This window comes from Bombyx mori, chromosome 10 (genome assembly GCF_030269925.1).
Source record: "Bombyx mori chromosome 10, ASM3026992v2".
Taxonomy (NCBI): domain Eukaryota; kingdom Metazoa; phylum Arthropoda; class Insecta; order Lepidoptera; family Bombycidae; genus Bombyx; species Bombyx mori.
This window is the reverse complement of record NC_085116.1, coordinates 11,943,106-12,059,952: the sequence shown is the minus strand read 5'-3', so window position 1 is coordinate 12,059,952 and position 116,847 is coordinate 11,943,106. Positions and strand designations below refer to the sequence as shown.

At 37.5% G+C, this 116,847-nt stretch overlaps 1 protein-coding gene across 8 annotated transcripts; it reads right to left on the bottom strand.

Annotated features, from left to right (window-relative positions):
• Positions 1-1,456: 1,456 nt before the first annotated feature.
• On the bottom strand, positions 1,457-79,630 carry LOC101736393 (ras-related protein Rab-37). 8 transcript variants are annotated; one of them, XM_012697512.4, is made up of 6 exons: positions 79,285-79,630; positions 64,146-64,310; positions 55,679-55,789; positions 5,965-6,073; positions 3,988-4,098; positions 1,457-3,231 (listed from the first exon to the last, which is right to left on the bottom strand). In XM_012697512.4, exons 1-6 carry the CDS (start codon positions 79,288-79,290, stop codon positions 2,990-2,992), a joined length of 744 nt encoding a protein of 247 aa, XP_012552966.1. In that variant the 5' UTR covers positions 79,291-79,630; the 3' UTR covers positions 1,457-2,989. The 8 variants fall into 8 exon arrangements, with proteins under 8 accessions (XP_012552966.1, XP_021209166.1, XP_037869345.1 ...); XM_021353491.3 differs by lacking the exons at positions 55,679-55,789; positions 64,146-64,310; positions 79,285-79,630 and adding exons at positions 8,022-8,132; positions 8,751-9,212; positions 44,886-45,011; XM_038013417.2 differs by lacking the exons at positions 55,679-55,789; positions 64,146-64,310; positions 79,285-79,630 and adding exons at positions 8,022-8,132; positions 8,751-9,107; positions 44,886-45,007.
• Between the last annotated feature and the right edge of the window lie 37,217 nt (positions 79,631-116,847).

Here is a 116,847-nt window from a genome sequence, read left to right as displayed (position 1 = left end):
TAGCAGAAGGAAGACTGAGCATCAGAGACTGTAGATATATTTAAATGTAACACAATACAAAAATACACTCATACAGTTTAGAAGAATTAAAATGTTTGCGTCCTCTGATTGAAGCAACCGAAAGCGTGCTATCTCTTTCTAGTGAACAATGAACACAGCGCCAGTTTTAAACTTCGGTTAACTTCGGTTTGTTCATTTACAAGCGGGAAGATTTAAAACTTTGACAGATGGATTCTGAACTAAAGATGGAATATTTCAATTCAAAGATAATGCTATCCTTTTAAATCCGATTTCGTTTTCAAATGATTAAGTGAACAAATCTCATAAAATTTCCGATAGACACTTTTTAAGAATACTTTTTTTATGTTATCTCAACCTATAATCCGGTTCCATAGAAACAATGAAAATATATTTTTTATAAATCACTATAGTATTGCCATTATTATTGTAATCCGTTTGTGCTGATTACTTTGCCTATTAAGTTTTTTTTCTACCACAATCTACGTAAAGGTCAGCGTAGCGCATGAATATTTATATATAACCGCATTTAACAATGTGGATGTCACCACCGTTCTCGAGATATGAGGTCCAAGTCTCAACATTATGTAATTGTTTTCCCAACCTTGAAACCGAATGCCGACCATCGTAAATAAATAATACTGTACTAAAAAATTGGCTTAAACGCGTAGGATATGTATTTAACACCATCGTGCTTATTTGTGTTGCCAAGTAATCACGCGTTTTAGTTCGGGAGGGCTGTTTATAACTATAGTGACTTCGATCTTATATCTCAAGGTCAACCACGTAACACCAGGCGGACTGGTGGAAGCTCTTTTAAACATATATGCTAAAAAAGCATCTCGAGCTTTATCATGATAGAAAACTTTCATGCTGGCAACTATCTGTGTTAATTCGTTCGTGAACACATCTTAAGTAGGTAGGTAGTGGATGTAATGAAAAGTCATTGTTATAAAATGAACATAGGCCCAGTTCGTCGTGGCCTAAAGGATAAGACGTCCGGTGCATTCGTACCTAGCGATGCAATGGTGTTCGAATCCCGCAGGCGGCGGATACCAATTTTTCTTATGAAATACGTACTCAACAAATGTTCATGATCGACTTCTACGGTGAAGGAATAACATCGTGCAATAAAAATCAAACTCACAAAATTATAATTTGCGTAATTACTGGTGGTAGGACCTCTTGTGAGTCCATACGGGTAGGTACCACCGCCCCGCCTATTTCTGCCGTGAAGCAGTAATGCGTTTCGGTTTGAAGGGCATAGTAGCCGTTGTAACTATACTGAGACCTTAGAACTGATATCTCAAGGTGGGTGGCGCATTTACGCTGTAGATGTCTATGGGCTCCAGTAACCACTTAACACCAGGTGAGATGTGAGTTCGTCCAACCATCTAAGCAATAAAAAAAAAGTTCCTTATAAATCAAAGACAAATAATCACCTTTTTTAATTTGTTTTATCTGCTTTTCTTTATTGATATTATGGTTTATTTTTACACAAGCAACAATCAGCGTCATTAAAAATACGTACAGTTTATTTTATGGTTTACTTATAAAAACATTCTTACACTTTTTTTTAATTTTTCAAGTAACATTAATATTTTATTTATTAACCAGATTACATAGTTTTAACTTACGGGATAGGATTTTAAAAACATCAAGAATATTCTAGATTGTTGTTTTTTGAGCTCTTTATATTTTATATGAAGCAAATGCTTAAGTAGAATATTTGTTGTCTTTTGAGAATTTAAAACAGTTTCCTGTCGTTAATCGTCTAAAATAAAACCTTTTATTTTATGATTATGGTTGGTCTGTTCCTTTTGCCTATCCAGACGAGGCAAAGGATAGCATGGATCATAAAACTAATTGATAATCAACATACTTGGAATATAAATATTTTGTTATCAAATAACTGTAGTATTATTATCATTAAGGTACTTTATATATGATATCGACATTAATCGAAAAGGGATTCTCAAGTTTGGTATCACAAAGCTTAGATTACACATTTTAAAATTTATTTCACAATGATCCCACACACTATATACATAAAGTAGATGTATTTCAAATAGGTAAGTATGTATACATCATATTATTATAGATTATTCTGATACATTTTAACTCATTGAATTGTATTCATTGCGCCTAAAGTAGAATAATTACAAAGAAAAGAAGTTTACAAATTATTAAGCGAATATACTCAATTATTACGAAAATTCTCAATATATTTCTATTAAACTTATTAAACATTGATTTGTGCGTTACAAAAGAGGCCGATTTTTACAGCGAATATTAATTTCGAAAATGAAATAAAAAATTGAAAAGAATAAAAACGACTTTTTATTTTATTTAAAAGTAAATCAAAAATTCATGGTTCTATAGCCAAATAACGTGATATAAACAATTATAACGACATTTAAATAATACATACGCCATGCATTTACAATATGAGACGACGTTTACCGTCAACGGCATTGAAATACATTAGGTACATCGGTCCTTCCGACCTTAAGCTCGCAACTGGGTGTTAGAATACGGGCTATGCATATTTTGGAACGAAGTTCCTTATCGCGCGTTGCGAAAGGGGTCAAGACGGAAAAAATTAAGACCAAAAGTTGTAACGACACTTTTTGCTATAGTTGTAAGCTGTGCGGCGTGCGCGTGTTTCTCTGCCTATCTCTCTCTCTCTCTCTCTCATAGAAAGCAAGCCAGTTATTTTCGTTTCGTCTTTCTATTTCGCATTAAACAGTGTGGTGTCGCGACGATTATTTTTGTTGAGTGTATACAGGTTTTTTGTACATAATAAATAGTAATAAAATAATAACAATAATGAATCCTATATATAATAAAAAAATATATATTATAACTTAAAAAAAAAAAAAAAATACAATTCCTTCACTAGTTAATCGAAAGGAACTTCGTTCCATCCGGGTGTCCCTTGACACCTCTCAAGTTTTTTTCTAGAATAAACTTATGTACATGGCGGACACGATGACCGTTGTTCTTGTGATGGCTGCGCGCGCACCGCCAGCCTCGACGGATCGACGGGGTTCGCTTTGGCGACGAGCGATCGCGCCACGTGGGCGAAGGCAGCTTCGACATTCAGTCCGGTTTTGGCTGATGTCTCCATAAAGGCGACTTGGTACTCTCTCGCCAAGCGCTGCCCCTCCTCCCGCTTCACCGCCCTCTCTAGGCCGCTATCGGATTTGTTACCTGCAAGGCAAAACAGTTTCACAATGCTCAGCGTTTACCTGTGTGCTTAGTGCGAGTTTTTTAACGCTCTCGATAGCGTAAAAGTTAACCCAATTTTGTATGCAGTTGGAACAGCGCCTATAACGACAAACGTAGGCAAACGATCTCATTCCATACAAATATGAGCTAACTTTTACGCTATCTAGAATATTCTAGAACGTTAAAAAACTCGCACTGAGTGCACTGACCCTGAATGACGGACTTGACCGGCTGCCGTCTATTCGTTTCACTTCATAGGTACTCTGATGTCACGCGAAGTTGATTTAGATAATGGAATGTACCTAAGACACTCGGATTTCGTTCAGAACTCCAAGTTGCAGTAAATCAGGAAACATGGGCTTCTCCTTGTCCGCAAACAACAAACCGGGAATTCCGGTAAACGAAAAGAAGATGTTGATTTTTTTCTCTCTACCTATGCTAGCCTTGAGAGGCTATTTCAGCTTAACCCTAACGCGTTTAGGTGAGCTCACGGGGCTCTAACCGGAGTTTTGCTAACACTGACCCTAGCAAGAGCAGTGCTTCGCAGAATCTACGACCGGATCGGTAACGCGACCCACTGAGAAGAGCAATCAATGTGATGTCTGATACTTTAAGATGTCATCAAAAATAAAATTCATATCTTAATTAGTTAAATTAAATACATAAATGTTACTCAATTAAATGTGACGTCACTGAAACGATTACAATTTGTTTGTTTGATTGACCCAGTATATTTACCTAATAGCATTATGACCACGTCGTCCTGTGCGTACTCCCGAATCTCTCCGAGCCACGCTCGAATGTTGTCGAAACTCGTCTTGTTTGTCACATCATAGAGCAGCAGCAACGCTATGAGAGAAAGAAAGCACGGTCTTAAAAACTTATAGTGTTTTGTTTGATGCATGGCTTTTCCAATTAACTCAGCGTTAGCAATATAACGTAATAGAACAACTAAGAATTTAGTCTCTTGTCTCCAACTAACCGATGTCGCAGGTACTATAAGAAAAATAGACATAATAAACCGCGCCCAACCCGAAAATGAAAAATAGTGTTGACTAAGGCCCCGAATAACACCCCTGTAGGTGGCGGCCTCCCCCCGGTGAAGGTCAAGGGGCGACCTGAGGGGGTGAGGCCGCGCGGCGCGCTATCAGCACTCTAGCGCGCTGCCGTGGAGTGAATAGAGCGACCGGTCGACGGTGTATCGCGTCCCGACCCGGCAGGCTGGTTCTGGTCCAGCGGGGTATTCCGGGACACCAGCGGCACCGTCTGGGCGGCCCGACGGGCTGCCGTACCGAGACGGCCGACGTTTCAGAGCCTTCGATTCGCCTCGAAGGCTCCGTCGGCTGGGCGTCCTTGGGGTGAGCCGCGCCGTCTGGTTGTAGTGTTGACCGCGGTACCCCCCCTACCTCATCCGGGTTCTGACCTCGGAGGGGATCGGACGTCGGGTGTAAGAGTGCAGAGGAGTCGTTTAGTGGGTGGGCTCTAAAATCCTTGGGCCCGCGGTCTGCTCACAACACCATGCAGATCGTTGAGTCTCACATACCCCGCGCGCCCCTTTTGCGCGGGGACCTCGTAGGAGGTTCGGCCCTCTACCCGAAAAAAAAAAAAAAGAAAAAGGCCCCGAATAACACAGTTTAATAAAGAAATTAACTTTCCCCTAGTAATCAGGATTACTAACAACCAGAACTGAAGAGATCTTAAAACTTCACGATATACTTAATCATTAATTTATTTAAAAAATGAATTTTGAAGTTTTATTCTGAAGAAGTACTTTTTTCAAATGAAAAAAACTTGAAATTTGAATTTCCTGGAAATGGTGTGACCAGGTAATTTTTGAAATGCAGAAGTAGTAGGAAAGCTAAATATGAAAAAAAAGGATAAACTTTATTCAGTGCCATAGCTAACAAGGTCGATGTGTTGAACAATAGATTGCTTAGGCAACCGAATTAACAAGGCAGAGACACGTGACCGGTTTAAATTGACCAAGCCGAGTTGACACCGCGCCGAGCAGACGCGCGTCCGTGCGTTATATTATCATCCAGATCGAATTATAGATGTTCACTATCAATAGTCAGGTCAAATGCTTCGGCACTTGAATTAAATACATGATACAAATGTACAGTGAATTCATTTTATTGCTATACGTAGTATACCCGGGGGGCTTTATCTCAGTCTCGATTGGATTGTACAAAGTTAATAACGGCTGTGCCACCCTTGAAACTAGAACACAATTTAATTAATTACACAACGTTGTTCGATCGTCTTGGAAGTCGTTCGTGAACACGTGTTAGGTGCGTATTTAGCTTCCGCAGCTGTAGACACTGAACACCAGACTACCGCGGGCGCTTCGTGTAACACAAAACTCAAAGTTAAATCATGCATTTTTTTATTATCTAGAAGTCAATACAATTATTTTAAACAATGAAAATAAAAGAATTCGTGCTTTATGATTTAATTCTGCTATATGAGGTATCGTTTTCAATTTCTGTTAATTATTATTACTAAAATTAAAAGCAAAAAGCATTAGTTATAGCGCCATCTAGTCACAAATGATGTACTTTTTACAAAATGTTTGCTAACTTCACAGATTGCCGATAGATGACACTAGCTTAAAAAATTTGCATTTCATTTTAAGTTACAAGACGTTATTTCAAAGATGCAATATAAATATTTATACACAAGAAGGTCCATCCTCAAAATAATTCCATTAATTACCATGTGCGTCCCTGTAATAAGCATGCGTGACGCTACGAAAGCGCTCTTGGCCGGCGGTGTCCCAAATCTGCAACTTCACCTTGATTCCGTCAACTGTGACTACCTTGTTCTGCGGACAGATGGCGTTAGTTGGATTGACTTCAATTGACTTCAATTGCTTACATTTTATTTAAATTTTTAAAATATTTGTTCCTCTAAATATTGGAAGTACAAATTTTAATGAAATTTAATTGAGCGATAACGAAAAAGTACACATTTTGTTTATAAATAACTCTTAGAATGGTCCGGTAGGTTAAATACTTTATCGACGCTTTGCATAATATGGATCACCGACTATTATATTGGTACATAAAAATAAAACATTCAATATAGATCACTAGGTACTTAATTTAATAACCACAACTAAGTAGAATGTCCATAAATTGTTTTAGCTCAAGAAAAATTACAGGCACGCGTCGTTAAAGACTAAGAAAGTATTTTCGATGTTTAAAGTTTGTGTTTTTGAATTATTAGTTCGCCGTTGTATCGTGGATCGTGGCATCACTAGGCGGCAAAAGGATCCGTGAGGTTTTAACAAATACTTCTTGAGTCATTGCTGATGTGCACGGGCGACGTTCATTGCTCGGATGGTTCGTAATCCTCTATATTGTCTTTGATAGCTGTTAAAACAATATCAGCTGTTTCAGGTATTCGGAGAAAATATAATTATATGAAAATAAAAAGCCCCTGCCACTCTATATCATCATCATCATCATCTTAGGCCTTACAGCCCAGGGTGGGCCTTAGCCTGGTCCAGTATGTCTCTCCAGACTGCTCTGTTCAGGGCTTTCTCCTTCCAGTTCTTGACGCCGATATTTTTGAGGTCGCGCTCCACGCCATCCAACCATCGAAGTTTGGGTCTGCCACGACTTCTGCGGCCCTCTGGTTTGCCATAGAGCAATTGTCTTGGCATTCTGGTACTCTCCATTCGAACCACATGTCCTGCCCATCGTAGGCGTCCAATCTTTATAGTTGTTATGATGTTAGGATCTTTGTAAACATCATACAACTCGTGGTTATAGCGCGTCCTCCATATCTCGTTTTCCCGCACAGCACCGAATATCCGTCTTAGAATCTTACGCTCGAACACAAGTAGACGGTTCTCATCTTTTTTGCTGAGTACCCATGTCTCTGAGCCATAAATAAGAATGGGTCTCAGTAGGGTCTTGTATAAAAGAATTTTGATATTTCGTGACAGAATTTTGGAACAGAAATATTTAACCACTCTATAGGCATAGACAAATTACAAAGAAAAAAAATCCAAATTTCTATATCTGTGTACCTACCTGACTCAATAACAATTCTAATTACTATTCGGCTATGGTAACAATAATCTTAGTTTTCAGTTATATTAACAATATTCGAATATTCTTATCTTCGACCGATAATAGTACCTACCACTAGGTATTACTATTGTTGATCGAAATTTCAAACTATAATAATACCCATACCTACCCAGCAGAGTAGGCACAAAAGTTATCCAATGAAACAAAACCAAATAAAATTATGATTTTCATAAAATCGTTGTTGTTCCCACCGATGAAGGCAGATGCGATAAATCAAACGTCAAAAAAATGAGCTAACAAAAAAACGAGGACCTTTACAACAATAAATCATTCAACCGAAACGCCGATTCAATCACAGCTGTCATGGGCAAAGGGGCGGGCACGGAAAAAGCGCGCCAAACTTCGAACACCAATCGCGTTGAAGCGCAACGTTCGTTTGGAACTCGCGAGTGGCCCATTTGAATTCGGAACCCTTGAATGTAATTAATTACTTCTACGTCAGGAATGAGAATTTTAAATTTCGAACTATTTTTTTTTAATCTTTATTAATTTTCAACATTCGAAAGATTTTTTGTTGTTGTTAAATACAATAATATTTTAGTTGGAAGTATGTAAGCTAAACAAATATATTGATATAGTTTAAATAGGAAAGGAGGTATCAGCCAACAAGAACTGTTTGAATAGCATTGAGTATAAGTCGTGGAGGAGGTCGCAGGAAATGCGATTTTGTACCCGGAAGTCGATGCCGACGGTCGATATGTAGTTTCCTGCGAGAAACGTGCCATCCCGGAAACGTACTAACATGCACGTCTTTCCAACTCCACTGTCACCGAGCAGCATAACCTGAAAATTGGGAAAATCATGTTTAACCACGAAATAGAGCACATACGATTGTCATAATTTTAGGAATACAATAAGAATTTCATAATCAAAAAAAAAATCAATGTACATTTGCGTGCTAATTAAGTAAAGTACCTACCCAAAGAGTATTTTTAATACCTAGTATATGTATGTATCTGTTACATAAATAACACATTATAGAGCGCATTCGAAAGGGATATCTAAGCAGTTAGTAAGATATCTTTGATATACGGATATAGCTCATTACAGCCGTCCGTTTGGGGAAAACGGGAAACTTTATATAGCTTTTTCCTATCTAATCGTTGATAGGTAGTCTAAGAGGATTTTTCAACTACTCACGGACTGGTAGGTGAGCTCACGGGCTCAACCTTAGGTACTTATTATATATATGTATATTAATTAATTTAAAAAAATCCATTTGGCTGTACACTATTTGAATTTTTATTTTATCTATGCACGTTAGATACAATTTGGAATAATTGAGAAAGAACAGAAAGAAAAAAATAACAGTTTCACGGTGGTCCATGAGCGATCATTTAAGAAAAAGAAAAAAAGAAGATACCTACTATTAAAAACAAAAGGTTTGTTTAAGACACTTACCTTCCCAAAAACATCATATTTATCTTCCTGTTTGGCTTGCTGCTCCCACTGTTCAGTAGGCGAGGGAGGTTCGCTGTGAGGCATCACGCCTTCCTGGTCACTCCTCTCGTCCTCATCTCTAGCATCCGGAAGGTTCCTGGCCCAGGTCGGTCGGACTCTACCGACCACAACGCGCTTTTCCATTTGCCTGTTATCCATATTCGGATTCCACATGTTCGATATTCTATGTTCTCGATTTAAGAAGAATCGAACATTTCTTATCACTATAATATCGAATTTTGATTCACAGCACTTTTTATTGTTCAAATTCACTCTGTCTTTTAATTGTCAGAATTATTTTTAATTTTTTTAAATATTCTTCGATTGTTTATTTGAATTCAGAATCGAGTCGCGTTTGTTTATAATAAATTTAATTCGAAATTATTACGTGACCCAAGGATGCAGAGCGTATAGGTATGTGTTCTAAGATTATAAATGTATTTCGATGCATAGGAGGATTCCGCGTAGCAACCCTAATGTTTTTATTGAAATCAACGAGTAGAGGTCACGTTCTCCTATTAAGTAATAATCGAAGCCCATAGACATTACTATTCCGCTAGCAGCCTTGAAAGAAGAGAACATTTCAACTGTATTAATTGAGGAGTGTTCGACTCTTCTAAGCTGCGGCAAAAAGTAGGAAGATTGTCGTACTTTTACACATGCCACTTAATACTAATATAATACATTACTATGCAGTCTCCAATGTCTTGTCTCTAAAGAAAATTATTATTTAAATACGTTTTTATAGAATTTGATCTTTGACGCGAAAAAACGTCACATTTTAAACTAGGTACCTATATCTTTAGCATTATTTTATTTTTAAAAAGCGCTCTTGGAATCTGACCCGCCATTTTATTTGTATTTGATTCTTATTAAATATTCTTTCTTCTTAATACGTTTTAAAAAAATCACTTATAGACATGCCAAATACTATAAGAGAGGGTCTCTTAATTACCATACCTAGTGTTAGGTATGATAATTTTATAATGGTAAATAAACATAATACTCGATTATTTTTACATAGATAAGTTATGATACCAACTTAGATCTCGGATATTTGAGATAATTCGTCGATCTCACCCCTAACAAAAACATGTAATATGGGCGGTTTTGTTGTTTTGCGTCCGCCGAGTAAAACACATTCGAATCTGAGACGCCGCGGCGCCGCAACGTGAAGAACAACTTTTGCCTACGTAACTTTAATGACCAAATATTACGTACTAGTGATCCCTCAGTAGTCGAAATTCGACTATAATTAATTGAAATTATAAGTTTGAACGGTATTATGATTCTATTGTCAAATTATATAGTCACAGACTACACTTTATGCAAATATTAATAAAGACAAACAATATTTATTCTATTCTCAATTTGACCTCAGACTATGTAATAAGCTATATGAAAAGTTTGACAATGAACAAAAAGTATGCATGCGTGTGTGTCAAGTGCATGGTAGTGTGTGTAATGTTTTTTATGGATTTATTGTATTTTTTATGTATAATTTAAAAAAAATATGAGCATTCTGCACTTCTTCTCTATATTCTCTATAAGTGTGCGAAATTTCATACTCCTCCGTCCGCGCAATTTTCGTAAAAAGGGGTACGAAGTTTTTGCTTCACGTATTAATATATAGATAACTAATTTAAAATAAGAATCTGTATATTCGAGAAAAAAAGGTAAGGGTTATTATTTTGAGGAAGTAAGGAAGCAGCGGCCTTTAGATGCGCTGCTTAATGTTACTAGCCGCAATTATGTTTACAAGACCTAGAACTAATGATGTCATATTTTTTAAACTAATCCGCCATCTTTTCAATAGGTGTCACTGAAGTTGATTCTGCGTGTGGGTGTTAAATAAATTTTAATATGTAAGTTACAGTCCCCTGTTTCTTAATAAAAATATAATATCAGTTACGTTATGTACCAACATATATTAGTTTCTTTTTTTCTAACTAAGCTGATGGTTTTGCGAGACCATACCAGCGTCACCGGGCAAGTAGGTGAATTCACGCGGCTCAAACCTGACGTTGTTGCTGACACGAACCCTAGCAAGAGCCGTGCTGCGCAGAATCTACCACCGGATCGGAAACGCGACCCGCTGAGAAGATCCGGCGAGAAAATCAGTGGGCTGTGTCTGTGGGTTAATTTACTCGCCGAGCCCTTCGTCGCAAGCGACGGGTTTGACGACAACGATTACCGGTGCTTGGGGTACCTAAAAGCACCGTTAGAGTATCGGAAGGATCCGTAATGACGTGTTTTGGGCTACGTCGACTGTTCGCACGATCGGGAATGATATTTGTTTATTAATTGCATAGTCGCGTCAACGAACATGAATGTTAATGGCGCCGTCCACCTCAAGCTGATGTCTACATCATGTCGTCTCATTTGCATATTACGTAAATAAAATCATTACGGGCTTATTTTTTTTGTACAATATTAATTCTTCATCGCGGAAGTCATTCGCGAACAAAAGTTAAGTAGTTAAAGTTAATATTTAATTAGAAACATTAGAAAAATCGGCACAGTCGCATCACTGGATATTAGTATGTATTAGTATATTAGGATATTATTAGTAGACGTCTTATCCTTTAGACCACGACGACTATATTATCTAAAGTAATTAGATTAGATAAAGGCGAGCTCGGGATGACAACGTGATTGCGTGCGAAACTTAATTCGTGTCTTGTGTGTCTTGAAGCAATAACTCGTACCTATATGACAAGGATAATTGTGTTACGATAAACCGTGGTCACGGCGTCTGGTAGTTGCTTAAGAACTAGATGTGACACGGCGCAATCTGCTGTTCTATGATACCTATATAAAACGTAGTGGTGCCAGGGCCGCATTGTAAGGTCTCGTATTATATTATACTAGGTCTTCTTTTTTTAATCTATGACAATTGGCCTTTTGCGATGCCGATGTTGCCAGTGTCAAGCTTATAAAGAATCTTCAATTTTAAAATACATTAAGATTCGGTTATATAAAAAGTGATATACAGCGAAGCGATTTATTTGAGACTGTAATCAAATGGGACGAATTTCAATTAAACTAGATGAGATGGGACGAAATAGAGGCTCAGTAGCTATTTACTGAGACTACAGTTGGACATTTTAGAGGAAAGGAAGAAGGCACGTCTAGCGACATTTTATTTTCTGTCACGTTTGTGCTCTATCACAGACGTTAAAGAAGCCACCATTATTACACGTTTAAAGCTGCAGATACCCACACTAAATAAAAAAAAAAGATATAAAACTTAAAAAAATAAAATAATTCACACAGCTTCACATGTCTCGTTCTCGCCAAAGATTCGACCTATCGTTCATCTACCGATGAATAAAAAAAAATGAAAAATATTTCCCGAAAAAAAAACATTCATCACAATGATCGCATAGACGACCTACCTTATACATCATAACTAATAAGGTTCAATTTGCCAAGTTAAAAAGAAATAGTATGCGTCACAGTTATTTATGTAAATGTTACTAAAAAGACTAGAATCGTCTTTTGTGCTAACCTCTAGAAACACTGATTATCTTAAGCACGGTAAATACTATAAAGATATACTTAATCTCACTTCTGTAGGTTGTTACAAGTACACGAACTAACTTAACTAATTGCTTTCATTATGTTTTTCTATTTGTTTATAGCAGCTGTTTTTTTGATGCAAGCAAATCTTCAGTATCGACTACTTTTGAAGAAGGAAGCCACGTTTAAATTTTACAAATAGGAGCAGGGAACGATGGAGAGGAAATGTGAAAACAGCCCAGTGACCGATAAGTTAAAGAGCGGATGGTAGTATGGACATGTGATGCTTAGGGAGGAGATGTATGGAAATATCGAAATGGTAGTGCAAAGTAGAGGGGGAAGAGCTCGACCGAAGAAGACATGGATGGAGTGTGTATGAGAGAAAGAGTAGTGATTGTTGAGATGACGGCTAATAGAGGAGAATGGAAAAGAAAAATTCGCTGTGTCGACCCCAACTAGTGCGATAAGAAGGTGGAAACAAAGAAGAAGATAAGATGAAACCTTTTGAACCAATACGATCGATGGTTTTGATCACAGAACCAATACTAAATACAGCAATTAACTTAGAAACATTAAACATCTTGATAACTCATCGGATCATTAAGCTGACCGACCTAGAGCCGGTCAATCAATTGTCAGCGAAAGTTCCGTTAGAATTTGTATTGTTATTAGCGAAGTCTTAATACGGTACTAGAGGTCCTGCAGTAGTCGAAATTCGACTATAATTAATTGGGATTGTAAGTTTGTACACTATTATGATTGTATTTTATACTTCTATAATCACAAATTTCGCCAAGACTACACTATAAAAAATATTAACAAAGACAAACAATATTTAATCTATTCTCAATTTGACAACAGACGTCAAGAACAAAAGTTTGACAATAAATAGTATGCATGCGTGTGTGCGTCAAATACATGGTATGTAGTGTGTGTAATGTTTTCTTTATTGATTTAATGTATCTTTTATTCATTATTTTAATAAAATATTAGCTTTATGCACTTCTTCTCTATATTCTCTATAAGCGTGGAAAATTTCATACTCCTTCGTCCGCGCAATTTTCGTAAAAAGGGATGCAAAGTTTTTGCTTCACGTATTAATAATACGGTATAAATAGAATTTTGTTGGTTAGGTCAATCTAAAATTAAGCTGTACTTTAAAAGTTATAAAAATTAGGCAGCGGCTTAGCTCTGCACCTGGCATTGCTGAAGTCCATGGGCGACGGTAACCACTCACCATCAGGTGGGCCGTATGCTCGTCTGCCTACAAGAACAATAAAAAAAAAATATTGTATAGTTTGTGGTTCATCATTATCATCATCATCCTACAGCAGTACACTGCGGACATAGGCCTCTGCAATTGCACTCCACTGAGCACGATCCTTGACTTCTCTGTCATCACTCCATCGAGCCTGAGGGCTTCCTAACCACGTTTGCGAATTCGCGGCCTCCACTCAAGAACACGTTTACCTCAACGATTATCGGTTCTCCGCCTAATACCTACGGCCATTTTGCCACTCTGTGAAGTGGAAGCTTACTAATCGGCTGTGCTATGTCGATAAGTTTGGTTCTTGTCGGATCACCTCGTTCTAGATTCGATCCTCCAGATAATCTCCAAGCTATTTATGTTAAAAACACGATTTAACAGAGTCTAAACGTTCTATTAGCTGATAGCCTAAGGGGCTATTCTCACCGAATGCAACCATAATTAATTTTGTTGGTAAACAGCTGGTTATACAAAAAGACAAAATTAATTATGGTTAATTAACACAATTAACACAAATTATGTTAATTAACACAAATTAGGGTAAATTAACAGCTATAATAAATACATTGGTGGTAGGACCTCTTGTGAGTCCGCGCGGGTAGGTACCACCACCCTGCCTATGTCTGCCGTGAAGCAGTAATGCGTTTCGGTTTGAAGGGTGAGGCAGCCGTTGTAACTTACTTGAGACCTTAAAACTTATATCTCAAGGTGGGTGGCGCATTTACGTTGTTGATGTCTATGGGCTCCGGTAACCACTTAACACCAGGTGGCCTGTGAGCTCGTCCACCCATCTAAGCAATAAAAAATAAAAATAAAAGCTGTAAACTGATCGGTATTTTTCGCAGCAGAACTGGACAGTTGTTGGACAGAATGTTTATAATGTCAATTTTTAATTTACAGTATAAACATTACCATTGAACGTAATCTCACTACAATGTTAATGAGTTTATGAGTTCCCGATACTTTGACGTGTTGTAATCGCCAGGGGCACAGGTCACCGTTCTCGCCGAACTCGTCGCTTGCGACGAAGGACTCGGCGAGTAAATTAACCCACAGACACAGCCCACTGAGTTTCTCGCCGGATCTTCTCAGTGGTTCGCGTTTCCGATCCGGTGGTAGATTCTGCGAAGCACTGCTTTTGCTAGGGTCAGTGTTAGCAACGCCTCCGGTTTGAGCCCCGAGAGCTCACCTACACACTAGGGTAACGCTAATATAGCCTCTCAAAGCTATCAGCATGTGTAGGAAAAAGAAAGCGCCACAATCGCGGGAAGACACTAGACTGTGGGTAGGACGATCGTTCCTCAATAAAATAGAGGATCCTCAATAGAACATTTCTGCAACATATTAATATTTCAATTCGCCCTTAATTAGGCGTTTAGTATGAGGAATTTTAAAAGATCCTGTTTCGAGGATTTTCTTTGTAAAACGTATAAAGAGTACACGCACTGAATCTTTGTCAAGACGAAATTTTCAGGTGTCATTTTCGTTTCAATGTAACCTCCTTTAAAGCGGTTACTCGAGTCCATAGACATCATAATAGAATGGCGAGAGAGAAGGCTCAATTGTATTATTTAACGATTATATCGGCGGTACTCACAATAGGCTCTGTCATCTATTATACGTAATAATATTAAATAGGTTTCCATAGTTCCTGAAACTATTTGCTAAATACATGAATAAGTTATGTATTTTCATCATTAAGATAGTACGTGCTGCTTACATTTTCCGACGTAAGAATTAATGATTGGCAATGAAAATATAAGCACGTCTGTTCTAGTAATAACGCTATCGACGTGTCTATGTTCATAAGTCGATATTAATAATGAAATCAATGTGTCCGTGTCCTGACAGAGAGGCAGGCTTCCTTTGTCGAAGCTTAAGGCTCAGCTTAATCGATACCTACCCGGACTGTTAAGGCTCATACAGCATATGTGCCTTAACAGTCCGGGGTCTCAACATACAAAGCACGAACGGATAATAACATGTTCTTTTAGGTTAGGAATATTGTGTTCTTTTTTTTATAATAAATAAATTAATTGTGAAAAAAACACGAACACTGTCAAATGTTTCACTGTTATATTTCAGTTCAAAAAAAGTTTTTTTTTTTGTTGCGTAATGGCTATCCCATCCTTCAAGCCCGAAATGCATGATTGCACACAATACGGCATATAACTAATAAGTGCAGGATATTGATTGCAGTATGCTGTGAGGTTACTCAAAGAACGCTGTTGTTCATTCTTCGAGAATCGCTTTTACTACTCTCTACTACTACTTCTCTTTGACTTTTGCGACACGCTTTTTTTCTTTTTCTTATATGGATGGACGAGATCATGGCCCACCTGGTGTTAAGTGTCAACTCTGTGTCAACTGTTAACTCATGTCATCAATGTCATGAGTTGGAAGGTCTCACTTTTAACAGTACAACGGCTGCCCCGCCCTTCAAACTGAAACGCATTACTGGCTCACGGCAGAAATAGGCAGGGTGGTGGTACCTACCGGTGCGGACTCACAAGAGGTCCTACCACCAGTAATTATGCAAACTATAATTTTGCGGATTTAATTTTTATTACACGATGTTATTGCTTCACTGTGTGTGTGTGATGTGGAAGTCAATCGTGAACATTTGTTAAGTACGCACGGGAATAAATGGCGAAATTGCCTAAGGCAAGTTATTGATAAGTATTTTCTCTATTTAATACTTACATACAACCTAACTATGAAGACTGTAATAATTGGAACAGCTTCTGTTACTTAATATCACTGAATTACAGACTTGTGATTTTTTGGAACTGTGATACGATACGATATGTACGTCCAAATACTTAAAGGCTTCGTCAAACAGAACGCGTAATTAGCGCGCGTCAGACCGCTAAACTAACGGCGCGCTATGACGCCGAGATGTGTTGTAATACTATGGTAACGTACTCTTAAACAGAGCGCCAGCGCTGTAACTACGCAACGCTCTGTCGCGGCGTTACCTAGTAGGACGCTTTGACGTCAGGCGTTGTAATTTTTTACAAATTTTATTTTAGAGTCCGAGTGAATGTGTATTAAAATAGTGAATAATGCCCGAAAAAATGATAGAATCTCGACATCTTAATACTTTTAAATTTTTACATTGCTATCGAAAGGCACTATGATTTGGCGTTACGTTGCGTCAAGGAGCGTTGGGCTCATCTAGTCAATTTGTGTGACATGTAAAGAGCGCGACGTTAAAACGCAGCGCCAAGTGCGCGTTCTGTTTGACGAAGCCTTAAATCAAATGTTTTCTTGATCGAAAAACTTATCCCATCACGATTTACGACTTGATTCGAATTAAGTTATATCGTTGTTAGAATATGAATTTATTTTAAATTACAGAATCGAATACCTTTCAAGTGTGAACGTAAACTTTTATTAAATTACGTTCTATAAATATAAGTCATCGTAAACATATTTTGAGAAAAAAAATAAGCGATTTCTCTCTCAAAATATAATCGACTTTGAATATACTTTTAGTGATCTTGACTTGACTTGATTGCTCACGTATAAGAGAAAGCAAATGGATGAGTGACGAACTTAAAAAATGTACTCCAGTACTCCAATTATTAATAATAATTATTAATATTATTATAATTATTTGTATTATACATATATATACCTATACCTATCATATACATATTTATCATTAATGACTCGATTAATCATCGAGATGGAAACTAATAAAAAAATACCGAGAAACCTAATTTACCTAAAAACGTGATAAATCTCCTTTGATTTTCAATTCTCAACATACACGTGAAGCTATATCAATTTGCGTACAAATTACTTGTTAGGAAATTCCTGAATTAAATTTACTTAACGCGTAATGTTCTTTCGTTTCTATATAGTGTAACAAGTATATGTATGCATAATTGTGAGCTCAGAAACGTCCACTGTTGGACATAGGCCTGCCCTGAAGCTCCCAATAGTTTTGCGCCTGCATCTAGCGGATTTCCACGACCTTCAACAAGTCGTCGTGGCCTAAAGGATAAGACGTTGGGTGCATCCATATTTAGCGATGCACCAGTGTTCGAATCCCGCAGGTGGGTACCAATTTTTCTAATGAAATATGTACTTAAAAATGTTTACGATCGGCTTCCACGGTGAAGGAATGAACATCGTGTAATAAAAATCAAACCCGCAAAATTATAATTGGCGTAATTACTGGTGGTAGGACCTCATGTGAGTCCGCACGGGTAGGCACCACCACCCCGCCTATTTCTGCCGTGAAGCAGTAATGCGTTTCCGCTTGAAGGCAGCCGCTGTAACTACACTGAGGCCTTAGAACTTATATCTCAAGGTGGGTGGCGTATTTGCATTGTAATTGTCTGTGAGCTCCAGTAACCATTTAAAATAAAAAAAGTCCCTCCCTTTATGGGAAGCTACTCAAGCTGCGTGTTTCGAGAAATTTTTGGTCCCAAGGGCGGTCTGTTCTACAAGCGATGTGCCCTTCTCACTGCCTATTTTCTACCCACCACCTCGAAAACCGCAATCCGTCGACTATTATCAGCTATGACGTTTCCCCTCTGGATCTTCTCATTCCTGATTCGATGACGCGAGGAAACTCCGAGCATGGCCCAGAGCCCTCTTCATGACTATACTCATTCACGATGACAGACTATCACCGGATAGTATAATTAAACTGGTAAAACGTCTTGTGAGTCCGCGCGGGTAGGTACCACCGCCCTGCCTATTTTTGCCGTGAAGCGGTCATGCGTTCCGGTTTGAAGGGTGGGGCAGCCGTTGTACTGTAAAAACGGAGAGCTTAGAACTCATATCTCAAGGTGGGTAGCGGCATTTACGTTTTAGATGTCTACGGGCTCCGGTAACTCATCAAAGCAATAACAAATAAATAAATAAAAAACTGATATTTTTTTGTTGTAGACGTGATAGTGAGTGGTTATTGGGACCTATTCACATAAAAAAGCGAATGTCGCCGCCTTTAGCCAATTTATTTCTCGGAAGGAGATTGCTCTACGACCGATCTGTTGAAATGCGACTGATATGAGTTTCAGTTTTATTTAAAGCTTGCCGTTTCATCTTTCAAACCGGAGCTCACGATTGCTTCGTCGTGTACATAAGTAGGACCTTTGCTTCCGACTCAGTGTCTCTGTCAAAGGTATTTAATATCCGGGTGTATTTATTCTCGTCTCGAATACCCAGACCTGTGCCTTTGAACATGTGTTATTTGTAATTTGAAAACTATACCTTCCTTAGTAACGTTGATCGTGAAAATAATTCTCAACAGTTAAATTTTTTAAACTACTAACTCAATGAAAATTACATTTTGGCATTTATCAAGTTTTGTGTGCAAAATAATAATTCCTTTCATAGCCTTTATATTATATTATTTGACAGTAAAAGAATAACTCAGTAAAATTATGATTCAGTTTAAAAAAAAAAAGTATCGTTAATTATCACCTTCTCATTTGATGACTAGATTATTGTTACTCCAGTAAGAGTAACGCCATCTATCGCTGAATAGTCGAACGAACTATCGAAGGATCTAGTAGCATCTAGAGCGCTCGAGAAGTACAATGCCATCAATTAGTCAGATAGCGGAAACACAATACTCGACTTATGTAAAATATTCTCGATAATTCTAGGGATGTGGTATCGGTTATAATAGCGTTGCAGAGATGGCACACGAGTCAGTTAGTGATCGGAACTGCTCGAAGCGAAACAGCGAACGGAAAACCTGAAGCGAAGTGAAAGAAGCGAACTGAGAATTTTAAAGTGTTTGTGAAGTGTTTTAAGTGTTCTAAGTGATAAATACAGTTTTAATTTATACTTCGGTGGTATTTTATTTATCCCGAACCCCGACGCGTAACATTATCTTGTAATCATATTACTCGTACTACTCGTATACACGAAGCCTAAATACGCTTATTAAGGCTGGATTTATCAGGCTCTATATTGAATATTAATGTTATAATAAAGCGCTATTATAATATAATTATTCTGTTTTTGAAAGATTTTTTTTTATTTCATATCAATTTATTGCCAGATAACAAAAATATTTTGTTTGAGGTTGGATACGTTGTAGTTTAAATTCCATGAATTTTATAGAATACACCACAAGCGTATAAAGGAAAGCGTCCTATCGCTCATTATTTGAGTACTCTTCACGAAACACGGCTAAGGGAGGACCGTGTAAAAATGTTAAACCCTCTAATAAAGGGGAATTGACGTCATTTCCAGGCTTATTCGCCCCTGGGACGGACCCTAATTTTGCTAATACAACTGTTGCTATAGGTACACTAACCAACTAGCTAACGAAGATTCTGTTTAGGAAGAAAAAATGTTTGTTATCTGTAGATATTTCCATACATTAGAGACGTTAGGTCAATTAGAGACATTTTCAGATTTCAAATTTAAAAATTCATTTTATTTTTATTTTAGCGGCTGGATAACATTTTTAATCGGCGTCCAGAAACGAGAAGATTTTCAATTCGACTGAATTTCTTTTGTGTGTGTTTCTCTTAAGTTTTTTGTAGGTAAATCGATTTTGATGACCTTTTTTTGTTTGGAAGTTGATGGTTTTCGTGTGGACATATTTTAATTTTATCGGGATTTGAGCAATCGTTTTTGAGTTTTAGTAATGCTTATTGAATATACTTCGACTACATTGATGACGCTGATAAACTGCCTTCGTTTTTATATTAAAAGTATATTATTTACTTAGTGCGAAGGTACAGAGTTAACTGTCTCAGCCAAGGTCATATATAACACTAAAACATTTTTCAATCCGCAAGGTTCGGAGAATATGAAAAAAGTTTATAATTACGTATTTTTTTTATTTTTTCATACCTACCTTCAAGTAATGTGAAAAATTCTCAAGAGAAAACTTATTTAAGGTTAAATAAATAAAAAATCCAATTAGATCAATTGAACTATTACATTTTATACTTCTATATACGCATATATGTACTTTCGTAATTAAATATTGTGTAGCTTTACGGGAACTTTATACGAACGAAAATACATTTACAGGAAATTTCGTGATGAATAATTTACTTTCGCGCAGCACACATAAAAAGGCGTGAAAGTAGAACCTAATCTCATCCGTATTTGAAATACTCCGCCACTCATATTTACGCGACATACATATATCGAGTCAAAGAAAATGTATGCTAAAGTGATTTTCCGCGACTTTTCTTACGGTGAAATGTTCCGTTGTAACGAGCGATGGGAATTACAAAACTTTTCAGGTTCGGTACACGCCCGTAACGAGTCAGCTATTTAAATGTTTATTAGTATAACAAAAAACGCGAACACGCCCCAGGAAAATCCGTATTTTTCTCTAAGAATTTATACGGAAGATAAAAAAAAAATCGATAGCATATACTCGGTCACCGTCCTCGCCGAACCCGTCGCTTACGACGAAGGGCTCGACGAGCGAATTAACCCATAGACACAGCTCACTGAGTTTCTCGCCGGATCTTCTCAGTGGGTCGCGTTTCCGATCCGGTGGTAGATTCTGTGAAGCACTGCTCTTGCTAGGGTCAGTGTTAGCAACACCCCAGTTTGAGCCCTGTGAGCTCACCTACACACGTTAGGGCGAAGCTGAAATAGCCTCTCAAGGCTATCAGCATAGGTAGGAGAAAAAAATTTAGCATGTACAATACAAATTAGACCATCTTTATTTGTATTCTTTTTACTAATATGCAAGCCACGAATTTTATGACACGTTGTTTTCTTCAGGATTAGATAAACAAAGTTATTTGTAGATGCTTTTAAAAGAGTTCGAAGTTTCTTAGCTGCGGGTCTTATCATACCATATCCGGACTTTAATACCGGCTTTGTATAGGTGATTCATAATTCGTGGGTAGCCTTATTTTTTGTAGCTTAGCTAAATTGCCGTAATGCTTTAGCTAAGCCATGTTGCCATAACGGCAGTACTAGGTATAACTGATGAGGCAAAGTACCAATCCAGTCCTCGTCACATATTAGTGAAATATTTCATATTCTTGTAATAAATTCATTTGCAAAGAACGTTACACAAAAGAGAAGCGAGCAGGTTAATACATGGAATTTGTAATGCTTTGTTAGCAATTTGTGTAATGCTGGCATATTCCAGAGAACATCGTAATTGTTCTGAGAGAGTTCACAGGGGATCCGTCTCTCTCCCATTTTGTTTAATAGTCTTAATTAGTTAAGTCGGATTTGAGAACGATTTCGTATATTGAGCACATTTTTTCAGATATTTGTTTTATTGTAAAATTAATTCACTACCTATTCATTAGTTCAGTACCCTCTGTTTATATTCTTAATTATATGATTTGAAAACTAAATATTGTACATCATGTTATTCCTACATAAACAATAATGAATATATTGAAATTTATATTTAATTACAAATAAATACTAAATTACTAATATTAAAATAATATTAATAGTATTAAATAATGAATAATAATAATAATAATTTAATAACTAAAGTATATTATTAAAAGGAGCCCCTTTAGGCAAGGTTCCGAAGATACTGGCAGCGTTCCCCCTTTGAATAGCTAGACTAATTCTTTCTCCAAGGTAGCTACCAGCTTTTCGGTCTTCTGTGATGTCGACTGACCTTTTTTCTATTTCCTTAAAAAGCCTTATAGCGCTAGGACCCCACGGACCAAGGGTTTCGACATAAATATAAATTCAGATATTAGCATTAGAAACATGTCCAGGGCTCGGCTAGGAGAGTGTTAACCTTGTTAGTTGTTAGTTGTAAGTTAAACCTTGAAGTTATTTAAGTTGTTCATGCTATTTATACTCGGACTCTGCTACTGCACTCTGCTATTTATACTGCACTCCAAACACTAAACTTATTCAGGGTTATCTGTTCCGCTCAAATCGATTTGCAGTGATCACAGCCCCGAAATAAAGCTCCCGAGATATTTTATAAACTTATAAGCACCGAACGTTATTCTTTTGCAAAGACAAACAATCGCAAAGTGTTCTTTTTTGATTCACAAATCCTAAAACTAAATTTATCTCTTGACATTGTACCTTTATCAAGAGTTAAAGAACATTTTCGCGCGTCTTTCAATCTAGAATCTCGACGATAAAATGAAATGCTTATCGTTCGAGGCACACATGGAAATGAAACAAATTACCAGTTTATGCTGAAAGAAAAAGATAGGAATGTAATAAACGAGTGCCTTAAATCCTTCCATATCTGTTTTTGCACGTTTTATTTCGCTCTGTTCCGTTATTGTTCGAGATTTTACTGCACATTTGTACCGGTTCCGATCGAAGTTTGATGCAATGCAGTTTTGTGATTTTTGTGAGTGTAATCTATCTTCTATCTCTATATATAAACACTAGCTGGCCCGGCAAACGTTGTTGTGCCCTATAAATTATTGCTAGGAAAGATAAATAACCTAGATACCGACTGCAGCGCCATCTGCCGGGCTGATTTGTAAATCTAAACCATTCTCGAATCCACCTGAAGGGCGGGAGATCAAATTGAATTTAAAAAAAATCATAATTAAAGGAACTTGAAATTATAAACCCTGAATAAGAATTTATCGTACTACAATTATAGTAATTTGATTGCCATCTTGCAACCTTATTGCGGATCTGTGCATTGAATAAAAAAAATAAAAATCGGTATGGAAAAATAGGGGTTGATCGTATAAGAGTGAAAATTGAGAGTAATATGAATTTTTTTATTTTAAGTCATGACAAAATGAAAACAAAAATCTTGCCAAAAAAATTAGAGTTTACAATTAACAAATAAAAAATAGGGGTTGATCGTAGAGGGGTGAAAAATTGAGAGTAACATCCGATTTTTTATCTTAATTCATGAAAAAATAAAAATAAAAATGAAAATCTTGCCAAAAAAATTAAAGTTTACAATAAACAAATAAAAACAAAAAAAAAGTGTTAATCGTAGTGGGGTGAAAATTTAGGGTTGTATGTATTTTTGTATGCTGTATCATAAAAAAATAAAAACAAAATTTTTTAACATTTAGGGGGATGAAAAATAGATGTTGTTCGATTCTCCACACTGGCTGATATGCACGCTAAGATTCACGAAAATCGGTTAAGCAGTTTCGGAGAAGTTCAATCACGCACGAAGTTCATCAATTTCTCTTTGATGTGTCGCCCGTCAGACGGATTCCTTTTGTTTGTTTTAAGTTTATTTTATACAAAAGCTTAGGTATTTTATTTATCGATTGAGGCACTACGAAGTCTGCCGGGTCAGCTAGTGTATAATAAAACTTATTCTGTGATGATTCATTTTTCATGTAAACAAAATCCTCTCTTTACGTCGCTTCAGTTCTTTCGTTTGATCGTGCTCCATCGACTCCGATTCTCGGTAGCAATTATCGCGTTACAGCTACATTGATATTGGGGTAGCGTGAATTCGGTTTGTCGAGCATATTCGTCCTTCCTGTCGACCTCTTGTCCTTTATTTTCATAGCATATCAAATATCCTTCTCAGGAATATATAAAATAAAAAACATACTATAATGGGAGCCTTTTCGTTTTTGTTTTATTTGCAATCGTTTAAAAAGCCCGTAGCGGTGGACACAAACTCAGCAACTTGTGACCGCTTGGGTCATTAACATTGCTGATGGGCACATTAGGTGGCTCATCTGTCGTCCTGGACAGTAAAAAAGGATACTAAAAATTCCAGATACATCCGCTAAATTCTTATGCAAATTACTTTTTGCAAATTATAAAACGCATGTTATATATAGCATTGCATTTTAATATCATCTCATTCGGACACGATTATTAGCTAATTCAACAAAACAAATTGGATTCTCCATGAGAGTTTAAAAAGACATGATCGACTAACAATTTACGCTTTTGAACAAAACAATACTCCAAATCAAATCAAATCAAATCTAATCAAATCAAAAAAAAAATTCAACATAAATGAAAGTACATACTTGTTGAACGTCAAAAGAACTACCGCCAATTCATAAGAACTAGCCTCCGTCCTGAGAAGAATTGGCAAGAAACTCAGCGGGCATTTCTTTTTTTTTTTAATAATAAATTTTTTTTTAGATAATTTTTTTCCGATATAATTTAGTGTTATATTGATTATTATTCTTTTGAATTCTATATTCAGATGGCTTGGACTTCTGTTAAACTATATTCATTTACGTATAAATATCTATGTAATGAGCTGGAATAAAGAGAAAATACAAATTTAATTTAAACACAGCGTATTCATTCCATTTTTCAGTCGTATTCCAGGAACTCATTAATCCGTTATAACTACATATGTATATGTTGTATTTTCATATAATCTTGTATTACATCCTCGCATACATGTTCATTTATATACTCTTTGAAAATTTTTGTGTGCGTTTTTTATCTTTTGTTTCCAATAAAGTGTAATCAAAAAAAAGTGAGCCGTCACGGGACGCCTGGCAGATGTGAAACGTCGACATGATTTTGTAAAAGTAATATGCAGAAAAGAACAGATTGTGATAGGAACTAAATATGTCATAATGATAAAATAAAATATTACTAAAAAATCATTTGTTTTCAAGTAAAACACAGGTTATGTGTACTGTAGTAAACAACACTGTATACACTACGGAGTATACACTATAGGTATCCGAGCTCAGTCTAGCGAAAGAGATGGCATAACGCCGGATCGAGTGGGAGAGAATCGCACAGTCGATTGCGCATGGCGACGCGTCGCCACGGCATGCGTCGCCACGCCAGAAATCGGTTTTACGTGCGGCTATAGATGTTTCACATCAATAAAATAACTAATCGAACTTTTAAACGACAAATTTGATTGATAATGTCTTTGCGGGTCGTATTGTTTGTGACAATTCAATGAAAAGATTTAGCAACAAATTTCTTTGAGCCTTGAACATTTTTACGGCTTGAACGATGAATATCTCTTAATAGATACCTACAGCCTAATTTACATGAATTCATACTTAAAACCCTTGCAAGGGTACTCGAAGAATCGTATTATGTCCACACGAATCGCTTGGAAGCGCAATGTTGCTATTTTTAGTTGGACAAGGGTTAGTTAGGGTGGCCACGTGTAAGGGACACAATGGGACACGTCCTTTCTACATCTTGTATTCAAATCGTGTTTGTTTATTAAACCGGTTTCACTTAGTTTGTGATTCGAAATGTGACAATTATGTTATTTCGCGTTAGGACTTTTTAGCGAGCACGTGTGGTGTCAAGTTATCTATGTCAATTGGTTTTATTTTGTTAATTTAGTGTATTTTCGGCTTTGAATATGTAAGCATGGTGGCTTATCAACTGTTTAGCATCTGGTAAAACATTACCGCTATGTCATTTTGAAAAGATTAAAGGAACTCTGGATTCGCGGTGAAAGTTTTTGATCAGGTGCCACCACCCTTGCAAACGAATTCACACCAAAGGACCGTATATTATTTATATTTGATATAATGAGAATAAGAGAAGATTGCATGCAGCAGAGATGCGAATGTTGCGATGGATGTGTGGAGTGACGAGAATGGATAGAATACGGAATGAATATGTTAGAGGAAGTCTGAAAGTGGCACCTGTGACAGAGAAGCTGAGAAGTGCGCTATTGGGATGGTATGGATATGTGATGAGCCGAAATGAAAATGAGGGTGGTAAGAGAATGTTAACTATAAATGTGGAAGGATATAGAGGAAGAGGTAGACCTAAAAAGTAATGGATGGATTGCGTGAAAGACGATATGGGTAAGAAGGGAGTGAGCGAAGAAATGGTATACGATAGAATTGCGCCGACCCCAGGTGACTGGGAGAAGGGCAGGATAATGATGATGATGATAATGAGAATGGAACTGAAACTATTGTGTCAGAAAATTCAAGCTTGGTACAATATTTAGAATTATTTATAAATGAACTTATTTAATTAACAGCAGGGCGAAATAATATTTACTGCTTTAAATTAGATTAAAAGGAACTCTTCGTAGTCATATGTACAAAAAAACTCATGGTCTTTCTATAGGGGAGCGCCCTTCGGATCCCCATACACAGACGAGGGTGGAATTTATAACGGCGGTTAATAATATACGCTTGTATTAATTATACTACTTTTTTGTTTGATATTTTTTAGTTAGGCAATACAGAGTTTTTCTAGTTCAGAAGAGCTTACTAACATAAAATAAAAAATGTGTGCGTGTACTAGTGTACACACGTAAGAAGTGAAACTTATTTATGGCCTTATTTTTCGAAAAATGATCTACATGCAACTTTCTAGAAATTGGTTAAATAAAGTTAAATTAGATAAAGTTTAAACAAAAGGATTTTATTATCATAGACATGAATACAAAAAAGTTAAATTAGATAAAGTTTAAACAAAAGGATTTTATTATCATAGACATGAATACAAAACAGATTGCGCGTAACGGAAAAATGTGACGCGTAACCGAAAAATGTGACGGTAAATTTTTTTCCAACGCCGATAAGGAAGTTTCACTTCAAAAAGAAAATTACAAAAATTACAATAATTTTTGATTAAATTTAATCTTTTAATTATTTTATTATTTTATGTTATTTTTTTTTTTTTTTTTTTATATATATGAGACCGTCAGCGCAAAAGTGGCCTAACCCAATATTATTCATAATGCTTTTTTGTCCCACTTGCGATGAAACGGGCGAAGATAACGGCAATACTCAAACCTAGTAAGCCGGCTGACAGTGCAGATAGCTATCGCCCCATTTCCCTTTTGAGCGTAATGTATAAACTACTTGAGCGAATCACACTTAACCGCATTGCACCAACTATAGAAAAACATATTCCTCAAGAGCAAGCTGGATTCCGTCCAGGACGCAGCTGCAGCGATCAAGTGTTAGCACTGACCACACTCTTGGAGAGGGGATTTAATGAAAACCTCAAGTCGTCAACTGTATTCGTGGACCTAACCGCTGCTTACGACACAGTATGGCGCCAGGGACTGCTGTACAAACTACTCAAGCTGATCCCCTGTATAAAGATCTACAAAGTTATTGAGGACGCTTTTACCAACAGACCATTCCGTGTCTATCTGGGAGACAAGTCTAGCTTATCCAGGGTCCTGAACAACGGTCTCCCGCAGGGCTCAGTCCTCGCACCAACACTCTTCAACGTGTACACCCACGATGTGCCAGAGATGCTCTCCAGGAAATTTCCGTACGCCGACGATCTAGCTCTAGTCGCACAAGGCCGCAGTATAGAGACAACGGAATGTCAGCTTGAAAACGACATGGCCACGCTTGATGACTACTTCATTCGATGGCGCTTGTGTCCAAACGCTTCCAAGACGGAAGTCTGCTGTTTCCACCTAAATAACCGACAGGCTAACAAGAAACCCAACGTCACCTTTAGAGGTTCCACTCTCCCCTTTAACCCCTATCCCAAATATCTGAGTGTCACCCTAGACCTGGTTTCAGAGAAAAACGCCCAATCTGGTGCATGCTTAACCACCTGAGAACGGGAGTTGGTCACTGTAACCAGCTGCGGAAGAGATGGGGCTGGACGGAAAACGAAAGCTGTGAATGCGGATGCTCAGAGCAAACTATGCGCCACATTGTCATGGAATGCCCACTAAGGAAATTCGCAGGCCAAGTGGAAGATCTCAAAAATTTAACAGAAGAAGCTATCGATTATTTCACAAACTGTAAATTTAAATTATAACCACGCAGTGTAAACGAATGCCATACGATAAATAAATAAATAAATAGAAACAAAAAGTGCTCGACGTACTAATTAACTTCAAACAAAAAAAAAGGCCAGGAAAATATCTTCATTTTATTTCCTTACAGAACCACATTAGACACGGAACAGTCGAACAGGCTTACCCGGCGGCGAATGTTTTCACACCTGGCTGGATACGAATTGAAACTTTTGAAGCTTATATTCATTTTTCTCTACGAATGTTAATGTGAACGCGAAAATGTTAAAGAACGCTATTTCGCTCGTATTTCTTTTGTTTCGTACACAATAAACGTATAGCTATTACCGTCGAGGGGGAGGGTGATGGGAGAGATGTGCTCCGCACTAAACGCTTCACTTTCCCCCCTTGCCTTTTCATGAGTTTTGTCTCATGCGAGGTTTGGACGTTGGTTGTTGAGAGACAGGAGGTTTTAGTCGGTTCGACTCCGACATGCCCCGCCCTCCATCCCCAGTGAAGGGCGGAAGTCCGGCGATTTCCTCCTGACAAAAAAAAAAAAAAAAAAAAAAAAAAAAAGCTATTACCGTCGAACATAAAAAGGAGAGCGGATATTATAAATATCCAAACACACCTATCCAAAGTAAAGACGGTAGTAGGTCTTTCTTCAAAGATCGTTCTTTTTCACTCCGACTCATTGTTTTTGTCAGTCGATTCTGTGTACAGTAAATGATCTGTATCTTTTTGACGTGTTACTGTTTTTGATCGGCGGACTGTTCTTTTCGGGAGATATTGAAGAGGAGTTTTAATATTTTATCTATAACAGCAACGGGCATACGTTTAGGTATTATACCTTAAAAAAAGCTAAACGCCACATCATATTTTTTTATTTCTATTTTACATTACATATTGAAATCAATAAAAAAAAAACATACACTGGTGGTAGGACCTTATTTTTTATTGCCTAGATGTGTGGACGAGCTCACAGCCCAGCTGGTGTTAAGTGGTTACTGGAACCCATAGACATCTACAACGTAAATGCGCCACACACCTTGAGATTTAAGTTCTAAGGTCTCAGTATAGTTACAACGGCTGCCCCACCCTTCAAACCGAAACGCATTACTGCTTCACGGCAGAAATAGGCGGGGTGGTGGTACCTATCCGTGCGGACTCACAAGAGGTCCTACCACCGGTATAAAAGCTGTTTGAAGGACGGGGCCCGTTGTGACTATACTGAGATCTTAGAACTTATATCTCAAGGTGGGTGGCGCATTTACGTTGAAGATCTTTGTGGGCTCCAGTAACTACTTAAAACCAGGTGGGCTGTGAGCTCTTCCACCCATCTAAGCATAAAAAAAATACAAATGTGTGATTTTGTAATGTGTAATGTGAATCAGATACACTCTTTTTTCTATATTTAAAGATACATTTTTGCGGTTTCTATCCTAACCATTTTATAGCAGGAAAACAGCTCTGAATCAAGTTTTTCCAGTACTAATTTGAAGAATAAAGATTGTGTTTTTAATAAATTAGAAAATTGAAACCATTGATATCCGACTTTATGTCTCTAATGACGAGAATTCAATTTGTATTTTTGGAGCGAGCCTGACGACGGTTCCACAACCAACTCTGACACGCACCCAAAGTTTAAATTAATCAACATCAACAACAGTCGCAGGACATACATATCTATAGTATATGTATGTTTTAATGAAATACATATAATTTTAATGAGTATTAGATAACTCTCGACTCTTCAAATGCAAAAACCTATTTTGTTTTTGTTGAAATAAAATTATCTTTTTTTTTCTCCTACCTAAGCTGATAGCTTTGAGAGGCTATTTCTGCGTAACCTTAGCTAGTAGGTGAGCTCATGGGGCTCAAACTGGAGTGATGCTAGCACCGACCCTAGCAAGAGCCGTGCAGTCGCAGAATCTACCACCGGATCGGAAACGCGACCTACTGAGAAGATCCGGCGAGAAACTCAGTGGGCTGTGTCTGTGGGTTAAAAATGTGTGCGTGTGCAAGCCACACACGGCAGAAGTGAATCTTATAAAATTAAAAAACAATCGCAAGGGTCAATCACTCCGCGGTGCAATGGAGCAGCCGCACCCCAGGGGAACCACCTGTATGATCACGTTATCACGACGCCAGGTAGGTATGATTTAGCAAGAGAAATACGGAACGTCTATCAACTGTGTAACATCTCGTCACCGCAATTCAGGTATTGTTGAATTTATGTACAGAGACATCTGTTGATAACAAACTAAATAGAAATTAAATAAACATGGCGCGTAAGGGAAGAAATTAAGATGGCGCGTAACCGAAAAACGTTACATACGTTTTTTCCTCCCTACGTCGATAAAGAAGTTTCACTTCAAAAAATTTCGTTTTATCTTTTTTCAATCATACTCGTAGTCGATTGCTCTTGGCAGAGCAGTCGTGGCCATATGGAATTCTTGTTCATTAAAGCCTTGACAGATGTTTTCTATAGTTTGCAAACTGAGGCTTGGCGCACGCACTCGTTAAGAGGGGTCTTTCAGTAAGGTCTTTCACCTGATCAGTCCAGCGCATGGGGATTCGTTCACGAGATCTCTTACCATTGACTCGTAGTATTTTTTGTATTTTTCATTGATAGATGAAACCTGGGGTTCGTTGATAACAGTGTTCTAATATGGTTGCCTCTAGAGTCGAAAACAAAAGGAAAACGCAACATCGTACTAGAAGTAGACAATATGTCGTCTCGCCGGAACTATTATCCGCACCATCTGGATGGTTGGCGTTCCACTACAATGCGTTTTAAAAACAGTTTTCTGCCACGCACAGTAAATCTCTGGAATTCGTTGCCATCAGCGGTCTTCCCCAACAACTGCGACATTGGGTTATTCAAGAAAAGAGCATATTCTTACCTGAAGGGTAGGCAACGCACTGGCGTAAACGCTGGTGACCGTGGGCGGCGGTGAATCACTTACCATCAGGTGACCCGTCTTGCTCGTTTGCCTCTCGATGTTATAAAAATATATATATATATATATATATATATGTGTGAAATCGCCCTAGAATTCCACCATTTTGTGCACGATCAAGCAAACCAAAGCTACTTTCCATCAACGTCTGACTACCGGTGAGAATCTATACATAAATACGTGAAGCAAAAACTTTGTATCCCTTTTTACGAAAATTGCGCGGACGGAGGAGTATGAAATTTTCCACACTTATAGAGAATATAGAGAAGAAGTGCACAATGTTAATATATATTTTTAAATAATGCGTAAAAGATACATGAAATCAATAAAGAAAACATTACACACACTAAATACCATGTATTTGACGCACACACGCATGCATACTATTTATTGTCATCTTCTGTTCTTGACGTCTGTGGTCAAATTGAGAATAGATTAAATATTGTTTGTCTTTATTAATATTTTTTATAGTGTAGCCTCGGCGAAATTTGTGATTATAGAAGTATAAAATACAATCATAATAGTGTACAAACTTACAATTCCAATTAATTATAGTCGAATTTCGACTACTGCGGGACCTCTAGTTCTCTTAAAACCATATTCGAAGAAGCACATTTCTGTGCTCACGAAAAATATTGCGAGGAAAACTCATTCAGAGTCGGACGATACATAAGCTGATTTCTGGTAAAGCATTACGACAGAGTGCGAGTGATTCGAGGGAGTAATTATAAAAACTGTATTTCGCTGGCTTATTATGTCGAGATATTTTACTAGTGGTAGGACCTCTTGTGAGTCCGCGCGGGTAGGTACCACCACCCTGCCTATTTCTGCCGTGAAGCAGTAATGCGTTTCGGTTTGAAGGGTGGGGCAGTCGTTGTAACTATATTTGAGAACCTTAAAACTTATGCCTCAAGGTGGGTGGCGCATTTACGTTGTAGATGTGTATTGGCTCCAGTAACCAGAAAGCAATAAAAAAATTAAAAAAAAAGATAGTAAAGAGATTTTGGAATAATCTAAAACAATTTCTTAGAGGGCTCCGGCATGCAATTCCAAATGCTTTTTGTGTTTTCATACATTTAGTTTGATATTTGTATTAACGACTAAGCTATTTTACAATTGTTATTTCTTGTAGTAGTTGTAAATTGTATGTTTGCTTCGCGGTATAACTAGTTAGGACGTCACCTAATACCAATCACGTTTCCAATTCGAAACAACCACAGCCGATGTCGCTCCATGATTGACATCGAGCATTAATACGCGATCAGTCAATACAACATCTTCCTATTCGATTTTACAACATACATCAGAAAAGGATGGCTTTAGTTTTCCAGTCAAATAATCACTCGCTTTGAACTTCATATAGATACTGTAACGAACATGTAATTACATTTCGTTTACTGAAGCGTGTGATAGACGCGTTTATTACATGTTAGGTTGTGACCTCAGTGACGCGACCGAGCGTTTTAATAATTACAGCAATACGAGTACTTATAGCGTGCAGGTAGAAACGCGCTGATGACGCACGTGTTCTATAACTTATTAGCGGTATATGAAATTGTTCATAGCCCAAGCTGTTTCCGACACTAAGTGTTCCATTTTGAAAGCTATCCGAGAGTTTGTCATAATTAAATTTAATTAATATGTGTGGCGGTAGTAGCGTTATGTTGTCTATAGGCTCGCCCTAACAAGTCATTACGAATCCTCCTGATCCATTAACGGTGCTTTTAGGTACCTCAAGCACCGGTCACCGTCTTCGCCGAACCCGTCGCTTACGACGAAGGGCTCGACGAGTAAATTAACCCATAGACACAGCCCACTGAGTTTCTCGCCGGATCTTCTCAGTGGGTCGCGTTTCTATCCAGTGGTAGGTTCTGCCAGTGTTAGCAGCACTCCCGGTTTGCGTACCGTGAGCTCACCTACACGTCAAGGAGAAGCTGAAATAGCCTCTCAAGGCTATCAGCATAGGTAGGGAAAAAAGTTAGGCTATCCTATCTCAGTCGGATGTATAGGCGGAAAACATAAAGACAGCGTCACTTAAATTAATTTTTTAATAAAATAAAAAAATTCAATAATATCAAGAAATGTAAAGCCGTCCCAAATATGAATTTAAATAATAGTGATGCTCGCATTCTGAGTATTACATTCTAAGGTAACGTATTAACCGACGTTGATTGGCTTTGATCGTGTCCAGTAAAAGGCCTCTTTGGCAACACGAAGTACCGCTCGACGGAGCGTTCATAGCTTTTACACAGCCATTTTATTTCGAACAACCTTTTATCAGCAAATTCCCTAATTTTATTCGATTTATTTCGGTGATGTAGAGTATTTTGTTTAATATAACATTGCTATGCTTTGCTGCGACTCTCACTAAATTAATGAAACCACTTAATGTTGTACACTCTGATGGTATTCTGTCTGAAACATTCACTTGATACTTTGATACATACAAATTATTCTCGAATAGGCGATAACATAGAGAAAATTCGTTGTACTTTAGATAAATTTACTGCTCCGAATTAATTCCTGGTCAAAGGGCCTTACTGTGTAATCAAAATGTTTGCGGGGTCACGTTGATATTTTAGTTTAGCGATGTACCACAGTTTAAACATGTGGCAATCGGCAATATTAGAGTCAATTCTCACTGATCTACTGACGAGTTAACCGAAAGTCTGTAAACCGACAATTACAGGTCCGGTATTCATGATCAATTTTTTTCACCAGGTGGGGCAGATGAACTCAAGGTCCCCGCTACCGACTACCAAGCGTCTAACAGCTCAACAGCAGCTGTTTCGCTAGTATATCTAACATTGGATCGTATGGAAACCCGCTCAGAAGATCGAGCTAGGAGGCGAGCGAAACTCAGCGGGCCGATGTTATAGGCTATGAGTCAAAAATAGGCAGGGTGGTGGTACCTACCCGTGCGGACTCACAAGAGGTCCTACCACCAGTAATTACGCAAATTATAATTTTGCGGGTTTGATTTTTATTACACGATGTTATTCCTTCACCGTGGAAGTCAATCGTGAACAATTGTTGAGTACGTATTTCATTAGAAAAATTAGTACCCGCCTGAGATTCGAACACCGGTGCATCGCTCAACACGTATGCACCGGACGTCTTATCCTTTAGGCCACGACGACTTCAAAGTTTGAAGTAGTTTACAATTATCACTAACATGCAGCGATGGATTTTAAACAACAAGCGCATACTATTTTGTCCATAGATCTTAAAGGTTGTATGATACTAAGTTCTCTAATGCTGACATGCTTCGTTTGTCACTTGTAGCATATAGAAAGGCTATTTTGGAATATTTATAAGGTGATCTAGTCCGATGAGTATTATTAAGTTTTATAGCGTAAGTTGATGTACATAATAATATGTATGTATTGTGTTGCTTTTGTTTTTTTGTGTAAACTTAAATTTCTAATTTTTGCTTTTTTGTCCTTTGTTCATTCTCTACTTATACGTGGTTTTGATGGTGGAAACAAGCTTGGTTAATGTTTTAGATATTTTTTTAAATGTTATATGTTAACTTTGTACTGTTGGTTTCGCAAATAAATAAATATAATTTGATAGACATTTTCTTATCTATACTAATATTATAAAGAGGAAAGATTTGTTTGTTTCAATTGAATAGGCTTCGAAACAACAGAAGCGATTTGAAAAATTCTTTCAATGTTTGGAAGCTACACTATTCCTTAGTGACATAGGCTATAATCTTTTTGGAAAAAAATTAGGGATCCTTACTAAAACTCTAATAATGTGACCCAAGGTGTAAAAAAATTACCTAAACTATTCTTTACATCGCTTGCCCTGCAAAAACTATTGATGATAGAATAAAAGAATGTACTACGACTTTATAGAACACATTATTATTTACAAAAAATGTCGCGACAGCATATGTGTAACTATTATAGTTAAGGCGCAATAAGTGTTATTTTATTTAAAAAAAAAAAAAAACAACTTCAAACGTCGTTGAAATTTTTGTTAAAGACCCGAGCGGAGCCGGAGCTGGCCGCTTGTTATACATAAATTAAGAGCATATTCAAACACATTTATAACTAGTTAAATACGCAAATCATTGTTATTCATTCAATTATATATTAAGAACAACATATTGTACTTAAAGATTCAACGTATCACCAAATTATCTCTGATTATTAAAATATGACGATTCTAATCAATTAATAATACTGTTATTTTGTACCGGTCGCTTACATCTAAGGCTGTATCTTAAGAGTCTATAAGCAGGGCAGGTTGTTTCCTTTGATCCTGTCCCTCGGCACCCCGCTGTTACTCGATTGTTTTAATGTTACGGAAATATTGACGTATAAACATCCCTTAATACACATATAAGCCTGCGTAATACGTATGAATGTACCGTAAAATCTATACTTATACATATGTTATACATCTGAATGCGCACTAGTAGGTTCTTATCAAATTCGCCTATTATTTATTTATTTATATATTTATTTGTTTGTTTATTTATTATACTTCATGTAAAATTTACAATGCCCTAAGGCATTCTCTACCAGCAACCAAAAGTAGTGCAGAGTAAATACTGGTAGGTGCAATGAAATTTACATTAAATTGCAAATATATACTCACAAAAATATATATATATACCATACATATTTACTGCTTAGATGGGTGGAAGAGCTCACAGCACACCTGGTGTTCAGTGGTTACCGCAGCCCATAGACACCTACGACGTAAATACCGAAACCCACCTCGATACACGAGTTCTTAGGTCTCAGTTTTTACATTAAAACGGCTGCCCCGCTCTTCAAACCGAAACGCATTACTGCTTCACACCAGAAATAGGCAGAGTGGTGGTACTTACCCGTGCGGACTCACAAGACGTCATACCACCACTAAAAAAGTTATTTCAGATTTATTTAATGTTTCTGGTGTAGTCCTGATTCAGAGTCGACCGTGGTTGCCGCTAATTACATACCCGACCCAGATGACTATTTTACTGCCTATTTCTGCTGTGAAGCAGTAGGTAATGCGTTTCAGTTTGAAGGGTGGTGCAGCCGCTGTAACTGTACTGAGACCTTAGAACTTATATCTCAAGGTGGGTGGCGCGTTTACGTTGTAGATGTCTATGGGCTCCAGTAACCACTTAACACAAGGTGGGCTGTGAGCTCGTCCACCTATCTAAACAATAAATAAAAAGATGAGGAGGCAACGCAAAACTGCCATTGCCCGAAAAATGTCGTATCGGGTCCTCCGGATCTGCCTTCGGTGCTTTTAGGCTCGTCAAGCGGTCATCTTCCTCGTCGAATTCGTCTATTACGACGAAGAGTTCAACTAACCTATAGACACAGCCAAATGAGTTTTTAGTGCCGGATATTCTCAGTGGGTCGCGATTTCGATCTGGTAGTAGACTCTGCGAAGCACTCCTCTTGCTAGGGCCAGTGTTAGCAAACTCTCTCAGGTTGAGCCCGCAAGCTCACATACCGATTCAAACGGAAAAGCCCTTTAGGCTACCAGCCATTAGGCAGTGATAATATAATATTGAAATACATTTTTGACTTACTTACTGGTGGTAGGACCTCTTGTACCTAAGTCCGCGCGGGTGGGTACCACCGCCCTGCCTATTTCTGCCGTGAAGCAGTAATGCGTTTCGGTTTGAAGGGTGGGGCAGCCGTTGTAACTATACTGAAACCTTAGAAATTATGTCTCAAGGTGGGTGGCGCGCATTTACGTTGTAAATGTCTATGGGCTCCAGTAACCACTTAACACCAGGTGGGCTGTGATCTCGTCCATCCATCAAAGCAATAAAAAAAAAAAACGTAGCCATCGATCCATCCTTAAAATAATCTGAGTTCATTTTAGACATGCCACGAATATTCAGCTACTATTCGGTATTCGGTCACTTTTTTTTGGTATTCGGTATTCGGCCAAATCATTATTCGTGGCAACTCTAGTTCATTTTATAATTCAACCTTTGACCTTAATTTAATTATCTGTTTACGAGATTTTAAAAGTAAACAAACCTTTAATAAGGATTACGATTACGAGATTATATCCGAAATAAAAACTTATCAATCTAAAATGGGCTTAATACCAAGGTATTACGGTGAAAAGAGCCCTCTCGCGATGAAATCGAAGACGAGTAAATTAAAGATTGCTCCCGTGAGATTCGAAACGCTAAATCATGTTTTGTATTCGAACGAAAGGTATTAAGAAATCGAACGCTTTCTATAAAATATTTTTGCCTGTTCGGTGCGATAAATTAATTTGTTAGGCAATAAATTTTGTTAAATAAGTCTGTGCTATGGAAATTGAAGGCGATAAGATCTTAGCAATTAGCATAGGTCATTATTTTTGCGTCTGCGTGGGCTATATTTATCGCTTTGATTTAAAGGTTCGTGAAATCAAAATGTTCCAATATCAATTACAATAATATTTACAGTTTGCATTATTAAAAAAAAAATCCCATAATTCTGAAGATTTCAACCCATTGTCTTTCAATTAGTTTCAAAGGTCATAGTCAGTCTCGTCAATAAATATTTTCATTTTCAACTCCTTTTCGAGCAATTGCACGATTGGAAATTATTTGAAGGATAATTTATTTTTAATTTGTCTATGCTAGGAAACGAAAGTACATATTAAAGTGTCGAAACATACTCAAGAAGACGAAACTGCAAATTGTTGAGACGCTCGTTTTCTTAATCTTTTTGTATGGGGCTGAGACCTGGATCTTGAAAGCGTCTGACAGGCGACGCATAGACGCGTTTGAGATGTGGTGCTGGTGGAGCATGCTGCGCATCCCTTGGACGGAAAAGCCGAACGCTTCCATCCTCAACGAGCTAAAAGTTGACCAGAGGCTATCCACCAAATGTCTATATAGAGTGCTCCAATATTTTGGTTATATAGCAAGAGAACCCTCTGACAACTTGGAGAGACTTATAGTGACGGGTAAAGTGGATGGAAGACGATCCAGAGGTCGGAGCCGAAAAGGATGGAGTGACCAAGTGTTCGAGTATCTGGACATGAGATTGGGCCACGCACTTCACTGTGCCACTGACCGACATAAGTGGCTACAAATTACAAAAAAGGCCGCAGGCGGGCGCATCGCGATGCTCAGCAATGAGCGATCTACTGAAGGAGGAGGAGGAGGAATTTGTTGTATAAGCGTGACCATAACAATGTGACCATAATAATAAACGAGCATTCGTTTATATTCTCTTCGCGGTATATAATAATAATATGAAGTGAGTGCACTGAGGTATGATTTCAGACGATGAAGATACCATTTTGTAGTATCATACCACCCGTAACGGGAGTAAATTCGGACCTCATTTTAGGGCTTGGAGACGATGAACTGGACGCTCCATAGTTTATCGTCTAGATAGGCATCGGATTATTCATGCTATGACTATAAGCTGCGGTGAATATTCCAAAAAACAAACGCGCCGTGATTTCGCTACTGTAAAAACAAAACATAAATACTTCAAATCATTCGAAAATTAGATTAAGTTCCAATTTGTAATGTTTGTGCCCCTGAATCAAAACATACGCAGCCTAATGAAAGCTAACGAAAAGGGAACTCACAACTCCGCCTAACTCGATAACAATGGCAACAGTCCCGAGGACCTTTTCAAAGCAAAACGAGACTTCCTGCTTGGTTCCAGGAGTCGCATCGTATTAATTAACTTCTGAACTTCTTTGACAGGTTTCCTACGCAGGTTATTTCGTTTAGATTTTATCGCTTAAGCGAGTTGTTTGGTGATGTGCCGATACGTCGCGAGTTTCTCGAAAACATTTATTTTGTTTTTAAACGTAAATTGAAAATTTTGATTGACTTTAAAACAAGTTCACCGTTGCTTTTATGTATGCGTGAAACGTATCATTTTATTGGGCTGTCTGATATAACTCTAAGGAACTTTTGATTTTTGTAAACTTAAGTCAAAGGATTGTTCAAAACACTTACATCGGTGGGCCGTGAATTGAATGGTAGACGTTTTTTTTTTATATTCTTTATTAGAGCCAAACACCCATTAGGTTAAGTCGGCTTTTGGTAGACGATCAGATATATTTTTTTAAACATGCCAAATCTTAATGTAATTACGGGAATATGACAATACGAATACCACTGAGTATGAGTGAACCTAACCTTCAAGCGGAGCTTATAATTTAAACTATCTAAAAAGTGATTTCTTAGTATTACAAAAAGGGTTCAACTATTGCTAATTTGATTTCGGTAATTTTAGATCTACCCAAATTATTTTCGAATATTTTCATTTAAAAAAATCACTTCGATTTCCCCAACAAAATCCGCCACACCAACGTTAGATGCCAAAGGATTATAACCATCAACAACAAATTTATTAATTTTACCGTTCGACATTCCTTCGATAAATTAAAAACGAAAATTATTCGAAACACCCTCTCTCAGTTATAACAGGAAAAGTTAGTTAATTCCTCTTCAAACAATCTGATGACTAAATAAAACTTGCTCTGAAAACTGGCTGCAATGGAACAGCGTTTTGAGCTCTGCTAATTGAAAAACTTAATGTTTTCGCCGTGAAACTATATTTTAAATTTCATGGTGGATATAAGATTAATACAAAAGGATATCGTTTTACCCAACTGAATTCCTTTGCAATTATGCGCCATGCAAACAAGTTACAGTGGGTCGCGATTTCGATCCGGTGGTGGATGCAGCGAAAACTCTCTAAAATTGAGCCCGTGAGTTTACCTACTGGTCCGAGGGTAGTTGGAATAGCCCCTTAAGTTACCAGCGAAATAGGTAGGGAAAAAAAAAGAGAGGCGGGCCAATTTCTAATAAGGTTAATACTAGTTATATATCCTGTAGACCGTATAAATCGCATTAATTATGACACCAAGCTTTTTAATTATTTTTTGCAAATCTATATTCTATAAAATATCTAAACGTATATTCAGATTGGTTTAGCGGATGATACTGTGAAGTTGGGTAGCGATCGGATTAAAGTCAAAACAAAGATCGCTCAGCAAAGTGGGCCGGTTTTGACTAGTATTCCCTAGAAAATCTTTAAAACTCTTGTAGTTGTTGTAGTCAATCACGAACGCGACCATGGGTATATCACGACATCATTCTGACCGTGTACCTGATTACGGCTGATTATTGTTGACTTTCCATCAATGGACAACAGATGCGGTGTTTATCTGTCAACAATTAGTGAATGATTCTTCTTTTAAATAGTTAAGACAGTGTTTGTCACGGTTTAATTAGTGGTGTGTTAAAGCAAATAATATCATGGTCGATGTCATTTTATATCCTATACATAGCCTGCAGTATCAAATTAACTTGAGAGTGTCTACGAGTAAAAGGCTCTTAAGTTCAGTGGAATTAACATTGAGAAATAATTCGTTATTGAGTTATTAATTATAATTTTTACAGATAAAGAAACCAAAAAGAAAATAAATACAATTCATGTATTTTTTTTTTATTGCTTAGATGGATGGACGAGCTCACAGCCCACCTGGTGTTAAGTGGTTACTGGAGCCCATAGACATCTACAACGTAAATGCGCCACCCACCTCGAGATATAAGTTCTAAGATCTCAGGATAGTTACAAGGGCTACCCCACCCTTCGAACCGAAACGCATGACTGCTTCACGGCGGAAATAGGCGGGGTGGTGATACCTACCCGTGCGGACTCCCAAGAGGTCCTACCACCAGTGATTAAATGCACTACTATATTTCCATTTTTGCCAACAAAAAAAACTTACCAGAAAATAATAATAAAGAACTAAAACAAATTTTCTTCGCTATATTATGTGTCATTCATAACTAAATAATAATCAAGGTTAATCAAAGGTAAGGAAAAAAATAACACCGGTGATCTACCATCATTATAGACTTTGTCGACTCCCAATAGAGTATATTTTGAATTGATACATTTTAGAAGCGAAGAATCGATTTAATTTTAAAATTATATCTAAATACAGAAATCGGTGTAAATATATTCAAATCTACAAAATTAATAACAGCAGTCCATAAGTGAGCTTTAATGTAAAGTGCTCCTCTTCATAACTTGATTGAAACTAATTCAGAAGTCACTCTTCAACTTTGACTTATTAAAAGCAAAAACTTCAAGACTTCCAACAGTTTGTAAACAAAGTTCTATTTAATATTGTATATATCGATTAATGCATATTTCACGTTAAAATTAAAGGTGGCATGTTTTGACCCTGAGTTTTTGTACGACATGGCCTTATTATCTTATGTTTTGGGTCTGGGCAAACAATCGCCTGCAGCTTTGGAATATTTTTTGTGTCCTCCAATCCTTATCTCCAAAAATCGCCCACATGAGTCCCGCAATAGCGTTCAGTAATAGGATCCTACGGACATCGTAGTCCGCGCTGCCTTCATGTCACTTTGAAGCACAGACCAAAAGATGGGATAATCGGAAGTGCTACTAAATGTAGACACTGGTGGTAGGACCTCTTGAGTCCGCACGGGTTGGTACCATCACCCTGCCTATTTCTGCTGTGAAGCAGTGATGCGTTTCGGTTTGAAGGGTGAGGCAGCCGTTGTAACTATACTGAGACCTTAGAACTTATATCTCAAAGGTGGCACATTTACGTTGTAGATGTCTATGGGCTCCAGTAACCACTTAACACCAGGTGGGCTGTGAGCTCGTCCATCCATCTACGCAATAAAAAAAACTTAACAATATATCTCTACCTCACTAGCATAACAGCTGCGGAACTAGGCAGACCTGATCACCATACGATTACCGGTCTAAAGTTGGGGCAGCCGTGGCATATGGTTTCTTAATAGAAACCAAAATGTATATGTCTTTTATGTATATGCATAATTGATGCTAATGCTTCAATTAGCGCTTCATATTTGGGATATTGTGGAAAGAGTCCACAATATCCCAAATACCTACAACGTCAAATTAAGTGTCAGCGTGATGGAAAAATGAAACTGTCTGAGTTGTCGATAGCTTATTTTTTCCATTTTTGTTTGCAACTGTCAGTCGCCGGTCACATTCTGTGTACACGCGCAAAATTTCAATTAAAATATCGTTCTTCATGTTATTGGAAGTTGGAAACTGGATTTTTTGAGGCGATATTTTCCAAACGTGTATTATTTAAGAAATAATATGTACAAAAAAAAACGATATAGAATTGTATTATCTTAGTATTAAAAACACTTTGTACACGGTGCAGAGTATAGCTCTCATACAAGGGTTCGTAGGTCGGAAGCTGGTTACTTACAGCTTTGTTCTCAATAGGTACTCAGTTTTTCCCAAAAATTAACATACAATAGATGTTTTTTTTTTGCCAGGGGCAGAGCCAAGTCGCGGCCTACCGCTTAATACTCTCCACAAGCCTCGTTTGAAGAAGGCTGGTAAGAAGATGAAGATGGTTGGTAAATTGAGGAATTTGAAATGTGGTGTTGGAGACGGTGGTAACTTATCCGGACCGAACACCGAACAAACTTGCCCATTCACGAAAAGCTCCACATAACACTCATCAATCCGTTGTCAGCGCATATTAAGCTTTGGACACATTGTCCGCAAAAATTCTGACCACCTCGAAAATCTGATGGTAGTAGGTCATGTCGACCGAAAAGATCACATAGTCGACTGATAGCATCACTAACCAGCATCTCCATGCCTGAAGCTCTTAAGACTGTCGAAGATAGAAACACGTGGAGAGGAATTTTGCAACGAGTGACTGCATCAAATTAGAATAAGTGTAGAAGATTATTATTATTTTTTTGCCAAATTAACAGCGATTTAATTACAGAAAATGAGATGTAAACAAAATTACGATCTATAATAAAGCAAAAATCACTGGAGCGAGCGACTCACACCCACGCAAGTGGCATCTGGTAATAAAAAATCGCTTTATATGTACCTACTATGCCTTGTTAAACAAACGTGGCTTGACAGACTTATGGATCTATGAACAGTTAGTAATTGAACGTTTTGTGAGATCTTGTTGAAAATGTACTATGACTTAAAAAAAATCCAAGAAAATATAATAGTAAGTCACTTAAATTTCGTCGAAATCAGAGGTGGGACATTAATTTTTGTAAGCGTAAGTGCAATCTTCATTTTTACTCGGGCAGGTCCCGAATCTCCGGCTACGTGACCGCGCCTAGGGGGCATGTGCGGAGTATGTGAGATCGTCAAGTCCCTGATACCTTTTCTGCAATCTTCGTGCTTTGTCTTGAAGCGTCATGCATTCCAGTTTGAACGGGGGGACAGCCACTATACTGTCCTTATAAGAGATAGATCTTATGTTTCAAGGTGGGTGGCAACACTCATATTGTGTATATATGTTTATATGCGTGTCATATATGTTTAGCAACTCCGGTAACTTCTTAATGCCAGGCGAGCCGTAAACCAGTTCACACGTCGGTTGAACAAATTCGGTTTTAATAATACTATTATGATTCCTAAAAACCACATTCAAAGTGGTTCAACCATTCAGTAGATTGGTTTGCACATACGCACAGTTACACAATAAATCTGTTTCCGATTTTATTATCTCTACAGATAAGCACTGGTTATTACAAAGTAGTTTGTAACAAAAATATATATTTTTGGTTTAAAAACTAAAGCAATGAAGCATTTCAATAGCAAGCTGAATGAACAATTTATTTATTTATTTTTATGGTCAGTATGTTAGAGCGAAGTTATAAATTTATTGTTTAGTCATCGGTCTCTGATGCGTGTGAAATTTCAGACGTCTGGAAAATCGATTAGAATGACGTTCAAAGATTGCTTTATATTGAAACGAATAAACCTACAAGCTAAGCTAATAAAAGTATGTTACAAAAAACGAATATATTATATGTACATAATATATAATAATATATACACCGTTGTGAATGTAGAATGGGCCGATATGTAAATTCCCTTATTACCGTAATTACGTGGGTAGGCTTATCCGAGCTCGACACTTCCACTGACGGATAAATGGAGCTGCGATTTGACATTGAATTATTATAAATATTCAGCGTAAATTTACGATATTTTCACATGTTCAGATTTTTAATAAGCCAGAGAAGAATTACTAAAATTGACGTGAAAAGTAATTGAAATTTACACACTAACAGTACTGGAATTTAACCATCCTATCTATTTCTTGTTGCTAAACAGTTATAAATTTATAAACGCAATTGTTTTTCTAGATACTTGTAACTAAACAGTAGTAACTAGTTCACGGATTTAACATAAAAAGGCTCTCCATGGGCATCTAAGCCTATAAAATACAAATCCAATGAGGTCTTGTCACATTCAATATTAAACGGCCCAAAGGCAATTTTTTCTCGTGTATTGCATGTGCAGGAAACATGTGACATTGAATGTTGAATATTTTAAGCAAAGACATTGACTTCAGTCAGAGATTGAACTAGATCAGCGAAATGATCGAGTGGGTTGTAAGTAGCTCTTTGTAGGCAAGCTAGACAAATCTGTGCTCTTGATTACCGATTTCCGCGCACTACTGGCCGCAAGGGAGGTTGCGTGCATCAGCGCGCCCATTAATTAAGTTTTCACTCATTCAGTTTTGTCATTGAATTTATGGTACAAACTACTAATGAACGAACGATTAACATGATGGATTTATTGTTTTGGTGGATGCTAACATTGAAATTTAAAAGAACGTGAATAAATAGATTAGCTCAATTGTTGATTTTTAAGTGCTTTCTTGTTTTAAATAACGCAGTTTTCTTCAATATCGTTCATTAAATTTCGCGTACGATTAACACAAACCGAAGCTTAATCCGATTATGTATCCACAGTACAATATTATCGCAAACTTCGCGCGCGATTTGTTAACGTCACGAACAGGCCGACCACCCGTGCTGACGTCCTGTGCAGACTGACGGGACTGCTCGTCACTGCTGGAGCGTGGCTCTCCGGGAATTCCTCCCCCTCTCGGCGCTCCCGTCTCTTTGGATATGACATTGAGCCACAATTTGTACCTTGCCAAATTAGATGCGGTTTACACGAACGTTTCAGAAAATAGAATCAAAATTGAACATGATTGTGTTCCTTATTAGCAGTGTTTCCACTTTAATGATTTCCTTTCTCCGCGCCTCAATTCAAATTTCCCCTTGTCAGGGCTTTTTTCCCCTCAAAATTTTTTCTGCTGTAGTTTTTACTTTTGGCCCTAGTGTAGTAACGCTAGTCCACGGTAGAGTCCATAAAAAATAGATCACAAATTTACCGCAATATTTTAAGCTAGGTTTTACCCATGACTTCCCGTAATTTCCCCTTTTAATGTCTTCGCCCTTTTCTCACCCTATGGACCCTAATTTCCCCTCAAATGGGGAATTTCTCCTCATTGTGGAAACACTGCTTATTAGTGTCGGGTTTGCAAAACGGGAATAAGAGAAGACAAAAGTAAGCTTCTAGAGATTTCGCAAATAACTAACAAGGCTTGTTATTTCATTGTTTCTGTATTAAATATCATTAATAAGTTCGAATGAGAAGGGCTTAATGGATCCATTTAGTTAAAACGCGATTGGAAATCACGTTAGGTGCGGTAGGCAGCGGCTTGGCTCTGCCCCTGACATTGCTAAGGTCCATAAAGGCAACGGTAACCACTCACCATCAGGCGGGCCGTATGATCGTCTGCCAACAAGGGCAATAAAAAAAAAACGCTAACAAATGGCTTTGGACAATAATGTAAATATTTTTTGTCCTTCTAGCACGAAGAGGCTTTTTTGGTACTATAAAAGATAATGTGCGTCCAATCGTATTATCCGACATTAAAAACAGGCGTGACCGGTCCCGGAAAACGAGCGAGACGTGATTTAGGTAAGTGAAAATACAAACGAACGCTTAATCTCTAACGAGACTATCTGTATTTGTTGTGAGCCCCTGTTAGTTTAGGAAAGTTTAAGTTATTGTTTAAATTTTAACGTAGTGTGTCAGTTTTATTGTGGTTGTATCATTTTTTTAAAGTTGATAGTAATTCGCAACTCCGGTTAACGAGTCGCGATTCCGACCTGGTGCTAGAGCAGATATTAGCGAGTTCTCTCAGACTGAGCCCGTGAGCCAGCCCATCATAAAGGCAAGCCAGAATAGCCCCTCGAAGCTACTGGCAGGTTTACTGGTGGTAGGACCTCTTGTGAGGCCGCGCGGGTAGGTACCACCACCCTGCCTATTTCAGCCGTGAAGCAGTAATGCGTTTCGGTTTGAAGGGTGGGGCAGCCGTAGTAACTATACTGAGATCTTAGACGCTGGGGAATTCATTTACGGATACCCGGTCAAGGGACCGGGTTATGTTGGACTCCGGTGCCTCCAGAGAAGAACAGGGAGAAGAAGAAGACAGGGGTCCTACGCCATGAGAAAGGCGCGCGAGGCACTGCACGGCGTCAGCCACGCAAGAGCTACTCTGCAAAACCGACTACTGACTAAACCCCATCGAGCCCCACCACTCCGACTCCACGAAACCCACGGTACCGCACAGTGCGCGCCGAAGGCTCGCCGTCGCAAACTATACTTGAGACCTAAGAACTTATATCTCAAGGTGGGTAGCGGCATTTACGTTATAGATGTCTATGGGCTCCGGTAACCACTTAACACCAGGTGGGCTGTGAGCTCGTCCACACATCTAGGCATTAAAAAAATGGTAGGTAGGCAAAAAAAAAGGTGATTAGTCGATAATCGCTCGTTTGTGACATACTAAGCATTCTGCCGCGAAACAAAATTGCTTTCCGGTCTCAACGTGAATAAGAAATAAATAACGTCAAAATTTACAAGATTAATAGATTATTAATCAGAATATTTCCTTATCAAAAATGGTATTTTATGATTAAATTTCGAATCTATTAAAACGTCCTAAAAGCCGGAAATCTCTATGGCTACAAATTTATCTCTGAAATGAACGATGATTTCGTCGAAATGTTCATTAAATTCTATTTGAAAATAAAATTAATGATAAAGTATCTATGATATAAACGGGTTTCCGAGGGTCGCTTTGATGGCTCTCAACTAAATCGAATACCTTTAGAAGTACCTGTAAAATGTTAAAAAATAGGTCGAAATGAATTGATTTAATTATTCAATTAATTGGTATTGATTTTGGAGGGGAGTCGAAGCTGAGTGCCGCGTTTGGTCGGTTTTATACGACTATGCTATTTTAATCAAAATTGAAAACAAAATAAATTCTTGATCAGTTTATCGCACACGGGCAGGCGAAAACGTTCACAAATAAATAATAGTGTAAAAAAAACTAACAAAATACGCTTTTATAGAAATTCCAACTAAAAAATAGAAAATAAATTTGAATTAAAAATAGTGTAAGAAAAAATGATTTTATTGTAAAAAACGCGTGGGGTGCAAAAAAATAGGTATAAGTAGTTATTTTATGAATAACTACTTATACCTATTTTTTTTTAAATAAGATAATAGATTTTCTATGAAAGCGTATTTTGTTAGTTTTTTTAAAACGATTATTTATTTTTCATTTTTTTAGTTGAATTTCATTTTTAAAAATTTTTTTTAAATTTTTTTTTAAGTATTTAATTGTCATCAGTCCTTAATTAAGTATACCAAATTATAATCCGACGTTGTGAAGGGGGTCAAAATCATGTTCAAAGATTCCGTTACAAACATACATGCATACGTCTGAAGCTAATAAAAGCGTATTAAAATATTGTCTAGAGGTGAGTTAATATGGATTTAATGTGTGAAAAGACGAAGGCGAAAATCGTTTGAGCAGATCCTGTTATGTACAATCTCGTCGCTTATCGAGTCTCATTTCATAATTCGTCGTGGCCTAAAGGATAAGAGGTCCGGTGCCGGTCCGGTCCGGTCGTATCTAGCGAAGTAACGGTGTTCGAATCCCGCAAGCAGGTACCCATTTTTCTAATGAAAAACTTACTTCACAAATGTTCACGACTCACTTGCACGGGGCACGAATAACATCGCGTAATAAAAATCAAACCCGCAAAATTATAATTTGCGTAATTACTGGTGGTAGGACTTCTTGTGAGTCCGCATGGGTAAGTACCACCGCCCTGTCTATTTCTGCCGTGAAGCAGTAATGCGTTTCGGTTTGAAGAGTGGGGCAGCCGTTGTAACTAACTATACTGAGACTTTAGAACTCATATCTCAAGGTGGGTGGCGGCATTTACGTTGTAGATGTCTATGGGCTCCGTTAATCACTTAATATCAGGTGGGCTGTGAGCTAATCCACCCTTCTACGCAATAAAATAAAATTCAATGTAATATCAAATAATTAATAACCTAAACTCTTTGTGCGTGCATTGAATATTTAAACAAATATGTATGAGTAATAAGTGTCTGCTATAATATTTCTAATCATCCTTTCCCATTGTTTTAGAACATTAATATTTGTTTTAATTATTATTATACCTAAGTGTAATAGTTTCTGTGTTTTCGTTTTCGTAACGATTCTTGTATATGCGATGAGCCCCAAGGGTGTTTTTGTATTATCATATATTCACGTTCGCGGCTCTAGATCCAAGTTTGTTTAGGATCCTTAAAACGTAATTAATTAATCGCGCAAATACCAAGAAAATCCATGTTTGGGGGTCGTATTTAATATTATGAGGTGAACTCTGTAATTATATTACCCTAATACTGAGATGAGACGTGCCTCCATAATGAAGCCTACTACAAAAGAGTAATTGCCATCAGACTACAGCGGCGGTAAATTACGTGAGTTTATGTAGATTTTCAACGTAATTGGGATTTTTTAAACGTTTGTATGTTAGTTTTTTGCGGTTTCAATTATTAAAACATCTTGTGTACGTGGAGATCAAACCCGCAAAATCATAATTTGCGTAATTACTGGTGGTAGGACCTCTTGTGAGTCCGCGCGGGTAGGTACCACCGCCTTGCTTGTTTTTGCCGTGAAGCAGTTATGCGTTTGAGTTTGAAGGGTGGGGTAACCGTTGTAACTATACTTGAGACCTTAGAACTTATATCTCACGGTGGGTGGCGGATTAACGTTATAGATGTCTATGGGTTCCAGTAATCACTTAGTACCAGGTGGGCTGTGAGCTCGTCCACCCATCTAATGAATAAAAAAAAGACTGGTTAGTTTTTGACTTTAAGCGTTTGTAAGTTAGTTTTGTGGGGATTCAATTAAAACATTTACAAACAGTGTCTGGATTGATATATTTGTTTATATATATTTATATATTCGTAATGTTCAATTGAATTTGTGATATACGTGAATTTCGATAATTCTAGAATGAAGAATACTAAAACGTATGTGTACGAATACTGCTAATACTATAGAAATGGTAGTCTGTATTATATTTTTAATTTAATTAAATCTACTGTGACAATTACGAGCACAGCGAAGGACATAAAAACTAACCTTCGATTTCCTTAAGACGAAAAGATATTCAAAAAACAAAAAAATATAATTTAATGTTAATCTAAAAATATTCGTAAAAATTTAATGGAATTCACAATTAAAAAATTCTTGTTCAAAAATGTTCAGGATTTTTTTTGCATGCCACCTTTTTGTATCATACATTTTCTTTTGTAAAATAGTAGAAAAAAAGTTTATTTCATTTTACATAAGCACATTGGTAACCAATAGAGTGACCAGTGACCACTCGACAGGGGGTGTTTGCGACTCGGTTGACCGCCTTAGCATAATGCACGTTGGGGGAAAGCTAGGGTTGAGTGTTATCGATCATTTAAAAGCCTCCGAAAACTTGAAATTCAATTTATATTCGCATTATCAACAGTGCTTCGTCGATTTTGAATAATATTACTTAAATAGGCAACAAAAGGCGTAAAATTACGTAAAACTTTTATACAAATTATACAAACGAACAAACATTTCTTTGTTTTAAAAATTTCATTCATCCATTAACTTTTTTGTTTTTTCCTACATAATCGTTGGTAGCCTAAGAGGCTAAATTATTCAAACTTCACGAGGACCGGTGAGCTCACGGGCTCAGCCTGAGAGAATTGCTAACACTAGCCTTAGCAAGAGCAGTGCTTCGCTGAATCTACTACCGGATTGGAATCGCGGCGCACTGAGAATATCCGGTGAGAAACTCAGTGGGTTCATACTTCCTGACCTAAATCCAAAATTTGGTAATTAAGCACTCTAAATTGGAGAGTGGTGGTAGGACCTCATGTGAGTCCGCACGGGTAGGTACCACCACCGCGCCTATTTCTGCGGTGAAGCATTAATGCGTTTCGGCTTGAAGGGTGGGACAGCCGTTGTAACTATACTGAGACCTTACAACTTATATCTGAAGGTGGGTGGCGCATTTACGTTGTAAATGTCTATGGGCTCCAGTAACCACTTAGCACCAGGTGGGCTGTGAGCTCGTCCATCCATCTAAGCAATAAAAAAAAAAGAATCTACTACCGGATCGGAATCGCGACTCACTGAAAAGATCCGGCGCGAAATTCAGCGCGTTGGCCAAAATTTGGTAAATAGGCACTCGAAATTAGGGACTTAAAATCCAAGGAATTTAAGGTACTAATAATTATGTGATTGTTTGTTTTGATGAAAATTAAAGATTACTTTTTCATTATTTGTATATTTGAAAATTACCTGGTAACCCTGGCCGCCCACTCCGCGGTGCTTCGCTTTATTGAAACGGGCGTTAACGGTTCATCGGGTTTTTGTCATCGCCTGACGCTCAATGAACAATGGATACCTAAGCCTAATTTCTAATAGTCCCATTAAACCTTTGACTATTGAGCGCAAAATTGAAACCTAGTTAACCTGTTACTGTTTTAATTAAAAAAAACCTTGCAACTTGTTCCAATGCTTTGAATACTACTTATAGACTTTCTAGCTACAGATAATGAAGATGTTACAGTTATTTAATGTTATTTAACATTCGAATATGTTATTTCCAACATTATCTATACATATAAATAAAATTGGAGTGTCTGTTTGTGATATTGAAATAGCCTCTTTTTACTACATGCATTTGAATATATACACGGTACATACACCAAAATAACATTTTTTACAATTTTTGTCTGTCTGTCTGTCTGTTTGTTCCGGCTAATCACTGGTACGGCTGGACCGATTTTGACGGGACTTTCACTGATAGGTAGCTGATGATATAAGATGCAACTTAGGCTACTTTTTTTAGACTAGATTTGCCCCGCGGCTTCACCCGCAGTACGACAATAACCGCGGGTAACATCGCGGGATTCAGCTATTAATAATAAAATGTAATGTTTCCGAAGCGAAGCGAGGGCGGGTCGCTAGTCTATAATATAAAAACAAAAATCGATATATATGTTTGTTTTATATATACCTACGTGAATCATTCATCCAATTGTTATGAAACTTAGTACAGTTGTAGTTAGCATTCTAAGAAAGGTTTCTGTCGTAAAACCATCAATGTAGGATGGATAGGACACAATTTAAAGAAGTCAATGTTTTTTGCATGAAAAGTTTCGTGTTTGACTATCGCTAATTGTATCATTAGTGTTAATCACCTATCAGCAGAGCGTGACCGGTTGTCATTAGTATTTATAAAGTTATTTACTGCTGTAAATGTTTTTTTTCTGTACATAATAAGAATTAATAAGTACCTTGAGGTATGGTAGTGTATTTGGTTTACGGTTTCGACTTCACAAAGATCCCACTCAGTCAACCATCCTTTTGATGAAATTTGGGTTTTATTTTTTATTGTTTCAAGTACTTTATCTGTGGTTAATTTATTTTCTTCAACAAGTATATGCCAAGGGACCTTGGTGATTTAGTACCATCGCATTGATCGATTTAGAATTTCATTCTGTGATTAGCAAGAGGATTTAAAAAAAAAAGGTCCATCGTTTTTACTTTAGCATTTCGCGATATAAAAGAGCTTCACAAGTCAAAGTCGCCTAAAATAAAGACGTAAAATTCGTTGAACTGACAATCTTACCGAACTATTTTCTTGACCTTTTTTGTTGGATTAGATTATACATACAAAACTATACCGTGAAGTGTGGCCTAGCGTGATAAGAAGCGTACTTTACTCTGTATGTTGCCCGCAAGTGACTTTGAATAATAAACATTCCTTTTATGCTATATTAGCGGCCAGCTCCGGCTCCGCTCGGGTCTTTAATAAAAATTTCAACGATATTTGACGTTGTTTTATTTTTTTCAATAAAAGAACACTTATTGCGTCATAACTACAATCGTTAGACATATGTTGCCATGAAACTTTTTAAAATTAATAATATGTTCTACAAAGTCGTAGTACATTATTTAATTCTATCATCAATAGTGTTCGCAGAGCACGCGATGTAAAGAATATTTTAGGTAATTTTTTAACACCTTGGGTCACATTATTGGAGTTTCAGTAAGGATTCCTAATTTTTTTCAAAAAATATTATTAGCCTTTGTCACTCGGGAATAGTGTAGCTTCCAAATTGTGAAAGAATTTCTCAAATCGGTTCAGTAGTTTCGGAGCCTATTCAATACAAACAAACAAACAAATCTTTCCTCTTTATAATATTAGTATAGCAAACGGATTCCAACTAAAACTTAATATATCAGTTTTATTTGCGCTCCTAGATTTTTCATATTCGTTTCTCGTGAAATGAGTTCGTGTGGTCGTTTTATTGACTCGGAAATTTAATAGTTTTTTTAGTAAACATGACTTCTCTGTCTCTTTAAATAAAGTTTGAATAGTAAAACAATTTGATGTTTCTGCTTCAAACTCGGAGTGACTTAAGTTTCAAAGAAAAATAACACGATTCAATAAAAACCAACGGTCCGAATTACAATGTTTCTGCTAAACAGTGATCTTCTTGATCATATAAGGCTCGGTTAATATTAAACTATCATCCAGATATTTTAAGGAAACACCCCTTGAGTATCCTAATGAGAAAATTTTGGAATGATGAAACGGATGAAAATATTAAAATTCTGTATTATATTTAGGTATGTTTGTCATTGTAAATATCCTTTTCAAATTACAAAAGCAACACACACTACATTAGAATTGAATTACAAATTTAACATGACTGAAACCGTGGGCACACTTTAGCTCTAAAATGACAAAATAGAATAGACCAAATACCCTTTTTTTTGAGAATGTTTTACGGCCCTGTATGCTAGTCCTTATGAGCCGACCACTTACGCTGATTCTTGGTGTGACGAATAATAAATACGACTACTAAATTACGACGACTAATAATTTAGGATCAAATCCAGGAATAAGGAAAAGAGAAAAGAATATCAAACATTTATTGAATATTTAGGTGTTGTTACATTGATCGAAGGTTTAAGCCGATTTTAGTTAAAATGATATTAAATCCTATCAAACATTCGATAACATGGTCTTATTCATAATTATCGAAGCTTTATAAGCCGATTATAAGAACAGTCAAACAGTAATTCATCATAACTGATTCGTTCATTAGATATACAAAGGGTTCGTGGCCCATACAGCCTAATTGGTAACAAAGGCTGGCACTATGTCCCAAGAACGTAAGACTAAGCCGAAGAAAACAAACAGTTGGTCGTGACAGACGACCAGGGATAATATCAATGGGAGCACTATGCTACGAGTGTTATACAAAATGGAAACAAAATCAAGAAGTCACAACTAAGTGCGATTGCATAAACTCAAGACAAGCCCGATTTCAATGACCGAATTACATTTCTTTTGCTTAGAGATGTCAATTTCGTATTATTATAGCACTTGAAAGTGACCCTAGCGATCGACATTACCATTTTAATACAGAATTTTATCGGTACGCCCTGTAGACTTAAACAGGCTTAGCAAACAAAACACTTTAGCTTTTCTTATAACATACTTATAAAGATTCCTAGCCAAAGACACCTGTGACAGAGAAGCTGAGAAGTGCGCGATTGGGATGGTATGGACATGTGATGAGACGAAATGAAAATGAGTTTGGTAAGAGAGTGTTAACCTAAGAATACGGAAGGATATAGAGGAAGAGGTAGACCTAAAAAGAAATGGATGGATTGCGTGACACACGATATGCGCAAGACGGGAGTGAGCGAAAAAATTGTATATGATAGAGGACTATAGAACGAGAAAACATGTTGCGCCGACCCCAGGTGACTGGGAGAAGGGCAGGAGAATGATGATGAACACTTAATGAGTAAAACCATCAAGACGTTGTATGTGTCAAACGTCATATTTTTTTAATAACGAATAGATATACTTTTACTTCCAACTAAAATAATAAAAACAAACGTATGAACATTGATTGACTCTTATATTTTAAGGCGCCGCTTAATCTTAGTTCGAACTTAGTTTTTGCATGCGCTCTCCATTCCAAAGAAGAATTTGAAAATGCATTTCACGCAGATGGTTTCTATTTGATAAATCGAAATCAAATTAATCAATTCAGAAATGATTAAAATATGGATGTTTTCTAGAAATCGTTCGCGAAAGTTTTTATGCAAATCATCGACTGACCTTTAAAAATGTTATTTGGTCTAAAACATTTTATTTATATTTTTTCTTACTACTTATGTGATTTTATGTGGATCAGACACTGACACGTGACAACAGCCAATTGATTGGCGCGGTGCTTGGGTGTTGATCTTGATCCGTTCCAATGACATTATAAAATCAAGTTACAATTTATATATACCTATATATAAATGAATTGCTGTTCGTTAGTCTCACTAAAACTCGAGAACGGGTGGACCGATTTGGTTAATTTTGTTCTTGAATTATTTGTGGAAGTCCAGAGAAGATTGAAAAGGTAAATAAATATGAAAACGCTCGGAATTAAATAAAAATAACAATTTTGTTTTTCCTTTGATGTGGCTACCGTCGGACGGATTCCGTTTGTTTGTTTTAAGTTTATTTTATACAAAAGTTTAGGACTTTTATTTATCAATTGAGGCACTACGAATTCTGCCGAGTCAGCTAGTATCTGTACTAATACATATTATAAAGAAGAAAGATTTGTTTGTTTGTATTGAATAGGCTCCGAAACTACTGAACCGATTTGAAAAATTCTTTCACTGTTTGGAAGCTACACTATTCCCGAGTAATCTGTTTGAAAAAATTAGAGATTCTTAATAAAACTCTAATAATGTAACCCAAGGTGTAAAAAAATTTCCTAAAATATTCTTTACATCGCGTGCCCTGCGAAAACTATTCATGATAGAATAAAATAATGTACTACGACTTTGTAGAACACATTATTATTTACAAAAAGTGTCGCGACATCATAAGTCTTTATAGTTATGCTGCAATAAATGTTCTTTTATTTACAAAATAAAACAACGTCAAATATCGTTGAAATTTTTGTTAAAGACCCGAGCGGAGCCCGACCGTGCCGCTAGTAATATAATAAAGTATAATATAAAGTAATGTTTACAGATAGTTAGTTATTGGTCAACCGACAGCACTCATGAACATTAGTTCCACTACAACAATTTGTACAAAAACACTAAAAAGACACACATAAGGTACACTCGTGATACTGGAACACAAACGCGTCAATTTATCATTGAAAATAATAATTGAAAATAATTAAAATGAAAATAATTACTTTAATTAAAGTAATAATACCAAAAGTTTCAAATCCAACATTTAAAGAAGAAAAATACTTACCGTGAATCCGATACCCACGGTGGCTGAGAAATTCCCAGCCTGGAATTTCCCAGTTTCGAATTGTACCAATAAAGATGTTTTCCCGACACCGCTGTCGCCCAGCAAGATTGTCTGTTGAATAAGTTATTTGATTAATTTACACAATATAGAGATGCGATATAAGCTTTTGCGGTTTTAGTATTCTTTACAACAGCAAACTCTTTATTTTTATTGGATACGTTAAGCGCAAGATAACCAAGTAACATTTTTTAAGTGGTCTCATTTTAAAGGCTATGAAATCCTTTGTATCATTCGGCTACAGTGAGTTACAATGTTGGGAGATTTTTTATGGAATTATAGTTTGCCCGAGTATTAATAAGAAGGCATGTACCCCGAGTAAGCTACTACGGCTTCCTAAGCATCCATCCGTTGTTGAAATACATATGTCCCCCATCCCTAACTAGTTTCATCTGTTTTCCTTCTAGTCCTTAAATTCATTATTCTCATCATTTCACGTCTGTCATCTGTCATGAGAACTTCTACTCAATGACTAATGAACAGATTCATACGATATAAACAAGACTTCGACCACGTACCTAATAGCGGACATTACCGTTGCGTTTCCGATCCGGTGGTAGATTCTAAGAACCATTGCTCATGCTAGGGCTAGTGTTAGGAACCTCCTTAGGTTAGAGCTCCTTGAGCTTACTTACTTGTTCGGTTACGCTGGCATAGCCTCTAAAGGCCTCTAAAAGCTTAGGTAGGAAAAAAAAAGTGCTATAAGTCCATGGGTCCTGAGAGTCACCTTTTTTATTTATTGCTTACATGATGGAACGAGGGGAGCCTATGTATGTGTAAATGCCGCCACCCACCTTGAGACATGAGGTCTAAGTTTCAGTTGTACAGAGCAACTAGTTTAGCTTATCGGCCTATTCATACAATAAAACAGTGGGTTGAATTACCAGAAGCATTGGAACAAGTACGTCGAAGCAATTAAGATGAAACGCTATTGATTCGAGGATGAAGTGGTAGTACCTATTAACTGATGCGAGCTTAAAACTGGGAAATCAAAGAGCATAATTTGGACCAGCCACAAAATATGGCTAAATATTAATTAACTTTTATTTATTAGAAAGAAGTCTACTTGTATAGCTGTCTATTCCAGATAACGTTCGTGCCTTTGAATTTTTCAATACAGCGACTACCGGAATTTTTTTTTTTTGCTACAAAATTAACTTTTATTTTCATTTTCGTTTCGTTTTACAAAATAATTGATATCTTTTCAAGCGAAAGCATTTACTTTTTTCAAACGGATGATTGCGTTATTTTTTATTGTTTCCGAAAGAAAAAAAAAATGAACTGGAAAAAAAATAATACAAAGAAGTTCCTAATTACCCGAAGTTTCTTTTAAAAAAATACTTTCGAGAAAATTCCTACGAATTTTTGTTTTGGTTCGCGATTATAAGTTCTTTAATTGACTGCTTCGTTGTGGAAATTCTCGAAATTCTGCTAATTGTAAAATTTAATTTTAAACTTAGAAGCACAAAAGCTGACTTCGCGATTTGCAAAAATCGCTTTCACATGTGTGTTTTAATTATCTGTTTTAATTTGATCTTTTCAATGTATCTTTAATCTCTTTTGTTAATTCTTTCGGTAATGGAATTTTTAATCTAGAATTTAATTTTCATAACATGTATTTCTATAAACTCAAAACTACCACCCGATTTTTACGTAAAATGAATCGAGTCAATGAACATACTATTGTTTTTATTATTGTAGATGTATCCGGTATTACCCGGGTGTCACACTGTTTTCTACGTTAGAAATATCTTGGTACTAAAATTTCATCCAAACACATGCCCACATATGTGCACAAATATAAAACAATTAACTATCGCTTCTTTTAAAACGTTCCACAATTACATAAATCTGTACTTGACCAACCGAACAAAGCATCGCCTTTCTCAACAACTCAAGTGTGCTTTCACGAGACTCTGCGGCATTAACTGGATTGTTTGAGTATTTAAACGGACTCCAACTGGAAAATTCTAGTCTTGCAGCTCAGTACAAATTTTAAGTTAAGCTTTAAGTTTTTAATGCATTTTTAATCCAACTAAATTTCTCATTTCTTAATGCAATCTCATAATATAATAGTCAAATAAACTTATTGTAATAAAAATGAGCAAACGAACAGATAGTACTTACTGTATGTAAGATAATTTCAATAAAATATAAATAAATACACTGCTGCACGAGTAGGTACCTCCGTTATGTCTATTTCCTGTATAATAACTATAACTATAACATTAACTGTTACAAAAATACATAAATCCTCTAAATAGTTTTGTATTTTTTTGCAAAATAGAAGCCAGGCTTTGCCTTTAAAGATGCGAGGTTAAATATATCCTAAAATGTTAACATTTAAAACTGGACAGGCTGCATTTAGCTCAGTTGAAACACATTTTTGAATTGAAGCAATCTTCATAATGTTTGTTAAGTTAAAAGCCAATCTTCTGAAAGGCACAGACGGGTTCGAAAACATTAACACTCACAGAAAACGACTTCTACATGATATGTACTTTAGGAGTAAAGCACTTCACATAATATATTTAAGGGACTATACATTACGCGAATTTACTGTGAAGCGTTTCTCCTAGCAGCTATTTGACGTCTATGTAGTCTTGCAAGTTCTCGTATTAAACAAATTAATGGAGAAAATTTGTGGAAGATAATGACATTTTAGTCCCTATAGATAGATATTAGAACAGTTATTATAGCAAATTAAGCACACGGAATGGAATTAAAAAAAAAAAAACTTATTGCCAACAAAAGCAAACGGGTATTCGTAGTGCCAAAGATACAGCCGTAAAACTTGTCTAAGTCGCGTCGCGTGAATCTTTTCGAACTACGTTTCAATAATTTGCATTGGTAACACAAGCATGAGGATGACCCAGTAAAAATATGCGTAACGTATCAGTTCTTGGTGATTGGAATGACTATTCTGTAACGACGGCTGGTGCGATGGTAATAGTTAATGGGGGGATCATCTCTAATCATTCCTCGGGGTACCCCCATGAAACGCACATTATATTATAATCAGATATCCACATATTACTAATGAGAATCGACTACAAAAACTAACACAAAAAAGGTAACATCAAAAGTCATTGAATGGACATAAATAATGATGATACATTTTTTTGATAATTTCTTTAGAATTTACTGTTAATTCACTACTTCTTGAGGTGTATTTTTTATTGCTATTTAAAGCTATTTTACTAAACGATACTACACAGTTAGATGTTAAAAACATTGTCCACAAATATTCTCCCGGGATTCGAAAATACGTATTAATATATTTTCAGTCATCTGGTTTCCATGGCAACCTATCGTTAGCTATTGTAGAGGAAGGCAGATCAGTGATAGCTCCCCTCGTCGGTTAGTTACAATCAATTATATACAGGTCAATGGAAGCAAACTACACTAAATTGATTACTTACCCGTCGAGCCAGGGTCGCAGTTGATTATAATATAAGATGATCTTGTAGGTACAGAATTTCGATTATTCGTATATAAATTTGCGCTAAATCATAACCCTGCAGTGTCTGTTCGTGTTATATTTTGGACAGGTTTTATGGTTAGATTGTTTGGTAAGAGAGGATGCGAAGTCGCGAAAAACGGCGCGATTTTATTTCAGAGGCCAAGGTCACCATCAAGTTTTTTTTTTCCTACCTAAGCTGAGAGCCTTGAGAGGCTATATCAGCGCAGCCTTAACTAGTAGGTGAGCTCACGGGGCTCAAACCTGATGACGTTGCTAACACGAACCCTAGCAAGAACTGTGCTTCGCAGAATCTACCACCGGATCGGAAACGCGACCCTCTGAGAAGATCCGGCGAGAAACTCAGTAGGTTGTGTCTAAGGGTTAATTTACTCGTCGAGCCCTTCGTCGCAAGCGACGGGTTCGACGAGGACGATGACCGAGCAAGTCATTATATAATTGGTTCTTTTTTAATTATCCGAGGTTACGTTAATAAAGACTCATATATGATAATTAGTTCTCAAATAAACGAGCGATTCTAATGAGCATTATAGGTTTCTGCTGGGTTTTATCTTGTTTATTTTTCATCAATCGACCGTAGTATTAATGAAAAAATATATCAGAAAAACAAATCTAATCTTCGAGTATATCTAAATACAATCTAATCAATCTAATCAAATTATTTTCTTTTGGCATTTGGAAATTCAAATTTGAATGGTTAAATGTTTATATTGACAAAATGAAATCACCAAATCCGATGAAGTAAAAGAAACACTCAAAGAAGAACAGAGAAGTACTACTACAACACCCAAAGAAAGGTTTTTGTCAGGCAGGCGGCTGGTTGCAAAACTCATGCCAAATCTCTATGCAGCATAATAAGAGGAATGCCCGATTCCACATATTGTGGCATAAAGGCAAAAATAGTCCATAGTGTTAGTAACGTAATCGTGTAATAAGGCACTGGAGAGTTCGCAATGCTTAAAAAAACCGCGCTAACCTTACGAAACGCGGCTCGACGCTACTTCATTACGTATGACGTCATTTGGGGCCAAAATATAACGATCTAAAGAATGCCGTTTTCGGTAACTCTAACCGATGCAGCGATGGGACGATCAATGATGTACATAACAATTAATTAATTAAACCATAGTATATACACTAACTAACACAAGAGGATTAGCCTTAAAAACAATAAAATTCCGTTCAACTACTTTAAGTATTTCCCTAAGTTCCACCCTAATTTCTAACTTGGGTATTAATAGTATGGCTTGTGGTGGACGCGAACACGGACGGGGTAGTATGTGAATGTGAATCATACGCCGGCCTGAATAGATATTAACTTGTAGATGTTACGACAAAAGAAAGATCTTCCACCCCAGCGGGTGAAATTACTCGGTAGACTGACGGTCCGAATGTTATTATTCGGAACTCGTACGGATGCAAACTAATCTTGAATATTTCGTTAGCTAGATTTAGGCATCTGTCAAATATCTTGTATTCCGTGATAGCTACCAGTTGCAACCTCATTTTAATTATACGAATGATCGGAATCTTGATTTATTTATTTATAAATTACAGCTTCATTTTCATGGATGACGTGAAATAATCGAATCGAAGTGAAAGTGAGGAGAATCGCATTTGTAATGTGTGTAACGTTCAACCGAGACCGCACACTTACACACCACGAAGAACTGAGCATACTTTCTAACAGTCATGTGCGCCTGGTATCAAGCTATTTTCGGATCATATAGACATGACGATATGGAAGGCCAACAACCATTTCGAGACATGAGGTCAATAAGTCTTTTTGTTTTGTTTTTCAAAATAACTTCAAGACATGCAATATTAGTACCTACTATTTTAGTTGGCCCGGAAGCCTTCCCTAACCAGAACATTTTGTTTCACGCGAGGTTCGTGAGACAATTGTGTTGTGCGATATAGGCTGAATATCTTCTTCGTGTAACTCATGATTGACTGGAACTGGTCTGATGATTAACCTTGTAATCAAATTACTAGAATTGGTAGCATTACCGCTCATGGACCTCGGCAATTCCAGGGACTCAACCAAGCCGTTGCTCATTCATCTATATATACCTAGTCAGGTCATAAGTATTGTCACACAGTAAAAACTTTTCTTTTAGAATGCTGGCCACAAAAAAGTTTATTGAATTCGAATTTCGAATTGTTCATGAAAATAAAAATGTATACTTTTAGAATTTTACTCATTTTTAAATATGGAGTGGACGCTTAAAGAAGACCGTGTTGCAGTTATTGCGTTGTATCGTTGCGGTTACGCGCCAATTCAAATTTTTAACATACTGAAAAATTTGAATATAACTAAAAGATTCGTTTATCGTACCATCAAACGATACAATGAAGACTCTAGTGTAGATGACAGGTCAAGAAGTGGTATTCCTCGGTCTGTTAGGACTCCAGCAGTGATAAAAGCTGTGAAGGCGCGAATTCAAAGAAATCCCAAACGTAAGCAGAAACTGTTGGCCCTTCAGATGGGGTTAAGCAGAACCACGGTGAAAAGGGTGTTAAATGAAGACTTAGGGCTTCGGACATATCGAAGAAAAACAGGACATCGTTTGAATGCTCGTCTAATGGACCTGAGACTGGAGAGATGCCGCGCTTTGTTGAAGCGGTACGCGGGAAAAAAATATCGGGAAATTCTTTTTTCGGATGAAAAAATTTTTACCGTAGAAGAGAGCTACAACAAACAAAATGATAAGGTGTACGCACACAGTAGTGAAGAAGCGAGCAACCGTATTCCGCGTGTCCAACGAGGTCATTTTCCATCCTCGCTCATGGTATGGTTGGGAGTTTCTTATTGGGGCTTAACAGAGGTACATTTTTGTGAGAAAGGTGTAAAAACGAATGCAGTTGTGTATCAAAATACAGTCCTGACGAACCTTGTGGAACCTGTTTCTCATACCATGTTCAATAACAGGCACTGGGTATTCCAACAAGATTCGGCGCCAGCTCATAGAGCGAAGAGCACACAAGACTGGCTGGCGGCGCGTGAAATCGACTTCATTCGGCACGAAGACTGGCCCTCCTCCAGTCCAGATTTGAATCCGTTAGATTACAAGATATGGCAACACTTGGAGGAAAAGGCGTGCTCAAAGCCTCATCCCAATTTGGAGTCACTTAAGACATCCTTGATTAAGGCAGCCGCCGATATTGACACGGACCTCGTTCGTGCTGCGATAGACGACTGGCCGCGCAGATTGAAGGCCTGTATTCAAAATCACGGAGGTCATTTTGAATAAACTTTAGTGTCATAAGAATCTATGTTTTGTTAAGTTCATTTTGGTATATGAATGGTTACATAATGAATAAACTTGTTTCAATTCATCATCATCATTTCAGCCTATCGCCGTCCACTGCTGAACATAGGCCTCTCCAATAGATTTCCAGTGCGACCGGTTCATTGCCACCTGCATCCAACGAGACCCAGCGCTTTTTACTAGGTCGTCGGTCCATCTAGTAGTATCTTGTTTCAATTATTTTACATTAAACATGTGACAGAATTTATGACCTGACTAGGTATAAATGAATTGCTGTTCGTTACTCTCGCTAAAACTCGAGAACGGCTGGACCGATTTGGCCAATTTTAAATTATTTGTAGAAGTCCAGAGAAGGTTTAAAAGGTAGATAAATATGAAAATGCTCGGAATTAAATAAAAATAACAATTTTGTTTTTCCTTTGATGTGTCCCCCGTCAGACGGGTTCCTTTTGTTTGTTTTAAGTTTATTTTATACAAAAGTTTAGATCTTTTACTTATCGATTGAGGCACTACGAGGTCTGCCGGGTCAGCTAGTTTTTAATATTTATGGGTTTAATATACTTCTCCTAGCAAATACTATTCCCAAAGCGCGCTCTTTCAGTTTTTAAAGTATAATGTTATTTGATTAGTGAAACTGAACAATTTTGGCTCTAAAAATATTAACAGGCAAACACACCGTTCACATTACCTATGATCTCATTGTTGATATTGCGGATGCACTCAAATGTTAAGTTAAAATACTGTCAATGGAAAGTATGACATTATTCAAATAAAAAAATGAAGAATAATAAATATGCTTTTTAACAGTCTACCTGATTTGGTGTTCTGTTTATGAAAACCAAAAGAAAAAACAATACGTTTACGAGCATTCCTAATAAGAGTTTTAACTAGAACATTTTGCTTTCTTCGAACGGAGACAAAGGAAATCTTTCACAAAAGAATAATTGTGGTTAATTCATAGTGTACCATTGCTTTCTAAGATAAAACGTTTATATCCTCCAGTTTGAGAAGAAAATTACTAGAACGAATGGCGGTCCTCGTCCGAGTTAAAAAAAATCCACCACAGAATTAAATGAACAATAATTTTTAACGTAAAATAAATTAATTACGCAATGAAGTTTTAACTAACCTTGAAATATTAGACAAAAGTCTTTATTGCATTAGCATATCGTCTATTCTACGCTTCAAAATTGAGAGAATGATCAGAAGAATAGAGGTAATCAAACGTAAAGGCTCGCAACCCATATCAGCAGACTTAGAACTTAAATGCGTTTTCTCTAACGGTGAAAGAGCTCACGGTTCGCTTAGTATTACCAGAAACCATAGATATCGCAACGCGAATGCCGCCGCCCATATTAAGATATGAAGCTTCAATTAAATTGCCCGATGTCCGAATTGTTTTGTACTTGCCTATATGATTTGAAATTAGCATTACTCGATATGAGTAACAGAGAATCTTAACCCTTAAGCCACGACGACTTCTCTAAACTACGCAAAGCTTGTAAAAAGGCCAACAATAGAAGTTTAAGGTGAACAAGGATTTATCGTCTGATTAATAGTTTAAAAATAGCAATTGTCATTACTATCCTCTGACCGTTTTTACACTTTGTTCACTGTTTTGTTTCTTAGATTTCCGGTTATAAAACGAATAACTGACCTTGTGAATTGGCACGTCTTCCTCGGCGTGATACCGCATGGGAGTTTCTGCGGGAGGATGGTAGTCCCTGTACCCGGTCGGAGACGGAGTGCTTCGAACTTTGGGGGCTCGAAGAGTCTCGTCTTCAAAAACATCATCACTCATGCTGTCGTCCGTTCCCATTTGCTGTAAAGATAAGTTATATTAAATACTAGCTTTATCACTTTTAAAAATAGGAATCTTTGATGTTCTTTAAGTATTCCTTTAAGTATTTCAATATTAATGGCATAATTTTGCATTCAACTTTCTAGTTTGAGCAGATTTATATTAAAGTATACCAGGCGGGCTGTGAGCTCGTCCACCCCTCAAAACAATAAAAAAAATAAAAACAAAAAGTTTTAGTAAGGAGCCCTAATTTTTAAAAAAAAGAATATAGCCTATGTCCCTCGGGGATAGTGTAGCTTCCAAACAGTGAAAGAATTTTTCAAATCGGTTCAGTAGTTTCGGAGCCTATTCAATACAAACAAACAAACAAATCTTTCCTCTTTATAATATTGGTTTAGATAAAATATAAGTATTACAATATTTTAAGAAAATTTCAAGGCTGATGATAGCGTTTCGGAAATATAGGTTTGGTAAAGTTTTCTTCTCAACCCCACGTAGCAATTATGCGGCCCGACTCGAACTCGCGGTATCCGTGCCGAGATTTATGGACTTGATTCGAGTTTTCATTGTGTGAACAAATAAGGGGACATATGTGTGGTCCCAAATGTACTACCATACAATACCCTCGCCCGTATCTTCCAGAAAGTTTTATTTAACAAGTCAGTTTAAAGTAATCAAAATATTTATTCTGTATTGAAGAATTAGGAATTTATTTCCAATATATTTGCATACAAGCAGTGGATTGAAGTCTTTAAAACGCTTCATAAGATGTAATTATTGAAATTAAAAATGAGTGAGCAGCATTTTCCTTCTTGACATTTTTAAGTGAGGTTTTATTAATGTACTTTAAGTCTCATCTGTTTTTATGAAGGAGGCAAAATGAGCGTTTAATTTTTTTTCACTGCGAAGGAATATTTTAATATCAAAGTAAAATTAAGCGACTAAAAAGAGCAACTTAATGAAAAACCTTTTCGCTCCAAGTGCTTTCAAATATTGACAGGCAAATATTATATTTTGATTAATTAAAGGGATATATATCGTTTAGATATAATGACAGTAATATAGTTAAAATTTGAACTTTGATTGAAAATTTGATTTTGGCGCCCTTCAAAATATCGGATTAACTCAAAATTTTGTTTACTTATTAAGGACCGATGACAATTCAATATTTAAAAAAATGTTATTAACTTGAATTTAACTTAATTACGTACTATATATGTTTTTTAATCAGAATGAAAGGACAAGCGGTGGCCTGAAGTCCTTTCCAGCTTCGTGGGTCCGCTCGAACGGCCCCGAAGGAGGCCTAACAGAGCAGCTCGGTTATAAAGTCGTCGTGGCCTAAAGGATAAGACGTCCGGCGCATTCGCATCTAGCGATGCACCGGTGTTTGAATCCTGCCGGCGGGTACCAATTTTTCTAATGAAATACATACATAAGAAATGTTCACGATTGACTTCCATGGTGAAGGAATAACATCGTGTAATAAAAACCAAACCCGCAAGACTACAATTTGCATAATTACTGGTGGTAGGACCTCTCGTGAGTCCGCACGGGTAAGTATCACCACATGGCCTATTTCAGCCGTGAAGCAGTAATGTGTTTCGGTTTGAAAGGTGGGGCAGCCGTTGTAACTATACTGAGACCTTAGAACTTATATCTCAAGGTGGGTGGCGCATTTACGTTGTAGATGTCTATGGGCTCCAGTAACCACTTAACACCAGGTGGGCTGTGAGCTCGTCCATCCATCTAAGCAATAAAAAAAAGATGTGTTTGCGCTCCGGTAACTTAGATCCATTAACAAAAAACGATTATTTAAGTTTGATCTCTGTCTATCTTTGTAACGGTATCTTTCAATATAATTAGCACACGTACAGAAGGACCGATATTGTTTATTATTATTTTTTTTTTATACTTATAATTCGATCTTCTGTTAGAGCAGGCTTTTTTTTAAGTTTTTATACAACTTTTTTTATGATTGAAGGATTACTGGTGGCCCGGAGTCCTTTCCAGTTTCACCAGGTCAGGTGGGTGAGCAAGGGCTCAGACAGGAGGGGAGTACGGCAAAGGTAATGTCTGGACATGAGCGCTATATGGGCTACATACGTCCTTGCTAGTAGTACGCAAACGCCCTACCACCAGTGATTACGCATACATTTTGCTGATTAGATTTTGAAAATCCTTTTTTCTGTTATCGCTTAGACGGTTCGACTAGTTCAAGTCTTACCTGGCGTTAAGCGGTTACCAGCGCCCATTGACATCAGCAACGTTAATATCGCCACCCATCCTGAGACATCAGTTCTAAAGTCCCGCTTTTTTTACAGAACATGACTACCTCGCATTTCAAACCAAAATGAATTACTGCTGTTTACGGCATAAATAGGCAGAATGGTAGTACCTAAACGTGCGAGGTCTCAAGACGCCCTACCAACAGTAATTACGCAAATTATAAATTTTAGGGTTTGATTTTTATTACACAATATTATTCCTTCACCGTGCAAGGCTATCGTGAAATTTCGGTAGGTACGTATTTCATTGGAAAAAATAAACTTTCTGTAAATAATAAGCAAATTATTTAAGGAAAGCTGATTTCGTATTTCTATGGAAATAATAAGCGGAACATACAAAACTTTTTCTGTACAAAAGCACTTTAAAAGAAAATAAAAGCAATTCGAATTTGTACAAAAATCGAGCGTTTACGTGTTCATGTAAAAGTACAAGTACTTAGATGACTTTGTAGGATTTATTCCGTTTTTTAACTATATTATAAATGAATCGTCTATTATCAAAGGTGGCAATCTGTGCATTTGGACAAAAAAAATTTATTGATATGTCAATACAGATTGATTTGAATATAATCGTCTCCTTCAAAGAATACGGTTCAAAACCTGCATTAAAGAAAGGTTAATAGTTAACCTGTTATTTATCTAAGATGTCGTTCCGAAGAGTTTTGTGACTGCCAATGGAATAACAAGTCAATAATTCGTTTTTCTGATTTACCAATCATTGTCCGAAAGTCAGACTGCCGGCTTTGATAATAGTCGACTCAAATGTCATTCAATTGTTCTTTTTACAAATTGATTACGTATTGGGAGATATAATGATATAATATATAATATATAAGAGATGTAACTATAATTGAGACCTTAGAACTTATATCTCAAGGTGGGTGGCGCATTTACGTTGTAGATGTCTATGGGCTCCAGTAACCAATTAACACCAGGTGGGCTGTGAGCTCGTCCACTCATCTAAGCAATAAAAAAAAATAAAAAAATAAAAAAAGATATTCGGAAGGAAATATCTTTCGCGGCAAGGAAGAATTCGTTTGGTAGATCGACAGTGCAAATGTTATTGTTCGGATTTGTATATGTTCAAATTATCTTAAAGATATCATTAACGTGACTCAGGCGGCTGTTAATAGCTATTATTCTATGATAGCTACCGCCACAAGTGTATTTGAAAATATCACATTTGCATCTCACTTTTCGCACTAGATATGTATACGTTAGAGTGGGATGGAGTTTTTAGGTTCACGTCTTTACGGATCCATTAGATCCAATAACCTTTACATTAGACGCCTTCAGCTCTAACACTAGGAGCAGGCTTAGGGACCCCGGTAACCGTACTCGTCGAACTCGACACAGAGTTCGATGTGCAACATAACCCATGCATCAGCTCGCCGAGTTTCTCCGAGAATATTCTCAGCGGGTCGCGATTCCGATCCGGCAGTAGATTAATTCGCGAAGCAGCTGCTCTTGAGTTGTTAGGTCTCCTTCGGAGGCGCTCGGACAGCTGTTAGCAAATCCCACCCCTCCTGGCTAAGCCTTTGCTCGCCCACATATCCTGGTGAAACTGGAAAGACCTCCGGGCCACCAGTAATCGATCAATATCTAAAAAAATTTTTAGCTAGATTTCTTGTACCCTAGACAGATACAGCATCAAACAATCGTCCTCGCCGGAAATTTTCAAGTTCAGATTAAAATCGCATTAACTTGCACAATATAACTATATATATCCTACGATATAACTGTATAACTTGCTACTTATTTTGTATTTACTTGCATATTTTTATTATTTATTTGTATTTAATCGTATGTAAGTCTATCTTATATTATATTTATTTTTCACATGTGTATATAAGTATATATTTTTATGTAAGTTTATTAAGATATAGCCCCGTCCATGCTAGTTTGCTTATTCCTCTCCCTGCATGGTTGCCTGGAAGAGATCGCTTTCAGCGATAAGGCCGCCAATTTACGTCACCGTCTATTATTTGTTTTATATGCTTAGTCTGTACATGTGGTGTCAAATAAAGAGTTATTTTATCTATATATTAATACGTGAAGCAAAAACTTTGTATCCCTTTTTACGAAAATTGCGTGGACGGAGGAGTATGAAATTTTCCACACTTATAGAGAATATAGAGAAGTGCAAATGCTAATATTTTTTTAAAATAATGCATAAAAGATACAATAAATCAATAAAGAAAACATTACACACACTACATACCATGTATTTGACGCACACACGCATGCATACTATTTATTGTCAAACTTTTGTCCTTGACGTCTGTGGTCAAATTGAGAATAGATTAAATATTGTTTGTCTTTATTTAAAAAAAAATATAGTGTAGCCTTGGCGAAATTTGTGATTATAGAAGTATAAAATACAATCATAATAGTGTACAAACTTACAATTCCAATTAATTATAGTCGAATTTCGACTACTGCGGGACCTCTAGTTATTATTATTATACAGCTACAAGTATATTTATTGACACGAAATGTGGTGCATGTCAAAGTCTGGAAACCGTGAAGGCAGAACCTTTATTAAAATGCTACGAACATTTCATTTCCTTTTAAATGCAAACATTTGACATAAAGACTTTGCTATTACATTTACGTGTTTCGGGTATGTTTTTTAATCTAAAAAGAAGGTCCCCCACCTTCTTATGTCAGACATGAAAAGCCCTTTTGGAACGAACGCATTAGCGATGTCTAAGTAAATGTAATAATGTAGTCTCTTTATATTGAGAGGCTTATTCTATTCGTTCGGTTATTTTACGTTGATTTCTTGATATTCTTTAATACGAATAAAATAAACTTATTAAAATTATATAGAATTTTTTTATATTTTATATGACGCAGAGACGATGCCCTTAAAACCCCTTCAAACATCAAGTGGTTGTTTCTAAATGGATTGGCGTTGGCAATGCTGTCGTCACTATCGCCATTGTGATCGCCATTATCTGAGTGGTCGCTCATGCTAGGCGAAGTGGAAAAAAAAAATTGGACCTATACCTGTGGCAGTTTGTTTCCTTTTACAATATTCAGGAGGTCCGACCTCTCCGGCGGCTTGCAATCGACTGTCCATGTCTTTTTATTTAGTAAGGTTTACTGGCGAATGCCCTTCCAGGTTCACCCGGAAGGTCGGGCGCGCACGGGCCAATCCGGGTAGGAAAGGATTTACTAATAGCTGCCCGAGCGTCAATTTCTGCCGCGCTGTAGTCGTGCCTTCGAAGTTAGAGATAGGAAACTCTTATATTTGTTGAAAGTGGGATTTGATACTCATTTAGGACATAAAAAAAAAAGCTATCATTGGATAGACGTACGCGTTGTGCTCATCATATTGAAAAAAATATGAAACATTTACCATAAGGTTATCAATTATTGCGAAATTCAAAAAACGCTCTCCCATATGTACATATATATATTTGAGAGATCGCGATCGTACTTTTCTGAATTGCACTATAGTTACGTTTAATGTCTTAATATAAAATGCATTTTCAAACGAAGTTTTACACGTCTAAACTCGACTCCTCAAGTACGAATCCGCCCTAAACAAGATGTCTAAATAAATCTCATATTAATAAACCTAAAATACAACAAACGTAAGAATGCCACGTTCATTACATAATATACCTTTAACATAATATCAAACATTTGAAAATTACATCAAAAGCTTCGAAGTTACATCAAAAGCTTTACGGTGACTGTTTTCTGTAAAGCTTACTGCACGACTGCGTGTGAAACTCATTAGTTTGAGTAACTCTTTCTTACGACACCTGAATATTATTAGGCGTTTATACAAAAGTTGTAAGTCGTCGTGGCCTAAAGGATAAGACGTCCGGCGCATTCGTATCTAGCGATGCATCGGTGTTCGAATCCCAGGCGGGAACCAATTTTTCTAATGAAATACGTACTCAAGAAATGTTCACGATTGACTTCCACGGTGTAGAAATAATATCGTGTAATAAAAATCAAACCCGCAAAATTATAATTTGCGTAATTACCTACTGGTGGTAGGACCTTTGGTGAGTCCGCACGAGTAGGTACCACCAGCTTGCCTATTTCTGCCGTGAAGCAGTAATACGTTTCGGTTTCAAGGGTAGGGCAGCTGTTGTAACCATACTTGAGACCTTAGAACTTATATCATAAGGTGGGTAGCGTGTTTACGTTGTAGATGTCTATAGGCTCCAGTAACCACTTAACACCAGCTGGGCTGTGAGCTCATCCACACATCTAAGAAAAAATAAAATACACGTCATACATACACACAACCGTTGGTAAACTTACCCATAGACACAGCCCACTGAGTTTCTCGCCGGATCTTCTCAGTGGGTCGCGTTTCCGATCCGGTGGTAGATTCTGCGAAGCACTACTCTTGTTAGGGCCAGTGTTAGCAACACTTCCGGCTTAAGCCCCGTAAACTAACCTACACGTTAGGGTGAAGCTGAAATAGCCTCTCAAGGCTATCAGCATAGGAAGGCGAAAAAAAAGAGTCGATATTTCTTTATTTTAATAAAACTTATTTTCATAACTATTGACTTTTTACCGTTTCATAAATATTCAAACGCAAGCAATTTCCACTAGGTAGGTACCAGATTTAATTTCGAAAACTAGTTCGTTTATTAAAAATACGAAGAAAAGAACCGAAGAAAAATATAAATTAAAAAAGTTTTTTACTTCACGAAAAGTGAAAAAAATAATCATCGTATTTTTTGCTAAGCAAACCTTTTTTTAGGTCAAATAATCTATTAGGCGTTGTTAGAAATGATTCATTGAATACAAAGGCACGTACTTTTTATTATAACTAACGTCCTTAACAAAGCGTGCGTGAGTTTACTCGAAATACAAATTAAAGAATTTTGAAAAACATACTTTACATAGTCCGATTTCAATTTGTATAATAGATATATTTTGTTAATAAATGTGCCTGCGATTTCGTTCGTGTTGACTTATTTTTTATGGGATATAATCCCTATCGCTTGATTAGGATGAGTTAATTCAAATATTCGCTTTGAAATTAATTTTCACATTGGACCACGTAACAAAATAAAAGAAAGTGAGCAATGCCATCTATCGACCATTAATACACGCATGGTTTCTTAGAAATTTAATAAATTTTGAATATCGATTATGGCCGATTATGAATACCGATTATTGAACACCGATATACCGATTATGAATACCGATTACGGAACACCGTTAATGGATCGGGAGGATTCGTAACGACGTGTTTTGGGCGACGTCGACTATTTACCATTCGGTCTATCTACAGGATTGGGTATGTAATTCCCGACGGCCACGACAAGAGGGTTTTCATGTCGTGCCGCCTTTTCAAAGTGGCGTAATGATGCTGACTGTAGATACTGACTGAGTCAAGCTCCAGGTCATCATGGAGATCCACGTTCCTTAGGAACCATGGTGCTCCGACAGTTATCCTGCAAATATCGACTTGTAGACATGGCGATGTACGTAAAGACTCAAGATCTATCGTTCCATATTACAATAACTTTATCAGGGGTTCAGGGGTGCAACCTAGTCCGTGAAGTGTTTTATTACGCGAATATTTGGGACACAAGATATGTCAGCTACGAGTTGCCAGGGCTGCCAGTTTTGGAATCAATGAAAAACAAAAAAAAAACGTTACAAAATACATATTTTAAATTTGGCATTAAATAGTCCTAAACTATGATTGACCTAAGACACGAGTGCTCAGAAAGATATTGACTCCGAAGGATAATCAGAATTTTCCAATTTTCGTTATTTGAATAGTGCTAGCCCTGATTTAAATTAATATTACTTACTGAACAAGTTTAACATGACTGAATGAGAACCGCTATAAGCTACGCAGTATTCAACGCGGTACATGTGTGTTTTATTGATTTCAATCATGTGTATGTGGAGCGAATATGTAAGACACGTCATCTTTCGAGTTCGTTGTAATTAATTAAAATCGGCTAAGGAGCTCATGGCCCGTTAGTGGATTCACAGACACCACAAGATAAACGTCGCCTGAAAGATAATATTGAAATTTAATAAGTAAATTTGCGTTTACGGTTTTTGTGTGTGTGTGTGTGTGTGTGTGTGAGAGAGAGAGAGAGAGAGAGTATGCCTTATTGTACGTAAACAAAAAAAAATGCGAAATATTAAATACAAAAAGGTACAATTGGCGGTCTTATCGCTAAGGGCGATCTCTTCCAGACAACCATCAGGTGGACAAGAATCATTTGGAAACGGATTATACGCGGTGTACCTATACGTACACATACGTACATACATTTTTTTTTTTTTTTTTTTATTGCCTTTGTAGGCAGACGAGCATACGGCCCACCTGATGGTGAGTGGTTACCGTCGCCCATGGACTTCAGCAATGCCAGGGGCAGAGCCAAGCCGCTGCCTACCGCTAAAATATATTAATACTAGCGGACCCGACAGACGTCCTGATAATGCAAGCCCAATAATTCATTCAAGTCGATCCAGCCGTTAGTACAGACTGTAGGTCCATCTGCCGGGCTGAATTGTGAGTCTAAGCCATCCAGGACACCACCCAAACGCATACAAAAAATCATTCAAATCAGTCCAGCCGTGTAGGAGGAGTTCAGTGACAGAAACACGTACAGTAGGGTTATATATAAAGATACACATACACATACATATACATACACAAATATATCATCATCATAGTCGGTTACTCTTGGCAGAACAGTCGTGGTCATGTGGAATTTTTGTTTATTAAAGCTTTGACAACTGTTCTCTATAGTTCGCGAACTGAGGCTTGGCGCGCGCCATCGTTAAGGTGGGTACCAAAGTAAGAATGTTTACTTGATCAGACCAATATTTTTTCTAATGGTGTTGTTAATATTAGTATGTAATATTTCAATCATTTCATTTCATTTCATTCATAGATTACAATATTAAAGACGCTATGCAAATACATCAGGTCAATTTGCAATTTGAAATTGCGTTAAAGTATAACAAAAATTTACATACATTTGAGGATTAAAATAGATAGACGATATGGATAACAACTTTATTCTACACTACGTCTCGTTGTTCAACTACTCAAACAACTTTATTATAATTCATAGAACTACCAGCTTTATACGAAATTCGACCGTATTGAACTTTCAACCCAATCAAAGTTAATTTTGTTAATGCTTAAACATTTTAAAACCAAATTAGAAGACTGGAAATCCTTAGATATTTGTTTATGACTTATCCAACAAGATGACACATTCGAAAGCGGCGCCATCTGTCTTTCGGGAACCGCAACGGATCCGCTCTGGCTGAAATATTTCAGCGATCCCGTGCAAACGTCCTGAAACCGCAATGTCGTATTCCCGTACTGAACTACTGTAGTTCTCGTATGTGTTAAAAGATGGCGGAATGAGATTTGAACGTTTGAGACGAAACAAGCTAATAGATAAGATTTGGTAGTTTCGTTTGTCATTACCGCAATAAGTAGGCATCCGGTGTATTTCTTTCGAAATATAATTACGTGTTATTAAATTATGAACTTTAAAAAAAATGCTTTCGCCGCTTAAATCTATATCTATACTAATATTATAAAGAGGAAAGATTTGTTTGTTTGTTTCGAATAGGCTCCGAAACTACTGGACCGATTTGAAAAATTCTTTTTCCATTAGAAGCCGACATTGTCCCTGATGAACATAGGCTACTTTTTTTAATTTATTTTTTATTTTTATTTTTTTGGCTTCATGTGTGTTTTAATGTTTCCGAAGCGAAGCGAGGGCGGGTCGCTAGTACTCTAATAAACTCATAGAAGTCGAAAGCTTTGAAGCAAAACTTATACTATACTGTGCCACTTTGGGAAGGCGGGACGACATGGAAACCCTCTTGTCTTAGCTACCGGTAATTACATACCTCATCCTGTGGACCGAATGGTAAACAGTCGACGTCGCCCTAAGCAGATCCACTGTTAATGGATCCTCTCCATCCATTAACGGTGCTTTTAGGTACCTCAAGCACTCGTCACCGTCCTCGCCGAACCCGTCGCGTTGTTGACGAGTAAATTATCCCATAAACACAGCCCACAGAGCTTCTCACCGGATCTTCTCAGTGGGTCGCGTTTCCGATCCCGTGGTAGAATTCTGCGAAGCACTGCTCTTGCTAGGGCCAGTGTTAGCAAAACTCCCGATTTGAGCTCCGTGAGCTCACCTACTCGCCCGGTTACGCTGACACAGCCTCTCATAGCTTAGGTAGGGAAAAAAAGACTACAATATTTAGAAATTAAAATCTTAAAATCGCTCCAGTTTTAGCGGAGGGACAAAGGAGTATATAACGACCAACTTCGAGACTTCCGATTGACTTGAAATTTTGGACACGTATCAAGGACAGATGACAAAAGAAATTCATTATATTGACCTGATAACCCTGACAGGGATCAAATGATAATTATATATTAAATTTAAAATATTACTCTTTTAAGTTCAACTTGCTATTCTTTTTTTTTTATAGCTTAGATGGGTGGACGAGCTCACTTTAACAGCCCACCTGGCGTTAAGTGGTTACTGGAGCCCATGGACATCTACAACGTAAATGCACCACCCACCTTGAGATATAAGTTCTAAGATCTCAGTATAGTTACAACGGCTGCCCCACCCTTCAAACCGAAACGCATTACTGCTTCACAGCAGAAATAGGCAGAGCGGTGGTACCTACACGCGTGGACCCACTAGAGGTCCTACCACCAGTAAAGATAGTATTCATACGCTATCGTATCCAACTTAGTACATATAATATATTTTATTATTATTTTAATTAACAATCCGACCTATGTTTGTATCTTGCGTCCTCTGTACAAAAATATATGAGGGAAGAGACTGCAATACCTATAATGTTTTTAAAATCTATTTGCCAATTTGTCAGTAGATACCCTAAAATGAATTTCATGAAAATAGTACAATAATAACTATTCTCACTTGCAACTCACGTGACATTTCTTTTTTTTTTTCAAGTAGGTATATAAAATACCATTCCAAAAATGGAACTCAATACATATTTTCGGAAAATCCCTGACTCGTCCTTTAGGTAACTAACATTAAACAGTGAACTAGCTACGTGTTTACCGTCACCCGAATTTACATGAGAAACTTATTGGTTTTCGATTACCGAAACCGAATTTCATTGAAAATTGGAATAAAAAAAAAAACTATCGGTAAAACCCGCCATCCAATATACATGCAAAGTAAAATGTAATGACATTTCCATAAATTTTATTTTAAGAGGGCGTCCTACTCTCGTCCCCCGGGGGCGAGAGGGGGAGGAGAGGGGCGGGGAACTGGGTCAATGTCGCTCTGCGTTCAACCGGTATACTCTGTCTTCCCTCGTCACCGTAATTGCCTATTTACGATCTATTGATTCCTTTGTGAATTGATTCGATTTTCATTCTAAAAAGCTGTGTCTGATTATTTTTTTATGCCGTTTCTTTGCCTATAGTCCCTTTTTAATTTGATTCAGTTCTGACAGTGGTACCCATAACAAAACCATCCAGTCTTCAATTTGTTTGATTTTTTTTTTTATATCGAAAAAATTCAATAGTACAATGTGCACCAAGGGAGAAATGTAGGACATTTCCTCCCGCGTGTAAAATTGCCAAATTGGCAAACACGCGAAATGAGATGTCCTATTTTTTCCCGCGGTGCACATATGTACTATTTTTCTCCTACCAGGCCGAAAGTTCGTGGAGTACCGAGCCGGGGTCCAGGGGCCAAGCCTTGGCAAAGGTAGGGGGGGAGGAGCTCCCCATACGCATAAGAAACAATTTAAATGTTTTTAATTTTTAAATAAACTACTACTAATTTATTAAGAACTGTCTGATGAACTCATCTTTGTTTAATACTTCAGTATTAAAGTTTATTTTTGTTTATTTCACTTTTATACTAAGCACAATATTGCGAATTACCCGAGCACTATGGCGGAGAATTTTAGGTGCGTGAGAGCAGCCGTAGACACTAACATAATTTCAAACTAATCACTGTACACTTCTTTCGGTCACTTCTATATGAAAAATTACCTTAGATATTTAATTAAAATTTAAATACCTAACCCCAATCAGATTTTTCATACGTGATGAATTTTATTAATTTATTTACTCACTAAGCAAATCACAATTGTGATTGTTTGTTATAAAAATAGTAATAATAATTAAATGAACAGAAGAATTTACGTTCTGTACATCTATATACGTGAAGCAAAAACTTTGTATCCCTTTTTACGAAAATTACGCGGACGGAGGAGTATGAAATTTTCTACATTTAGAGAGAATATAGAGAAGAAGTGCAAAATGCTAATATTTACATACTATTTATTGTCAAACTTTTGTTCTTGACGTTTGTGGTCAAATTATAAATATTGTTGGTTTTTATTAATATCTTTCTATAGTGTAGTCTTGGCGAAATTTGTGATTATAGAAGTATAATAGTCTTTGAAAATAGAATCATAATAGTGTACAAACTTATAATTTCAATTAATTATAGTCGAATGTCGACTACCAGGCGACCACTTAATAAATGTTTTAATAAATGTACCTATTATCTCTCTCGCAGTGCGATGCAGTGAGGGTAGCTTATCGCTTTTAAACATCCGTTTTCAGAATTATCATTACTATGTTAATGGATCCGTATATTACAATTTAGAATCTGCAGAGCAATCGAGGCGGTTAATCGAATTAAAGAATCGATATGAAGTCACGGTGCGGTTATGATATTTTAAGTTACAAAATATAATTTCACTACAGTGAAGTCCAGTGATGGATTTAGGCTTGATTGCGCCCTAAGCTCTGTGTACCGCGCTGTCCTTAATGCTAGAATAAATTTTATTAATTTTGATCCAATATTTGTATTTTAAATTTAAAATAACTTTGTTTCAATTTTTTTTATAATTATTAATCTGACCTCATTTTCAAAGAATGTCTTTAAATTTATTCGTCTCTGAAATATTGTGGCATTTTATAAATTTTGCCGCCCCTCAAATCATGCCCTCCTAGACCCGAGCCTGACGACCCTAGGCGTAAATCCATCCCTAATGAAATCCAGTCATGCTGCGCTGCGGCAATACAAAAAAAAAAAAAAATTAACACTGTTTTTTTTTAAGTGGTCGCGCTTCACTTATTCCACCTTTTTTATTACTTAGCTGGGTGGACGAGCTCACAGCCCACTAGTTAAGTGGTTACTGGAGCCCATATACATCCACGACGTAAATGCGCCACCCACCTTGAGTTTTAAGCTCTAAGGTCTCAAGTATAGTTACAACGGCTGCCCCACCCTTCGAACCGAAACGCATTACTGCTTCACGGCAGAAATAGGCAGGGTGGTGGCACCTACCCGTGCGGACTCACAAGAGGTCCTGCCACCCTTGATGGTACTTATATCATATCAGAAACCTTCCTTGGATCTCCATCATCAACTCAACCAAGCTTCATCAAAATCGGACAAACACAGTCTTTAATTAAAACAGATAATACAATCGCATTCGCATAGCATTTTCATCGTAATTAAACGTCACGTCGCCGTTACACACGAGAGCCATGAAGCTATATATTTTATCGCGGCACTTGTCCGCTATCGGCGTGGAAGCGTTGTGATAACATTAATTATACCGCAGGCACTGCACTCGTAGCGCTACCGATGAACCTTGAACTTCGATTTGGGCCTCGTGTCGACTCATCCAGGGGTCAACGGTGACCGGTGTTGGAATGACACCACACGCCCTTAGACATGTCGTAATCTCGATTGTATGTAAATGCAATGCAGAATTAATGCAAATGATTATGAACAAATGTATACCAACTTTATCTATCATAAATAACTATATTTATCTTTTATTTTATTATACAAATTTTAATTAGATCATGTACTATGTTGGGTACGATATTTTTACTGGTGGTAGGACCTCTTGTGATTCCGTGCGGGTAGGTACCACCGCCCTGCCTATTTCTGCCGTGAAGCGGTAATGCGTTTCGGTCTGAAGGGTAGGACACCCGCTGTAACTATACTGAGATCTTCGAATTTATATCTCAAGGTGGGTGGCGCATTTACGTTGTAGATGTCTATGGGTTCCAGTAATCACTTAACAACAGGTAAGCTATGAGCTCGTCCGTCCATCTAAGCAATAAAAAAAAAATAAAAAAATAAGTTTCGTTACGTTTAGATTCATGTTTTAATATACGCTACAACTACTTCTATCATTAGATGTCACATTAAATAATTGTTTTTACGAATGCTGAAAAATATATATCGAAAAAGCTGCTGTTTAAGTCCGGGCGTAACATGGGAAGGTTGGCGGTACCATTCACGTTACGCCATCAATGAGCTTCGACAACCGCTTTATATCGAGTGTGTTATGAACACGTTTTCCTTGCTACGAGAAAAAAGAAATTCATATGTGTTTTGGGACTTGACATTCAATTTTAGATAATATACTTTTTTAGGTATTTAACTATTAGTTTTTCTTAATAATTTCTTGTGAATCAGTCGTTGTGGATCAATGAAAATCTAGATCGTGTCTTCGAGAATGCAATCTTTAAAAAAATACGTTAATTATTGATCTAGTAACAACTTGGGAAGCTACGTACAGTGAATGAAAAATTTTGACAGTCAACCTAAGGTCAATGACTTCCAGACGTCAAATACACATTCCCTTTACATAGTCCACCAATAAATGTATTAGACAAACAATTCTAAGTTACTTACGCTCATCTTCTATCGAGGCACGCACTCATTTACTCACGTATAATCACAACACTCATAAACAAATTGACAGCCCGTTGCTTACATGCCACATCCTCGGAACGAACACAGATAAACGCACACTTGTACACGTGACTATATAACAGCTGACACTTAATAGGCCGCTCTTTTATTCGGATATTAGATTCGAACAGATATCGGGTTAAAAACTAGGAATTTGAGGTTATATTTCGGATCGGTAGGGCATATTGGGAGCGAGTGTGCTGTAAGGCCCAAAATTGCATGCGCTCGTGTCGTTGTGTGCGCGGCTGTGTAGCGACGCGACTGGGTGAGCTCGGGGTGGGTTGTGCGCATGTGTTCGTGCGTCAAGCTACACGAGATAACAAGTTTTCCACGATCGGTTTCATGATAACTGAAGTTTGGTTTTGTGACGCCAAAAACGTTTTTTGCTTTGTAAATAGAGGATAGGGAAGATCGGTTAAAATCGTACAGTTATTGAGTTAATTTCGCAGTAAATAGATCTATGCAATATGAATGAGGAATAATTAGTTAAAAAGCATTGGATCGTATTAAATTAAACTCGTAATTTTCAATACAAATTTTGAATGTTTTTTGACCCATCTGATCTTAAGTGGTAACCGGAATCCATAGACCAAAGTAGTAAATGCCGCCACCAATTTTGAGGCATGAGTTCTATTCTACAGTACAACGACTACTCCACCCTTGCTTATTATTACTTCACGGCAGAAATAGGCTGAGTGGTGATATCAACAGAAAACCTCCTCTCATCAGTTTTTTCGTATAATACCGATAGACAAATACAGCTGATAGTCATCGAGTTTCAATAGTATAATACATAACACGATACTCATAAGAAACTTTCTAAAAAAATTGTTAATTTCAATACAATTTATAATTTTTCAAAATAAAAAGATTTAAAATATTGTCACCAGATTGATCGTTAAATATCTGATCCACACTGTCTCTGTCACACTTTCAGATCGATTGCGATTCTTCTGGGAAATTCCTCTACTACGAATTCTCATATTATTTTAATTCGAACCATTATTTGGGAAATAATATAGGTATACAAAACTGCACATTGTCCTTACTCTAATTAAGTATAATTCAAAGAAAACTACGTTAAATTTTCCTTTTAACACTACCATTACATTATAGAATTTACACTTTATTGTTTTCGAATCAATCAAATGTAATCAAATCTTAGTTATATAATTTTTTTGTTGTTGTTAAATGCACTGTATATTGCACCTATAATTGAGGTGACATTTGCCATGAACTTTTGTCAGTTTGTCAAAGTTTTGTATTGATGATCACTTTTTTGGTGCAACTTAATAAATAAATAAACACTGAAAAAGACACGGCCCATTTATGTTTTTTACAAAGTTAGTCACTATATTAGTAGATTATTGTAGATAGTACTTCACTGCCCACAACCTCTTTGATTGCTTTACCAAATATGTATGATATTTGTGTTTCGAACATAGTTAGAACATCGAATAGAAAAATAAGTAACTTTGTCTTCATCTACAGTTTCAGACGCAATTTTTGCTGAGTACAAACTGATAATCGCAGAAACTGCTCCTTCCTCTCTTACGTTACGTTACGACATGCCTTCAAAAGAATTATACAATGAAATATACTTTAGACTGATATACACATAATATCGCAATTCTCACTTTTTAAAATTATTCCTAATTCGAGTGAGAACCATAACTTTAGTAATAAAAATGTCTTGTTTGTGTTGTTAAATTAAACACACACACATTGACACAGACTATTCGAGTCATTTGGAAATGAACGTAGACAACAAGGAATACAGCTGGAATTCGCTTGAGGGAAATTTGATCGTGAACGCAGTTTTAAGGGATGACTGAAAATTGCGCGAGAGAGACGTGTACATGCAAGTACTTAATGTTAGAGCGAGATGACATTTATTTATGTGTTGTGCTACGTAAAATGACGTGACTTATCTTCGGTTGTTTGAAACATTTTATAGGACGATTAAATCTAAGAACTAAGCCCACGTTGGATTAATTTGTGGACTAACATTGTACCGGCCTACAACATTACTGCCGTTTATGATGGTTCTTCATTAATTGTACATCCTATTCTAAATCTTAATTACCGTGTAAATGTTTTTTATTGACAACTTAACTATAACCGAGTCTTTTAGTCTGAAATGTGAAAAAAGGTATACCTACCTATATTTTTTTTGGAAGGAAGGATTACTAATTGGCGAGCTATAGTTTGGCTAGGAGGAGTGGAATTTGCTAACAGCTGCTCGAGCGCCTTCGGAGATCTAACAGCTCAAGAGCACTGCTCCGCGCATGAATCTACTACCGGGTCTCAATCGCGTCCCACTGAGAAGATCCGGCGAGAAACTCAGCGGGTCTCTTAGCTTGCTATGGAGGGTAGAGGTAAGGAGAATCGTCTCTTATGAGAGAAACTTGAAAAAGTGTTCCACTTTCAACACTAAATAACAGTTCAAAAATCCTCCAGAATGGCGCTAGCTTAGGCACAGGGTATGATATGAATTGAGCAGTTGTTAACTGATTGAAGTATGCTGAGTTAGGAAATTTAATATATTTAATGACTAGAGTAGTTAGTGACAGTGTAGTATACAATACCTCACATGTTTACGTAGTCCAAACTAAGTTCGTCAATATAACCTAAAATTATTGCTGTGGTAAAACGTAGAGACATCGATTGCATTTTCTTGTCAGCTTTAAATAAAATACTTTTTGTGATTTTGTAGTGCTTACAGATCTTTTGTCCTTTTTTATTTCTCTATCTTATTGTAATAATTGTAATTTTTTAAATAAAAAATAAATAAATAAATAACTTTCAGAGCCTTTTTTTAAATTTACCCGGTTGCTACTGTAGCGCCGCCTTTATTTAGCAGATTTTAACGGACCCTTTTTCACAACAGAGACGGTTCTCATTACCTCTACCCTCCATAGCTTGCTCCTAGTTCTTAGTGAGCAAATACCCGGGAAAAACGGTGATTTAGCGTATCTGGTGTTGTTGCCAGAACTTATACACATCAAGGACTCAAGATCAGTCGCGTTGTTCCCACACACCAAGCCCGAACGCATAATTATTCTTCGGCAGACAAAGAAAATAGACTTTTTACTCTTTCACGCAAAAGAGGCTGCCATCCGACTTTATAATGAGCTTTCCCTCCGCCGCGTCGCTGTCATGTACGAGCTTGAAGAGCTTTTGAAAAAGTTCAGCGGTACGCAGTGATTTGTATGTGTCCCTGGTAGTACTTGATGAGCGATGGTAACCACTTACCACCTGGTGGGCCGTTAGCCATCAGGTTATTAAGGCTACCCATCGGCACAACTCACTAAATTTCTCGCCGGATCTTTTAAGTGGATCGCGATTCCGATCCGGTAGTAGATTTAGCGAAGCACTGCTCTTGTCAAAGCAGATGTTAGTCAACCCTCTTAGACTGAGATGATGAGTTTGCCTGCCAGTTAGAAGTCAGAATAGATCCTCGAATCGACCGGCGATTTAGTAGAAAGAAAATATAGGTCATTAAAACACATCGTGCAAAAAGTCATAAATACTCTTTGTCGTAAGTAGTTTCGCCAAAGATCTACGAGCCTTAGAGTGTTACCAGTTGAACAAAAGGACCGGGTTCAGATACCCGTATATTATAAACAGTCAAAAAGAATGCTATCAATAAGGTAGCTAAAATAAACCTAGGCGACTAGCAAACGCGTTAAGTAAACAATGATAGCACAAAGTAGCTTTAATCATAGCGTACTTTAAAAACCCGTTTCTCTTATCTCAAGTGTTAAAATGAAACGAAACCGCGCAGTGTCCATTTGCAGAACTATTTATTTTTATCAAGTGCACTTGACATGCGTGCTACGTGACCTCAGAATCGATGGGAACAGCGTTTGTTTGTGTTGCATCTCTCTCAGATCAATACCGAATCGTATCTAGCTGTCTCCGTTGTTGATGTGACAGTTGCGTCATCTGACCAATCACATGCGTGACGCGTGGAGCAAATAGTTAGCGTGTTTCCTAATAGATGGCGTTAACCGTTTTCAATTTGAGCGAATCGAAAAGTAAAATCAAAGAGCTCCATGAAAATCACCCTAAAATACTTTTAATTTTAAATTGAATAAGTAGCAGATGTACGTATCATGATCAAAATATTATTACTTAACTGAATAATTGAGAATAAAGGGGTCTGACTAAAAACGAATTTAGTTGAGCATTAATTGAAGAACAATAGACCAAATATTAAAAGCCTTCATCGCTAATTCCTAAGAGCTTAAAGCTCATGCTTCTTCAAAGAAGGTCCTCGGCTGTAAACTACATTACTGGTGTCTTCAAGCGACAGTACCTAATGAGCACCAGGTGGACGTTTTCTCGATCTACTTTATATGGTAATAAAAAAGGTTTTCGCAAATCATTTTTTTTCAACCAGCCAGTTCTATTATAGATGCTGACGATTTTTGCCCACGATTTCACCCCTTCATATGGTATGCATTAAAAAGTAACCTATTAATGTACCTAAACTTACATATATTCTTTCCTGTGGTTCAAACTGCATATTTACGCACCGAATTTCGTCGAAATCAGTTCGGGCGTTTGGGCGTGAAAATGGGACAGAAAGAAAATTATTTTCGTATTTATGATATTACTACGGATTGGCATCAGCTCTTTGGCTCATCTGACTATAGTATTTAAGATAGATTAATACTTAGATTTTAATTTGTAAACAAGTTTCAAAGCGAAACCAAAGCGCTCCGCACGGGGCACAGAATGCGTCGGTACTACGGACTTATGTGGCTAGTTAAGAAGCTACCTATATAATCATTAGAGAACGTTACCTATTATAATCGAAATATAAACGGCCCCAATTCCTAAAACATTCTCTCATCACGCCCCCACTCAAGCAAAGGTGACGCAGAAATAGTCAAGAAACTCTTCGAAAAAGAAAAATCTCGTATGCGTCATAAACAATCGCTGTGATATTTGATTTTGAATAATTCGAACTAAATACCAAAACATTTTATATTCCATGATTGGCTGCTAATTAATGTCCGTTTTACACGTCACCTCCACGACTTTCGAATGCTGGTTACTGACCTAGAATACCTTAAATACCAGATGTTAAATACTAAAGCTAATTATTTCAGTTGTTCTTCAACGTAATGTAGACGCACAATCTTTCTTTGGGGTCGCTTGAAACACAATACCGAATGCGTTCGGGCTTTAATGGAATTTTCATAATTGACATTCCATCGAACCGCGTTCATTTCGGTTCACGTTTCATAAAAACACTAGAAAAGCTAGGGATATTGCACATCTACTGGTGGTAGGACCTCTTGTGGGTTCGCGCGGGTAGGTACCACCACCCTGCCTATATCTGCCGTGAAGCAGTAATGCGTTTCGGTTTGAAGGGTGGGGCAGCCGTTGTAACTATACTGAGATCTTAGAACTTATATCTTAAGATGGGCGGCGCATTTACGTTGTAGATGTCTATGGGCTCCAGTAACCACTTTACACCTGGTGGGCTGTGAGCTCGTCCACCCATCTAAGCAATAAATAAAAAATAAAAACATCGCTACTAAGATTCGCGTTTCCAGTATACACAAAAGTGTTTATATTTCAATATCTTTGTTTGACCACAGAAATACGAATTACCCGAGCTGGCTAATTATTACGTATACCTAGTATATCTGTTGTGCGTACCTGTAGTAAACATGTTCAGAAGTCAGCGGTGACCGCCCACTGACTTTCTCGCTGGATCTTCTGTGTGGGTCGCGTTTCCGATCCGGTGGTAGATTCTGTGAAGCACTGCTCTTGCTAAGGCCAGTGTTAGCAACACTCCGACTTGAGCCCCGAGAGCTCACCTACATGTTAGGGCGAAGCTGAAATAGCCTCTCAAGGTTATCAGCATAGGTAGGAAAAAAAGATGTGTGGTGTCGTGGGACACCGAATAGGAACGAAGTTCCTTATTATAAAAATATTAATTTTAAGTTCTATTCGAGGTATAAAGAAAATTAATCTGGAGGTTTCGCAACAACCCACGGTCATTCGGTAACGTGCGAACTTATTGTGGTACACTTCATTCACGGTTGTTTGCATAAGAGTTAGTGTATTGCGCAAACGAACGCTCTGAGATCGTGGTCAATGAATGATAAAAAAAAATGTAATTTTTTGAACTTTATTACAAAGTTAAGTCGTACAATGCGTGCGTTACTAATAAAAATCTTACGTTACGGACGTTTTTTTCCCGTTTAGAATATCCCTCCGGAGTCCCGTATGGAACTTCGTTCCAAAAAAAAAGTCAGCGGTGAATGTCTTCGCTGTCTCTGAATAGTATAAAACAAAATCGATCTTTGTCTGTTGACTTACGTCCAATTCTTCTCAACGACGCAATCGATTTTGAAACGGTTTTAACTTAAATAAAGAGCGGTAAACAAACTACATTTGTGTACCTATACAAATGAAAATGTGGTGAAAATAAAATAAGTACGGTAGTGTTGACTAAAATTAGCAAATTTAGATGATACCCGACAAAGGATTTAAGACGAACGCAGTTTTTTTTTCTACCTATACTGATAGCCTTGAGAGGCTATATTAGCGTTACCATATCGTGTAGATGAGCTCTCGGGAATCAAACCAGGAAGTGTTCCTAACACTGGCCCTAGTGAGAGCCGTGCTTCGCAGAATCTACCACCGGATCGGAAACGCGACCCACTGAGAAGATCCGGGGAGAAACTCAGTAGACTGCAGTTTATACAGAGAACAGTATTTCTGCGTTATTGAACACAATATTTTTTTTATTTTTTCCAAATGGTCACTTTCCTACCAGCCCATCTAATAGTGACTGGTCAGAACATATTAATATCTATACTTCTACAATAACGCGTTAAGTTGTATCCGAATAACATTTAAAGGTTATCTATTTGAAATAATATTTTTTTCATATTTGCAGTATTTATTTTCTCTAACACTATTTCGTCCAGTGTACTTAGTGCGAGTTTTTTAACGTTCTAGACAGCGTAAAAAGTTAACTAAATTTGTATGCAGTTGGAACAGCGCCCCTAGCGGCAAACGTAGGCAAGCGTTCCGACTCCATACAAATTTGAGTTAACTTATACGCTGTCGAGAATATTAAAAAAATTCGCACTAAGCATACAGTTCGTTTGAGTTCTAAATACTTCTGGCAACGTTTCGTCATAGCTAAGGATTACCTCCGCTCCGAAGCAATGGCCTTGTTGTTATTGTTTCGGAATCTATTGCGCACTATAAGTGCATTTTAAGTGCATAAACGCTCGACTGTAACAGCACCCGCCGATAAATATTGTAGGTATATCGATCGATCTTTAGAAAGACATAGTCGGTTAATTTAGGCTTCGTATAGCATTATCATTAACAATTAACATTGTGTATTTATCTACTTGTTTAATTCAAATTTAAATATCGCACTGTGGGATAAAGAAAAAAATGTAAAAAAAAAACTTCATGCTTAGATAATTTTAAAAGAAACTTTCGTTATGTTTTTTTATTAAATGTCGCTTTGATTAAAATATTGAAATATGCGATATAATGTTGTTTTCCCAAATACATAGGTATTTAATATCTCCGTAACGAATGTTTTAAAATATTTGGTATTTTTAAGAACACAAAAGGATAAAAAACACGGTATTAAACATTGAATCTTTCTTGTAATGAATAAAAACGCATTTCAAATAAACGCTAATAAAATCGATTTAATTCGCTACTAAGAAATTATTGATTGGAAATATTATTCAGTAACAATAGCCGAAAACACGGTGCTGGATCCAGACGTTGCCTCGGGTAACAAAAAAGCCCTTAAAAAGACATAAAAAATCACTATGCATCCGAGCGACCGCCTACCGCAGCCAAAAATAGACCACGAACAAAGGAATAAATTACGAAAATAACCACAAACACCAAACAGTCCAACCACCGATTTTATTCTTTGCTACTCCGATATAAAGTTTATAGTGTTTTCGGCTCGATCGCTAGTTACGTCGTTTTGTTTTTCGAAAGCAGGCATCTGTGTTTACATGTTGGCAGTAGAAATTATTCCCTGGATGTTTTCTTTTGAGAAGAGTTTTAAATAACGCAACGCACGCGATCTTTTTTAAGACATTGACATGGACAACACTAGCGGTCTAGCTCAACGAGAAATAGATAATTGAATCTATATATTAATACGTGAAGCAAAAACTTTGTACCCCTTTTTACGAAAATTGTGCGGACGGAGGAGTATGAAATTTCCCACACTTGTAGAGAATTTAGAGAAGAAGTGCAGAGTACTAATATTTCAAAAAAAAAATACATTAAAATACATTAAATCAATAAAGAAAATATTACACACACTACCATGTATTTAACATACACACATAGGTACCTATACTCTTTGTTTATTGTCAAACTTTTGTTATTGCTTAAAGTCTGTAGTCAAATTGAGAATAGGTTAACATTCTTTATCTTTAATATTACGAGTATTTGTCTATAGTGTAGTCTTGGCGAAATCTGTAACTATAGAAATATAAGTCTTTGACAATAGAACCATAATAATGTCCAAACTTATAATTTTAATTAATTATAGTCGAATTTCGACTACTGAGGGACCTCTAGTTATTATTAATGGATATTAGTTTTCTTTTTGGAGCTAAAAAAATTAGCGTGATTCAATTAAAAGTTAATGAAATTGGACAAATAGCAAAAAAGGCGACTGGTTAAATGCTTTATTACCCATTCGGGTGTTACTGGAATAACCCCTTAGGCTATCAGAGAATACGTAGGGAAAATAAGCGAATACAAATTCCTAAAGCATCGACCACGAGCCAAGACGCTAAGAATAGCCGAAATTTAACAGAAATTAAATTTATAATTAGTACTGAGTAAGCTTTTAACCTTTTGCTAATGACGATTAATAGTTTAGGCTGTAAATTCTCTGAGAAACGGTTGGGAGCAATTAACCATATATCTAATTAATGTGGAAGCTAAGTAAAGACAAAATAATCCACATACGTATACCTATATAATATAAAAGTCAATAGTGCATCTATCGATAAACTGTTTAAAAAATCTTCAGATTGGCTTTTAATTTGGTTTTCTGATGTAAATTCGGGACAAATTAGGTATCGACTTTTCTTACGGTTTTTTTTGTTTCTGTTTTATTGCATACATTTTATTACAGACGGGTAAGTCATCTTACGGCCGACTTCGTCTTCAGTGGTTACATAAATCCATTTACATCGGAATGAAGCCATTAATTTATCCATTACTATCCATTACATCCCAAGGTGTAGTACAACGCATGCCCTGCCCTTCAAACCGAAACGAATTACCACTTCGCGGCAGAAATAGGCGGAGTGGTGACACCCGTGCGGACTTACAGGACACCCTACCACCAGTCATTACGCAAATCATAACTTTTGCCGGCTTGATTTTCAATATACGATGTCTTTCTTTGATCGGAGAAAAAAATCGTATAGTATAAATACGTATTGTAGCTGCCTGCGGGATTTGAACACCGACACAGTTGCATCGCTTGACAGGAGTATACCAGGCACCTTATCCTCTAGGCCGCGACGAGATAGAGAGAAAGAGAGTGAAAGAGACAGAGTGAGGAAAACGATGAACCATACATATTAGCAAACAATTTATTTTTAATTTTTTTATTAGGTACTTAGGTGGATGGACGGGCTCACAGCCCACCTGCTGTTAAGTGGTTACTGGAGCCCATAGACATCTACAAGGAAAATGTGCCACCCTCCTTGAAATGTAAGTTCTAAGGTCTCAGTAGAGTTAAAACAGCTACCTCACCCTTCAAACCGAAACGCATTATTGCTTCACGGTAGAAATAGGCAGGGCGGTGGTACCTACCCGTGCGGACTCAATAGGTCCAACCACCAGTAATTACGCAAATTATAATTTTGCGGGTTCGATTTTTATTACACGATGTTATTCCTTCACCGTGGAAGTCAATCGTGAATATTTGTTAAGTACGTATTTCATTAAAAAAATTGGTACTTGCCGGCGAGATTCGAACACGAATAATTCGAATACGAATGCACCGGACGTCTTATCCTTTAGGCTACGACCACTTCAGGCTATAAAATATGCGGCTATAAAATATCCTATATTATCCCGAAAGGAAAAACGGTACAGATTACCTACTACCCTCACGAAACCGAAAAACAATATACTCACAACTTACCGTGAATATTTGATCGCTTAGTGTAATTAATTTTTTGCTCTTGAGACTTGAGTTGGAACTTTCATTTGTGTTGTACCACAAAATCGCGGTAGCAACGCAACCCTCTTATCGTGACCGGCTTGAGTTGCATTCTCGACACAGACGACGGGGCAGCGAACATTCGCGCCATAAATAAACATGTCATTTCGGATACCCTCGCTCCAGTTTCGGAGCTTTTAGGCATTCTAAGCACCGGTTCCCAGGAAACCAGCCAAGCTCTGGCCGGATCTTTTTAGCGGGTTGCGATTCCGATCCGGTAGTAGATTCATTCGCGAAGCAGCGCCCTTGACCTGTTAGGTCTCCTTCGGAGGCGCTCGGGTAGCTGTTAGCAAATACTATTTCTCCTGGCTGAGCCCGTGCTCGCCTACCCATCCTGGTGAAGCTAGAAAGGTCCTCTGGGCCATCAGTAATTCCTCCTTCCAAAAACAAAATCAATTTTTTACGAAACGCTTTTACGATCACAAAAATTATATAATCACATATTAAATAGCAAATAATCACACGCGATCACCTTTTTTTATTGCTTTGATGCGTGAACAAGCTCACAGCCCATAAGGTATTAAGCGGTTACCGGAGCCCATATACATCTATAACGTAAATACGCCACCTTGAGATATGAGTTCTAAGGTCTCAGTGTAGTTACAACGGCTACCCCACCCTTCAAACCGAAACGCATAACTGCTTCACGGCAGAAATAGGCAGGCCGGTGGTACCTGATTTTGAGGGTTCGATTTTTATAATACGATGTTATTCCTTCACCGTGGAAGTCAATCGTGAACATTTGTTAAGTACGTATTTCATTAGAAAAATTAGCTGACTTCAAAATAAGTTTACCAGTATACTGTGGAAATCAGAGACGTTTAAATATATACACATTTACATATTAAATACTTAGGTATATACATAAAGAAAAAACAAAATTATTTGCCACACGAGTATTTGCTCGAAGTGGAGGGCGAACCCACGACTGTCGGTCCAGAAGACAAGTTTGACCTGTTTGATTATAGGACTGTTGCAGGTAATACGAATGCTTAAATAAAAAAATCTAATATCTAACTGATAGGGTAGGATAGGATGATAAAACTTACAAAAATCAAAAATAGCATTGACTTAACTTCTTGCGTCGGTAACATTTCTGAGTTCAATTTTTTTCCCTACCTTTGCTGATAGCCTTGAGAGGCTATATCAGCTTTGTCCTAACGTGTAGGTGAGCTCACGGGGTTCAAACCGGAGTGGTGCTAACACTGGCCATAGCAAGAGCAGTGCTTCGCAGGATCTACCACCGGATCGGAAACGCGACCCACTGAGAAGATCCGGTGAGAAACCCATTGGGCTGTGTCTGTGGGTTAATTCACTCGTCGAGCCCTTCGTGGCAAGCGACGGGTTCGGCGAGGACGGTGACCGGTGCTTGAGGCACCGTTACCCCTTGGCCACAGCCGAGAGCGGTGCGAATTGCGGTGCGTCGTGAGGCGCGGCAAGCGGGAGCGGCGAAAACAAATGGTAGACAACCTATGAAGTATGCCACAGCTACTGGCGGTGCGTTTTGCGGTGCGTTGCGAGGAGCGGTGAGAGGCGCGTGACATCTGGCGGCGACGAGCTGCACGATGTGCGAGTGAAACAAATGTACTAGACAATATGGAGGCGGCCACAGTTCAGAGCGGCGCGCGCGGCGGTGTCGGTGGACGCATTGAGGCATCGCGCGACCGAAACAAATCATTTTGTTTTTACCGCGCGTTGAGCTAATAAAATATAATGGATGTGGAACAATTCATTAGTGAAATACTGAGTAGACCAGAAATATGGATGTCAAAACATCTACATCATAAATAGAGGCATGTTATAAAAAAAATGTGGGACGAAATAAAACAACAATTTTCTAGTACTAATGGTTTCCTAGATACTCTTGGATAGGATTATTGAAATAAAATTTGAAATTTGAATTGATTTCGTATTCTAGATGCTTGAACCGTTGCTCGATTATTCCGTCTTGATCTGCGTACGCTATTGTGAATATTGGAGTCTCCAAACTGGGAAACAAACTGCTGAAAATCTGCATGTCTGTCTCCATCACTTTCTTTTAAGGCACGAAACCTTTATACTCAATGTCGCGTGCTTTTTGTTTGCCTTTACACTTTTCGTAAAAATACGAAATTTATTAGTTAGAATACCAAACGCGTACTGAATTGTGACACTTGCCCGGGATAATGTCTTGTCGAAAATTATTTGTTCCGCATTTAAACCACCCGGTGGATATGGGCGCATCAAATAATTTTTAAGAGGATAGGCTTTATCAGCAATTAACACGTATGGTAAATTGAGATTTGAACCTGGTAATCTCTGTGAAGGTTGAATCTATTAATAATCTATTTATCGGGATAGTTCTTATATTCCTAATATTCCTAATATAATAATAAATAGGGTGAAATTCGCCAAGTTCTCTCTTTTTCTAACTGGGTGCGCTCCTATTCTTGATTGAATAATATCTTCAGCTAAGAACGCACTTATTTCAAGGTAATATCGTGCCACTTTTGAAAGGGAAATTTGATAGGACTTTCTAAATACGTGCACCTCTGACGCCGCCGCCGCCGCAACTAGTCTAGCTGTGGCATACCCCCGCAAGTCACACCGCCCGCCGCGCCTCGCAACGCACCGCAAAACGCACCGCCAGTAGCTGTGGCCAGGCCCTTAATGGATCAGGAGGACCCGTAATGACGTGTTTTGGGCTGAGTTTAATAGTAAGCTGCGTATATCAGTAGTTGGGGTAATTAAAAAATTCCTTTTTTTTTGTTTTTTCTCTTCATTATCACCTTTAGTTATTGGTTATTCTCACACATTTGTTTCGCCAATATCGGGAAACAGTTTTAGTGGTTTATTTATAAGAGTGGTCGGAATATGCTGCTTTTAGTACTAAATCTTAATATTGTATTGCTATATTTATTTCGGTCTGTAAAGATTAAGCAAACACACCAAAAGAATAAGTTACTTCCAAATAATTAATTAGCCACGAATGTCTCAATTATTATATTCAACCTTACGGTTTATTAATTATTAACGTAATATAACTGCAATGAATATGCAAAACTGACATCAAATGACATTTATTATAATATTATGATTATGATTATAATATTTGATTTATGTAATGTCATTATAGAACATTAAAACTTTTTGCTGCATCCGAAATAAATTATGTGGTTCGTTAACGTTATTAACACCAAAACAAATACTTGTTTAAATGAAAAAAGAACTGTGGTAAATAAGGCCATTAATCTATTATAATTATACCTATAGTATTTGTCCGACGCAATCCAAACGCAGCTACAAGCAAGGTCACACGTTGCTAGCACGTAGAATCGACAACGTCGCACTTTAAAAAGAGACGGCTGCACGAATTCGCCGTGAGTTAGACAGAGAGGGCGATATTTGTATTGTGCATTCAGAGGAGAACGGATGCGGCGTGCAACTCACAGCGCGCGCGAGAAAGCGGCCTCTACCAACTGAATTTGTAAAGAATAAATTAGAAAGGCAGCCCAACTTCGAACCGAAAGAAGTTGTTAATCAGTGTAACTTTTTGTATGTTTTAATGATATTACGTTATTAACGTGCCTACTCAGTCTTGTCGATATTTAGGCCTAGACGAAATAGAGAATGATTTTTCGTAAATCTAACTTTATTTTATTATTGAGATTATTGGATTTGCGTTTAAATTTTATAAACAACGATATGATTTTCTAACACTGAAATCTTGATTACAAATATTGATTTGCATAGAAACAAATTCACGTACTGGAGAAGTGAGAAGTGATGTTCCCTCACCGAATTATGATCCAGGCAAACTATTCAACATCCCATCAAACTTTTTGTAATTTAAAATTTTATGGTGAACACTGAATTTTGTTCAAAAAAGTGTTGTAATAAATATAATTAATAATCGTGTCTATAGGTGTATAAAAATTAAATGTAAGCCATTGCGTGCTAGGCGCGCATAAGTTTTAACAACACTCCGACTATTTAGGCCTAAAGGCACGCGGAGTTTGCTATGCGACACCACGCGCTATGGCTTCCAACCAAAACCCTAATATAACGTAATTTATTGTTTTATACCATAATTATTATTGATTAAATCCAAACGAATAAGGACATCAATATTTCGAACGTAATTTTCGTAAGAATAGCAAAAAATGAAGCGACGTGAATAAATCTTATCTCACAGCGACTATTTTACAAATCTGTTTTTACTAAAATTAACTAGCCGTGTAGTATCAATGGAAATGTAGTTTCTTTTCTTTTATATTTAATATAGAAGTATAAAATAGTACATGTTTTTTTTACCCAGAGTTAATCAGTAGAATAATTATCACATTTTTTTTTCTACCTAAGCTGAGAGCCTTGTGAGGCTATTTCAGCGTAACCTTACCTAGTAGGTTAGCTCACGGGGCTCAAACCTGACGACGTTGCTAACATGAATACTAGCAAGAGCCCTGCTTCGCAGAATCTACCACCGGATCGGAAGCGCGACCCACTGAGTAGATCCGGCGAGAAACTCAGTGGGCTGTGTCTGAGGGTTAATTTACTCGTCGAGCCCTTCGTCGCAAGCGACGGGTTCGATGAGAACGATGACCGGTAGTTGAGGTTTATCACATAAATAAATGTAACAATCAACTTTGTACTAATTATAGATTTATAATAACTTACACTCTTAGACGAGCGAACAGCGCAATTTGAGCCGTCGCTGCATTAACTATGCAATGTTAACACGTGAACGACTGTAAGCACTTGTGAACATACAATCACGTGACGGGTAGTAAAGTAAAGAGAAATTGCTTCTTTCATCTATTAGAAAAAATGCATGTTGTATTAGAGAGTTTCGAAGTAAAGGCAGAAGGAAGTGTATTAGGAAGTCATAGTCACGAATCAAATACCCATAGACACAGTCCATTGATTTTCTTGCCGGATATTTACAGTGATTCACGATTCCGATCCAGTGTTAGATTCTGCGAATTACTGCTCTTGCTAAGGTCAATGTTAACAAATTCTTTCAAACTGAGCCCGTGAGTTCACCTACCCATCCGTTCGTAGCTAAAATAGCCCCTTAGGCTACTAGCAAATACGTAGGGAAAAATACAATTAATTTATACCGGTAAAATGACATTGTTCAATAATGAAAAATCTTTTTGATTAGCTTCTAATTACCCTTTCATTGACCCTATCATTTTTATATTTATTTATGAAAATCTTCTTTGTATTGCAAATATTTTTGATCGTTCTACAAGCAGAAGGCATGATTGCATCGCAGCAAATACGGGCTGATCAATATATGTAGTCAAAAAACGCGGCTACCTATTTTGTAGTCCAATAAGCGGCAGGACGTCTTATGAGCCCGCGCAGGTAAATACCACCACCGCGCCTATTTCTGCCGTGAATCATACATTTCGGTTTGAAGGGTAGGGAAGCTACTATAGTTGGAACTTAGATTAAGAACACGTCATGTCTTAAGGTGTGTGGCGGTATCTACGTTGTTGATATCTATGAGCTCCAGTAAGCAGTAATAAAAGAAAATAATCTTTAGCCACGTCACGGAAAGAAATACCCTATTTCTTTCCGTGGCGTGGCTACTCTAGGCTTCTCTAGTTATATAAAGTCTATATTTTTTCACTGTAATATAATTAATCGCATACATTCAGTGGATGGGTAGGTACTTGTTTTTATTTATTTATTTAAAACTGTTTGTTTGTTGTTTTATTGATTCATTTTTTTGTACACCGAATCAAACTTGTGTAGAAAATATATCATAAAAGCAAATTTGGTTACAGCGAGAGCGGTAAAGTAGGCCTTTTAATTCCTATCTTATAATACGCAATCATATGTTCCGGTCTGAAGAGTAGTAAGCACCTTCTTCTTCGTCGCTTTCTTCATTACTGAAGGTCGTGTCCCTGAAACTTGACCGTGGCCTGTCTCGTGAGCTGTTTCCATCTCGTCCGGTCCTCAGCTTCTCGAATGGCGGTTGCGACTGGCAGCCCAGTTAGGGCGGTTATTTGATCACACCAACGGCTAGGTAATCGGCCGCGGGGTCTCTTTCCTTCTACTTTGCCCGTCACAATTACTTTGTCCAAGTTATCTGACTGTCGGCAGGCAATATGACCGAGCACCTACTACAGTCGTAATCCCAATTGAGACTTTGACTATATGTGTGCTAATGTATGCTCTGAGGAATTGTTTGAGATGATCCCACCATCTCGTTTCTACCATTGCACCGCCCGCCAGCGGAGTAGAGTTCATCCATACTACCTGGAGCCACTGCGTTCATCAACAGTGCGTTTCCAGAGATATTTTTTGCTATGTACCATCCGGCTTTAGAATGAGCTCCCCTCCACGGTATTTCCCGAGCGCTATGACATGTCCTTCTTCAAACGGGGCTTGTGGAGAATACTTAATACTACGTAGCGGCTTAGCTCTGCCCCTGGCATTGCTAAAGTCCATGGGGGACGGTAACCACTCACCATCAGGTGTGCCGTATGATCGTCTGCCTACAAGAGCAATCAAAAAAAGTCATGATAATACTAATTGCATTTAGGATATTGACAACTTAAGATTTGACGCGCGTTCTTTCCAGAATGATAGAGTAATCATTTTTGAAATACAGTTGAAACTGTAATCTCATTTCAAGATCGATGGCAGCATCAGCTTCAGGACTCCAGCTGGGAACGGAATTAATGGATTGATTTGTTTTTACGTTTATAACTATATATTTGGATATACAATAAATTTCCACTTTCTAATACTGAACGGTATTCACGCTGTGTCTTATGTCAGTGGTGACAACTTAACATTAGACGGGCTGTGAGCTTGTTCGCTCATTTGTTGATTAATAAATGTTTTCGTCGTAGAAGGTACAAAAATACCTTCATTTTTTTTCGCCCACCTGTCCTGGTGAAGCTGGAAAGGCCTCCGGGCCACCAGTAATCTTTCAATCATGAAAAAAAACCTTCATTTTTACATTTCATACGTAAATTTCAATAATAACCCTCTTGAAAATAAGCGACAAAATGTATTGAGCAATTTTAATAACTCAAAATGGGATTAGCGTCACACTTGATGTTAACAATCGCGTGGACACCCTTGCTGCGACTCGCCACCGATAGGGCTAGCACGCTTGGTAATAAATTGTGAAGAGAATGTTAAAAACATTCTTTTTTTTTTACTTTGCAGGATGTTCCCGATCCAAGTGATCTGATATGTCCACAATTAGGGCCGTTTCTCAAAGAATTGTACTGAAAATTGAGAGGCTTGTTATCTGTTAAATTTATAATTATCATCAATCATTTTTAAATTTTTCTAATGAAATACGTACTTAACAAATGTTCACGATTGACTTCCACGGTGAAGGAATATAACATCGTGTAATAAAAAATCAAACCCGCAAAATTATAATTTGCGTAATTACTGGTGGTAGGACCTCTTGTGTGTCCGCGCGGGTAGGTACCATCACCCTGCCTATTTCTGCCGTGAAGCAGTAATGCGTTTCGGTTTGGAGGATGGGGCAGCCGTTGTAACTATACTTGAGACCTTGGAACTTATATCTCAAGGTGAGTGGCGCATTTACGTTGTCTATGGGCTTCAGTAACCACTTAATACCAGATGGACTGTGAGCTCGTCCACCCATCTAAGCAAAAAAAAACTAAATATATCATTATTATTTTTTGAGAATGTTTTACAGCCCTGTCTGTATGCGAGTTCTTATGAGCAATTCATTTATAATTGCTGGATATTGTGCGTATATCTACTCATGTACGCATAATTATCTGAACGGACATAATAATACACACAATTTTACTATCGTGTAGGTAAGTCTTTATATTTATCTTGTTTAATTTTGTCCTCATTTTAAAAAAAAGTTTATGTTTAAAAAAATCTAATTTGTTATCCGAACAACCCTAAAGCTGACTTTAATAACGGAATTAGTACAGCTATATGTATACTGTTACACTCAATAGATACTTTAATCATGATAAACGCGAAATTCTATTCGATTTGGTTTTCATTGTTTCCAACAGCACACAAGCTTACGGCTCATAAGCCATGACGTCATCATAATTATCGTTTTAAATCTAGATGTTTGGGCTCTGAATGTACCGTTTCTTGTCTCATACGAAAGTCATCAATAACATACAAGAAAATAGCAGCTTGAGGGCAGTTGTATTAAGAACAAGACGCAAACGGTATGCGATCTAGTTATTTAGGTTCTATCGGTCCAAGTGTCCGAGCTCCGCCAATGATGTAGTGGTCTTGGATGTGCCGGAGTGTAATTCAGATGGCCAGCCAAGCTTAGAATTAATTCATTAAAATATTATGACACCAAGCTTAAAAAATCGAATTGAATAGTAATTATTTTTACTTATTTTTTTGTGGCATAATAAAAACATTTAGAGCTTCATCAAAAAATAATAATTTTAAAAGCAGTTTCTTAATTATATCTCGTTCAGACATTATCCGAAGCCTGTGGAAACGTGGTGGAAATACTAGAATTGAGTATGAGGAATAGAAACATTCAAGGATACAAATCGTTTCGGTGCAATATTTAAATTTATGCACCCTGACGGTCGTGATGTCTAAGCATTATAAATGCAAACACAAGGAGAATATAACAATCTAGAATGGCAAAATGGGTACGGTCTGCCCGTTTGGACACGACCCAAATAGACGTTTGACATGTGAACGTCATGTCAGAAATTGCGCATACGTAGGTACAAGAGTGTGGGAAAGGATCTAAGTTTCACCTCGTATAGTAAAAACCTACTAAATTGATTAATTATGATTTTTTATGTTAGTTAAATTGCACAAATACATGAGACAATTACAGTTGCCATATAATCAGGATTTAAGTTTTTTGGATTAGCAATAAAGGCAAGCTACTACCTACTCTCCTACCTCCTACTCACCTACCAAGCGGTTGCTCAGTAGACCGACGGTTCGAACGCGTCCGTTCAAATGTTCGAAAAATGCGTATAAAATCCATTCAGTCCTAATTACGTCGCATTAACTATACTAATTAATGACTGCGGTCATTATGGCGAGCCTTGGGTGAGGACTATTTTCAGCAGTGGACATCTATAGGTAGAAAAAAGCCTACTTATACCTAATTTCTCGAATTTAAAAAGTTTATCCATAATGTATGTGTTATACTGGTGCGCAGAGCCGACGTTCATTTTAAACTTTGTGGTGTTGAACACCCGAGGAGAGAGGGAGACTCTTGCTTTGCATAGTTCTATATTCAACAAATGTACTATTTTTAATCCACTTAAAGAAAAGGGAAGGTTCTCAATTCGATTGTATTCGTTTCTCTGAGTTAATGACAAATCAGATCTTTTTTCTAGGTGAGTCAATGTTGATGGTTTTTTATATCTAAAAGCAATCTAGTTTTAGAGTTATTATTAGTGATGCATATTTATTTGACTACATTGACGATATTTTAATTTTTTTGTGGAAGCTGTTTTTTTCCTGCTTTTATCATTGATATGGTGACAATTAAAATTATTTTACAAATTCTCTAGGATCATGATAGACATTATCATAGATAATACAACTACGATAATACAGAAATAAGATCAATATGCATCTGCTATCTTTTTTTGGTCAGGAGGAAATCGCCGGAATTCCGCCCTCCACTGGGGATGACGGGCGGTGCATTTCGGAGTCGAACCGATTAAAGTTTAGTGCGGAACACATCTCTTCCATCGCCCTCCACCACGAGACGCCGGACCGACGGTCGTCGGCGCCACGACCACCATCCCTCTCGGTCGGTAGGCTATCCGAAGCCTGCCTAGATGGCGCCGGCGCCGTTTAGAATAGGCTATCCCACGAAATACCCCACTGGGTCAGAGCCAGTGTGGGTCGAGGATAGCCGGCCCTCCATCACCCGGATGCTCTTGCGTAAAACGCGTGCAGAGTAGCTTGCACGTCGACTTCTTAGGCGTCCCTTACCGAGCATCGAATGCATATGGTATCTAACACCATCCCTCCCTTTGCCTATGCCTTTACAATACTTACACAGGTAGTAGTAGAGATAGTAGAAGTATATAGACTTAGGTGTATCTCTTGTTATTGATTTACGTATTTTTCTAATGAAATACGTACTTAACAAATCTTCACGATTGACTTCCACGGTGAAGGAATAACATCGTGTAATAAAAATGAAACCCGCAAAATTATAATTTGCGTAATTACTGGTGGTAGGACCTCTTGTGAGTCCGCGCGGGTGGGTACCATCGCCCTGCCTATTTCTGCCGTGAAGCCGTAATGCGTTTCGGTTTGAAGGGTGGGGCAGCCGTTGTAACTATACTGAGACCTTAGAACTTATATCTCAAGATGGGTGGCGCATTTACGTTGTGGATGTCTATGGGCTCCAGTAACCACTTAACACCAGGTGGGCTGTGAGCTCGTCCACCCATCTAAGCAATAAAAAAAAACAAAAAAAAAAAAAAAAAACGTCGTTAGCAGATCTATTTGCAGTTCATCTCTTATGACGAATTTCAACAGAAAACTAAAATAAAGAAATTGTGTAGTTTCCGAACGTTTTTCAAATTAAAATCTGGTAAATTTACGCAGACACAAGCCGAACCAAGTTTGTTTCTCAGTCGCGTATTCTCGTTGTGTTTGCATCTGTAATGCCTAGACATCACGACCGTCAGGGTGCATAAATTTAAATATTGCACCGAAACGATTTGTATCCTTGAATTTATCTATTCTTCATACTCAATTCTAGTATTTTTACCACGTTAGTGTTGGCTTCGGACAATGTCTGAACGAGATATAATTAAGAATCTGCTTTTAAAATTATTTTCTTTATCAAGCTAGAAATGTTTTTGCTAAGCTACAAACACATAAGTAAGAATAATTAGTATTCAATTCAATTTTTAAATCTTGGTGCAGTAATTTTTAATGAATTAATTCTTGCATTCTTAAAACGAATTCACACAGAGATGCAGAGATTAATAAAAAATAGCTGTTATGTTATGCCCCTCACACTAGTACCTACCTAAGTCATATATCAATTCTTATAAAGACATAATGTACTCTAACTCTTAGTTCTTAAGTTCTAAATCATTGTAACTATATAACATACTTATTTCCTTATGTTACTAAATCATATGTATATTGTTTACTTTACATCAAATCTTCATTTGTAATTAGAACATTAGTTAATATTGTATTCCTTTCACATTATTAATATCATGTCATTTACTAATTGTGTCGTTATGGATTCTAAATATGCTTACCAATAAGGTTCATAGTCTAAACGATTCATTAACTAATTGTTTAGTAAATACTATTCATGTATAAATTCTCTTTCTCCTTGAAACTTAGGAGTTCGACGTCAATCTTGAAGCTCATAACATCCTAACTCTGTCCGTGTAAAATCAGATTTTTGTAAAGGATAAATAAATTCAGTGTGTATTAAAATAAAGTTTTTTTTTTAAAACTACAAAACCGCTCACCGCGTAACACAGCGTTATTAAAAATCAGTTATAAAGTTAACTAGCTTATAAGGTAAAATGGGGATGTTGTGGGTCATTTTTCTAGACAGACGCGCCAGACATTGTGACGTCACAAGCCAGTATTCACTTTTTTGTTATTTGACAGTAGACGACAGATATAAATTGTAAAGAATCTTACACGACACCAAATAAAAAAAGAATGTCGCTAACGCGCGAATGCTTCGGAATCGAAGTAACGAGGGAGTGTTCTTGTAAAAATGTCTCTATTAGCGCGACATAAGGGCTAAATTACTTGGAAATTTATATCTATTTACGTCTTTCCGTGTTTAATTATTACAATAATTAATACTTTCTTAATAACTTATTTTTAGAAGTCGAAATAAGACTTCGTAATCCTTTTTTTGTTTACTCTTAACTTTTTAACTAAACCCAATAAAGTGTTTTTTAATGAAACTTTTCTTTTAAGCAGCGCTCAATTAACTTATTTTATAGCGCATAATGGTCATTTTGCATTCTTAGCGAAACCAGAAAAATAATATCCGAATATTTCGTTATTAAGATAAATTATTTATTCGGTTATTAAGCTCTGTGCCTAAATTCTACCCCTGAGTATCGCGAGGGCGGTTTAACCCTCTCGCATAATTGCTGATGGCACTAGACTTATAAGTATATGTTTATATGTCTACTGCACGTTTCCGACGTGTATCAAAAATCAAATAGTTACGATTCTTTTTTTTTTTTTTTATTGCTTAGATGGATGATCGAGCTCACAGCCCACCTGGTGTTAAGTGGTTACTGGAGCCCATAGACATCTACAACGTAAATGCGCCACCCACCTCGAGATATAAGTTCTAAAGTCTCAGTATAGTTACAACGGCTACCCCACCCTTCGAACCGAAACGCGTTACTGCTTCACGGCGGAAATAGGCAGGGTGGTGGTACCTACCCGTGCGGACTCACAAGAGGTCCTACCACCAGTGATTACGCAAATTATAATTTTGCGGGTTTGGTTTTTATTACACGATGTTATTCCTTCACCGTGGAAGTCAATCGTGAACATTTGTTGAGTACGTATTTCATTAGAAAAATTGGTACCCGCCTGCGGGATTCGAACGTCGGTGCATCGCTAGATACGATTGCAACGGACGTATTATCCTTTAGGCCACGACGACTTCACGATTCATTCGGCAGCTTATTGAAACAGTCAAATTCGGTTTTAATTACGGTTTGGATTTGGAATATGTAGCTTAATTTTTTTCCTACCTTAGCTGATAGTCTTGAGAGACCATTTCAGCGTAACCTTAACTAGTAGGTGAGATCATGGGGCTCAAACCTGACGTCGTTGCTAACACTAACCTTAGCAAAAGTAGCTCCTTCGCAGAATCTAGCATCGAATCGGAAACGCGATTCACTGAGAAGATCCGGCGACAAACTCAGTGGGCTAGAATATGTACCTTAAAGAGGTTGTAATAAACATATTACAAGCGACATTTAGAAAACTTTTTTTGATAAATGCTTTCAGAGAATTAAAAGAAAAGTACTTGTCCAGCTGTAAGCCTGCAAGCTCCTTTTGCGATTATGCACGCACAGACTACACCATTAAATACAAATCGAGAAATATATAATTATATTATATATAAAGACTTGCGTATCACTATTCTTTTTTTTTTATTGCTTAGATGAGTGGACGAGCTCACAGCCCACCTGGTGTTAAGTGGTTACTGGAGCCCATGGACATCTACAACGTAAATGCGCCACCAACCTTACAAATGCGCCACCCACCTTGGCCTTCTGCCGCGAAACAGCCATATGTTACATATACCTACAAAATACGCCGCAACTTTGATCTCGTGTCTCGAGATACGTTTAGGCAATATTTTTGCCATGTATACAGTATCCGGTAATCGTTTATCAGCAATTGCGCCGTCAGCTCGCTTATTCAACTACGCTATAATACTTAAAAAGAAACCTCCTAGAATGTACCATAGTTCTTATTAATGGTAAAGTAGATTGTGGACACGTATGGTTGGGCATCCCGATTCCGTCCAAACGAATTCAATTTGGAGCAATAATACCTGAAGCAGAAGATAGAAGACAGCTACTATACCAAAAGCAACTGACACTTTAAACTCATCCCTCAAACAAAACACTGTTTTATCTTTGGACCCCAAATTATTATAATCAGGAGACAATTATTATAATGTTCACGCCAAATCTCATATTAAACTGCATTACAGACAATTAAATTTATCATATTACAGTCATAATGAACTGCATTGAATAAAGACAAACAAATTGTTTATGTAAATACGATGAACTAAATGCCTTGTCCGTTTATATTTAACGACACGATTTTTTCATAGCACCCGGAACGATACGATAAATAAAGAGATATAAAAAATGGAAGTCGTTTGCATGTATTTACCTGTTACAGATTAGAATGTTAGTAGTTATGCTGAGTAAAAATAAGAAAAAAGCTAGGTTTGAAAGTAATCCAGAGCTGGAGGAAGCGGCTTGGTTGCGGTAGTTGCATCGCTGAAATTATTAAGTAACATTAACCACTTATTGATCTGGTTAATTTACAGCTGTGTCGATTTCTCTGCCAACTTCAGCAAAATAAAAAAGTATAAAGGACGTTTTGATGAGTAGGTATATAACTGTCATTTCAATCTAATCGAGACGTCCATGAAATGTCTCAGTTTGGGTCTCGAGGTTCATGGTTGTAGAGGTCATAGCTATCCATGTCTGCACATCTACGCAAAGAACGCTATAGACGAAAAAAATATGAGCATTTTTTTTAATACCTCAAGTTATATTCTACGAAATATTCAACACGACAAATCGTATCTTCTATTGTAAAGGTCACGCTTAATCCCTAGTATAGGGTGGGTAATAATCCGAGCGGTCGATACGGAACACGCGGCGGCCACCCACCTCCCCAAGCCAACGCCCTTCCGAGCTCCCTACCAGCCGACGCCCTACCGGACACCGATATGCAGTCCGCATTTAAAATGAAACGATAATACAAAAATTCTTCGACATTTTATCGCAGAAGAACACGATAATTCTTGTTTTGATGCCTACTGTAGTCGAAATTCGATTATAATAAATTGAAATTATAAGTTTGAACATTATTATGTTTCGATTGTCAAAGACTATTATACTTCTAATCACAGACTTCGTCAAGACTACACTATAGACAAATGATATTAAAGACAAACAATAATAATCTATTCTCAATTTGACCACAGATTGATAAACAATAAACAAAAGAGTATAAATGCGTGTGTGTGTCAAATACACGGTTGTGTGTGTAATGTTCTTTTTATTGATTTAATGTATTTTTTATGCACGACTTTAATTAAATATTAGCATTCTGCACTCCTTCTCTATATTCTCTTTAAGTGTTAGAAATTTTATACACCTTCCGTGTGCGCAATTTTCTTAAAAAAGGGTACACAAAGTTTTTGCTTCACGTAGTAATATATAGACACATTAAATAAGATTCTTTAATGACGTTTTTAGTCTTCGATACAGATAAAGTAAATGTACCTATCTATCTAATAACAAATGGGTGTTTATTAAATTTAGTTTTAAATAATTAACGTGAAGCTATTGTGTTATTTGAGGCTAATATGATATTTCTGATAGAAAAATAAAAGGCACAAGATACATAATCCTAAAAGGTTATTATTATTATTAAGTGAATTTAGAACTTTAAAAGCTGTATCAAGAAATTGGATTTACTTAAAATTTATTACTAATTGCTAATAACCGTTTGAAAAAATATCATAATGGTGATTACCCTTGAAATTCCATCACATAGTAACAACAAAACAATCATTGCAAGATAAGAATTCGTTTGTCTTTCGTGACGGAGCAACTAAACAAAGTTGATTCAAATAATGAAATGTAGATGGCGCTACATGAATCTGAACAGTAGATATTATTTTTATACCCGATAGATTTATGAAACAATTTCTTCGAATTTCGTTTGTGACCTCAAAAACTGAAACATTGTAAATCGTGAACTGTACAGAAAAAAACCTTTCATCCTGAAAGTGAGTTCGTGTATGCGAAAATTACGGTGACAAAATCTTTCGAATTGTTCTTAGACAAAGTTTTTTACTAAAATTGACTAAATTTTTTTTGCTGCAAAAGAAAGACTAGCCTTTCTGCCTACCATCTATTCTACATTTTCTTATTTTTGAGACGCGGGTATTTCTTGTGGCCCGGGGTTTTATCAGCAACATCAGGACTGGTGGGCGGGCTTGCCGTTCTAAGCCAACTACGAGATCGGTTTTTGTCGCATTGCTGTCGTGAATTACCGTTTCGAAGCTGTCTTTTTACATTCATGAATGAGATATAGACCTAGGTTGTTACGAAAATATACCTACATACCACGGTGCTCGGTAACTCTGCCAATGCCGGTCCCAAGCCCGGATGAGAAAAGAGGAGAGTTGAGTTGGAGTTCGACCTTTCCACCGTAAAACAGTCAACGCCGAATGTCTGGCGGCGGTTAATTAGCCAGACCCAAATAAGGCTTCAGCTAAACCTCTTCCAAAAGCACTGCCGTGGAAGGACGCGGGAACCCACCATGTGTATTTTCCCAAGAAAGCCTCATGAGGCCACGACCCTCAGGATTGAGGATTATCGACGCAAGGACCACGGTGCTCCGACGGCTAACCTAAGGATTGGAGGGAGCCAACTTGAGCGCAACGGCCTTTTCACTCCAAAGTAGCTATGTTCGGACGTTTGGGAGCTATAAAAACTGTTGCCTTCTTATGAAATGACAGTTGTCTGCGTTTGCAGATCAAGGGCTAGAGCCTGCCGAAGATGAGATAGTCGTGAACACGGGTAAACGAGCTCACGGTCGAGCTGGTGTTATATAATTACTGGAGCCCATAAATATCGGAAATGTAAATACCGCTCACTACATTGAGACATAGGTTTGTATTATATAACGACTCCCTCACCTTTCAAACACCACGCTACTACTACTTCGCGGCATAATTAGGCAAGATAGATTAGCAAGATTGAAGTCGTCGTGGCGTACCAATTTTTCTAATGAAATACGTAGGTGATCAACAAATGCTCACGATTGACTTCCACAGTGAAGGAATAAAATGGTGTAATAAATATCAAACCAGTAAAATTATAATTTGCGTAATTACTGGTGGTAGGACCTCTTGTAAGTCCGCACGTCCGGTAGCTACCACCGCCCTGCCTATTCTGGCGTGAAGCATTTCGGTTTGAAGAGTGAGGGAGTCATTATAACTATACTGAGACCTTAGAACTTAGGTATATCTCAAGGTGGGTGGCGTATTTACGTTGTAGATGTCTAATAACCATTGTAGTAACCATTTAACACAAGATGGGCTGTGAGCTCGTCCACCCATCTAAGCAATAAAAAAAACAAGATAGGGGTAGGTAGGTACCTAGCCGTACCGGGAAATGGACTCATCCGAAGACAATGAACGGGGAATGGGTTGTGCTTCTGAGTTTCCTTTATGAAGGAACAAAGCTGTGTTTTTCGCTGACTTAATTTCGATGCGCCATGCTAATCCACTATCTTCCGTTCGCAGTCCTATCAAAGTTCCGGCTGCGGTCTGAAATTTCTTGGCGACAAAGGATTTGTCTCAAACAGCCGTATCATCGCTGAAGAGGGCTAACTGACTAAAGGATATCGTTAATATGGAAGAGATTGAACAAGACCTGGTTGAAAACGGAGCCTGATATCGGTCGATACTGATACTGAGTTGCCGAAACGAACCGTTCACGAAGTAATCTTACGAGCTGAGCCCTAGACTATGGGAACGACCATTCTGTACCTAATGTTGGTAAATCAGATCGTTGCGTCAAACTTTGTCGAACGCCTTCGCAATTTCGTCGAATAGGGCTTGTAAACGGGTTTGAGTTTTAATTTTATATTTTACTGGTGGTAGGACCTCTTGTGAGTCCGCGCGGGTAGGTACCACCGCCCCGCCCATTTCTGCCGTGAAGCAGTAATGCGTTTCGGTTTGAAGGGTGGGGCAGCCGTTGTAACTATACTGAGACCTTAGAACTTATATTTCAAGGTGAGTGGCGCATTTACGTTGTAGATGTCTATGAGCTCCAGTAACCACTTAACACCAGGTGAGCTGTGAACTCGTCCACCCATAAAAGCAATAAAAAAAAAAACTTAAATAAAAAATATCAAGCTCTCAGTTTTGCTACAGGCTCAATACATTTATTTCGATAATCAGTACACGTAGTCTGACAGTATAAGTATAATATTTTTTTCGGTATTCACGATTCCTAGATATACTTAAATAAAGCTAATTTTTAGACGGTAGTAGAAAAAAATATTCAAATCTCTGAGAATAACGCCTTAGTCGTCCTTGTCTACGAAAATTGTAAACTATTCGAAAAGACGGAAATAATATGATGACAATAATAAAACGTGATATTAAACCGTATTCAATAGTAGTGTTAAAATTAAATGTAGACAAATAAAATAGGCCTTAAACTATGTTCGCTGCTTGTGCTTCGTGTTTTAATTACCCAGACAAACACTTATACATCCGTAATTAAATCGGCATCCAGTTAAACAACACTCAAACAGAACATAAAAATAATTAGTATATAAAGACGAAAAAAAGGGCATAAAAAATAAGAAGAGGTTCAAGGTCTGACTGGCAGGCGTGCGCGCAGACGCAGGGCCACTCCCAAGGGCGGGCGCGGGCGTCTCGCTCCGCCTCCAGACCCGCCCTTTGCGGCCCTTCGAACACCTTAGCGATACTAACTTGTTCTAGAAAACCGACTACACTATGTAAATTAAGCATTAAATAGTACTAAATATATAAATTTCACTCGAGTTTCGAGTTTAATTCGAGTTAATAGCCTTTGTTGGTGACGTAAGCGACTTGAGTCGCTGGTCGTGATTTAGTTAATAGGGCGTGTTGCCCGAATGGGTACGAGACCATGCCCACATATTTCTGCCGCGAATCAATCATGTCTCAAGATGGGCGGCGGCATTTTGAGGTACTAACGAGCATCTGTCACTTAAAAACAAGTGACAACTATTTTTTATTAACAAAATCAGTAGAAAGTTTTAGTGAATTTGTACGTATTTGAGTTCTTATAATTTTATGTCTACAAATTTAATACATTAAATCTTTGACTGCTCATCGAGTGGGTCTGAATAAAACAGTTTTTCGCAACGGACAACGCTTTGTTACTTCACTTGCATTGACAATGTCCATAAAAACCGTGACTAGCTAGAGCACTGAGATTCTATGTAAATAAAAACTAATAGTGATGCCTCTATTATTTAAAACAAGTTTTTATTATTATGTTGAATTGGATGAACAATCTCTCAACTCAGTTGCATTTCCGATCGAAGGTTGTTTTTTTTTGCCCGCACGGGTAAGTTCTACCACTCTGTTTAGATCTGCGCTGAAGAGTAATGCGTTTCAGTTTCAAAGCTGGGGCGTTGTACTGTCAAACTGACGCTTAGAAAGTTTGTCTTACGACGTCTATAAACTTCGGACCTTAACACAAGGAGAGGCATGAGCTGTTCTTAAATACAAACGAAAAAAATTATCTTCGGATAAAACGTCGCATGTACGTCGCAGTTGACCTTGAGACGTCAAGTCGATATATCCTTGTATCGTGTATATCAGCTGTCATCGAAACGCAAGTCTGCTTCGTGGAAGAAATTTGTATATTGTGCGGTAGACATCCTAGTTTTCACAATGCAAAGCTCCATAGCTGAGCTAATTTTGTGGTTATATTCGTTTTACCATCATACAAAGCTCAATCGTTATTACAATTAACGATTACGCTCCGGTTCTGAGATAAACTCCACTGACGGGTATTTCTACATTCCCCGTGATATATTATTCCTCTTTACAGGAGGTTTGAGCGGAGTCCTCAGCGGGAGTTAGCGGCGTGGCTATACACAATATAGTCCTGGCATCGCTTATGTCCACGATCACCACCAAATTCGCCTCTACCTTTATAGCTAATTGAAACCTAATTTATCATGATTTTGCTGTTTATATAACTGATGACTACGATGTCAATAGGTACCTTAAGTTATTTTATTCGGCTTTTACAGTTATACGACGGCGATATTACGTGTCGTTCATTGGAAAAATATCGTAAGTGATACTAATATATAATGTAGCGGGTAGCTATCTTAAAATACTTACAAGATATTTGACAAATGTCTGAAACTCGCTAACGACTTTTTCAAGATAAGTTTGTATCTCCCCTCTGCGGTGTTTCCCGAGCGCTATGTCATGTCCTTATTCAAAACGAGGCTTGTGGAGAGTAGATATTAAACGGTCCGCAGCGGGTTGACTCTGGCCTGTTGACGTCTATGAGTGACGGTAACCATTCACTATCAGGTGAGCCGTATGCTCGTCTACCTACTTCTTCTTCTTTTTCTCTACCTTATACCACTAGGTGGGGTCGGCACAGCTAATTTATCTCTTTCATTCTCTTCTATCAGCCGTCAGTTCAACACTCACTCCTCTCTCTCTCTCTCATATCGTCATTCACACACTCCATCCATTTCTTCTTCGGTCGACCTCTTCCCCCTCCACCTTGCACTACCATTTCCATACATCTCCTAGTCACTTGATCTTCTCTATGCATCACATGTCCATACCACGGTAACCGTGCGCTCTTTGATTTGTTAATTACCGGGGCTACTTTCACACTTCCTCTGCTCGTCTGTCTACAAGGGCAATAAAAAATATAATAATATATACCTACAACAACAGTCCGAAAAATAAGATTCGGACCGTCGGTCTACCGAGCAATATCACCGGCTCGAAGGAAAAACTTTTCTTTGTCTTTACTGCCTAATATAGATATTTTGAGCCCGCTTAGGTAGGTACCACCAGCCTCCTTACTTTTTACCGCAAATCAGACACGGGCTAGGTACGTATCAGTGATCAGTCATGATCGCGAAAAGATTAATAGTGCAAGCAAGCAGCAAGCGCAGTGCTTCGCAGAACCTACCACCGGATCGAAAACGCGACCCGCTGAGAAGATCCAGCGAGAAACTCAGTGGGCTGTGTTTATGGGTTAGTTCGCTCGTCGAGCCCTTCGTCGCAAGCGACGGGTTCGACGTCCTCGTCCGTCGTCCGACGTCCGGTGACCGGGTTGAGAGCCTTGAGAGGCTATATCAGCGTAACCTTAACTAGTAGGTGAGCTCACGGGGCTCAAACCTGACGACGTTGCTAACACGAACCCTAGCAAGAGCCGTGCTTCGCAAAATCTACCACCGGATCGGAAACGCGACCCACTGAGAAGATGTGAACCTCACTAAAAACTCCCTGGACCGGGCCGGAGCCCAGTCGGAGTTATTGAGACGGCGGGACAGGGTTGATGCAAAGCATATTACATCCATCCCGCCGTCCCATAGACGCTGGACCGGCGATCGCCGACGACACGACCACCGGTTCCCTCGGTCGGCGGGTCGAGAGTCCGTCTTAATGGCGCCCCGCGGCACCTTCTCCCGGAGGACAATAACCACTAGTACAGTAGTTTTGTCTTTTTCTGCCGCGAAATAATCATCAATAGCGCGGCAACTTAACCTTTATTCGAACGTAGAACGAACCTCGATTATCACGTTGGAATATGTCCCCGGTTTCCAGTCAACGCTTAAGACTGGACAGGCCGTGAACTCGTTTAGAGTAAAATAAAAAAATACATTTCACTAAAAAATTCTTCAATAAAATGAACCTTGAAAATTTCTTTAGTGACATTAATGGCTTATAATGGTATTATTATTCTTCTCGCAGTAGATACCTAATTTTGAGCGATGCCAGTAGTCCCTTCGCGCCCGGCACGCAACAAAAGGCGAGGAGAGGGGCACCGGGCGTGGGCGGGACTATCCTACTACGAACCGTTCAACGTTTACCTCTTCGCATTTATGTTGTCCTGGTACCTGGACGTCATTTTTACGCGCGGCCCGGTCGATTACTGCGTGCTTTGACGGAAAATTTATGGATGTTTTTGTTTGTTGTAACTTAAAACCTATGTTTTGTTTTATGGTTTTGTTGGTGTGCGCGGTGATTATTTGTTTAAATTGTTTGACCGTTTCCTTTGAATCACTCACTCTAAAAATATGTTTATTATTATTGACAAAAAAACCACAAAGAGTGTTTACTTGGTTGATTTAAGAATTACAAAGACAACTTTTTACTATGTTAATTATTGATAATAATTAATTTGCATTTATAAAAAAATCTACGCTTAATAAATCGATTAGTTATTATTATTCCACATTTACTACTTAGATAGGTACGTTTATATTGGACCTGGTGCGTATTTATTAGATTACGAGAAAAATTCTAAAATGATTAGTTTAAACGACTTTGTTTCTTATTATAGACTCTGAAAATGCAAACTCAATAATAATAATTAATACTTTACGCAATGAATTCATAAAGCCTAGACAAATATTGAAAAACGCATATAAAATTTATGTAATTTCGATTAATTCGGCTATTTAAAAGTGTCTAAATTGGTTATTTGAATACATAAAACTTTACTGCCCAAATTAATACCAGCTCTTAAAAGAAACTACCATATTTCAAGAAAAACACCTCAATAAAATCCTCATAAATTTTCTGAATGAAACAACTTTGAAGCGCTGCATAAGCCGCCGAATGTTATTGAGGAAACGTGTGACCCGTGTACATGAATTTATTATCCAGTCAAGGTGACGATCGATGGGCCCGCGCATGCGTATTCGGCCAGGAACCACGTGCTCCCAAACAGACAGCAGCCCAGCACAGCGCATGCCCCGTATTATTGACCAAGCACATCCAAACGAAAACTTGTACCGACATAAATCATATGTTTGTCGGCTCTAACCATAAGGCTTTAAATTGCCTCTGAGACGTGTAATGACGCAACACGGCGGCTTTATCGTGATTTAGCTCTTGACACTCGAAGTTTGAGTTCGTTTTTCGATGGCTCGTGAATAACAGTAGTCGAGTTGAATATCTCACAGCACTCAGCAGCGGACGTCAATTACCAAGTCTTTATCTGGATGCCGCTGCCGTTTACGGTTCGAACAACTAATAATATGGAATAGTTCGTAAATGCTGCTTTAAGAACTATAGTAATCCACGGACTTTTAATGACTGACATTTTCTGTTTCTTATTTAAATATACGCATTTATTTAGATTAATGACGGCTATTGAATGTTCTTAATAAACTCTATAGCATGTAATCATCTCACGCAGCTTCAAGGAGTCAGGTATTTGCTTTAATATAATGTTATTTGTATATAAGGCGCGTATTCTCTTTATACAAAATTATTTATATCATTGTTTTGATGATAATTTCACACAATTTCTTTTCTGCATAACATTGAAATTGTAGATACCTTATTTTCCACAAACAAAATTTACCTCTCAACAATATTTTGATGCAAATTCACATCACTCACTATTGAGCCGAACGAAATTTTAACAAGAGACGTCTGCAGTATTAAATTGTGAACTTTATTGGCAACAAACTTTGTCGTTCTTTGCATAGAAAGTCTCGTCTGTGAATTTTAGTGAGACAGTTATCGTTTTGTGATATTGTTATATTGTACTCTTGCAGTTTTTCCAAAAGATGTTATGTTATGTGATCAGTAAGTATAAAATCGGTATTCCATGTGAAATATTGTAACTATACTTGAGACCTAAGAACTCTCAAGGTGGGTGGCGCGTTTACGTTGTAGATGTCTATTGGCTCCAGTAACCACTTAACACCAGGTGGGCTGTGAGCTCGTCCACCCATCTAAGGAATAAATAAAAAAATGTTTACTTGACCGGATGACTATAATAATGTTCCTCCTCATCATTATAATCAATCATCTCAGCCTGCCCACTGTCCATTGCTGAACGGCCTCACCAATTGATGCCCGTTGCTATCTGCCTTCAACGTGACCCAGCGATTTTCACTAGGTCGTCTCGTCCATCTGGTATGTGGGTGTCCCACACTACACTTTCCAGCACGTGGTTTCCACTCCAGTTCAGTAGAACATAAATAAGAAATCTCTTGTTAATCGTAACACGCAATCTAATCATACAGGTAAAGGGTATAAAAAAACTAAAATTTTAAAACCCTTAAAATATATTTTGAATATCAAATTTTAAATCGTATTTTTTTCTTATTTGAAACAACAGAAAATAGTGAAAAAAAATGGATGAAGTTGTTAAAAAATTGTGACAGTGTGAAATAGTAACGGGTGACAAGTACCAGAGCGACATAACAGGCGAGGAAGTGAACAGACCGAGAACGGGGGAACGCGAGAAATGTCGCGCTACCGCTATCTCGTGTCGCGAAGTGAGCTAGCGATACATTGTATTTTATAGTCGCCCGGACGTTGTTTGTTCGTATAATGTTGTGACAACTACATCTTCGGTAATTAAAATTACTAGAGGTCCCGCAGTAGTCGAAATTCGACTATAATTAATTGGAATTATAAGTTTGTACACTATTATGATTGTATTTTATACTTCTATAATCACAAATTTCGCCAAGGCTACACTATAAAAAATATTAACAAAGACAAACAATATTTAATGTATTCTCATTTTGACAACAAACGTCAAGAACAAAAGTTTGATAATAAATAGTACCTATGCATACGTGTCTGCGTCAAATACATGGTATGTAGTGTGTGTAATGTTTTCTTTATTGATTTAATGTATCTTTTATGCATTATTTTAAAATTATATTAGCATTGTGCACTTCTTCTCTATATTCTCTATAAGTCTGGAAAATTTCATACTCCTCCGTCCGCGCAATTTTCGTAAAAAGGGATACAAAGTTTTTCCTTCACGTATTAATATATAGATATGTGCTAGAAAACAGCAAATAAAATGCCATAATCTCATTACGTCGGCTGCGTCACTCAAAATATAAATTTAATTTGATGAAACTAAATATAATTTAACTTAATTTTGCTGTTCAAATTATGTTCTTTATAGCATTGTCTTTGGTTTTCGCGAGGCGTAAACAAAATTAAAACTACTTTTACCACACGAACACGTCACGACAGTCGTCAGGGACTAGAAAAACTGTGCAGTATTGCGTATACGGACGTTTGAAAAAATATAATAACAATAAAAAAGCGAGAACAAACCGTAAAAGTAGGTAGGTAGTTTAAATTATTAAAACATAAAATTTAAAATTTAAATAACGAATATGGAACATTTGTTGAAGTATAACGAGAAAAAAGAAAATGTTAAAGAGCAAAATTGCTTCTAGTTAGTACTCATAATTAACCTTCTTGAAATGTCAAAATTGTAGCCGAAATTAATTTAACTTTTGGCGATAATGCGTCTAACGATGGCGCGACATCGTGAGACGCATCAAGTCTGCCCCTTCCAACACTACATGACGATCACGACCACTCTATCAAGAGTGACACGACTGAGAAGAAGAAGAAGAGTCAGATATTTTCTTTAACAGTAGATACTGCTAAAATATGTCCCAACTAATTAACACGAGGTTAAACTTTGTTGATGCTTACCTAGTGGCTATATTTTACCTCATGATTAGAAATTTCATTTAGGTATTACAATGTTACATGGCGAAAAATACATGTCGGGTTTAGTTAGTAGGTTAGTTTAGTAGTTTACTGGTGGTAGGACCTCTTGTGAGTCCGCGCGGGTAGGTACCACCGCCCTGCCTATTTCTGCCGTGAAGCAGTAATGCGTTTCGGTTTGAAGGGTGGGGCAGCCGTTGTAACTATACTTGAGACCTTAGAACTTATATCTCAAGGTGGGTGGCGCATTTACGTCGTAGATGTCTATGGGCTCCAGTAACCACTTAACACCAGGTGGGCTGTGAGCTCGTCCAACCACCTAGCAATAAAATAATAATAATAATAATTGTTGTAGATTTTTTTTTTCACTACCTATTTCCCTGGTAGCCTAAGAGGCTATTTCAGCTACGCCCGGACGGGTAGGTGAGTTCACCGGCTCAACCTGAGACAATTTTCTAACACTAGCCCTAGCAAGAGCAGTGTTTCGCATATTCTACCACCGGATCGGAAACGCGACGCACTGAGAAAATCCGACGAGAAACTCAGCGGGCTGTCTGTCTGCGTTGCGAGCCACGGGTTCGTCGGGAACGACGACCTGTGCTTAGAGTACCTAAAAGCACCGTTAGTGGATCGGGAGGATCCGAAATGACGTGTTTTGGGCGACGTCGACTGTTTACTATTCGGTCCACAGGATCGGGAATGTACTTACCGGGTCCCTACCAAAGAGGTCAAGTTGTTTTGCAAATACTGTTGATACTCAGAAAACGGATGCTATGGACTAAGTATCACCTTAAATTCTTCAACGAATACAGTGACCTATGCTTCGACTGCTGCTAACGTTTGAGCTAGTAGCAGCCAATAGAGTCAGGGCTATATTCAACGGCTGCTTCAGTAATGTAGTTATCTTTTCGCTTAGTTGACAAGAAGAAGCGTTTCGACGCCGTCTTCATTTAATTACGGACGGTTCCGAGATCTAGATCCTCGTGAAATTTTACATTCTTCAGATGCCACGATGCTCCGCCGGCTATCCTAAGGAAAAAGGATTGTATAGTTTGGCGGGAGGTGAAGTGGAAGATGCGATCACAGATTGACTCTATATGAATATTATGGTATCCATTCGTAGAAGAGAGTTATTGGAGGTTGGTGCTCTTGCGCTTCTATTAGAACACGATTTGCCTGAAGCAGCTGTGTTTAAGGTTAACTTCGATATGCCACTAGCGAAATCATTGTCCCAGGATTCCATCTACAGTAACTTACCGGTGAAGGATTTGTTTTCACTGGTTTAGTGAATAGCCGTGCCATCGGCGAAGAGGGATAGCCAGTCGGGGATGTCATAAATATAGAATCTGAACAGAAGCAGGGAGTCAAGTCAAGTAATCTAAAGACGATAACGGTCTGTTTAGGACGACCTTATCGTGGAAGTTTAGCGAGATTATCTAGAACATCTTCTATCAAACCTAATTTATTTATTTTTATTGTCTTTTTTTTAACTAACAATAAGATGCACACAGCACATCTGGTGTTCAGCTGTAAGCCCCATAATTACATAAATGTAGACACATTGAAAGACGTTTTCCAAATCTTGATTGTGTTGTCACAAGTGTGGCTGCTCCCTTCAGACCGGAAAGCACGGATGCTTCACGTCAGGAATGTTCGGGAAATTGGTGCTTTAACTGCCAGGCCTGGATTAGAATTTACTATCAATAGTATAAATATATTATTATATTATTGCTTAGGTGAGTGGAAGAGGAGCCCATAGACATCTATAACGTAATTGCCGCCATCTACTTGAGATAAGAGTTCTAAGATCTCAATTTTTACAGTACTGCCCCGCCCTTCAAACCGAAACGCATTACCGCTTCACGGCAGAAATAAACAGGGCCGTGGTACCTATCCGTGCGGACTCACAATAGGTCTTACCGCCAGCACCTAATTACGCAAATTATAATTTTGCTGGTTTAATTTTTATTGACTTGACTGTGAAAGTCAATCGTTAACATTTGTTAAGTACGTATTTCATTAGATAAATTGGTGCCTGCCAGCGGGATTCGAACACCGGTACCTATATCGCTAGTTACGAGTGCACCGGACGTCTTATCCTTTAGGTCACGACGTGTTTTTCCATTTGAAATCCATATCGGCTTTGTGACATTAAATTTTTTTTATCCTACCTAAGCTGAGAGCCTTGAGGGGCTATTTCAGCGTAACCTTAACTAGTAGGTGAGCTCAC

What these genes read in the sequence shown, in the direction of transcription:
- LOC101736393 (XM_021353491.3), bottom strand. Translation starts at nt 8,963, where the DNA reads ATGTGGAATCCGAATATGGATAACAGGCAAATGGAAAAGCGCGTTGTG. An exon ending in TTATTACAGGGACGCACATG is followed by an intron (nt 4,099 to 5,964) that starts GTAATTAATGGA and finishes TTTCTCTCATAG; the next exon opens with CGTTGCTGCTGCTCTATGAT. An exon ending in CGTGGTCATAATGCTATTAG is followed by an intron (nt 3,232 to 3,987) that starts GTAAATATACTG and finishes TTTGCCTTGCAG; the next exon opens with GTAACAAATCCGATAGCGGC.